Below are 125279 nucleotides of genomic sequence, written 5' to 3' on the forward strand. Positions count from 1 at the left end.
ATGGATTCATGGTGTACTCGCTTATTATATACATTTTTCTACATTTTAAACACAAACAAAGTTACGGAACGCAGCTCTGATTGGTTGTTTTTTTACCGAGAGCGATGGAGTTTTTGCAAATGGCAATAGGACACTGGGAGGAGCCAGAGGAACTTGATTTTTTCACAGATTATCTGTCTCATATTCTACTGTCAGGACAATGAGGACATAATGACAAGTTTAATAAATATGTAAAAAATATTTTTTTACAAAAGTTCCCTACAGCACCTTTAATTCAGGCAGAGACGCGCAGAACACAGATTCATATTTGAAACAACTTTTGCAGCTTAACATTTACAGATACTGGTCCATATGGAGATTTGATTTGATTAATTTATGCTAACTTTGACAAATTCCATGACTGTCCATATTAAAATGTAAGTTTCATTTTCATGACTGGATTTTGAGATTCCGTCCTCGTTTTCTGCTTCGCGGAAATTATAGCGCTGTATGAAGAACCGGGTTTGAACGGGTACTACCGGTACTTAAAGAAACCTGGTACAGTCACATTTACATTTTTTTTGTAAAAAGTACCGGGTCTCTTGACTAGTGCATATAAATATCTAAGTGCATGAACTACATCGTGGGTGACACGAAGTCTTTAAGTAGACACTCTCATAAAAAGGAATGAAATTGGTGATACTAATTTGTACCTTTAAGATACTAATATGCACCCTTTAAGGAAAAAAGTACCCGGTCACAGCTTTTGTACCTTTTCCCCCCTTTATATGTACCATAAAATACATAAGTCAAAATTTTGTCCTTATTATTCTTTCTCTTTAAATGCCTTGGCATTTTTCCTAATAAACTGCAGAATCTCTTACTGAGACAATAGTCATTAAACTGTCGGCCCACCCATTAGAAGAGGATACTTTCCTATTCAGGAAACAGCCTTACTAAAAATAAAAAGCTGACTCACATGAGTGGAGTGTAGTAACTGAGCTGTGTTTAAAAGGGTGTAACCATAACACTCTGCGTTTAGCAAATCCAGTCTTAAACTCTTTTATTAAATATCTCTGTTTTATATCATGAAAGGTGTTATGTGTCAGTTCAGTCTTTAGGTGGCGCTACTGCATCAAAATTATGTGATGCAGAACTAGTCAAAATTGGCATTCATATTATTATATCCTGATAATGTGTGTGTGTAATACATCATAAAAATCCTGCTGTTGCTGAAACTTCATCTATCAAGTACTAGCACAATTCACTTTTTATCTTTGATATCATAATATAATTGTTACTCCAGACATTTCTTATGTTCAGCATTCATTTTAACCTGTTGTCCATGGATTACGATGTAGCCCATTAATATTTTATTTAAAAATATATTTAAATGGTTGTTGTTGTTGTTGTTTGTGTGTGTGTCACTATGCAAATTAGATTCTTTTCGTTGCTTATATCATTTTGTTTAGTTAGATCTGGTGCTGTACAGGTCCAGTTTATTTATACTGGTTTTTATGAAGTCCACTTCATATGTGGACTTACAAGCTCCAATATTTGTGTAGAATAAAAAAAAAAAGATTATTTGCATTGATATAGCGAACTGCTGAGCCTGTGAAACGTGCATTTCCACTTAAACAGGATACATATTAAACATTTCTTGCTTTTTGTTTGCTTTGCTAAACCCATATTTGTATCAGTTTGTCACACCATCAACTGACATTGATCAAAATCTATTTCTTCTTTAAATATCAAAAGACGTTAAATTAAACTTTATGTTAACATGTTTCATATGTTTCAACAAACCAGCTGGCATTGGATAATAGTAAATATATACAATAGATTCTGTATAGTACATACTGAATCAGACCACTCAAATAGTTTCTAAAATAAGACTCTGATTGTTTTAAATGCAAATTAAATGTGGATTTAAAAAGTGCAAAATTAATTTGCCATGCAGTTATAAATTTCATGTTTTAATATGCCAATACTGAAATTAAATGTATTATTTTAAAGATGAGATTGAATGAAGCATTTTTCCCCATTATCTGAAATGTAAATAACTCAACAGAAATATTTAATAACATTATTTATTGGGGCGAGGGAGTGATGTCTGTCTGTAATAACGCTCAGTTTCTGCACAGTTTTTGTATATTTAATTTATAAAAAAAATGAAATAAAGTTGCAACAAAAATTGCAAATCTTGTTTAAACATTTGATTCAAAAAGAGAAACATCATTTTAAAAATTAACATCAAAAGTGTACACTTGAGCAATAATTTTCGATTTGCTTGCATGTAACATGAAAATGTAATAATTGTTAGTTATTATATTATTACAATATATAATTCTAGTAATACATAGTAAATTAATCTCAGTTAATGTTAAGTTCATTTTAGTAATGTTAAACATTCACTAATACATTATTAAAATCAAAAGTTGTGTTTGTGAAAAATGATTGGATATTCCTCACCTAACATGATCTAACACCGAACAGTTTTAATTACATACATGAACAAAGATGAATAGATACAGATTACAGATCTATTGCTTATTGCTGGGTAATGTTAGTTAATGCATTAATGTTAACTAAATATGCATATAAGTTGTACCAAATATATTAAACATTAAAAAAAAAGCTTTCTTGCTCTGTGTCTCTGGTCACCGGCCCAGCAACTAGAGCTCCAGATTTTGGAGACCATCGAGAAGGTATTTGGCCCTGAATCTGTCAGTAAACACGCAATGGTGTTCTTCACTCGCATGGACCGCCTGCCTGAGGATGTTTCTCTGGACGAGTATCTCAATACAGGACGGCCCGACTTTGAGAGCTCGTGTAGAAGTGCGGGGACCGACATCAACCGCTGCAACCGGGATCCAATGTGGAGGAGCTGTTCAGAAAAGTAGAGGAGATGGTGAAAGAAACTGGGACCCAATTCTACACCTGCGCTCTGTTGCAGGAGACAGAGAGGAGAGTGAAAGAGAAGGAGGAGGAGATCATGAGAAGCAGGAGAGAAGGAGAGGATGATTTGAAGGGAATAAGGGCATTCTATTTATATCTGTTTAAATTATATGTAGAATTTAGATTTTCTACATCTAATTTACATCTATCTATCTATCTATCTATCTATCTATCTATAGATGTTTGTTAATGTTATTCATGAAAAATATAATGTAGTGTTACCAAAAATTCAAGTGCATAAAGAACATTTTTTACAAAGTCAATATCTAATGGTGAGTGGAAGAGAAGGATTAAGAAGAGATTCATTTTTTGAGTTTTTCTGTGCAGCGATTAGTTTTGTACTTAAGCTTTCTTGCCTTAAACACTAGATGTTAGGTAAAAATGTTTAGCCTGAATGCACTGTAAGTCACTTTGGATAAAAGCGTCTGCTTAATGCATAAATTAAATTTAATGTTATATGATTATGTGTTTTGAGTTTAAAAAGCAACTATTCATAAGCACTGTAGAGCAATGGAGTGAAGATCACAAACTTAACACTGTCACCGAATAGCTTTATTTCACCATGCACAAGTCAAAATCACAGTCTCACTACTAAGCCTGAAGTGCTTTCTCTGAAGTGAGCATTGAACTCTAAGCGCATTATAAACTCAGGATTTGTTTACAAGCCATAAACATCTCCCGATCTTGGTGCTTAAAAATTATTTTATTACATCATTATTGCACTAAACAGCCGCACAACTGTTTAACAAATGCATGCTATACATTTTCAGACTGATCGCATGAAGATAAATTTAATACCGCTCCTCATGTAAGTGACTTTCATGTGCAGTTTTGCCATGAAAATACAGTGACATAATGAAAACAATCAGTGATGGTGTGATTAATTTCCATGTTTTATTCATGCACACATGCAATCACTTGTTTCAGTCATTTGGATGGAGTAAAGAAATAATAGAAAAAAGGAAACAAATATGAAATCCCTTTCACATATAAGCAGGCATATGAAAATATATTAAATACCAGTATTTTCATAATATTTTCATAATACTTGAAAACATCTATCTATCTATATGTATCATGTTATACTGTATTGTAATATATGTACATTAAATAAATGCTAGTTGCACATATAAAAATTTTGAGATCAAATCATATATAAAATTCAGTCGCACAAAGCATTTGTACAATTTAAATTCACACTTTTATACAATTGTTGCTGAATGTTGTGATTTTTAGTGGATTTAAGTAAGATTTCATCAAGTTTAAATGTGTAGCTCATCACATTATTTATGAATATATCCATTAGTGTTTAATAACCAGAAAGTGTCCAGATGTATATCGTGTACTGTTATTTTAGCATTTATAACTTCACAAAGTGGGTTATATGCAATGTTTTGCTTGAAAGTGTGCTTGTGCTATCTTTCCTAAAAAAATGCATGCTTTTTTTATATAATACAAAGATTTTCATACACAATACACAAGTGCTGCTAAGTGTCCCAAACTGTTTTGGGCCGCTATATCATATATCCATGTATTTACTCTACATGTATTGTCTGCCACATGTCAGATTTCTGTGTATGATTTGTATGGGACAGAGAGATAAATGATAAATTATGATAAATTCATTCGGCACATTAGCTTTGTCTTTTAACAGCTTTAGGAGCCACAGACAAGAATATTGTGAAAACACTGCAGAAAGACGTCTCTCTGCCTCTTTTGCGAGAGCAGGTTTATGGTTTTGACATTGACATAAGTGATAGTCTGCTAAACCCATCCATCAAAAAAACAACCCATCCCTATATTTCTGCCTTTAGTACAGCAAGGCGTTTCCTCATGTGGGTGGTCCGCCCAGGGAGAGAGTGATAGACACAAGCCTGCTCTCAAGTTTCTATGCACAGAGAGAGAGAGAGCTTGCTGTGGGGACGTACATCTGTCTTCCAGATGTGGCTTCATGCATTTGTTCAAAACAGGAAAAAAGAACATTTAAAAAATAAAGGGAAATTGGTGCTACACAGATTTTTATTGTCCGGGATTACGGGTGTAGTGCTCTATAGATTACAATATTTAGCAGGCTGTGTATGACTCAGCCAGTACTGTATATTTTAACCACTGATTCGTCTTAGAAAAACGATGCAGGAATGATGTAGCGCGGTCCCCTGCACACTTGGACTTGAGGATGACGTGTTTAAAAAAGAACACCTGTCCAAATATTATTCTGTCTTATTGGTCATGCATCTAGAAGAGGACAGGGAGAGAGAGGGTTGAGAAAATGAGGTAGAAATGTGTAAAAGAAAGCAATGGAAAGAATGAAAAGGAAGGGACGGTGGATTAAAAACAAAATAAATATATATATGGAGGAAAATAATGTAAACACCCGAGTTTGTTCTCCCCACAATAAAAACACTGAATGTTCTTTTCATGGTGATATAGTTAGGTCTCAAAGGAGCCGATGCCCTTGAGAACTGACATTGTAATGATTGGTGCCAGTATGTGTAGCACAGAGCCTTGCGGAGTCACCCATCTTTAAAACGGTAAGGATGAGTTATGCCGCCGCGGCCCTCAGCGGGATGTTGTTATAAGAGCCTTGTGGTCCACTCGGTGAGGAGCAGAAGCAAACGGCAAACTCCTTGACATCGCTCTCATCGCGGCCTGTGGCCTCAAGCCTGAGAAAGTCAAAGCTGAAGAGAAAGAAACCAAGGAGGGACACGCACTCTTTTCCCACAATGCACACGTCATCTTTTAGCTGTTAGCTCGTGCACGCTTTTCAAAATCAAGAAGCCAAAAGCCGTGAACACATGCTAAAGTGCAATCAAAGGACTGTGGATTCGATTACAAATGTAGGATCTCTAGCCATTTATTTTTGTAATTATAAATGCAAAATAATAAGATTACAGTGTTAATTAGGAAATACCGTTTTGCCACTTTAAGCATTTGTCACAATAACTTCCGACGACGAAAATGTAATAAATGTAATAAATAACCATAGGCTGTTGACTTATTTATTTTTTAAATGACTTTTTTTTGACTTCCTGCACTTGCTGTACTTTATACTTCAGTACAGTTATAATTGTATAATATATTCAAAACCAAGACTTTGATTAAGCTAGGGAGTTGAAATGGCAACTGAGCTAATGAGTGATCCTCTGCTGCCATCTACTGGTTAAAATGGTAGTTTCATGTCATTTATATCTTAAAAGTCTTTGTTTTCCACCTGGAGACATTTTTGACACATTTTTAATCTTAATGAATCAACAATGAATCTTTAAAGTAAATATTAATGCACAACTGTAGAGTTGAGAAATAAAGAATAAAAGCTTTCAAATATTTATAAGTGCTTTAAAAATGTGTTGATTATCAAAAATACTATTATGATGTCTTTATGTCTTTATTGCTAGCTAGCTAACATTAGCTTGAACTGTTGGTGTTTAGTTGTCAGCATTTAAATGCACGTGTCTAGGTACTCTCCCGGGAATACGGTTTCAGTTGCTGCTGTTCATAATGTACATATAATCCCTACATTGAATTTTTTATATTCTGTACATACTCTGTTTAATACTGTATATATCAACTCCACTGTACATTCTGTAAATCATACCTTCACTTACTCTGGACTTATATGTAGCCTATATAAAACACTATATTCTTGCATTTCTGGTTAGATTCTAACTGCATTTCATTAGCTCTGTACTTGTACTCTGCATAATGACAATAAAGTTCAATCATAACACAGAAACTTGCCATAAAAAAATGCTTACTTTTCTGGACCTTGACAGTGTAACTTACTTGGCAGACTATGGGACAGTAACAAGCCTCCAGGTTTTCATCCAAAATTGTGTTCCGAAGACAAACAAAGCTTTTCCGGGTTTGGAACGACATGGGGGTAAGTAATTAATGACAATATTTTTATTCTGGGGTGGAGTATTCCTTTAAAGTATGTACTTTTTTAGTGAAGAAAAAGTACACACTTTTGAGCATGTGGTAAAGAATCGGCATGCTTTGGGATATACTTTAAAGTCTTACAGTCGCATATTTACATGCACCCTGTCACTGTAAACTGGCCTGTCAATCATCTTGCCTGTCAATCATCTAATTTAACTTCCTACCATATCAGAGAGAAAAGAAGTTGCATGTTGATCTGCGAGCTGCGGGTCTTCATGCAGAGATCTCTTTTTACTTAACTTTCATTCGCACCCACCATATTTGTAGTTTTTTTATTCGTTTTTATAGTTCTCAACCAAATCATTCGCTAAAGCGCAATGGATTGTGGGTAATATTAGCCATTAGAGTGCATGGATCCACACTTCAAAAACTAGTATACTATCCAGGGGCTTTTGGCATACTCTTTTCAAAATATTATCCATTGTGACACACTAATTATAATCTCACATACTATTTAGGATGGATAGAGTGAACATTGGATGCAGGATAAGTCTTTGTGAAGGGTCACTTAGCGCAATATTAGAAAAATATAAATCCATATAAAGATGCCTTCATGTGCCTTCAAATATGATCAAACATTTATTTGTTTTTTGTTTTTTTATAAAATGCTTTTTTATCAAGCAAAATAAAATGGTAATATGTAACTATACTGTATTTTCAAAAAATTCTAATTAATCGAATAAATTGAAAACAAATCTATATGTAAAGCAAAATTCTAATAAATTGAAATAAAGTTACATAAAGCTTTTATAGTGATGCTAGTGGGTGTTATATAATTTACAGAAGAGACAGAAGTTTATACAATTTTGAAACAAAAATGTTGTCCACAAAATTTTTATCATATTAATTCAATCATGTTCTTTTAATAGATTATGATGCCTAATAAATACAAATTAATTTGAGAGATTTTAAAACTTGTATAATAGTATATGGTTCTGCTACCATATGTATGAAATCAGCCCTAAAACGTGATCCAATATAACTTACTGTAAATCAAAGAGATGCTGGAGATGAACTACACGATGCTTAGCCACAGCACACAACTGCTGATTGACTGTAAACAGCGTGAATCTTCTGAAACACATTATCTCCAGCGCACAGAGGGAGCACTCCACCCGAATGAAGTTCCCTCATCTTTTTCCTATTAGTGCTATTTTCATGTTCCTCCCCATAGCGTGAGCGAGTGTATGTGTGTGTGTGTGTGTGGCTGTGATTGTTAGAATGAGTGTGTAACAGTGTGTGTGGCTTTTAGGCAACCTATAAAGCTTTGATAATAGCCCTGGCCAAATGACAAAATAAAAATGGACCAACAAAAGTTTGCTTTCATAATAGCACGTTGAGTGCTTAATCTTTTATATGCGCACAATCAAACTGTTAAAGAGCAGGTCATATGGGTTTTCGAAAAAATATCTTTTGCAGTTTGTAACGTAGCTATCCTTCAGTGTAAACATTCTGCAAAGTTGTTAATCAAAAAAAGTGCATGATAAATAAAGATATTGTCTCTCAAAAGAAAGAGTCGACTCTGAACTCGTCATATTAATGAATCTTCTGCCTGTTACCTATATACGTCACAAGGTAAGACATTTGCATAATCCCACCTGCCACGAAATACAAACACTCTGACCTTCCCACAAACACTTCACAGTTGGTGTGTTTGCATTATGTCTAGAGGACACTGGTTCCTTTGCTGTGAAAGCAAGTTTGTTTTGTTTTCATTGCCAAAAGGCGATGATGTGAAGAATCAGTGGTTAAAAAGTGTGTGCTGGGCCGGTGTGTGCTGTGATTGGTTAGCTGGGTGATTGGCTCCACTTAGTGCCTGGTTGGGAAATGTCATGCACTTCCCATAGCCGCCTTGCTGTGAGCTTCAGTTTAAATATTGCGTCAAAATCAAATCAATTTCAGCGTGATTTAAACCCGGATGATTGTAACAACTCTAAATTCTTCTGCCTTGGGAAAGCTAGCGTGTCTCCGACATGTGAAAACACTCGGTGCCTTCTCTAGTGCAGCTCAAACAAGTCTTGTCCCATTCGTCGGTATTTGTGATGTCACAAATCTCTAAAAAATGTGTTGTTGCCCAAACGAGTCGTTCGAGTTATTTCTTTTCAATAAAATATCTCCTTTTGAAGTGGACTTTGAGCTTTGTAATTTTGCAGATCTTTTTTATGCTCAAACAGCAACATTACAGACTAACTAAAGTTGAAAAGGTGAAAAAGCACAATAGGACCCCTTTAAGCTCAGAACTACTTCGAACGAATCGTTTCGAAAACATTGAAAAATTATTCTAATATTAAATCTATATTCTGAGAAAATTACAATGTTTTCTGACTTTAGATGCATTTAAACCTGTTGTAGGGGACCCAAACACAACATTAGGACACTTTAAAATACCATATGACCTGCACTTTAATGTTTAGGAACTGACAACATTTCAGTGCATAAAATGGTGGTGTTATTACATCTGTGAACACAGCTGAAGCCTAGCCATGAGGTATGTGCTCTCAATAGCACTTTACTTTTAAAGCTTTTCTTTGCAGTGTCAACATTCAGCTGGAAATGTTTTGTTTCACTACACAAGTACTACAATAAACAGAAATAAAATCAGTCTATGAGATGTGCTCATACAATTTTATATAGATATTCTTATAATATTGAAACAAAATATTTTAGTTAAAAAACATTAATTTTTGATAAATTTGATAAATAGAAAGTTCAAAAGAACTATCTCGACAGAAATCTTTGTAACGTTATCACTGTCTTGCTTACTAAAAGTATTTATTTAATTTAAGATATTGTAGATAAACAAAAACTGAATTAGTTAATTATTCTGTACTTCTGTTAATTATTCTGTACATTTATATGAGAAACATGTATGCAACTTTTCTTCAAAGCGATGTACAGTACTCTGTATTCAAGGTACACATTTAGCCAATTTACCAAATCACTTCAGTGAATGAAGAATCACTGAAATAATTTATCCTGGATGCAGCCTTGAGTGATCTTAAAGTGCCTCAAGTATGAGTATTAATAATCCTTTCCTCAAATCACAGCGAGACGGGGGCCTTGCTGCACTCCGCACAGGCCTTTAATTGATTAATTGTGCTTTCCTCACAAACTGACATGTTCCTGCCGGAGAGCGGGTACGGATAACGATTGAAGTGCAGGCCTGCGGGATGTGTTTGAACATACCATAGAGAGATTGCTGCTCTTTGTAATGGACTCCACTCTGCGGTCTGATCGCGGCTCAGGGTCAAGCCAAAGCAAGCATACTGTTCCTCCCATTACCAGACACAGCCAGAGAGCTGGAAACTGCTTCAAGGATGAATTAATACAATGCAGATCTGACCAGGATCGCTCCTGTCCAATATAGCGGATCAGGGGCTTAATCCTGGCCTGACCGCACACTTGTGTAATGGGAGAGTGGGATCTGTTTTGAGACCGTCAACCTAATATCAGTCTGACAAATCAAAGAGACTGAAATGCTAATAGAACAATTACATGATACAGGGCTGTCTTTGTTTTCTGATAGATATGTATGATCAACACTTAGCAAAAGGACAAAACCTAAAAAAAAAACAAAAAAATTGTGTTTGAAGTGACAAGAAACATAAAGCCTTTGAAACACATTTTCTTTGATGCTCCGGCTGTTAGAAACTTTAGAGCTTGTGTTCAGAAGTACTATCAAGTTGTGTTATTTTAAATGCAAAACATGCACACGCGAGACCTTGGGATGAAGAGGACTGTGAAACAGCAATCGTCTGGTGTCAAGGCAGGGAGAAATGCTGCTGAATCCAGTTTTGGTCTCATTTAAAGGAGCAGTTCACCTATAAAATGCTTCACAGATATTGCTGAATGCAAAATAGCTGTGTACATATTCCTCAACCTTATCCTTTTGTGTTCCACAGAGGGAAAATGACAGCGTGCGTGCTTTGAGAGACATGAGGGTGAGTAAATAATGAGTTTTCATTTTTGCGTGAACTAATCACATAAGAACCCCAACCCGAAGTTTCTCATCATTCAATAAAAGGAAGACAGAGAATGATGAGAGGGAGGCAGAAAGAGAAAATTACGTCTTTCATCCAAAATCTCAAATGAAAGGCAGTGTTTTGGGACCAAGGGCCAGACCTCTGATTTTCACTGTGGTCCTTTTGAAAGCATGCATTAAGCAGAAGACTGAGAGTGAGGGAAAAATAGAAAACAGAAATGGCTGCGATTTGTCTATGGGGGCAGGAAATAATGCCCTGGGAAAATTCCTCAATACTGTTCACTATTTATGAAAGAAAGCTTTAACCCAGCTTAAAAAAAGAGAATAGAGAGAGACTTCTTTAAGTCAAAATGAAATGAAAATTCATGATCTTATTGTGAATGATTCACAATTTTTAACCTCATAATTATTAAACAGAATGTCATAACTCGACCTTCCAGTGACTCCAATCATTTAGTCCACTTAAAGTCCTACAGTGTTTTTTTTTCTTGTTGTATATTATGTTTGTCTCTAAAATTACCAGGTGAAACAGAATATTACTGTTTCTAACAGGTTATGAATGCATTGTGAAAACCATTTCTTACTGACTTTAATCCTATGTCATTTTGTGTCATAAAATTTATTTACTTGATTTTACAAAATGTATTTAATGAATCTTTTTTGCAAATATTTTTTTTTTCATTTTTTTTTTATATGTCTGTTATTTTTAAGAATTTTTATACTCACATTTGTGCCATTTGGCAGAACCTGATTTTACCAAGTGAGACATGTTCCTGGGAAAATATCTTTGTTGCCCCTGGAACAACATTGTGATTAACCAATCAGATTTGAAGAACCAGTTTATAGATTTTGTGAAGTTTATGCTTAAAATCACTGTTTGGTGCTTGTACATCAGTGTCATTAATCTATCATTTCCTCTGATTTTAGGGATTACTCATGGTTAAGGTTAGGTTTAGGTGTAGGGATTTGTTCAAGAATACATTTTTGTAGTAAAATGTTGTTCCAGGGTCAACTAAACACATCTAACTCAGCAAAATCAGGACGTGCCTCACATTTGCATCCAGACGAGGCCTTTCGATCTCATGTATCTGGACTTCACAGTCTTAAGGATATAGTCTGTTTTTATTTAAGCTGTTATCACAATGCCCTGTGATTTTGCTGAAACGGGACAAAACTAGCGTGTTTGTGAATGTGTGCCATGAAAGGCCATGCGGCCTCTTTGATGCACTTTGATTCAGGCGTTCGGAATAGACACGAGACAAAAAAACTTGGAGAGTTTGGGTCTGTGCAGCAACCACTAATGAACCGAGCACGACGCTCCTTCACTCTCCAGTGACTCAAAGTCATTAATGTGTGCAAACTATCGAGCTGTCTGTCATGGCCAATGAAACTGGAAAAGATAGCTTCAAAAGAGCATGAAAAAAAAGCCCTGTCCTGAACTTCCTGAGTGATGCAGTCTTTCCCAGAGGGAAACAAAACACTCTCTGCCACATCTGAATCTCTGTTACAATTCCTCCCTTTCCAGAGAGAGGTGAAAAAAGCAGAAAAGGAGGGGATGTTGCATTGTGTGACCAATATGCTCTCCATATGTCTGACTGCAGCCGCTGTCTTTTAACCCGGCTCATGTTTTTTATGTTAATAGAATTTGGATTTTCTTCCACATATCTATTTATCTAACTTTTATTCTCCATGGATTTATACGAGTGTATTCAATGAGCGTGTACATGCTGCCAGGCCATCCATTCACAGCTCAGGTTATTGATAGGTTGCTGTGTGAGACCAGACTGAATAATGACTTGAAACACAACTCGAAGCCTCCTCGGCAGATGTCCAGCCACATCATCACCACTGCATAGATTATCATCCGTACAATGGTTCAAATTGCTATCAGGTGCTTTTTTTCAGCATCAGGATGGCAGAAGAAAGCAAAGTTGATACTTAATTTCATACCAGCTGGACTGGTACTGTGATATATGCTTAACATCTGGCAATCTGCTTTATGACTTAAGCATCCATGTTTGAATGAGAATTTCAGCATGATGATGTCCATCTGCCACTATAAAGGCCCGGTCGTTAGATTATAATAGTGACTGTGCGCTCCAGATTTTCCAAACTGATTGGAGAAATTTCATGAGCAAATCCAGGGTGGTCTGGCTCTGAGTAGCTTGTGCGACTGTCACGGTGGAACAATTCTCGACACACTCCGACCGCTGTGAGATGCTAGATCACAAAGACACCATTGATGCTGACCTTTTGCTCTTTGTTAAAAAAACTGACCTCTGACTTAAGCAAACACAGAGATGCACACCATCTCAAACACACATGTAGACTCTCCCGTAATGCAGGTTTGAGGAATGCATCTCAGGTGCAGGACCTGACCTGGTTCCAATTAGGAGAGTATAAATTAGCATGACTTTCCCCTCTTCTATCCAAACATTCTCTTTCTCCCAACCCGTGCTATCTAAACCCCCCTTCTCTTTTTCAAGCCCCCTCCTCGTTCACTCATTCCCTGACCACCCTCCCATTCTCATCATATAAATTTTCCTCTCTTTACAGCTAATGTCTACACTCCAGCACTGTGTGTCTGTGGTCCAGCAGGTGATATCTCGATTGCTCTTTCATTGGGATCTGTGAATATATAAAATATAACAAATAAGAATAAATTATAATTGTATAATTGTAAAATAATTGTTTCCTCTTACTCATTTCCATGCATCCTTAAGTTCTGAGCAGCTTTTCAGTTGCTTGAAATGAAACATTAAATGAGTCAGTTTGTGAAATACATACAATGAAACCACGGTGTATTATTTAGTTTCTTACAAAAGCATTGTTATTTGTAAATTAGGTCTTTCCAGATGTTTTATATTGGGCAGCATTGTTGCATAATGAGGTGGAATAAATGAAAGGAGTAGTTTTTAAGCTACTTCCAAAAGGTAATTTTAATTTTAAATGTTGCCTGAGAAGTTACCCAAGCACTTATTTTAAAACCATTTAAAATGGCCATCAATGACGTGAAAGGGTTTTATTTTTATTTTTTATTTTATTTTTTGCAGATCTGCCATTATGGCTCAGAAGACCACCTGCGATCTGCTGCTTTGCTGACTAGAACATTATTTTAGAGGTGGTATTTTTGTTAAATACAAATTTTTCATGGTATTTTATTTTGTCATCATGAAAACTAAATAACCTGCATTATTTAACAATAGTTATATAGCATATAACTTGGCTAATTCTCTTTGTGAACAATTGCAATTTTCAGGAATTGGGTCATAAAGGAGGTTTTATCAAATTTAGTTAGCTAGGACACAAACACACATCTTTACCTCGACACCTGTCATACCCGTGTTTACGGTTGTGCGCGCGCACGTTCTTTTCCGGCGTGACCCGCAGCTTTGACAGGGAAAATAAGGAAATTCACGGAGCATGTCCCGCTGGAACTTCACAGGTTCACAGGAGTCAGATACTCCGAAGGTCGCAGAAGTCTTCATATTTTCTTTCCACAGCCACTGTTTTCAATTTAACTGCGCGCTAGACCTCCGCGTGCCCAAAGCGCGAGCCTTTCACGCGCCGCAACTCATCCAGAGGCGCGCAATGAAAACACGAGCCTGGCCGCTTTACAGCTCTCCGGAGACCGATAAGCTCGACCTGACCCTCTTAAATAAGAGAGAAGTGTGGTTCAGGTCTGGGTTTACCTCCCCGAGGGGGGTTGAGATGGAGGAAAGGACTGAAAGAAAGAGGTGAGCCATGAAGGAATTGGGGTTTGTAAACGCCAGACACGTATGAGGGTAGATTAAAACTGCCTCTGAGAAATAAATTCAGTAACGCCCACAGTGTATTTTTTCCTATTGTAAACGATAGATAGATAGATAGATAGATAGATAGATAGATAGATAGATAGATAGATAGATAGATAGATAGATAGACTCCAAAATGCCATTATTATTATTATTACTTAAATATACTGTGGTATACGCGATCTCACGACCAATTCGCACGTATTTTACGAGGTATATATATATATATATATATATATACATATGTATATATATATATATATATATATATATATGTAAAAAATAATAATGAGTGAAACTGTAGAAGTCAGATTGTAAAGTTATATCTTTTTCTAAAAGCCAATTTGTGTGATATCATACATCTTCGCCACCTCATGTGAATTTTCACAAGGTGTTATCATTTGTTGGTTTGCTTGAAACCCAAACAGGATATGAGCAATAATAACAGTTACAGTTACTTTTTTGGAGCAGGTGTGTGTTTTCTAGGGGTCTGAACATGTTTAAAGCACCAAGCCACTGACCAGTTTGGATATCTCTAACAACTCAGTGCCAGAAGATACAGCAAAGTGTGCAGTTTGCAACAGCATCCCATACATGTGATGCTTGGAGCACTTAATGCATAGTTTACCTTCTTCACTCCTCCACTCAACCTCTCCGGTAAACCTAATAGTCAGATAAGGAGGTCAAACTTTCACCTTTGTTTCATGGAGGCCTGTCAAGTATACAGCCCCCAGCTCTCCCGCTGTCTTTCATGCAGACTCGTGGAATGCTGTTTTCCATCCGTCTCAATCCAGGAGGAACAACTCCGGCTTGATTTACCGTGTGATATATGTATCCCACGCAACACCTGCAGCGTCCTACAGGGCTTCCATCCATCAAAAGAGCTTTATTGTGTGCCTAGAAACCCCCCAAATGCAAAACAAAACTGGTTTATGTGTAAAGAAGATATATAAGGTATCGTTCTTCCAACTTTCTGCTTTTGCCCATGTGTTTCTGAACTGATATAACGTTCCCATAGAGTTTCCCATCAGAAACAGATGTTTGGAGGGTGTTAGAGCAACAAACAGTTGCTATTATTTTGGCAGTCCAGTGACTTAATTTAATGCGGTGAAGAATTAGCTGCGATATTTCAGAGAATGTGGCATGATTAACCATGACGTCAAAGTATCAGTTGGGTTTTGATTCATTTAGACTTATACTGAACTCTTGGATATGCTCTTCACAGCTGTAAGACCTCCAGTGAGTGTAGACACAGGGAGGGTCGTATTCTATGATGGGGTTCCCATTGCGAATGGCAACTGTGTTGTGTCATTCAACAAAATGAGTTTTTAAGACGCAAACACTTTGCTACTTTTGGCTCGGCTGGCAATGTGTCCGACATCATTAGTTATTGGCACACAACAACTGGTCTAAAGGTCTCACAGTCTACAGCAGACACCCTCCAAGTTTAGTGCTTCTAATTTCAACACTCAAACGCCCGTTTGAGTCCACTTTTCTGTTCCAGATCTCTGACAGGCACAGGTTTTATTTATTCACATTTTGCTCAGGGTGCAGGTTTTACAGTTCTTTTGGGCAATGCGGAGTTAATGTACAACTTTCCGTATTTTTATCTTCCTGCTCTTTAAACCTTTCTTAAGTATTTAACCACCCAGGGTAATGATGACGTAGTGTTGTGAAAGCGAAAAACCATGCTGGAGTCAAAGATGCTAAAATACTTCAGCAGCCCCTGAAGAGTGAAAGTGATTAAAGGGGAGAGAGTTGGATAATAGTTTTGGACAAAATGGAAAACAATGCATTTAAAGGGGAAACGACCAGTAAGAACTATAAAGAAATAGTTAGGGTCTCTGGAAACTAGAGCTGGGCATCAATTCTGATTTTAGTTTGATTCAAAATAGTTTTCCATTACAGTGTGCATTTTGCCCATGAAAGAAATTTACTTTCAGCTGCTGTAAATCAGGAATCCTCTAACTTGGTACATAATGGAAATATTTATTTTAAAAGGCTTACAATGAACAACAGGACCCAAACAATGCAATGCAACTGATATTTATGTAACAGATATAATAATCAACATCAAAATCTTTAAATTGCATTCATTTTGTAAAATTGTTCTTATAAAATACAAATAAAGAACATTTAAATTTGCACAAAAAATATTAAATTCATAAACATTTTAGTTCTAAATTTCCATTAATATATATATATATATATATATATATATATATATATATATATATATATATATATATATATACAGGTGCTTCTTGATAAATAAGAATGTAGAGGAAAAGTTAATTTCAGTAATTCAACTCAAATTGTGAAACTTGTGTATTAAATAAATTCAATTCACACAAACTGAAGTAGTTTAAGTCTTTGGTTCTTTTAATTGTGATGATATTGGCTCACATTTAACAAAACCCAACCAATTCACGATCTCAACAAACGATAATACTTCATAAAACCAATAAAATAAAAATAAACATTTTTTGTAAATTGTTGGCCTTCTGGACAGTATGTTCATTTACTGTACATGTAGGGCTCCCTTTTTTTATTACATTTAATTCAGCGTGACATGGAGGTGATCAGTTTGTGGCACTGCTGAGGTGGTACTGAAGCAGGTTTCTTTGACAGTGGGCTTCAGCTCATCTGCATTGTTTGGTCTCTTGTTTCTCATTTTCCTCTTGACAATAGCTCATAGATTCTCTCTGGGGTTCAGGTCTGGTGAGTTTGCTGGCCAGTCAAGCACACCAACACCATGGTGATTTTGGCAGTGTGGCCAGGTGCCAAATCCTGCTGGAAAATTAAATCAGCATCTTCAAAAAGCTGGTCAGCAGCAGGAGGAGTGCTCCAAATTTTGTTAACGGGTGCAGTGACTTTGGTTTTCAAAAAACACAATGGACCAACACCAGCAGACGACATTGCACCCAAAATCATCACAGACTGTGGAAACTTAACACTGGACTTCAAGCAACTTGGGCTTTGAGCTTCTCCACCCTTCCTCAGGGTTTCCAAATTAAATACAAAACTTTCTCTCATCTGAAAAAAGGACTTTGGATCACTGGGCAACAGTCCATTTTTTCTTCTCCTTAGCCCAGGTAAAACACCTCTGTGGTTCAGGTATGGCTTAAGAGAAATACGATAACTGTACCCAAATTCCTTTACACGTCTGTGTGTGGTGTTCTTGATGTCTTGACGCCAGCCTCAATGTATTCCTTGTGAATTTCACTCAAATTCTTGAATCAATTTTACTTGACAATCCTCATAAGGCTGTGGTTCTCTCGGTTGGTTGTGCATCTTTTTCTTCCATGCTTTTTCCTTCCAATCAACTTTCTGTTAACATGCTTGGATACAGCACTCTGTGAACAGCCAGCTTCTTGGAAATGGATTTTTGTGACTTACACTCCTTGTGAAGGGTGTCAATGATTGTCAGAGACCATTCTGAAGGCTCAGGAAACCTTTGCAGTTGTTTTGAGTTGATTAGTTGACTGTCAAGTCATATTCTAATTTGTTGAGATAGTGAATTGGTGGGGTTTTGTTAAATGTGAGCCAAAATCTTCACAATTAAAAGAACCAAAGACTTAAACTACTTCAGTCTGTGTGCACTGAATTTATTTAATACATGAGTTTCACAATTTGAGTTGAATTACTGAAATAAATGAGCTTTTCCTCAACATTCTAATTTATTGAGATGCACCTGTATATATACTCCATCCATCCATTCAGTAATATATAAGAATATTCCAACACTGGAAATTATGACTTAATTATTACTTGATTTCATTCAATAATACGTTCAGTGAAGGATTCATCAGACTGATTCACATTGTAACTCCTCAGTCTTTTTTGAACATTTGTACATGAATCTCACTTTGCTGATTGCACTGTGCAGTAGGCAGACAACGTAAAGTAGCCATTAACTTCCATAGTATTTGAAAAAATGGCTACCAACTACTGTTTTTTTTTTTTTTCATTTATGGGTGAATTATCCCTTTAAGTATGTTCACATTAAAATAAAAAAACTGTAGAATGGGTTGAGGTTCCATTTATTAACTCTAAAAAGTATGATTTTTCCCACCGTCTTTAACAGGACCCAGGTTTACATTCATTCACTTACACTTCATATTGTAAGCCCCACATGTTCTTGATCTCATGGGCTTTCAGAAACTACATGGAAACATATAAAGATCAAATGTATGGGCTGCAAACAGTGCTAAAGAGGCATACAAAACAGGAGATAACTATGTTAGACAAGGGTTACTTCCTTCCTCAGAGATCAATACATTGTCTTGTTGCACTCTCTGTTTCGTTCCAGTGCGTCCTGTGCTTCATTCAGTTTTTTTCCTTGATATGTAAAAGTGATTGGGTCTCTCGCTGCCAAAACGTGTCCTTGACGGCTGTAAAAAACAGCTTCCCCACAGCAGCTTTTTCAAATTTGGGGCTTGTGACACTCTGCCAAAAGCCGCAAATTACCCCCCTCTAGCAACAGCGAATTAGGAACAATTTTCTGTTTGCTATAAAAAATGGGAAAAAGAAAGGCAAGGGTAAAATATAGCAAACACCAGAGACCACCAAGGCAGGCAGCGCAGAAATGAGGTGCATGCTCGCCCTGCTGACGGTTTGGGTGGCAGGGTGGCATTTCACACACTTGCTGATACTCATAGTAATCAATTCACTAAAACATGGTGTAATGTTTCAACTCAGTGAGGTCACACTTAGAGAGAGAAAGACCAGTGTAGTAATATCACAACTTCAAGGGGAACCAGTATTTGTTTAAATGAGGGATTTGAGACTGTTTGTACAGAAGAAAAGTTGTTTTACACCAAATCCTCTCTAGTTTTCTTTGAGCGTGGTCTATTGCATTAAGTATCAGAAGGGAATAAGCATACTTTATTGATCTGATACAAAGTGTGAGGTTTGGCTAAGAGTCCACTATGTATGCCAGCACATGATTTTTCTCTTCTATAAACTCGTTCCAATGCCTTTAAAAGTCCAGGTCCAAGTTCTTCTACACTGCTGCAGACGTTAACATAGAAGAGCGGAAAACCAAATCAAAGCGTATGGTTGAGGTTAAGGAATTGGTAAGGTTAAGAGCCAATCTCCTGCTGCAGCTCGCTGCTGGTGGTCCACAAACCTCATTCAGTTCCAATAGCAACACCCAGCGATTGAGGGTGAAGGAGATCTCAAATAAACCACCTGACCATAGGCAGCATGACCATCACCGTGTCAGCATAATCAAGCTTTTGGCCTCACTGAGAAAAACATGCCAACAGTAACCAGAGACTGAAACGCACATTAACCCAGTTCTGTAGCCTCTGACCCATGTGTTAATTATACTTCCTGCTCCCTTCCTGATTACATGGCAGCAGAATATAGCTCCAGTTTAGCAACTGGAAGCAGCACCATTTGATGAAGTTTGTTCAGTTTTTAGTTGAAAAACATTTTTCATTTAGGAAACAAAACATTGTTTTGTTGCATATGCACGCCACTGAGTGGCATCTGTACTTCCCGGTCAGAGACCACCTGTCCAATCAGAGTAGATCACTGTTAAGCCCGCCCCCACGAGAGGTTTGTGTCAAAACACCAAAGGAAAAACTGTGAACCGTAAGCGAAATCTGTGGCAATGCATTCAGAATCCACGATTAGCGAAAACGAATCTTTGAAAAACATTAACAAAGAATGAAGCATATTTGAAGAGCCTGTTTAATTTGTGCGACTGAGTTAATATTTTTTTCATTTTCATTGTGTTTTTCTTGTTTTGTAATGGCCTATTTTAGATAGTTTCTGGAAAAGTAACGTTCAGTTTTATAAAGTTTCGTTCATTTTTATTGAAGCAAATGTAATTCCATACCACGCTACTCTCACTACTATTGCAATATGTCAAATATATAGTTTGTTATCTATCATAACAACATAACATGTTATCTACTCATTCTATATTCCTATACCCACAAAAATAACTTTTATATTTATAACTTTTATCCAATAAAATAAATGTATGGGAATTGTTTAGTGACCAAAAATGTTCAGAATGGAAATAAAGCGTAATACTGAATATTGCATTTTTAGTTATGCATATGTATGTTTTTAGTTTTTTTATCATTGAATCTTTTTTTTTTTTTATAGTATCATGCTACATGTGTATCACATAAACTCTTATTTAGTATTTTAGTGGCATCTTTCATGGTGGTTTTGCGTGATTTATTCAAAGAAACTACACTACACTTAAAAATAAAGGTAACTTATTGATATCTATATTGATATCTATACCCTATATTTATACTCTTAGAAATAAAGGTCCCCAAAGAGGGCTTTCACAGTGATGCCACATAAGAACCATTCAGTGAACAGTTCTTGGATCTAGTTCTTTTTTTTTCCACTAAAGAACCTTTTGTGGAATGTAAAGATTCTTCACAGAACTATACAGATCATTCTCAAAAAATTCGCATATTGTGAAAAAGTTCATTATTTTCCATAATGTAATGATAAAAAATACTTTTTCATATATTTTAGATTCATTGCACATCAACTGAAATATTTCAGGTCTTTTATTGTTTTAATACTGATGATTTTGGCATACAGCTCATGAAAACCCAAAATTCCTATCTCAAAAAATTAACATATTTCATCCGACCAATAAAAGAAAAGTGTTTTTAATACAAAAATAGTCAACATTCAAATAATAATGTTCAGTTATGCACTCAATCCTTTTGCCGAAATGACTGCTTCAATGCGGCGTGGCATGGAGGCAATCAGCCTGTGGCACTGCTGAGGTGTTATGGAGGCCCAGGATGCTTCGATAGCGGCCTTAAGCTCATCCAGAGTGTTGGGTCTTGCGTCTCTCAACTTTCTCTTCACAATATCCCACAGATTCTCTATGGGGTTCAGGTCAGGAGAGTTTGCAGGCCAATCAAGCACAGTAATACCATGGTCAGTAAACCATTTACCAGTGGTTTTGGCACTGTGAGCAGGTGCCAGGTCGTGCTGAAAAACGAAATCTTCATCTCCATAAAGCTTTTCAGCAGATGGAAGCATGAAGTGCTCCAAAATCTCCTGATAGCTAGCTGCATTGACCCTGCCCTTGATAAAACACAGTGGACCAAAACCAGCAGCTGACATGGCACCCCAGACCATCACTGACAGTGGGTACTTGACACTGGACTTCAGGCATTTTGGCATTTCCTTCTCCCCAGTCTTCCTCCAGACTCTGGCACCTTGATTTCTGAATGACATGCAAAATTTGCTTTCATCTGAAAAAAGTATTTTGGACCACTGAGCAACAGTCCAGTGATGCTTCTCTGTAGCCCATTTCCTGCACACACCTGTGCACGGTGGCTCTGGATGTTTCTACTCCAGACTCAGTCCACTGCTTCCGCAGGTCCCCCAAGGTCTGGAATCGGTCCTTCTCCACAATCTTCTTCAGGGTCCGGTCACCTCTTCTCGTTGTGCAGCGTTTTTTGCCACACTTTTTCCTTCCCACTGAGGTGCCTTGATACAGCACTCTGGGAACAGCCTATTCGTTCAGAAATTTCTTTCTGTGTCTTACCCTCTCGCTTGAGGGTGTCAATGATGGCTTTCTGGACAGCTGTCAGGTCGGCAGTCTTACCCATGATTGCGGTTTTGAGTAGTGAACCAGGCTGGGAGTTTTTCACAATATGCTAATTTTTTTAGAAGGACCTGTAAGTAAATGGCCATAAAAAACTTTACTATTAAGAGTGTATAGCAAAAAAAAAAAAAATGCTTCTTTAAAATTTTTATATTCTTATAAAAGTTTATTTTAAGAACTGCTCACTGAAAGGTTCTTTGGGAAACCATTAATTATGGAATTTCTGCAAAAGCCCTCAGGTGGATTTTTTATTTTCACTTTTACTATTTAGAAAGTGACTAAAAACATATTTGTTTAAAACAAAACAGTGTCACTGTATTTACTTCTGGTCCATAATATTAACAATGGATGATAGAGTCAAGCACACTGCCTTGTGCACACTATACATAATACACACTGCAGAAAGAAGTATGCTGTTTTATTGTGCTGTTTATAAACACCAGGTTTCTTTACCCAGCATGCACTAAGCGTGAGCATCATGGCTCCATGTGCATGGAAGCAGCAGGGTGCTTCAAAGGTTAGCAGACAATCATACATGGACACATTAAGCAGTCCTAATTAAATTTCTCATTTTCTTTCCCTATGGACCATTTACACTTCCTTTTTTCTCTCTCCATCTCTGCCATTGCCATTCAATCATATGCTCTGCCCACTGGTGTAGGATCATGGATGGGGTGTTAGCTCATTCCCCTTCTGGGTGGCTTTCCTGCAGTATTTCACTGTCATACTGGCAAAGTGATTTTGGCAAAGAAACCAGCTGGGGTGGGAATGGGGAGGGGGCATATGCATGCACACATTTCCCACATACATATTGAAAAACACTGGCATATGTGTGCACACAAAATGTATGTGCACTACTTGGTCACACCTCAAATAAATAACTGGGGAAAATAGTAAGCAGAGGCCACTTGGTTCTGGAAAAAGGACTCAAGCCCACTGACGAAAGATGAAGTGTGGTGTGGGGTGATTTATAACTCAATTCACTGCAAATGGAGAGACAGAGCAGCACACATTTTGCCAGGAAAAATGTGTGTGTGTGTGTGTGTGTGTGTGTGTGGTGTTGGCAAAAGTGTGTGTGAGCGGAACTGATCATTTAATGTGTGTTACATCAAGTGCTGACATCAAACAACTTCTCCCCTTTCATTAAGGAGGTGCATCACTCTGTCATAGTCGTACTAGTAGATCTTTATTGTGCCTTTAAAGGGCAATTATGTTGCAGTGTCAGATTAAAAAAGACTGTTTACAACTGTCTCTAATGATCCGATAACAAGTGAACAGCTGAGACAGATGCTGTTTACTCCGGTTGTTTACATGCATCTCAGATTCGTTATGGCCTGGGTCTCGTTAGTGTCACTTACTATGTCAGTGTGTTGCCTCAAGCTGTTAAAGGGACAAAAGGAAATGATGTTTTGGTCAGAATGATCACTGTTTTAGCCAAACACCTGAATCTGTGCTTCACACAAATTCCAACTTATATGGATCAAAAGAGAGTTTGAAGCGTGTACCGTACTTGAAAAAGGAAATTTGTGAAAGTCTGAGAACTAGATTGAGCTTAAACTGTAAAAACGTTTTCAGACTGACTCTTCATCTGATTTTTCAGTCAGATCTAGTCTGCAATATAACCTGTTTCTAATAAGAGATTAGTACTATCAACGCCTTGTTTCCAGAGATAATTTTTGTCAATGCTGCTTCAATAAAGAATGGGTTGTTTTGTGTGTGTGTGTGTGTGTGTGTGTGTGTGTTTCTTCCTTTCTCATGTATACATGTATGTGCATCACTAGACCTTAGTCTGGCTGGCACTATATTTAATATTTGACAGGAATTAAAACAATTTCTTTTTTTTTTGTTTGCCTTTATTACTTTCTAAAAAGTAATTCATGGCTTTTTTATCCCACTAGTCTGCATCTGTGTGAATGTCCTTTAACTCTACAGCAAGATTAATAGGGGTAGTTCACCCAAAATTATAATTCTGCCATCATTTACTCACCCTCATGTCATTCCAGTCACAATTTTTTATTCATCTTCAAAACTGAAGATAGAGAGACCAATGAAGATAGAGATATTTCAGTCCCTCCATTCAATGTCCATGCTTCAAACATCATAAAAACATCATAAAAAAGTAATCTTATATAAATTGAATCTACATTAATTGACTCATGAATTTGATTTGTGTGTTTTGGTCGGTGTTTATTTAATTAAAAACATTCTAACCTGTGTTTTGAAAATGAACAAAAGTTATATGGGTTTGGAAAAACAACATGAGGGTAAGTAAATGATGACAGTTTTGTTTATTATTTATTGGGCAAATTATTCTCTATGTTGCAATTAATTGTCCACATATTGTCACATTTTTGTAGGCTATTGCTGTATATAGCACAGTATATTTTTACACCCCTACCAATTGCTTTTGTCAGAATTGGGACTTAACATAAACCCTTACTGGTTTTAGATTTTGTTTATTTTGACAGATTTTGTTTTTTTATATATATATTTTAAGTGATTTTAAACAATTAAAAACTGAATAGAAAAAGTTTTTATCATCTTAACTAAAAATGTTAAGGCATAGAGGTAACAAATGTGCTTTAGCTATAATCTATAAATAACAAATATTTTTCAAGTCGACATGATTTCACTTGTTAAAACAACACCACATTAGTTGACTGGACTTGAAAGTAAAAATAATAAAAAAAATATATATAATTATTTTTAAAGGTTGGCTCCACTCCGAAGGTAAGTTATTTCAAGAAATTAATTGTCAAGGTTACAAAACATTTTAAGGCAGCAATAAAAGTGTGTTTTTTTTTTCCTTTGTTATAGTCTAGACTATATTAGTCTATCGCAACCGAAATAAATGGTTGGTGGTGAGGCTTTGCAACGACAGAGAAAACCCTTCTTAAGGGCCAGAATGGCTACAGTAATCCAAACAAGCACAATAAACTGGAACAAAAGAGAGTGGTTTTATTTACGTAATTCAGAAAAAGAATGACAAAAGGTCGCCGTGATTTTGCCAAGTAAGACATGTTCCTGTATCAACATATTTTGATGATCCCGGATCAACATTAATGTCCAAAAATATAGACTTAATCCAATCCCTGCCCCTAAACGTAACCATACCCATAATTTATTCCTAAAATCAGTGAGAAATGAGAGCTAATTAACAAGGTGTAGAAGAACCTAACTCTGGTTGTAAGCCTAAAATAGATATTTCCTGAAAAGTTATATCTGAATGTTGTTCCAGGAACATGTTGTTCTTGGTGAAATCACGCTCACCAATAACAAAAGGGTACCAATTTCATAAGGGGGCAAGGCCAAAAATAACACACATAACAAGCTAACTATTTTACAACTAACTAACTAAACTACAAAGAAAAGAAAAGAAAATACAGCAGGCTAAACTAAATCCCTCAACTAACATAACGAAAAGAAGGAACGCAAAACAAAATGTCACCCACCTTCCACCTAAACCAAACAAACAGATATTAAATAATAAAGATAAATCAATGTTGACAAAAGGAAGCTCAAATTAAAACTTTGAAAAAGTCTCAATTAAAGAGGTTATCAATGAGACAAAGGACAGAAGCCATACTTCATATACAGCCCAAATCACCAAACTTATGTATAGAGAGAGAGAGAGACAGAGAGAGAGAGAGAGAGAGAGAGAGAGAGAGAGAGAGAGAGAGAGAGAGAGAGAGAGAGAGAGAGAGACTTGTTACCGCAGAAACTTGCTGTGGGATTATGGGTAGTGTAGTTCCTTAAAACAAAATATATATATATTGGAAAGGTTTGGATGTAATCGTTAGAAATCTCTTTCCGAGCAAATTAATTTTAAATGAATGTCTTTTGTTTCACCCTTTGAATCACTTTATTACCTTCACAGCTCAAATGCAACAAAGTAGGCAACACCCCAAACACACAGGAATATAATGAGGGAACCGAATATTCCTTTGGAAACTGCTTGGAAAGAGCCTGATATCCCACAGAGCACCTCTGCAGCTCTGCTGGTACATGACTTTAACCCTCCTGTTTAACTTGGCATGAGGAGACAGGAGAAAGCGCCTCTCGGGTCAGAAGCAGACCTTAGACCGAACCTGCTCGTTCACTCCCTTGTAAAAGCAAACCGTATCGGAGGGTAAAAATATGAATTATAATAGGCTACGTCATTGCTAATAAAGCGTTGACTCAGTCTCGCGCTGGCAGCGCTGCTGGTGGCTGTCAAATAAAGCAATTCATCTCAATCACAATATTATTAACATGCTTAATGTGACACTGATGGAGCGTGACGTGGAGTTTTCACAGATGACGTATCCAGTTTCAGACCACAAATGTAGGGCTTATTATGATTTCTGTCTTCGTACATGAAATGTCTTATTTTGTTTAAATTATGCGCTCAGACGGCCATTTGACTGGAGAAAATAATCTCGCAGATTGTTTTTGAGGATCACAGACTGACAGCTGGGAAAGACGATAGTCTTTAAACTGGATGTGGGAGCTGGGACACAGATAGCCTACGCTGTGATGGTCACTGTAGAAATAAATATTTGTCTCTATAGCTCTGTTGGGACGCGGATAAATAGAGGCAGCTATTCAAAGCCAACAACAGGAATCTTTCCATCTTCATGAAAGAGTCTGTGGGCGAGCTAAAGTCAGCTGGACACATTTACACTCTTGTGCTCACACACTCACAAAGACACACTCCTTTTGTTTCCTTTATTTTTGTGAGGTGCAGCCAGCGGGGAATTTAGTTATCTCAGCCTCAACTTTGGTTCTGGCTCTTCTACGATTGTTGTATTTCCTTTTCTCACAAATGAATCCAGTGCAGTCCATTTAGGCTATTAATGTTCACGCTCATGGTCCAGTCACATGAATTAAAGAAAGAGGAAGTCTGAAAGACTGGAAAGCGTCAAACATCAGAGCGCGGGTCAAATCCAAATAAACAAGATTGCAAATTCAAGGAAGTCACGGGTTTTACATAGGCTTCATATTAACAATTTCCTTCAGTTTCATATATGAAAGCATATATTTGACGTTTTATTTAAATAAAACCGAAAATGCTGCTTTCTATCTGATCAAATCTGGCACAAAAGCTCTAGTAGGCGTTACAGTGGCACTGGGAAGGTCATTAAACAGAAAGCAGGTTAAGGCACATGATTTCATCATGATCCATCTGAGATGAATTCCTCTGCTTTCATGACATGCCTTTAATGATACAGCACGCAGACTCATTTTATCAACAGTGAGGGACGCTAAATATAGCCATGCGTGAGACATTTGACTCTCTCGAGGTGTTTTGCTACTAAGCTACCGTATTAATTTGAATGTTTTATTTAAGATTTATTTTAACAATTCCGAGGCATGAATTTGCCATACTGTTTGTCAGTATGACAAAATATTAGGGATCGACTGATTAACTAAAAAAAAAAAAAAAAAAAAAAAAATTGAAACGCTAGGCTATTCTGCAACATAAAATGCACAAATGACATTTTCAAAACGTTATAGTATTAATACAAATGACAATAGGTTAGTGGTCGGAGTTAAAGTGACTATTACATTTATGATAAAACACAAACAATTAATACTCTGCGACTTACAGTGGTAGATGTGTTTCGCGCGCACATATAGCTATAAATAAATATGAATATATAGGGCTACATACAGCACATTGGATTAAACTCTTATTCCAGTACTCATCAAAGACACTCTGCCCTCTGCATTATATTTATTGCTTTTAATTGGGAATACCAGTGCTAGTGCGCTTCTTTCATTTCAATTTCCACAATTCTATGTTAATTTGAAATTCTCTGATAGGACTCATTATGTAGCCTGGCTGAAGCAGTATTCTGAAACTTTTAGAAATCATATGCACTTACGACATAACACTTACACAAACAGCACACTGCACAACATGAAATAAAATCTGTACATCCAAAGGGTGTCATTCTTCTTCTTTCCGAATCTGTGGACTGCACGTTGTTTTCCCGGGAGAAATATAAGTTATTACTGAATCATTTTAAGCTAAATTTGAGGCCCTAAGATCCCGGCAAAGCAGTCAGAAGAGGGATCAAAGACTTGCGGTCATAGGCTGTAAAGATGCATGATGTGTAGAGCTTTTGACATTGACGAATGAAATGACTGGGTTAAATGATTGTCAGACTAATAGAGGTGTGAACATTCACCTGAGTCAGAGTCAGCTGTCAAGACTCATGATGTTTATTACCAATGTGCGCTCAGATGGAAATCTGCTCATGCTCAGGCGAGATACTGTATATTTGTAAAGCGTATTTGAGACTGATCGGGTTGATTATTTCCGCTTAACAAGCTTAAATAAATAAACCGACACGAGACACGTGTTATACTTCGAGTTTTTCAGATTATTTATGATGTGGATATAAACTAACAGCCAATTTAGATCTATGCAAAAACTTTAAGTGACGATATAAATGTCCTCCTGTAAATGATACACGACTTTTTAAGTTTATCAAGGCATTATTTTAGCCATGTAAAACACATAACATCAATTCATGTATAATTGAATCAGTTCAATAAATTCTGAATATTAATAAGCATGATCATGGCTGTTATAAAATTACATAAAATTCACAAGATAAAATTTAAAACCCCTCCTATAATTAATACTATCAATTAAGGCCTAGATTAGATTTTTTTATCAAATGTTATAATAGATATATCGAACTTAGGAAAGCACATTTTTGCCCTCACATTTTTAATATGTGGGACATTATTGTAACTTTCTATGGCCTGATTTATTTCTGACTTATATACAGCTACACACACGTTTTATTTAGATTTATGCCTATACATATAAAAATGGTCATACAATCAGGAGTTATGATAAAAATGATAAAATCAGGAAATATGATTAAAAAGTTATCATTCCTATGTTTTTCCATTCATATTAATGCGAATAATTCACAGTATTAAAAATATTATGATGAATAATTAAAACGAATGTAGGCCTACTTTAAAATGTTAGCAATCGATATCTTCCCTGATCTCACTTTTTGCGGGGTTGTGCTTATTTAACTGTTTATCCTTGTTGTGAAATGAGTGAGATGCGTCTGGAAAATAACTGCAAAATTAACAGCTGCACATACAGCACATTTAAAGAGAATTTTTGCAAGTAAAACAGTTTGTTTTTCACCAATCTTATAACCGTGTTCTGGTTGTATTAAGAAAGGAAATAGTGTGCATGCCAAATCATAAACAAATCACGACATTTCTTCTCCATTTAATCAATGAAGTCAATTTTATTTCCGTCAAAACACGATCAGAAAATTCGTCGTTTAAATAGTTGATCCGTTCGATATCGAATCATTCCAATAAAATAACATGCATCAATGAACAATTTCAGCATGAAACAGAAACACGTCACTAGATTAATTCCTGATAGAAGCTAAACTCAAAAGTTCGATCAAATGTTCGCAAACATTCGACGCGGTGCTCTACACATGTTATACCTCGGGATAAATGAAATAGTTCCTGAGAAAAAAACAACAACCAACAAACAAACAAAAATAGTGTCCAAATACGCGCTGCTAGTCACTGACACTGGCCAGGTGTCTGTGTTTAGTGGATAAATCCACGTGGCTGTGCACATCTTGCAGCTTCTGGTACTCGTACTGAAAATTGACGACCCGAGGGAAGCCCACTGGATTGAACAATGCTGAGGACGCGTATGGAAAGGTCGGGTCCATTGCGCAGGCGAGACCCGGGGTGACCGACTCGATGGCCATTGTTTGGGACTGTGGGAAAGACTTGGATGTGACAGAGTTCCTCGAGAAAAGCGTGGACAGAGCAGGTAAAATACTCCCAACAGGTGCTACACCGATGGGTTGATGCAAGCAAAACGGGTATATATCCAGCCCCGGTAAATGAGCGCAGGACGCGCCGAGCCCGCACGCGCCGTGGCACAGACTCGGAAAGCCACTCGGCTGCAGAGCCCGATCTTTAAACACACCAAACTTGAAATGCTGCCGCTTAAATCGCTTCCTTCTCCTCAAGAAACTCCCGTTCTCAAACATATCCGATGAATTGGGATCCAGCGTCCAGTAATTCCCTTTCCCGGGATTACCGGGCTCGCGTGGCATCTTCACGAAGCAGTCGTTTAGGGAGAGGTTGTGCCGGATGGAGTTCTGCCAGGCTGGAAACTTCTCTCGATAGTACACGAACTGGTGGCTGATGAAGTCGCATATCTCGCTGAGGGTGAGACGCTTCTTCGGGCTCTGGAGGATGGCCATGGTGATCAAAGCGATGTAGGAATAGGGCGGCTTCACCGAAGTGCTTTTGCTCGAGCTTGAGGGACATATGGAAGATGGGACGCGGTCCTTATCCCGCTTGTTATGTACCTGGTCGGATACAGAAAGGGTTGAGGTCGAAAGATGTTCGTCTCCAGACTCCTTGCCTCCTTCTCCAACCACGTCCACAACGAGGTCATCCATTAAATCAGTGTCCAGGGTCATGATCCACAAATTGGAGGCGCGAAACGGGCAACGCGCAGGAGTCTTAGCCTCTCCTTCACTTAAAAAGGGCTGTCCCTGTTTCCCCGGAACACCCTGGAAGATGGATTATAAAGAGACGAACGCGCTAACAACACGAGATTTAATTTGGCCACACAGGATTCGAGCGCAGGAAGACTGGAGAGCTGCGTATGCAGCAGTGTCCATCGTCCACTCCAACGCAACTAACTTCCTGCAGCTGTTCGGGAATCGGATGACGATGATGTCATGACGGAGTTCTCAGGAAGAAGCTCTACTCCAATGAAAACAGGGCGACTCTACCAGCTTCAGCCCGCTGACAGTCCTCTGAAGGACCCGTGATTGATATCATGGCACTCAAGTCACCAGGGTATTACGTTGCATAACTTTAGGAATTAAAAAGACAAACTACCTGCTCCTTTTTTAATGCTTTAAATATTTTTAAAGGTGAAATTAGCATGCACTAATAAAAGCCCTTCTCTCATCTCAGCATATAAATATAATTACTGTAATTAATCGAACAACACCAAAAGATTATAGTTACATTTATTTATCTATTCACATAGCGTTTCAAATCGACTAAGTTTATTGTAATCAGGACACAAGTTTAGAAATGCAGCAAATTTAGCAAATCAGTTAACAGTATTCATTTTGCACAAAAGGCATATATTGTTTGGGGTATTGTCATCATATTGTTATTAATTAATGTTTAATATTATTTTTTACTTGTATCTGCGTTGTTTTATATTTTAAATAGCCTAATAAATAACAAATTCTTAAATAATAATAATAATAATGACTGTTGAATACTGAACAGCATTAAGATCTGAAATATAATTTTATAGCTGTATAAATGTTTTCATTATTTTAGTAATTGTTAAGAAATTAAATAACAACAATAACATAAAGAATTAAGTGTATACTGAAAGTAAAAATAATAGACCATTAAAGCAAAAATAATAATAATAATGTAAAATGGCTGCAAATTCTTGCAGATTTTTTTTTTTTTTTCAGAAAAATAAAATAGCCTGAATGTCGTTCAGCTTTGATGCAAAGTGGCTAAAACCAGAAACAGATTTATAATATTTATCATAAAGTGCCGTATTAATATCTTGCATTTTCCATGGCACCTAAAGAAGTTTTCTTTAATGATATGGTGAAAATCATAAAATTGTCGGGTCGTTGAGATGAAAGTGAACCATATTCGCTTGCATTTGGCTGCTGAAGACTGTGGGGTGTTTGTTTTAATGCAGCAGCTCTCTGTTGATGATTTCTACATTTCCTGCACATTTAATCTTATTGATACCGGAGCCCGTGGACATGACGTGTGTGGGCATGATTTCACAAATATATCACGCATGTCCTCAGATTGGAAACAGGCCCAACGACAGAAATTAATGAAGGATGGGTTTGGAAGCGAAAAGGGGCATAATAATACAAACCCGACGCAGCAGTTCCACAGATAATGTGCTGTAATGTGGTATGGGTGATGTTTAAAGACAACATACTCTACAAATGGAGAGGACAATAGGTTACAAATGCGACTTGCTATATAAAATGTTATTTTCTCTCTCTCTCCTTTTCTTTCTTTCTTTTTTTTTTTTTTTGCAATATCTAATTGGGTAAACGCAATAAAGCTACAAAAGTTCTCAGTAGCTTACATTTTTGTCTTAAATTCAGGTATAACGGTCACCACGTTATAATTTTAAGTAGGCCTAGGTTATATATTATAAAATGAGATTTAATTACAGTAGATATCTGCTATACGTTTTTTTTTTTTTTTTTTTTTTTTTAGATCCTATTAAAATATTTGTCTTTCCGTCTTTATTCAGGGGGTGCACCATCGACAGGGACTTTGTAGGGTCTATAGATAAATGTAGCATAATTGGGTGTCGAGAGAGACCTTGCTGTCTTAAACATTGAAAACACATCTTTACAAAAACTAAAACCTGCTGACAAAGTCTGTTAGATTCGCGGATTCATTTAACTTAGGCTCTATTTCTGATTCCAGAACTAATAGATGGCTACCAGTTCACAGTGAATTGATTGTCTTTAGTCTTTTGTTCTTGTGTTCAAAACAGCTTACTATCTTGAGGTCAAGTTGCTCATGCTTGTCCTCATAGAGATGTTGTCTTGTGCAGATGGTATGAATAAATGAGTCGACTGTAGACTCAAACTGAAAAGGCTGCACGTGTCGGTGTTTGAGCACGTGCACTGGTGGCATGTCTGCAGCCTTAGACTAAATAAACAGCGTCATCTTGTGACAAAAGTTTTGGGCTGTGGAAGAGGACTTAAATATAGGCTACTAAATATTTCACATAGGCCTGTATCTAGTCTATAAAAGACAGCTATTCTTCTTAAATCAGCGTCAATAGACAGCTGGTTCCCAATATGTCAACCTACCTCAAACACGTTTGTCAAATATACTATGGAAATAGCTTTTAGAAAAACTTTGCATCTGTATAATATCGAGACAAAGGTATTTTAAATAGAGTTCTTAAAGAAATGCCACATTACAGGTGCAGGCTTGTAGCCACTGCTTACTTGTTGTGCTTTATGTTATGTCTTATTCTGTTCAACAGCAGACAAACCTGTTCAGCTTACAGCTTTTAAAGAAAATCATGTTGGTATAAAACAAATGATGTCAACAACGCAAGCTATTTTAAACTTCGCCTATATAAAGCTAAAGTTTAAGTAGCCTGTAGTATTTTCGTCTCGATTTCTGGATCATTTGAATAAAGAAAATATTTTGCTTTATTCATTCATTCATTTATTTCCTTAAGAAATGGCCATTGTAGTTGAAAATATCTCGACTTTCATGTTGATCAATACTTTGTCCATAGGTGTCAGCAAAACACCACTGTTAAAACTTTTGGCTAGCGTCTGATGGCTGTACAAGAGCACGCGCAGCTGAATATCAACATCTGTGAGATGTAGTCAGTGGAAACAGTAGTGATCTATGACATTTTATTATGTTGAATTGAATATCAAAGATTTTTGAATATCAAAGATTTTTTTGAGTACCAAAATTTTTTTTTGTGTCTCTATTTTTGAATGATAGATTCATGTTTTTCCATTTGTAGAGTATAAATATATAGTTGATATTTTGAAGTAAAAATATAAAATTAGACCTTTGGGGTAAGATGCCCCGCCAGAATTGACACAGAAGGCACCAAGTGGCATGCTGTTATTTTTTTTATTTAATACTTAATGTAATTAAGGATATCTTTCAGTATTTCTATGAATTAGAAGTACATGTCAGACATCTTCACTTTCCATTTTTAAACCTATAGGCTACATGTTTCTTTTATGACATATCTTTGATTAAAATAGGGGGAAAAAATATGTTATAAATTCATAAACTAATAAAATAAAATAAAAACAGGTTCTAAAACAATATTATGCAGCACAACTGCTTTCAGCATTGATAATAAATCAGTATATCAGAGTGATTTCTGAAGATCATGTGACACTGAAGACTGGAGGAATGATGCTGAAAAATCAGCTTTAGGTCACAGGAATAAAATTTATAAATACATTTTAATGTATATTAAAACAGAAATCCATTATTTAACATTTTAATAATATTACACAATATGACTGTTTTAACTGTTTTTTTTTTTAAATAAAATAAATGCAGCCTTGATGAGCCTAATATGGACTTGTTAAAAAACATTAAAAATCATTCTATGTTGGAAAAAACTTGGAATGAAATACACAATTACATGTATACCTCTGAAATCTGAAAAAATGTCACAGAAGAGAGATGTTTTTTGGGGGATCCAGATGGTGCACTTTCGGCATCTACCAGCAGAGGCAAACTGGGTTCTACCATTAGAGAGAGCCAAACCTTGAACTTAGTCTTAAACAGTTGTAGAGCAGCAGTTCCCCTGTCCTCAATCTTTATAAAAAATGACTAGCATTTTCTACATTCTGCTCTTGGAGGACCCACCCAATTCATGACACATAGTCTTTGCTGATGGAGTGATAAGCTGAAATACTTGTGTTATATAAGGAAGACGTCAAAAATGTGCAGTGCTGGGGGGCAAGAGCGGCAGCAATGAGAAACCCTGTTATAGACCTGTGCACTTTCAAATTTGTAGGGATGGCACTACTCCCACACATGCATTGTTACTCTCACACCCGAACAAGTGACAGGTGACAGTTTCTGACGGATTTTTAACACCAACTCTTCTTTAACTCCTAGTACACTTTTTGATTTGCTGCCTCATGCTTTCCTCGTTAACCTGACATCTGTTAACAATCCCCCCCTTTTCCATGTCATTCTAATTTATTGAGATGCGCGTGTGTGAATATATATATATATATATATATATATATATATATATATATATATATATATATATATATATATATATATATATATATATATATATATAGTCAATAAAAAATTATTGAGCTTCACAAATGCAGCCAATAAGACTTTTATTGTTAAAAGTTGTATTTTGTGAAAAGACAATGAGAGCAATGAGATACAATGGTAGATTTTTGATACAAAGTGTAACTGTGATCCTGGAAGAGAAAGAAAGGTCCAGGGCAACGATGATTGGAGGGTAAGACGGATGGGTGGTTTCTGTGAAACTAGGCTCAACGATTGACCTTTCAATTAATCAAAGAAATTAATACCTCATTATTTAAGTGTTAAAAAATAATACATTTTTTTTTTCGCAATAAATACACAATACTAATACTAAAAATGTTAAATGTTTTTCTGAACATCCTCTGACATCTTTCATCCTGAACTGCGAGGCTGAATCATTCAGAAACCTTTAATGAAGACTTCTGTGCTACATATGTCTTGTCTTTAGAGAAGTTATTCTACTTTAAACCCATATCTAAAATGCTGTAAAAACATGGCCCAATGTACTTTTTTAAAATGATTTTTCAACATTGATTTTTCACTGGTATTTTGAAATATGGATAGTATTGCTTTTCCGTTTAGGCTTAGAGATAATACCCATAAGCTTATAAGAAAATTAGATTTTTTTTTTCTTATAGTGTAGTTTTGCTCATATCTTTAATCTAAATCCAACAGAATCATATTTATCATTCCAGTTAACAAACACTGACGGCGAGGCTTGAGCTGCCGTCTCGTTCATGAGGAGTCTGGGATCATGAAAATAAAATCACGATCTGTTAAAACCTTCAGAGAAGCGTTGATGGAGCAGTACTGAAACATCAGGGATGTGACGGAAAATCAGATTTTAATGTCCTACACACAGTTGTCTGCCTTTGTTGTGGGTACATTTACTGCACACGCACTCAGATGTTTTTTCAAATGTTGATGAACAACAAAGATATGGCAATGAACCACATTTTATTGCAAAATAAACCCAGACGGGGCAATCAGGACCCGGATGGAGGTGTCCTGTATGATCCCGAAGAGATTTATTTCGTGACAACATCTGGCTGTCCATGGGATATTCAGTACAATAATATAATATAACTGTAATATAATAGCATTAGCATTATTATATAAAAATATATTTGACTGTAGAATGCATCAAATGACCAATCAGAATTGAGTATTCCAGAGTATTGCATAATAAAGTATTGATGTCATTGAATATTTGAAAACAACATCTTAAAGTGCATTAGGAAACATTAACCTCCTTTGGTTTTTATCTATGACAATCATTGTCTTGTCATTGTTGAAGACTAAGACATGGACAAGTGTCAGCTGCTGTCAGTGTGTGCCAAAGGTCACGACCCCCAGGGCAGGACGGATGTGCAGAGGTCAGTATCCCATACAGGAGTCAGGTTGTTTCTCTCCTTAGCTCAGCATAGATCCATGCGGCAAAAACAACTGCTGCTGACCCCTGTTCACCTGTGTGTTCATTAGGTTCCCACAACTGTTATCCTGTGAGAAGATCTACTCAGCAGTTCACTTCAGGTCTTCGCTCTGAATCACTGATCGCACGTGAGCTCTGTTTATGATTTGCATCATTGAATCTGTGCAGTCAGGCGAATCACATATTAAACTTAAACGCTCTGATTCTGGGAAGGAAGAAACAGGTGACAAACTCTTGAAATGATTTGATAATGCCTTCATTAATTTGTCTTGAGGGCTTCTGGCACTTCTGCAGTGTGAGAAAGTGAGTTTGTTTGACTTGTGTGTGATTAATTAGAGTTAGCTTTTCAGCGTTTCTTTATGAGTCAGCACAGTTGTTCTCAAGTGCTGCCTGAGAACAAAGTAGAAAGGGCTTGAAAAAAAAAATCGAACTAAATTGACCTTTACATTTACTTGCTAAGGCAAGCGTTACGATTGCTCATAATAGGGTTGGTGTTTGAACACACTTCTAACTGTAAGTATTAAAGGTTTGCATATAATTCACCACAAACATGAATCATAACTTTAATCATGCAACTTGAATTCTACATTTTTCTTAGTGAACAACAAAACAGGTGAAAACACATCTGAGACATGTTTGGGGGTCTGTTTTTTTTTTTTTGAGTAAGTTTTTTTTTGCTTTAAACTTACCCTCAAGCCATAAAAGATATGGATTGCTCACCAAAGGATCCTCTGCAGTGAATGGGTGCCGTCAGAATCAGAGTCCAAACATCTGATAAAAACATCACTATAAATCACAAATAATCCGTATGACTCCAGACCATCAGTTAATGTCTTAAAGCAAGCAAGTGATGAAGTGCAAAAATTTCTTTAAATCTGATCTGACCAAAAATAATATACAGGGTATATCTCATCTACATCTTGTATGGCCTGAGGGGGTGTACATTTTCTGAAAATTATGAAAAGCTGAAATCTAATAGAAAAATTGTATGTATGTATGTGTGTATTCATTTATTAACAGTATTAATTTTTCACAATTATGTCTTCACTTCAGCAATTAAATAGGACAACAATGGTATAATACATTTTGCAAATCAGGCTAAAAAAAATAGACAAATGGCAGTATAAAAAAAATGTATTTGCTCTTGTAACTAAAAGGCAATAAGACAAGAACAAGCTTGTTTGCAAACTATTTACTTTCATAATGTAATGCATTTCCAAGTGAAAGGGATATTTATTAAGTAAAAAAAAAAAAATCTAGGTCAAGACTTGGTTTTATTATTTGGCTGTTGGTTAACATTGTCCAACAGCTTGGCATCCTAAATGATGTCAGCCAAATTGGAAAGACAGGTCAAGGTGGAGCAAGTTGTTACATTCTGATAAAAGATTAGAAAGGCAAACAGTTTTTCTTTTGAATAACATGCACCAATGAATCATTCACAATTAGACAGTTATTAAGAGTGAATGGATGGAGTTTTCCTGCCGTGTTGAATAGCACACTTGACATTAAAGAATGGCTGAACATCTCTTACAGCCTGCTTTGCACCTTGAAGAATCAAGTTTCTTTAGAAAGTGGAATTAACTTTTAATTCACTTGTCATCTAAACCACAATAGGTAACAGATGAGGAATTGAACTAATCTTATCTTTGCCCAAGAATCCTGTGACAGGTCAGAACAAGCTCCCTCTCAACCCGAAGGCTTTGTTAATCAACCTGCCAAGCGACTCGAGCTATTCACGGAAATTCACACAAACTGCAGCTTGTGTCCCGCCTCCTGGCAGCAGCTCGTGGTTATGCTGATTAAAAACAGGTTTGAAATGACACAGCTGATATCTGCATGTGGGAAAGCGGCATCACGCCCACGTAAGCTGAATCAACTGTGTAGCACTGACTGAACGTCACTGTTCCAACCACGATTCATTTTCAGTGCATGATGCTTCTCAATAAGCACTGGCAAAAAACTGCTACATTGGACCAGTGTGTCTCATCTCAGTATTTCTCTGGATTCATGCCTTCCAGCGAAGGAGAAACTGCGCGGAGATGTGGAGTTTATGGTTGCATTTTCACCAGCCTGTAATTTAATAAAAGCTGTGACAAGTTAACAATATAGTGAACTTCAGATAGCAAACAAATCATGTTCAAAAACAATTAAAACTTTACTGTCGTTTTTTTTAGAAAACCTACTTCATGTCAAGGCCGTTTTTTATCTTATAATTCTTTTATCAAGTTACATCCCTATTAGTCTACTACATCATATCTATACAACATGTAATTCGAATGCCGCTGGACTGTGTTCATATTATAATATGTGAGTCCTAACCACGGTTCGCTTGCGTCATCAAGCCAGCAGTTGTTCACCCTGTTGCTTGGTAAAGACAGCGCAGGAGAAGGCAGCAAATGCATAACGTTACTCTCTGCACTTTTATGTATTACGTTTTTGAACTGTTCGTTTTGTTGATAAAGCTTCGGTACATAACGGCACTTGCGTCCATACATGCCAACCCTCCCGTTTTTTCCGGGAGACTCCTGAATTTCAAAGCCCCTCCCGAAAATCTCCAAGTCAACCGCGGCAAATTAAGAACGGAAAAAGAAGCAGAAGAAGAAGGGGGAAAGGAACAAAAGAATAGACCAAGCGGACAAGAAAGTCAACCGGAAGTTGAAGTCGGCTGCGTGCCGCCATCTTTTAGCAGAACTTCACTTGCGTTAGCATTCCCATTGACTCCCATTCATTTTGGCGTCACTTTGACAGCGAATAACTTTACATCTGAGGTGTTTAAAGACTGTTTGTCCATTATTTATTTCTAAAGATACACGACAATGTATAAAGGGCTCCATTACCTTCTATGTTACATTATGGCCCTGTATAAACAGTTTTTGTAAAAATAGGCTAACGATTGCGTCATAACCACTCGGCTCTCTGTCGCATTACCGTACAGACAGGTGGAGAAGCTCGCAGGCAATTAACTTAATATGGCGAACTGGCGTTACATTTTAAAAGACTATACAAAATAATTAATCAGAATACTTACTCCTGCTCACTCACGACAAAGAACTCCCCGCTCAAGCTCGCCGTCTCTGCAAGATTAACGATGGCAGTTTGCACGCACAGCTACTAGAAGATTTACATCTGGCAGACAGGGGTCGCTGTGTCCATTTCTTTTACTGTCTATGGAAGAGACATGGCGAATAAAAAGAGAAAATATGCCTGCAAATTCCTAACTGAATGGATTGGGTTGGGTTGGGTTGGGTTGTTGTTATTGTACATAATATGTATGTATAAATGATGTACAAATAAATGAATTATATTCTTCTTTACGTTTGTTTGTGTGTGTGATTATATATGAGTACGGAAGACAGCGTTCACATCATCCAAACGAACCGAATTCTGACGTCAATCGACCCCGGATGCGCACCAAAAGTGCTAGTGTGAAAGCACCCTAAAAATGTGTATCAATAGCACGATTTTTGGTTTCTATTCAGGGTGAAATGTATAGCCTACACAGAAAATAATCCTAACCACTCTGTATCATATGCATGATTAAAAAAATTAAATTTTCTGCGTATAAATAGCTATGCCAAATGGAAATGGAAACTCGTGGTACTGATACACACATTCACGAGATCAGCATATACAGGGGCACCTGCAGGAATTCAGCTGTGTGTATTTAGACTTTTTTTTTATTAATGAAGGAATTAATGCATCTCAGATACGTTTATAATGATTTTAACCCTGGAAAAAAAAATTAAAAATGAACGCAGGTGGACACAAACCGTTTCGGTGTGAATGGCTGCTTATTCCCATGACTCAGCAACAGCAGAAGCTTTTGAAGCTACTTTCAAAATGTTCATACAGATATCATTTCCACATAGCCCAGGTTTTTGTGTATCATGTCATTAAATATTTCTAATAAGGCGACTAAATTGTTTTTTTTTACATGATCACAATAGGCTATATATATAATTTAATTTCCAAGGTTGTTCAAACAGCAAATAAATTAGGCTATAGAATCAAGCAAAGAATATTAAAGGGGGGGGGTGAAATGCTCGTTTTCACTTAGTCTCCTGTTAATCTTGAGTACCTAGAGTAGTACTGCATCCTTCATATCTCCAAAAAGTCTTTAGTTTTATTATATTCATAAGAGAAAGATAGTCTGTACCGATTTTTCCCGGAAAAACACGACCGGCTGGAGGCGTGACGTTTGGGCGGAGCTAAAGAATCACGAGCGCGAATAGGCTTTTGCGTTGAGACCATGTGGAAGCTGTGACATTACCGTGAGGGAAAACCCATCATCCAAAACAAACCATGGCTTACAGTCAGATTCAGACGTTTATTTATGATCCAGAATCAGATCCCGAGGCTGAAACTGAACGAGAGCAGCAGCAGCAACGACTCGCTCCGAGCGGGGCTCGAACCCGGGTCTCCGGCATGGGAGGGGATGCACTAACAAGGAGGCAGAGATATTTTAAGCAGTTTTACTCACCGCATGCGGTTCCAACACACGATCGTGACCCTTTTTCGTTGGGAAATAAACGATACGCAAATCCAGCGTCAAACTGGGTCTTGTTTGTAAAACAAGCATCTTCGAAATGCAGGGAACAAACAAAAACACTTGCACAACTCCGTTGATGCTCTGTAAAAATAAACTCCATCCACTGGTCCCTTAATGCTGTTTTTTTTTGGTAATCTGTGCAGGGTTGTCTTGCCCTGGCAACTAAAAACACACTTCTTTTGTGACTTTTCGCGACGCTCTCGCTCTGATCAGGCTGTGCTCAGCCTCTCAGTGCTCTGCTATACAGGAGCGCGCGCTCTTCCCGCAGACGTGCCCTTAGGACCCATATAAGGAAATTCTGCTCCATCTAACGTCACACAGAGCCATACTCGAAAAAAACTTTCCGAAACTTGTGACAAACCGGAAGGAGTATTTTGGGAACAGAAATACTCCTTCAAACGTACAACTTAATTTTTGAAACTTTGTCCATGTTTAGCATGGGAATCCAACTCTTTAACAGTGTAAAAAACTCAGTATGCATGAAATAGCATTTCACCCCCCCCTTTAACATTATAGAATTATCACTGTAGTCAAAAGTTTAAAGGGGTCATATAATGATGCTGCTAAAAAGAACATTATTTGGTGTAATGCAATGTGTTAATGTTGTTTAAGTTTAAAAAAACACATTATTTTCCATATAACGCACATTATTGTTCCTCCTCTATGCCCTGCCTTCTGAAATGCATCGATTTTTACCAAGCTCATTGGCATTTTTTGCTTCCAGTGGGGACATAATTACTGATTATAATGACTTAAACTGTCTTTTTATGCGTTGCGTTGCATATTGTGCTGCGTAAACTTAAAACCATGTCTGCATTTGTGATCTGAGAAACAACAAACAACAAGCACTATTCTACACTACTGAAAACTCTCATTTGAACAATCAGTGGGAAATGATTTAAATCTAAATAATGTACTTACAGGCTGTGAGTCAGAAGCGCCAGACTGTTTGAACTGCCCAACTTAAAAGAAACAGCCATTATGCCACAGATACATTGTAGGCTACTGGTTCAGGAAACCGTCCTCATCCTCCACAAAATGCGCTGCACATATCTGAATATTTGGGTTGAACTGTTCTGGAACAGTGTTGTAGATACAACTTAACCACTGATTTCTAGTTGTGTCCTCTTTTGGAAGAGCAAACAAAGTAGTTTCACTTTCACAACGAAACACACAGCGTCTCCACAACATGGCAGCGGCGTCAACAGAGAGAATAAACATTACGCCTTCTTTCTTTGCGTGAACATTTGGGCGGCATTATGCAAATATTCCCACACAGTGACGTAGAGATGTGGGGGCGTGTTAGAACGAGACGTTTTAGGAGGGTGTGGGCAAGTCTTAACTTTGCAACATATTCCTGCGTCAAATGTTTTGCGCAGTGAGGGTTTCAGACTGTAGTGTGAAGAGCAATAATAACGCCACACTAAGTCTCAGACTCAGAGGTCATGTCCACGAACCGCTTGCTAAACGTCTGATGCATATGGGACACAAAAGTGGAAACACTTCAGGAGTGTTGAAGTTGTCATCGGATTGGTTAAACTGAAAAACAAATAAACGTGCTGTCTTTTAATTTCTCGTTATTCCATTCATTCAAAATAGGAAATTAAATTATCAAAACGTACATGGACCGTTGAAGCACTCTCAAAAATCAATGAAGCTCTCTACACTGTGAAATATAGCTCTTAGATAATATGCACATCTGCACTTTGTTGTCTCTGATGAGAAAATTCATCAGAGAGCAGAATTCAGTCAGCGAGTGTGCGCACTAAAAAAAGGTTCAGCGTTTCAGCGATGACTCATCTGAATGACTCCAATTGGCCACTGCATTCAGAAACTCAACAGAATTGTGTGTTTTTGGTTATAATGTGCAGCACTGTAAAAAAGCATTAAAAGAATGCGATATGAGCACATCTAAATTTAATGACTTAACACTTTTCATTTAATTTTCACTTAATTTGCGACAGCCATAGATTGTTTAATGGTGCAAGGGCATTTTTGTCCAATTCATTGGCATTTTCCTAGGCTTGCCCAGCCTACACACGCTCCATCGATGTGATTCAGAATGAAAACAAATGCCAATCCACCATTTTGTAATTGCTCTTGGCCAATTCACAGAAAAGAGAGAACTGATTCAAAAGAATTATTAAATCATGAAAAGTGTATTTACAGGGAAAATGGGAAAATGTTTCTCAGGACAGTCAGAGCGCTCATTATAGGCCTACACACGGTGCATACAGCTGTAAACCTGCAAGAGCCACAGGATTACATAGGCTTCTGTATATAATATACTATATATACTCTCTCTATACATATATATATACTCTATATACTTTTCTTTTTATACAATAATCATGCAACTTTAATTTCAAAGATATAATTCAGTTAAAGATATTTATTCTAATTGACCGAATAAAACATCACACACAAGATTAGCAGTTTTTAAAGGTTGAATTAGGTAAAATGAGTTCCTTGAGGACATGCACTTTACAGTAAACATTTACCTGGAAGAGGAATATGGGAAGATATGAAAGAGTTGGCAGTCTCTCTAGAAGTAAATTATGACGAGTGGGCATATGCCAAAATGCCTCACTCCCAAGTATTCCCGCTTATGTCGAAATGACTGTTGCGCAGTAGCTTCAGATAGCGATCTGTGTGGCTTGATTTGGCAGGGAGGTAGAAAAAGAAAGTTTGTTTTGAAGTGTTTAGTTGGGCTTAAATTGTCCACAGCAGCTTTTCTCTGTTCCACATGGCAGATTTATGAAGTGGTATACCACACAGTGTCTTCATTGTGTTTTGAACATGATCTGAAGCATTCTGGGTAGCTGCAGATTAGATGGGAATTTCATCATGTTCACCCCACAAGAACAAATGAAACCCACAACTTTCACACGATTGTTGAAAAACATGCAAATGCGACCACAACTCCTCTTAAGGATATGGTTTTAATCATTGGCACAGGCCCCTAACCTTAGGGAGTAAATAAAGTTTAGCATTATTAAAGTTACTCATCCTGCATTATTTGTCCAAGTCCAAGTCATAGCTACACTAAACCATCTTCAAAATATCACAAAGGGAATATTAGTATTTAAGGTACACTAGGTTTTGAACTAAATGTATTATTATTGCACACTTTTATGGCACCATATGAATCACTTGATTTCCAATGAAATACTGGAAATGTGAATAATCTCTGAATAAGGAGAATAACTGTGAATTTAAGGCAATAGGGATTTAGTCTAAGGAAACTCTGATACGGATGATGCAATTTTCAACAATTTGTAACTTGTGTTGCTAAGCATCTCGTCTTGCACCATAAGTGCAATGCACATGCAAATCACTCCGCTTACTGAGCAGTGTAATAGTTTTCTTTCTAAGAGATCACAGTTACAATATTTATGTGATAAGCAGATGATAAAATGAAGAAAGGTTTCCATAAACTTCTATTGAAGGAGGGATCTGAGCCATTACTTTAAGAACAGTTCACTTCATTTTTCAGCTGAAATGAACACATTGTAGCTGTTAACACTAAAAATATTTATTCTTCGACACAAATTATGATTACAGGGACAGATTAAAACTTTTTTCTGCATGCCCCCTTGCACAATACTACTCTATGGCATTTCTGAAGTAAATTCACTCGGTAGCTCACCCGGTTTTGCACTTGCGATGCAGAATGCAGAAATTGCATGGTTGCTTCAGGACTCTCACATTTACTTTTGTTAACACTTTCGGTCAGGTTTTCGGTAGGGTTTAGTGTACTGTAGGTTGTAACGATAGTGCATTAACCTTTCAGTCGCACTCACCCAGACATTTCACTTCCAAACTGCCGCGATAGGTACAACAACCATTGTAATAAAACATCACCAGATTCAAGTTCATCTGTTTTGGATAAAACCGAAGTCCTTTCATCTCCACTTACTGGACATTTCACTTTGAAAGGGTTGCAAAACACAAAATTTAAAACTAAGATGTCAGTTTAACTTGTAGATGGCAGCTAGTAGCTCTTTACTACTGTTGTTGCTGCTGGTGCTTTATCATTCGGTCTTGGAAAACACTCATTGGGATTGAGATGAGAAATGATTTGAGGATTGTTTTACTTGGCCAAGCCTGATTCATGTAGATGGGCGCATGTCTAAAACCCTGAAAACATGGAGGAATTACATCAAAGTCTTGAGAAAAATGACCAATGAGTTTGGAAGCTTTTCTTGGCAGCACTGCTCTCTTTTTGTCTCATTCCCTTTCTCTATTGCACTATTACTCTTTCTTTCTTCCCTCTCCATCCGCCCACACATCCTTCCATGGGCTTCCCAGGCCTTGGCAAAAAGCAACCGCAGCAAAACTAGCAGCCTGGGCCTGTTTGCCTGCCAGAATGAAAAACTGCCTCGGATACACAAACACTCACTCCTATTGTGTTGAAAGTCTGAGTTTCAGGGCCATTTCTTTCAAGAGCTGCAGAAATATTTTAAATATGGGTGAGCCTTTGCTCCAGGGTTGGCTGGTGGTAAAGTGTGCTGTAGAGCACAGTGATGGTGGTCTAGTTATTATAGTAGATACGTATTATTTGAGCGCTGTGGATTTGAGTTATCTATGTTTGGATCCGTCGGTTTCAGAAATCTGAGAAGATTCCTGAACCTGCATGACAAGAAATATAAGTAACAGTTCACACAAAAATGAAAGTTTTGTCATTTACTCACTTCCTTCATGACTTTCTCTCATGCATGAAGCACAAATAAAGCAGTTTGGCTAGACTCTGTCCTTGTCATTAATGGGGACAGAAATACACAAAAGCATATTAATAATTTAATTAAATATCTAATTTGCACTGTTTTAACAAGCTCACATTCGAATCACTATATAGTATATAAAAAATGATAATCTGAACATGCTCCTCCTGAACCTTGTTAATAAAACATAAATTATGCAATGTCAAATTTTATCCTGCAGGGATTTTTTTTTTTCATAATGAAATTGGTAGTGAAAAAGTTAATTTATTTGGTCAAAAATACAGTAAAAATAACAGAGTGAAATGTAACACACCACTAAAATAATAGTTTTCTATTGTAATATATTGTAAAATATAATTTATTTTATTGAATTTTCAGCATCATTACTCCAGTCTTCAGTGTCACACAATCCTTCAGTAATCATGCTGATTTGCTGCTCAAGAAACATTTTTTATTATTATCATAGCTGAAAACATTGCTGCTTAAAGGGGTCATATGATGCAGTTTAAAAAAAAAATCATTCTCTTTGGGGTGTTACAAGCTCTTGGTGCATAAAGAAGACCTGTAAAGTTGCAAAGACTAAAGTCTCAAGTCAAACTCAAAGAGATGTTCTTTATCAAAGTGCCACGGCCCCCTAAAACGGCTACCCTACACACCCCCACCCACGTCGACGATACTATGTGGAAATATTTGCGTAATGTCACCCAAATGTTCACGCAAAGAAAGAAAGTGTGGTTTCAGTAACCGCAGTGAAGTGCTGAAGCAGTCATGTCAGGGAGAAGCTGTGTGTATCTAGACGAAAGCAGAAGCATTATATATCTTTAAGATTACTTACAACACAACAGCAACGCATTTTATGGACATTCGTGTCATGAATCTAGGAGAGGAGGTCATTCTGGCGCTTCTGAATCAGCTCCTTCAGTACGTTATTAGTTTAAGTATTTGCTACTGAATGTTCAAATATGGAGTTTTGCGCATCACACACACGTGTGTGTGTGTGTGTGTGTGTGTGTGTGAGAGAGAGAGAGTGATTTCAGTTTTTTTAATATTAATTATTACAATATAGAATAGAATATTAGAATATTAATTTATTACAATACAATGTACATATAAGAAACTACCTTAATGCACAGAGAGAGAAAGAGAGAGAGAGAGAGAGAGAGAGAGAAAGAGAGAGAGAGAGAGAGAGAGAGAGAGAGAGAGAGAGAGAGAGAGAGAGAGAGAGACGGTCACACAGTGTTGTCAGCTGTCTCAACTGTCCGTGGCTTGTGTACTACAAACACACACGAGCTTCATCACTGTGTCTGTCACGCGACTCTGTTCCTCTTTCTGGCTTAAACTGATGGTAAAACTAAGGACATTAATAACTTTCTTTACGTGTATTCTGAAAGATGAAACTCTCGATTATGGAAAGGGACGTTACATTTCCGATGAGTGCTTGCAGAGTTCGGCCAATCACAATGCACTGGGTCAGCTGGCCAATCAGAGCAGACTGCGCTTGTCCGAAGGAGGGACTTTGTATAAAATAAAAGACAGTTTGAGAGAGACAGGGCATAGGAGGACCTACAATAATGCATAATATATGAAAGATAATGTGTTTTTTAACATTAAAGCATGTCAGCACATTCTGTTACACCAAATACACCAAATAATGATCTTTAAATATGATGTGATATGTTTCTCTCTCTCTTTCTCAGGATAAAAAAAAAAAAAGAAGTTCAAAATCCATTTCTCTGAATTAGAGATCTTTTGTAACATTATAAATGTCTTTACTGTCCCTTTGAACATAAAAGGTGTAAGAATGAGATTTTAAACACAGCTCTTTTTTCCCCACAGTTATTCTTTAAGTGTCCTTCTTAGTGGTCAGCATTCCTGAGCGGGGCCCCAGGCGCTGCACTACATTCCTCCTGACCACACGTGGTTAAATCCTGCTGCTTCCCCTCAGCTCTGCTCATAGCAAACCCAGAAGCCAACAGCTGACCACAACAGTGTCAAAGGGCCAATCCAAAGCATTAAAAATGACACTGCAGAGGTGGGCGAAAACTTTCTCATTCCCACTACAGAGAAAGTAAGAGGTAAGATCAGTTCTTCACATGAGTGCAAATTTCTTTATAGTTACACATAGTAGACATCCTATCTAGGGTTTGTGGTCTTTTAAACATTTCTAAATTTTGAGCTGAGCATTAGGCCACAAACAGTTGTGATTTAGCACTTATCGATCACCCAGGATGCCCTTACAAACTCATAGTAATAAGCTGAGAACACACTCCAAAGCAACCAGCCACAATTATGATAAGATAGAACAGAACTAACCTTGTAGGGTATTAATCAACAATATTAATCTCCAATCTGTGTCCACTATCAGCATCAGTTTCAGTTTTACTGGCAAGGGAATTTTACTCTTACTTACAGCGTTTTCAGTCACTGCACATCTCAGATCTTTTCATACATATTGACTCGTCATATTTTTGTTAATCATTTTCTTCTCTATTACTGTTTGTACTGTATTTTTGATCGAATAATTGCAGCTTTGGTGAGTATAAGAGACTTTGCCGACCCCAAACTTTTAAACAGTAGTCTTAATACAGACAGAAATAGAATAAACAAAGAAACAGAGTAGAAATATTGTGTAATGTAAAAGTGTAAACCACAATGCTTTAACCAGTGGTCTGATTGTGGCAGCAACTTTATTATTAAAGACTGTTAGAAAAGTCTTGTGAGAGTCATTCTTGTGTGATTTTAATACCACAACTTCCTACTGTGTTTAATTATAATGTCCATTGGTTGTGTGTGCTGGTTGTTCACCACTGCTAATTAACCAGCACTAACGACAGTATAACAATGGCCAGATTACAGTCGCTGCACTGAATGCGGGATGCAGTGCTCCAATTCCCCTTGTTGGCCTTTTTCTGAGAGTTTGATTCTAAAGGGTCATATTCATATGGTGTAATATAAAAATATAAACTGCTGTTAAAGTTAAACAAGGTCTGTGATGTCAAACTGGCAGGCGTAGTACGTGACGGGGAAACAATGAGTGTGCTGCTCATTTCCAGAAAAGCAGCTGTGTCAGATCTTGACTCTCCACACGCACTTGAGTATCCACCATGCTCCTCCAACACAGGCCAAAACACCCCTTAACCCCACAACCTCTGACCTTATGACCTCCACACCACTCGCCTACAATCACAGCTGCTCCCCACAGACTGGAGGAGACTGTATGTTTGTGGAGAAGGCAGAACAGTACCTTTCTTTTTTTACCTACAGCCCATCACAAGCTGAATTACTCAGGGCACAGAGTGCACAAAACGAAAGAGAAAACAAAGTAAAATAACATCTTAACATCCTGAGGCATCATACAAATGATGTTTCCAGACAGATTTAAAGTTACATTATAGTAAATACCGTAAATATATACTGTATATATACTGTATATATATATATATATATAAAATCATCCGAGTCAATGTAGGTCATGTTTTATTTTGCCTTGAGGGTGGAGCCTGGACTGATATACATAACAACAAAACAATTACCAAAAAAAAAAAAAAAAGCGTCTATCTTTTGTTCATCTGCAAGTGTGGGAAAATAACAAAGGGGCTATGGTTGGTTTGTTTCCAACTTTCCTTCAGAGAAAATGTGAAGATAAGTGTATTTGATTGCAAGACTTGATAAGATACGGTGGAAGACGAAGGGTTTGGGTGAGAGTGTTTCGATATAAAAATCCCAACTATGGCTATCACTTTATGTTGTGACATGCCTGAGGTTATTTATGATAGCGGAGAACTGTCCAGACACGATTTCAGAGCATAATGCAACATAATAATGTGGCCTACATTATTATGTCAACAGATAATATTCCTGGATCACTGATTTCCCTCAGTATCTGATACTAACTGTAGGATTCTTCACTATAGTTGTCTAACATTAGATATTATTTACACACACACACACACACACGTTTGTTATTGTGAAAAGTGGGGACATCCCATAGGCGTAATGGTTTTTATACTGTACAAACTGTATATTCTATGTCCCTTCACCAACCCTACACCTAACCCTAACCCTCACAGGAAACTTTGTGCATTTTTACTTTCTGTATGATTTATAAGCGTTTTGAAAAAATGGGGAAATGGGTTATGTCCTCATAAGTCACCCTCTCCTTGTAATACCTGTGTCATACCCATGTCTTTATACAGAGTTGTGTCCTGATATGTCACAAAAACAAGAGCACACACACACACACACACACACACACACATATACACAGTATAACTGCTTTCTCTAAATTATGTAACCGGTAAAGACCGTTTTTTTTTTTATACCAATTACAAAAAGCCAACTGAATTCACAGACCTGTAATACCTGATCAAAGATACGAAAGCTGCATTCCACTTCAGATCAAAAGAAGTAAACCCAAGTCAAGATCAACCCATGTGGCCCACGGTATCCTGTGGAAGTACGATTACACAGCTCATGTCCAAAACAAGAATTTTATCAGTCTGCAAACTCATCTTGTCTACGGCACAATAGATTCTAGATTTCTGCTTTGTCAATTGAGGATAAGGCACAATTTAGATAGGAGCATCTCAGGATCTGTGGAAACAGGCAAAGGCCTTTGAAAGGGTTTTCTGAAGTAGTTCAGGAGTATCTGATATTTAAAGCGTTGTTTCTGAGTAACAAAAGGATGAGAAAATTCTCTGAAATTCTCAATGCTTTGAAGGGAGTCAAAGGTTTTTAAAAAATTGAAAGTGAATGGGGATGGATGCTGTCAAGGTAAAGAAAAAAAAACGTAAAAATTAGGAATGCACAATATAATCAGAATGATATCGGAATCAACCGATAATGGATCGAAAGGGTCCCAGGTCCTAATGCCCCTCTGGTAAGGCGTGTTATTTACGTAAGGGGCACCTACTAATACACAAACAATATTAAGATGGTGTTTCTGAATAAATGAAACAGTAATTGATGTCATAAAATCAAAAGTATGCTTTGATTTAAAAGGTCAGAAGCTATAGTTTACATACATTAAATAATTTTATATATACAGATTTATTCTTTAATGTGTAATGTTTTTTTTTCTTCAAACGTATTATGAAAATGTAAAAATAAGGGTCTCTAAAAGATTTTCTGCATTTTTACTAGTATTTAGCTTTAGATCTCTACGAATTTTCAGACAAATGCAGTGATTGATTTATAGTTGATTTATATTTATTTTCAATGCCCTTTCATTATAAAAGAACTTCATTGTTGTTTATTTAATTCAAAGTTTTTGTTAAAAACTTACCTAACTGAAAAATAAGTTACAATCTCTGCACAGGAGAGACTTAAAAATATTGGCATATCAGATATCTGCAAAAATCTGATAATTTGCATCCGTAATTAAAATGATATCATGTGCTATATACAGCAAATCTTCAGAGTCTCAAGTCTTGTTTATTTATATAACATATAACAAAACCGTATCCGATATTTCACAGGGGCCCAATGAAGCCTTTTCAAAACAGGTGTAATATGCTCCCTTTTCTTAATACCAGTCAGGAGCCTCGCTGCAGCGTTTTGAACCAGCTGCAATCTTGAGATAAGAGATTGACTAATTCCTACAAATCTTCAGAAGCCATATAATAGTTAATGAACAGACAAAAATGTAATGTCCCTTATGAAGCATATATTCAGATATGGCCAGATCAGAAAAATGAATTAAGTGAAATAATTAAAAATGTTGCTAGCTTGTGCATTTTAAAACATTTTTAAATTTAATTTACCTCCTTAACATGCAGAGACAACTGTAATTGTACCAGTCATCAGCTGACTGTGAAAAAAAAAAAAAAAAAAACTGCAGAGTGAAATATCAAAGCAACCAGTTTCAGACAACTGGAGTATTTGGGAAAACTTGTTTGAAAACAGTCATTATTTGTGCACTTCCATTGATTGGTGCTATTGATGCACCATTAAACTTTAAAATTCATTCTGATTTCACAAAAAATCGGTCATGCGAATTTAGAAGACATGTGGACGGTTGCATGAACCTTTTTAGACTAGTCTTAAAAGTTAGACACCTAATTTTTCTGCAAGACTATGGTCATAACTTTTTAAAAGTCAGCTACATAAAAACATTGACTGATCTAATTTGAATCTAAAAAGTAAGAGTGATAAGCACTTGGTTAATTGATAGTTAGTCAGACTAGTTCTTAAGACATACATATATATATATATATATTTTTTTTTTTTTTTTTTTTTTTTTTCAAGAGAGCTTCCTGTCCCCTATCCAGGCCTCCATATGTTTCAGAGTCATCTCAAATATAAAGGACGCCGCAGGGATTGGTTTCCTCGGGACCATTAGAGATGTAATGACAGGCCTCACTCTCCAGCCCCCAAAACCAACAGAACAGACGCAAGGCCAAGAAAAAGGAGGAGAGCACAAGGGGCCGAGAAAAGGGAAGAGAACAAAAGAGGGGTGAGAAGGATGGAAAGGGTGGAGAGGTTTGGGAAATTGCCCTGTTAAAGACAGAGATGAATCTCTGGTGGATCCCCGGGTCTACTAAATTACTGGCTGTGCGGAGGTTAATGCCAGACCAATGCTGAGAGGAAATGAACCTGTGAGGTTCTCACTGCAATTTCAACATTTAGCCTTTAGTATATGTAGTGAAAGCATTGAGACCTCTCTAACACATCTGCTTAAAAGTGCATTCTATATTTATAAATAACTCCACGCGTAGAAGCATTTACAAGCACTTCAAATGAAGAAACATTCTTTTATTTGAGATTTGTACATTATGTGAAGAAAATCTGAGTGCCGCTTACCTGTGTGAAAGCCCCCATCATAAAAAATAAAAAAAATCCAAGCAAAACTGCCTACTTCTGGTAGAAATGCATGGGGCAGCATCTAATGAGTCTTGAGGAAATAGCCTTGCATGCGCAGGAGCCTAAACAAGAGGTCGAAACAAAATCAGCAACAGCTAAAAAAAGAAATACAACAAATCTGATGAATAACAGGATGTTCTTGATAACAGCCTCGATAACATCAGTGAATGGAGATCATCACTGTTAGTGCTATCGGGTCAGACACTGATAGCCTCTGACACCCCCCACCCCCCCAATGCATTTCCCAAATGCTGATTAGTATATTTGTAATACTGTCATGAATGTTTTTGTGACATTGTTTTGTTAAATGGCATAAAAATTTCTTATGCTTTTGTTTTTTTGCTATAGTTAACACGGTCATAGTTCCTGAGAATTGTGACTTTAGCATCTTAAAAGGTTCGCCACAGAAAGGGTGCTGAAAGTCACAGCTTCTCCACTCTCAAAACCACAGTTTCAACAGTTCTTCATGTTTGCTTGAAACAATGTCACAAACACAAATGTGTGAACTGCGCTCGGTAACAGGTTGCGTTTAGTGGAACGTGATCGCACTTAGCATCTAACTAAGGGTCTGTGACACCTTATAAACATTGCGTTGTGCTTTTGCAGAAGTTGTTAACCAGCACGCAATCTTTTTCCATCATGATTTCTCCGAAAATCGCTATAGAGTAAGAAATGCTTTAGCCACAGAATATCCTCTTAATAATTGTAACAGTTTAGATTTTCAAAGATTTCATATATAGCTGTGCTAGTTCCATGTCTCAAATCAATCTTCCCACGATATAAAATCCAAATCATGTCCATTTTACTGGTCAATATTACACACAAAATGCAAACAAAATGTAGTTGAGCTGGATGTTTAGATCACACCATATGTGTTGGATCATGGACAATATTGCTTTTCAGTTCTTCAGTGTGAACCGGAGGTGAGAAGCACTTACATGCTCACAGAAGTTAACTTTCACATACGTGACATATTTCACATCTTCTCTGCTAAGTTCATCTGTTACACCTGTGCATTGTGTTTCAAACAGGAGCTCATCGATTACTGCCCAACAATGATTTGAATACAAATGATTCAACAGCCACTGGCAACTTGTAGATAAGAGAACAAAAATCTTTGTTTTTTGATGTATATAATGAGGCACCATCTGAAAAATGAGTTTTCCATGGGTGAGTGGATATTTGGATGGAGACTCTTTCAGTTGGCAAACGTTCATATTGTATAGAGTTGGTGTGTCGGCGCAACCGAGCTTACATCTGAGAAAAAAAGTGGTTAGTGTGTAGGGTGAGAGTTCAGGTTCAGGCAAAGTGTGTCTTTTTTCAGCAACAAACAGACTTGGTCAACAGATGCCAGTCCACGCAAATGGAAAACCGCAAACTCAGTGACCCTATTTCTTTCTTTTTCCTCAGGAAATCCTACAGGGTCACTTTTGTCTGCTTATTTATAATGCCTGGCTGCCATTTAAATCCCCAAAGACAAAGCAGACATGCTGGGAAAGGACTAATGGGTAATATAGAAAAGGGAAATTTAGGGAGAGGATGCACTAGATCAGTGACTCCCGAATGGTTTTGCTTCAGTACTGTCCATGTTACAATGTGGCAACCCAATGTGTGGCTGTATAGCTAAATGCATTTTATTGTTTTGCATTCGGCATTGTTTTTATGCTTCTTCCTCCAATCCCATGAGAGCGGATCCGCCAGTTGAGGACCACTGATATGGAGATATAGAGTGAGCTTGAGTGATGTGGCTCATAGGAAAAATAGGTCATCTATTTAGAGACTTTTTTGGAGTCTGGAGGAAGATGAGAGGGTAAGACCAAAGTCTTGGGCTCATATTTTGTATAAGGAGCCCCGTCATCACCATTCACATGTGCACATAAGCAGAGGCCAGCTGGTCAATTAACTTAACACAGTCCAGATCAGCTTGAAAACCACTAGAAGATACACTAAAAAATGTTGAAAGATAAACATGGCATGTGGCCAGACGTTTTGATGGGAACTGCACTATATGTTACATTTCTATAGGCTTACCATAAAATATTGGCAATTAAACATTTTGGTAATTATCTGTTAAGAAATGAACATTCATAGGCTATTTAATGTTTCGTTTTTTGCTTTCATAACAGATCAAACCAGAAAACAATTAATGAAATGGCAAAAAATATGTATGCTAAAATGCTAAATTATCAATACTGTTATTAAAGAATATGACAACTTGCCCCAACCTGACATTTACAAGCAAAAAAAAAAAAGAAATAAAACCCATTCTTTTGACTCAAAACCCTGAGTTTCTGACATTTAGTCCTACTTTCACATGTGACAACTTGCCCCTGTCGATTCAACAGTGTGTTCAACTGGTTCTGTTGCTTTCCTTTGTCACAGCATCAGTGATAAACGGAGTCTATTGTGGTATGGTATTTACTGAAAGGAAATGTAATTCTCAGACTAATGGAATCTGTTTATATTCCATCTTAAAGCATGTTTGACAAAGACATTATGTGAATGACATCAGCATTCCAGTTCTGTCTGCCAGCTGAGTATATTTCCTAATTCGCCTCTTCACAAATGTAAACACTTTCGACAGCAGTCACAGGAAAGCACATCTGCTCCCAATGAACTGTGAAACGATATCTTCATATATTCCTTTTGTCTTTATTTGTGACGATGAAACTGTTGGTTATGATTCAAGCATGTTAATTTAGCGTGTGATTAAATTTGGTCATTATTTTTGGTCTTATGTATTTAGTCTCTATGTTATAAGCTGCTAGCATGCATTAGCTCGCTGTGGCTGTGGACCATGATCTACATTTATCCTCCTATGATGTATGTAATTTTTAAGTTTAGTTAAAAAACCACTGTCTGTCACCACTAGAAATAGTTACAAACAGCTAAATTAAGCATTTGAATGGGTTTAACTTTAAAAGTGTGCATTGTCAGTTACGCACTGCTGTGTGTGCACTCTCACTAGGGAGGGGAAATATTCCCGTTTTAAAGCCAAATAAGTCCTGTAAAAGAGTTCAGAAAGAGTACACCGCTCGAGTGTTTTACAGAAATTCCCCACATTATCCTTGCCTCAGAGATTTGCCAAAAAATAAACCAACCAAGTCATTTTTTTCTTTGTTAATGAACAGTTCACTCGGACTACATGAGCTTTAATGATTTCCAGAGGTACTCTTTGAGTCAGCCAATAACAACAAAGCCATCAAAGGAAGAGTAATTCACTTCCTGTTGCTGCAGTGCCGTTGTGACCGGATAGAGCGCTGGTCCATAGTCCATGGGTGATCACACGGTTTTTAACAGAGTTCATGTGTTCATATAAAGGGTGAACACTCGTCATGCATAACAGTGAGACATAAGCTATGAATAGATCCACTCCCTCACCTAATATTAATTAAAGGTGGAGCTGGGTAATGGAGCGATTCTGGAAAAAATATGAGGTAAGCAGCTGTTTAAGGCAGGAATACATGAACACGGACCTCCCAAACTTTCGTTTGGAACGCCAACTGTTATTCGAGAAAAGTCTGTACTTACTTATGCATTATTGTGGGCTTGACTGCTTAGTTTTGAAAATATTTTTAAGGCTCAACTCTTACACAATATCACATATTTTCTAAGATCCATCAGATGCGGAATCCACTGGAAAACAATGTTTCAATCGGTGTTAATGTTGTTTAGGAATATCAAGCCACATATCCCTCAAGTCTGCAACCTTTCTTTCATGAAACCCAATAAATGTAACTTGTTTGAACCCTACAAATGGCCCTGAAAGGCGTTAAAGGGGTTTAGGGCAAATATGAAAAGTCTTGTGTAAGACTCGCTCATCTGGTTTCGTAAAACACCTCTTCTTTAACCATCTAGACACTTCAAAACTTACCAACAGAGAGACTTTTGTCGGTTCTTTATCAGCCATTTAGCATAGCCTGTGGACATTGTCTCCTCCATCTATGACCCCTAATGTAGTGTGGATTTATATTAACTTTCTATGTCACTTTGGAACTTTGTTTTGATTGATTTCTTGTTTCTCTGAGCAAATAAACTCTAGATCAAAATGTGTATATGCCATTCCTCTACAGAATGTTTACACTTGCTCTCTCTACTATGCCAGATGCCCTTAGTTGTCCCCCCGAACTAAGCACAAATATTGTCAGAAATATTTTTGGTCATAAACAGCCTTAAGTGCCAAATCATTGGCGTCTGGATCTGATTATGGGGAAATTACCAAAAAAGAAAGAAAGAAAATGAGAAGGGCCATGTGTAAACATGGGGATGGATGCCTTCAGCATCTTAGACAAACATTGTAGGCCTACACTGCATTTTTCCCATAGTTCGTGACTTTTCTCATTCCAAAAGCGACATACGGGCCATTAAGATGAATTCAAAGACTATAGACTATGACTAAACTGCAAATGAGACACTCAAAAAAATATAAATGTCGGTAACTCTTTAGAATACTAGCTTTACCAACCTGCATCCACGCGCGTTTTCATCAGATGTCATCTCGTTAGAACACGTGTCAGAGTTTCCTGCGCGCAACAACGAACACAGAGCGAGCCGCGATGTCCGACTGGCGAACAAATGACTCTTTGAAACCGGTTCTTTTTAATGAGTCAGTCAAAGATTTACAAGGCAGCCTCGATCTCGCTCGTGACTCGTGAGTGAGGCGGTTTGAATCAGACTTCAGAGCGTTCAGAGCGGACTCTTGAACTGACTCCTGACCAAACCGTGAGTCATTTTTCTTAGAAACCACTAACTGTTACTTAGCCTGCTACTTCAGATTCGTGACTGATTCTTCCCACGAGAGTAATTGAATAATACACATTCAAAACAGTTTTTAAGTATTTTATAATTTGATATCCTAATGTGACGATTAATCGATTAATCTATGAGACTATAATAAGTTAAATATGTTATTCATATGACACAAATACAGTCCGGGTGAGTAGATTGACAGCAAGCATCAAATGAACAAATAGCCTAGTCAATTCAACTATAAAAACACAATTCATAAACCTCAAGTGTTTTTAAGAGGGGTTTATAAAATTCTTTAAAAAGGCATTCTCATGAGTCACAGCCATCCGCTCATGTAATCCTCTGCTTTGAATGTGGGAAAGTGAAATTTCCCCAATAATCCCTCCGTCTCTTGTTCAAAGGACTGAATCCCAGATTAATGACTAATACAAAAAAACAGCCTTTTGTATATCAGCCCCCAGATATGTGGAGCTGCGGAGTTGCTGGACGGCACAATGTCACAGGCCACTGCGTTAGCGTGGTATTAGTCAACAAGTGTGTGAATCTAAAGTGACAAATGATGAATAAATAATAGAGAATGTGAAACTATTTTGTCAATGGAGAAGGCCGACATTGTGTGTGTATGAGAAAGGAATGACACATTATCTCTGGTGACTTCCAGGGCTTATCAGAGAATGTGTTTGATAGAGAACAAAGCAGGACAGATGTGGAAGACAATGAACGGGGGAAGGTGTTAAAGGGTATAGTTCAACCCCCCCCCCCAAAAAAAAAACTTGTCAGCATTTACTCTCACTCTATTCCATACAATTAATGGTCATTTTGGCTACCAAGTTTTAAACTGACACAAAAACACCATATAAGTAATCCATCTGACTTTCCTCACTACTTTTCAAGTATTAACAGCACACCGTTCTGACATTTCTCATGACCAAATGTTCTCAAATCATGTTTGTCAAATGGTGAGTGAAAAACGGGAGACATGGTTTTAGAGAAATAAACCCCAAATGAGTTTTTCACTGACCATTTGTATCTTAAATCAAACGTAATTTTAGACGACATGAGAATGGTGGGAAATGTCAGAATGGTGTGTGCCGTTAAATGGCATGTGTGTCCCATTTTTGACTTCCATGTGACTTCTGTAGTCTATTTCAGAGTTCATTGTGAAGTTGAGGAAGCTAATCACAACAGGATTTTCATTTTTGGCTGAACTGTTCCTTTCGATGTTGGGTCTGAGACTGTATCTGAAAGAAATAATGTCCTCAAAACGTCAGAATGAAAGTCAGTATTGTGAATTGAGCAAGAATGCACAATAAATTATAACCAACAATGGGAGGTTTATGCTGTTCCTCTTCAAATCTTGAGTGGGAAGAATTAGTCAAGAAGTTCAAGCAGGAAATGAGGAGACTAGAAGAACTATATAAAGTCTATAATATTCATGGAAGCTTATAGTATAATCAAAATGGTCCCAAAATGAGGATTTCTTCCGGTGTTTATTTGTACCAGAAATCCCTGCTGCTGACCACAATAACATCCACTGCCACGAAGCGCTCTCTTCCGACTCTCGCTCTGATTTTCTCAACAAATAAAGATAGGACAGACTTCCATAGTACTACAGTCCATTCACTTTGCAACTTTTTAAATGCAATCTAAGCAGTTAAATGTTTCAGCCAGATATTTATTGGTTTAAAAGCACCAAATGTAAGTTATATTTGCTATATTTATTTATATAGAGCAGGTCTGTCACTATTTCCAGTAGTTAAGGCTTTAAGACAGTTGGGAAGGATCAAACCCACCCCCTCACAGAACTCAGGAAGTCTCATGACCTCACAGGTCCAGCCTTTCCACCAAGCCAAGGATAACAAAACACCAATATAACTTCTGTTCTGAACTGTCAATGCTGAACTCGCTCGAACCTAAGGAAACACTTTTCATTGAAACCTTGATAAGAATCCACTACATGTGGATTGGTAGGGAGTATCAAATATATAAAATGCTTCTCAGATGTCAACAGCGAAGTTAAAAAAAGATCTGACATGAGTTAAATAAGATCTCTGTAACTGGAATAATGCATTTATTTAATAGTCATCTAAAAGTTTGTTGGTTTGACGCAAGTTCATTAATTCCAGTGGCCAATGAGACTCTTTGTGCGACAAAACCGTACAGTTTAATTACTGTATTTTCCCACAACGCCAGAGCAGCATTCAAAGGGAGTTTCTTTCCATCACTCTCAACCACAAAGAACAACAGTTAAATTAATTGAAAGAGAAGGCCGAGCTGTTTAAAGTTTGTGCATTCGGCTAATGCAATTTTCCCAGAGAGAATGAAGTTAAAATTGATTGAATTGATTGATAACAATCTAGCAATTAATAATTAAAATAACAAAGAAATGTCAAGTAACATTGCATTAAACAGGATATTTTGAAGTGGAAAGACTGAAATTGAAAAAAACTGAAAATATTTTCTTGTAAAACGCACACTCTTTGCTTTATTTTTGCACATTCAACATATGTGTCCATTTAAGGTAGCTATCTGTTTCCCCTAGATGTGTTTCGAAGTATTTAATGCAAATCATTTTTCTTGGAAGCGGACATTTTCTGTCTCCCAGCTCATGAAAAACTCAAGCATATTGAGGCAAACTGAAGCACTCAGAGACAGTCTAAAGCACAGTAAAAATACAGATAATAATATAAATAAAGATAATACAGTAAAAATACTGATAATAATAATATTTCAAATATAAAATAACATTTCCTACACAGTACAGGGGGATTTTGTTTATTTTAATAAAGCATTTTAAAATGTTAAAATAAATGTTTTAATTTCATTACCTTATTAATATTTTGAAACAAATGGTTTTGGAAATGCATTGTTAGCCTCAAGTACCATTGGTGAAATGACCACTGTATGGAAAAAAAATACTACATATAAACTTCCATCTGGAATTGCATCTTCTTCTTCTTCTCGGGAACTGTCACATCTGTATCACAGGAGCACCAGACATACAAGTATCTGAAACAGGAGCCAGGCATCAGGGTGAGACAACAGTCTCTGTGGGGAGTATCTTGATTATCAGGCCTTTGTGTGTAAATGTAGGTAACATGCAGAGTCAGATATCCAGACACAGCAGGAGCTCTGAGTCTGTCTGCTGGCTGGAGCTTCTCCTGAGGAGGTGGAGTCCTTCTGATATTGTCATTAAGGCACCCTAAGCGCAAGAAAACAGACTGATAAAGCAACTCTATGTTCACTGATGGGACCCTGGCCACCCACTGGAAAGCACCAGAATGTGCTGAGCACTGAAAATGAGGGCCCTCATTGCCCTGTAAACAGGTGAAGGAAACCTGTTCCTCTCCCATGTGTTTAACTTCTGCCAGGAAGCATGCAATGCAATGCTCGGTACTTTGTCCTGTTTCGTATGTCGTAGAATGCAACATTTTTTTCAAGAGCTGTTTTTTATAGTTGCCTAATAAATATTTTAAGATGTCTTTTTTAGTAGTACTTAAGTAGTGGCTATTCTGTTCCCCATCCAGACAGAGCGGACACAGTGTTCCTCTGGAGAGCTTTATTCGGCATGGCCCGGTATGACCTCATAGGTGTTTCTCAAGGAAATCCCTCTCCCTTCGAGGTACAATGACAGAGTTTCCTGTTTAAGAAAGCAGGATCCGGCTTCTGACTTACACACATTCTCCGCTGCCTTATGTAATTCCAATGCAATTCTACGACTGCTCATGTTTTACGTACTTGTGCATCGCAGACTCAGGGTTATTTATTTAGTCATACTTGTTTATGTGCCTGTTTGCACGTCAGAATGAAAGAAGAGAACACTGTAAAAGACAATCTCAGTCTCAAAACATCATGCATCAAAATTATTTATCTCGTGTTTGCGTATCAGGATGAGAAATGGTAGAATAAAAATGCAGCTCTTAAAATAAAACAAGAATTAATGAAGATATGGTTAAGGATACTGGTCTCAGATTACAAAAATAAATATATAAAAAAACTAATCTTAGAACTGTGATCTAAACAAAATTGATGTTTCAAAAAAGTGGTGGAGTAAAAAAATTATTTTGAAATACTGTTTTCAATAAAGATTTTTACAGTAAGTTCACAGTAAAACCTTTATTTTTGTTTGTTTTATTAACTTCACATTTTTAATTATAAGCCCCAAATATATAAAACCATATCAAAATGCTTCTAACTCATAAAAAGAAAGAAATAGTTCTTCACAGAAGTAGTGCTGGTGTTTTGAATTGTGTATTGTTATGTAGCTAACCTAATAGAAAAATTGCGTCACGTTAATGACCTGTGTAGCAATGTCAAAGCACCTTCTGCAAAGCAGTTCATTAAACCTATAAGTGATGCATCAGCAGCCTCAGACGAATGCCAAGACCAGCCCACTTCAGGACGAGTCTTGATCCAGGGCTCAGCTCTCACATCAGCTGTCGGCCGGTTGTGCGAGGACATGAGGGAGAGAGAGAAGGATTTGTCATTTCCAGACTCAGCTCAGTGTTTCGAACTTAAAAGGTAAGCTGCGCTTGTTTACACGAATGCGCGTGGTCACATTTGAATACAGATTAAAGCCAGTTTTGGAGAACTGAGTGTGCAGTATGTAAACTGCGTGGTTTTGCATGGATGCGGACTTTTCGTTTCAGTCACGGACTGGTTCAAGTTTGGTTCGTCCATTTCTCTTAATTCAGCCTGTTGGGTGAGTGGGTAAACGGTGATCTGTTCACGAGGCGCGCGACACTACACTGATTATTGACCGACGTAATTACGCAGAAAATGCTCGAGTCGTGTGATTGTCCGATCACGCTGCAAAACTGTTAAATAACGGTTAATTATTAAACGATAATAAATCGTTGAAAAAATCTAAAAACGCTAAAGTTAACCTTAATTTTATAACCAGGATTTTCCTGTCATAGCAAATTAACTATGCAACTATAAACAGTTTAAATTGCAATAAACGATTACTGGAAATTAACTGTAATTTATTTTTAGAAAACGTTTTATAAAGCAAAAAATCTCGACAATCGTGATTACGAAGGAAATGTGTATTTACCACGGTATTTGGCTAAGTATTTTTACAATAATAATGTTCTATATGTAATAGCTTTAGTATTATCAGTAGGCCAACATTTTACACTAACAGATAAAATTCAATAGTTCAAACAGGTTGATATATTAACATTTTTTTTTATGTCACATGCATCTGATGTCTGTCAAATGTACTTTAGATAAATACTTCATCACTGTTTTATTTGTTGGTAAAAGTCTTAACAGCAGTTGCTAGTTTTTTTTTAACAGTACTGTATTTTTTATTTTAGTTTTTTTACAGTTTAGCACTAAATCTAATACTGATACTCAAACACAGTTTACTTTATTGCAAAGTATTTCTGTTTTCCTTCAGTTGTAGAGTACTAATTAAAATCTCCATTTGTTTAGTTAAATTTGACAGCTAGAGCTATTTGTTTTTTAACAGTACTGTATTTTTTTACACTGTACAGACTAATTCTAATCCTGATACTCAAACACAATTTACTTGACCACTTTTTGCACAAGCACTCCGTTGTTTTCTCAGAATTCCTAATCAAATACAGTCAAATCAAAATTTCCATTCATTTAGATAGAAATCGTTTGTCTAGAATAAAATATTGACCATGAAAGTCTAATTAAACAATTGAAATGGAACATGATAAATGCAAAATATTCGATTGAATATGCATGTTTTTTTATCTTTTGTGGTTTTACTTTATATGTGTATTTTTTAATATATTCTGTTTATTATTAAATTATGTTTACCCTAATTATTTAACATGAGTTCTACTGCTTTATTTCAGTTCCCTCTGGTGGCCTTTGAGGATATAGCAAAGCGAGTGACTTGAGCAACAAAGACAGAAGTGAATATTTCAGTATAAATGATCCTAAAACACAACAGTGTTGAATCCTCTTAAGAGTTGTTTTATGTGCTTTGTTGGAATATGGCAATAAGAGGGACAACAGAGGAAAGTTGTTAAAGGATCGCAAAAGAAGTGGGAAGAATGGAAGCCTCATACGCTGCTAGCGCCGCCGTCGCCCCAACACTGCCAGCGATCACCTCGTCCCCAGGTTACCTGCTCAGAATGTTTCGGGAGTATCAAAGCAACGCCGTCATCGTGGCCCATTACAACTTCACCGGAAAGCTGAAAGAGAACAAATACCGGGACGGACTGAAACCCGAGGCCATTGTGTTTCTCATCATCTGTCTTCTCATCGTGGTGGAAAATGCCATTGTTTTGGTGGCAATATGGAAGAACAAAAAATTCCACATGCCTATGTACTACCTGCTGGGCAGCTTGACGCTCTCTGACTTGCTGGCGGGCTTCACCTACATGGTGAACATCCTGACTTCGGGCGCAAACACTCTCAAAATGACTCCAGTGCTGTGGTTTCTTCGAGAAGGCGGTGTGTTCATCACACTTTCTGCATCTGTCATCAGTCTCCTCGCTATAGCTATTGAGCGGCATGTCACGATGGTCCGGATGAAGCCGTATCAAGGGGCAAAGCGTGGCCGAATGTTCGGTTTGATTGTTGCGAGTTGGGTTCTTTCGGTGCTCCTCGGCATTCTCCCAATCATGGGCTGGAATTGCATAGGAAACCTGACCGAATGCTCCACCGTCTTGCCTCTTTACTCCAAGAGCTTCATCCTCTTCTGCATTACCGTGTTCAGCTTGGTTCTGATGTCCATCGTGGTGCTGTACGTGCGCATCTTCCGCATAGTCAAGTCCAACACCCAGCGGCCAGGCTGCAGCCCTCAGCGCAAAGGTCTGGCCAGGAAGTCCCAGAAGTATCTGGCTCTGCTGAAGACGGTCACCATCGTTCTCGGGGTCTTCATCGCCTGCTGGTCGCCTCTCTTTGTGCTCCTTCTGCTGGACTTCGGCTGCCCCGCTCAAAGCTGCGAGGTGCTGTTCAAGGCAGACTACTTCTTGGGTATCGCCATGATTAACTCGCTCCTAAACCCCATCATTTACACCCTAACTAGTAAAGACATGCGGAGAGCCATTCTGAGACTGGTCTGCAGCTACTGTCTGATATCAAAAGATGGAGAGGTGAAGAAGTTTGGCATGTCTTTCCTGGACTGTAGCACCAGTAAGGCTGAGGTGCCGTCACAAAGGCTGGAGAACCTGGAGACGACGGTCTCCTCGGGGCACTTCACACAAGCCACAATTAAAGCTATCTACCCGAGGATATTGAAGAGCTGAGAATGCATCAAGTACAAGCTGACAATGCAAGTCTTAACGGACAGTTCAGCTTCTCCTGGGTCAGGTGGAATATTTATAAAACCGCCAAATGGACAAGTATGAGGAGCTTGGAAATGAATCCAGGAGACGTTGGATGAGATGGAACTCATAAATGTTGTTTTGGACTTTAGAGCCGAAGACTTGGTTTCCTCCACATGCATTGAAGCAGACCACGAGGCTACCAGAGAACATGATAGACCAGACAACAGGATCGTCTCTTTATTTTACTGTGATAAAAACCAGTGTTTAAAATGGATTGTCTGACGGTCAGGCTTGCAAGAGCTATGGTGGCTTTTAAAAAATAGGATTTTAAGCAGCAAAAAACAAGCAGTTTTGCAGCTGAAGTGAGCAAGTGTAATGGATTGTGCAAATATGCTTTGAAAAGAACTCTTATGATGTTATACGAGACTCGTATAAACATTTTTTTCAGAATTTGTGGTTAAAAAAAAGACAAAGAAAATGACAGGTTGATGCCTCCACACACAAGCATGCTAGTCCTCAGGCATTTTAAGAGCTCATGTGCATGCAAATAAAAACTACAAGGCAAGTGACTATTTTTAATTTGTAAGATGTTTCCTCTTATATTGGTATTTCGGGAAGTACTGTTTTCATGTTTAAGCTCCCCTTAACCATTTAACCAAGTATGCTATACTTGTCTTTATTTGCTTATTCAGTAAATATAGTTTCAACTGACATAAGGTGGCACAAGCTATATATTGTACATTTTATAAATATTGTAACAGTTTTTATGTTGTTGTACGGAGTGGCATCATTTATCTGTAGCAGTCTGCAGTGATGAAAACAGCACTGACATTCAAGCAATATTGCATTTCTGTAAAACTGTGTACGGAAAAAGATGCATTTGTATGTGTTTACATGTATTTCGTTGATCCTAAATTATGAGCCTTAAAAACAAATCTTTTATTAAGTGCATTAATTAAAAGTGTTTGCTATTTGTTTAGTTTTGTGTAGTTTGCTTCTATAGATCACATTTCAGCTCTGCCCTTTGTTTCCCAAGACAGATAATAGAGACTGAAACAAATATACACATATATATATATATATATATACATAAATCAATCCACTGTTATATCATAAGAATAGTTATTAAACAGCAAATGCATGAACCTAAATGGTTAAGATGCATCCGAGAATTTGAAAACAATGCTCTCAGAGTGAGTCTAGCTGATTTCCAGTTGCTTCAATCACACTCAACCACATGTTAACCAAGCATAAACTAAACTATATTGTGGTTTCATCCTTTCACATGAGCCACACACAGAATTTTTTCTCACCATTCTGTTTTTGCAAAAAACCCCTGCAGAAAAAAAGATCATAAGCTCGTGCCAGTCCGGATGTTTATCAAAGCTGAAATGGCATGTCTGCACCTCAAGGGCATGATGTGACTCATTTGTGAAGTTAAACGACCAAAGGTTAAACTGGTCACGCACACCGAGTAAGATGACTAGGCTTCTGAAGGAATACCCAAGCTTCTACACTGACAGATATTAAACAGTCAAATTAGAAATAGTGAAAGTATTGTAGTGAAAGTACAGAAAGAAAAAATGAGCGGGGGAAGGGGTGACTTGTAAAAACCTGTGGGAAATTATATAAAGATCATTCTGGAGGAAAATTAAATCATATCTAAATATATATGCTATATGAAACATCATCACACTTTATTTTTAAAAACATCTATTAAATAATTAAAATTAACCTTAGGCAGGAGTCATAATCTGATTTATTAATTATCTATCCAAATATATGCACATTTTAAAAAACAACAACAACAATGAACAAACATATCACTACCGTCTCTCCATGGTTTCAGTTCAAAGGTTTTTCTTTTTTTTTAATGTCAGTAAATCCTATTAGGATTTTGTCTGCCAGCAAAAAAAAAAAAAGTACAATAAAAGTAACTTTGAAGGATTAAGAAAACCAAGACTGAAACAAAAAAGCAGTACGAACAAACAAAAAAAGAAAAACAGAAAGAGAAGCTCGCTTTCATGTTAATGCAAGTTACAACCCATCTACTCCTATCTTCTGAAATATTTTGCATGTCCTTTTTACAGAAACAATTTTTCTTTGCCCTTTTTTCAGAAGTCCTGAGAAATCTCCCTCTTAATTAGTATTCAAAACGAGTACTTAATCTCATTACAACATTTTCAAAAACTGATTTAAAATTTCATAGGAAATTCACTGCTCTATGGAAACAGCAGGTGAGCCGTTTAACAAAGAGCAAATTATAACACCAAATGCATTTATAGTAACGCAAAACATGCATTTTCAGGCTGTGAGGGGAACTTTGTGAATGCACAGTGACATCTTGTGGTGTGTGATGCAAAGGGGGCAACTTTATTAACAGAATAACAAGACACATGCATATATATATATATATACATAGGCATAAAAACAATTGAGCTAACAGTGTGCATGTGCACCAGCTCTACCATTCAGTATTAACCAGGCTCCACAGGTCATCGCTGATCTCACAGGGCGAGCGGGTGGATGTGTCTATGTTGATGGGGGTTGCCACATCCGCACCGTAGTGAACTGCCAAGAGACAAAAGGCATTTCATACGGTCTAGAATATGAAACTGTTATGTTCATTATCATCATCATCATCTACAGTAAATGTGTCAGGATTACCTCCCCTCAGGATGTGCGGCTCTGTGTCCACCTCCAGCTTGATCTTGGTTACTTTAAAGTAGAGCTGAGCGACGTATCTAAATCAAGCGAGCAGCACAACAACACAAAACAGACTTTTTGAGGGGACATGAATTAAAGCAATCTGGCAAAACATTGACTTACAGTCATCAACATAATACTATAAGGTTTGCATGACTTCTGCATTCACTTCTGACTTGTTCAAGTTTTTCCATTTAAAAAATCATAAAGATTGCACTTAATAAGCAATTTATAGCTATGACATATCTTATATACTCTGTGCAACAATTCCAGGTATTTTCAGGTTTTCAATGAACCTCGTGATATACTCTTCTGTTCAAAAATTATCAGGGGGTCAAAGAAATCAGTACTTTCATCAAGAATGAATTAAATTGATCAGAAGTGACAGTAAAGACATTAGTAGTGTTCCAAAAGATCTCTATTTTTAAATGAATGGGTAACACTTTATTTGAGGGTTTCTTAACTAGTTGATTATTAGCATGCATATAACTAGAATATTAGCCATTTATCAGTACTAATGAAGCACATGTTAATGTCTTGTTCTACATCGCTAATCCAACCCAATACCTAAACTTAACAACTATCTTACTAACTATTGATAAGCAGCAAATTAGGGATTTATTGAGGGAAAAGTTGTAGTTAATAGTCAATAAGTGTTCCCCTATTCTAACGTGTTACCAATAAATGCTGTTCTTTTTGAACTTTTTTATTCCTGAATCCTGAAAAAGCATCTCAGTTTTTTTTTCCAACATTCATTATAATAAGAAATGTTTGTTGAGCAACAAATTGGCACATCAGAATGATTTCTGAATGATCATGTGACACTGAAGACTGGAGTTATGATATGGAAATACAGCTTTGATCACAGAAATATCTATAAATATATTTTTAAATATAATAAAACGGAAAACAGGTTCTTTAAATGGTAATCCTATTTTACAAAATTACTGTTTTTACTGTGTTTAGATCAAATAAATGCAGTCTTATTGAGCATTAATAAATAAAGCCAGCTCAGTGCTTGCTTACATGGCTGAAGGAATGACCTCAGTTGTGTCCTCATCCACTTCCTGTTGCAGAGTTTGAATTTCCTGCTCAGTTTCTCGGAGTCTTTCCAACTCCTTCTGCAAGAATCTGACCCATGTGTTAAGGAAAGAACAGTAAACCACCAAAAATCTGCAAATGTGTGTACCTCACACTGAAATATGATTTCTGAGTTTTATATACAGCACATAAACGCACACATCTGTACATTAACCTACTGATCCTGACGTATATTACTTTATTGTTTTAATTTTATATTAGGGATAGTTAGTTTTAATGTAAATGTTCTTTCTGTTCTCTTGTGTTGTATGCATGTACCCAGAAAATCACAACAAATTCCTTGTGTGTTTGCGCACTTGTATAATGAGAGGTCTCAGGGGAAACATCATACTGAAGGATACTCCTGCTCTGAGTCCAGGATTTGGCTTTTGGAGAGGCTCCGCTGTACCTCCTGCTCCATCCTCTCGATCTCCTGCGCCATCTGACTCTTCTGCCGCTCCAAATCCAGAAGCTTCTGGCCCACCACTTCCTCTGCATGCACGAGATCTTTAAAAAAGAAGAAATGTTACGTTTTATTATTGTATTTTTTAAGTTAATATAAAATAGTAAGCTGAAGTTAGAACGAGTGGTAAAGTAATACCGTTTAAGAGCTCGGTTGTGGTCTTCTTGGTCTTGATGTGGTGGTCGAAGAACTCCTGCAGCTTCTCTCTCGCTCCTCGAAGCACGCTCTCTGCCTTACTGCTCTTGATGAACTCGATCAGTGCTTCCCCTGACTTCTCAAGGTCATCGTCATGCATCGCATCGTTCTGGGACATGTCTGCATTAATAACGCTTCTGCAGAAGAATGCAGCACATACGGAGGTGAAGCTGTATGCCACGACAGAGCATTTGTTCATTTTGCAGATACTTTCACCAAAAGCGCCTTACAAATGAGGAACAACGCGAGCGATGGCATTGTTATCACAATTCATAGTGTACAGCTAATGCCACATTAAAAAAAGATTAGTAAACAAGCTAAAGCAGTGGTGAAATACTGAAAAGAAATATAGATATGAATAAAAAAAGGATAAATATTTAGTCAATGCATTTTAACTGGACGTCAAAAACTGAAATATTTCACAGTTATTTAACAGTTTTGCTGTATATTTAAGGTATTCTTCTGTGCTCAACAAAGATATTTTTATTTTTAAACCAACATTAAGAGTTCATGCCAGCATTTTCACTGGCACCAAACTACCAGTTTTTATTTTCAGCAATGCTTTTTTTTTTTTTTTCAGAAATATTAATATTTTTTATTAAAAGTCTCATTCATCTACAGCTATAACCTTTTTTATTTTTCATTCATCAATCAGTTTTTAGATTTCAGGCTATTTTTAGCCAGAATTTGTACAAAGATGATTCTCAATTATGTTATGAAATAAATAACAGAATGATTTATATACTGCTGTATGGAATATGTGCATAAAATGTCCATAAATTGGTTTTCCCAGTCTATACAATGTATCTATACATTGCATCTAATTTGCATATTACTATGTTCTTGGGGCAAACCATAATGATAAAGAAGTGTAATTATGAGAGTAATAACTTGGCATTTTCATAACATTTTTCATAGGAATATTGATCTATAATTTATTTTCCTATTGACATGTGTCTCTCCCAAGATGTCTGATTAACATGCTGATGCTTGTCCTGGTGTCCTCTACAGAAAACACATATGAAATTGATGGCTGGTTTCGTAACAAAAAGACATATCCCTATTTGAAACCCCATAACAAACAGATGTTTGTTTATGAAAAACAACTTTTAAATCAGCCAGATTTAAATTATAATTTCAAAACATGATCATATTTCCCTAACAGTGCTAACTTTGAGCATTCTGTCAGAATCAGTGAAGTTTAAACACTATGAGTGTTTATGATCAAACCTCCAAACAGTTGACATCTCTAAAACCCAGGACAGGACACATCACATTACAAATTCAACAAAACCTCTTTTAAACCGAAAACAACTGCGAATCAGTAGCTGTATTAGCTGTTAAAGTATATAGTCTGATATAAAAGGTGTATTATAACAAATATTAAAAATAACGTTACAGGCTGTAACAAACATAACATGATCTCAAAATAAAACTGCCTAAAACAAGCAAACGATAACGCCTCCACAAATACATTATTTATGGATTTAGTCGATGTCGCGCTTCAGAACACTAACAAATAACACTTATTAAGAATATATAGAATATAGAGCTTTATTGTGATATATTTAAGAGTAAATAGTCTCACCCAACACACGCGTTGTTTATCCGGATTTCAAACTGGCGGCTGCTTGGCGCGCTTTCCAGAAACGCGCCTGAATAAGAAACCAGCTTGAGTAATTCAAGCTTTTGTTTCCACTTAATCGTGATCATTATTTTAATACGCTTAATTATATATAAAATCAACAATGTTCTCTTCTAAACTATTTAAAAATCATTTTATATATTATAGACGTTAGAATTGCGATCAGGCAACTATCTGAGATACCTAAATAGCGCTTGTCAAAAACAAAAGTCCAAAGCGATATAAATTTTAAGTTTATCATCCCTAATCAAATTGCGTTTATTTTTTATGACGACTTAAAAAAAAAAATGAATTAACCAGTAATACATTACATCCAGTTTATAATTAACCTGTTAACTGCCACCGGACCCCTAGATTTACTTCACTATATTACAATTAAATCCTAATCTAAATGACAAACTACATATCGTTGGGAAGGTCTAAGACTCCTAAATAGATGTTTTAACAATTTTTGTTGTTAAAAATAAACAGGAGTTCTGTCCTTTGTCAAAAAAAAAAAAAAAAAAAGTTCTTCTTTGTTGCCTTTTTCTCATCAGAGATAATATATAACTTGAAAAATTAAAATCTCAAAAGTCATCGATTGAAACCCATTTTAAAATGAAAATTGCATTAGCATGAAGGTCCATCAAAATCATGTTACAAAATGTTTTCAGTCATGAATTATAAAAATGTAGGTTTGGATCATGCACTTTCAAGTCTATGTTCAAAAATGTGAGTGACAGTTAAGACGTGAATGCCATTTAATCTGAAACGTCTTTATTGTATTGAAAAGAACACGTTTTCTCTTTGAATCAACAAGAGTTTCATAGATTGTAATGTTTCCATGATTGCAATTGAAAATTGCAAATTGAAAGTCCAGGCTAACTCCATCAAAACTCAGTAACTAAGTCTTGACAACCATAATGTAATGTTTTTCAACTTTCCGTGTAACACATAAAATGAAAAGTAACGTGAAAGAAATATATGTATTTTTATTACAACTTTTTATTTAGATTTTTTTTTAAGAACAAAGCTAAAAATCATTCATGAAACAATGACGGACCAGATACTTTCAACATTCAAGCAATGTATCACAATTAGAAAGCCTATTATTTCATGGTTTCTGGTCCCTCGTGAAAAACGAAAAAAAAAAAAATCAATATGCCAAACACAAACTCAAAACGGTTCACTGTTTGCTCTTCTTCTGCTGCTTCTCCTTCTTCTCCCGCTCTTTCCTCTTCTGTCTGTACAGCTCTCTGAAGTGCAGTCTCTTTGGATTCAGCCCGTAGGCTTTGAGTCTCTGTCTGCTGAACTCTCTTCCGGCCATCTTCACCGTCATGGACCTGGAAAGTAAGCGTCCGCCCCTGTGCTTCATTTTCTTTTTAGGCCATTGAGGTTTCGCAGTCCTTTCCTTGGCCACCTTCTCTTTCTGGGTTACGGCAGACTCCTCCTCCTGCTTAATCTTCTTCTTAGGAACCAGGAACTCCTCGTCATCCTCCCCTTCATTCTGGCCAGCGACTTCTCTGAGGTCCTGGACATCTGTTTTGTCTTTGACGCTTTCAGATGCATCTTCTGTCAGATCTTGCTTCTCCATCTCGACCTCAGACATCTTTAGACGATCCCTTCTCTTCTTACCTACCTTCCCCTTGGGCTCCGTCAGCTCCTCCTCACCTTCGTTCCTGTGTGAAGAAGTACAAACACTCGTATGAGGGTGAATACGATTCTTAGAAAAGATCTGCAAATGCAAAGCTAAGGTTTAATTTGTGTAAGGTTCATGCATAGTTTCATGAATATGATGTTTAGTAAAGGAACACTCACTTGTTATACAAAGACACAAACACTTGCTCTTTCTTCTTGTTATTCCGTGCTTTGATCTGGAAGTTCTTCACATCACATAGCTCCTCCCTCTCTGACCTAAACAAGGGGAAATGTTGCAAAACCTTTCACTATCAGCATCACTTTATCTTCCAGAACTTGACTATAGCTCCAGGCTGATTTGTATCCCTCACAAAACTACTGTGTGGTACCTGTACATGCAGGTCTTCCTCAGCGAGCACCAGCGGTTCAACTCACTTTCGTCTGCTTTCAGGATCTATGGGACGAGGTTCAGTTGAGAATAACAAGGAAATATTAGCCAGATGATTTTTGAGAAGGTTTTTTTTTTTCTAAATAAGATACCATTAAATAAATGGCCACACAGACTATTTAAATGAATTCATGCAAAATTCTAAACTGTAATATTGTGCAATATTATTACAATTTAAAAGAACAGTTTTCTATGTTTATATATTTTGAAATATCATTTATTCTAGTGATATTAAAGCTGTATTTCCAGCATCATTACTCCAGTCTTCAGTGTCACATGATCTTCAGAAATCAGTCTGATATGATGCTCAAGATACATTTCTGATTATTATCAATGTTGAAAACAGTTGTGCTGCTTAATATTTCTGTGGAAACTATAATATATATATTTTTTCAGAATTCTTTGTTGAATAGAAAGTTTAAAAAAACAGTATTTATTTGATATTTTATTTTTTTTGTAACAAATTTAACTTTTGATCAATTTAATGCATCCTTGCATCAAAAAAAAAAATCATATTGACCCCAAACGTTTAATTAGTAGTTTATAAATATATATAAAATAATAATGCAACACAGTTATTATTACTAAAATAATACTAATGACAAAAGTAGGTAGCTGATTGATAAGCATATAAAAATATTGGCACATATGTTCCTCATGCACTACTAATGAAAGATTAAGTTAAAATGCCAGAGTGGAGGTGGAGCTCAAACACACCGCTCTCAAATCCTCTCTAATCTAAATCACATTCAGTGCAGATCTGCTCAGAGAGAAGATTTCTGTCCTCAGGCCCTGGTCAGAGTTATTCCCAGAGGAACAGCAATACCAGGTCAGACACAATCACTCATCAGCACAGATTCAGGAGATGATCAGCATCCAGGGGCGCGAGTGCTGCTCGTAGCTCCTCACCTCATCCGTGGTCAGCCCGAAGTCATTCTGCACAACCTCTCTATAGCGAAACCTGCAGGGCAAGTCATCAATGATGTCCTCATAATCCAGTTTATAGTACTCGTCCAGATACTGCTCGAAGGTTTTCTCCTCTGGAAACACGACATGAGTTCAGGACGACACCATTGGTTATACATTATCACAGAAGTGTAAATGTGGGCGGAGTTTTCTCTCTGTCTGACCAATGACAGACAAAGGCCCTGAATATACACCTAACACTCACTTGGATCAAAAACTGGCTTGTTTTTGGTGATGATCTCTGCAAAGTGGGACTTCTTCCTCTTCTTTCCCATTAGAGGGGCATCCTCTTTGGTCTTCTTTTTCCTCTGCTCTCTCTCTTTCTTTCTCTTCTTTTTAGAAACGGGCTGTTGACTCGGGTCATAGTCGGCATCCATCTACCCAAGAGATTTCAGGAGTGAACACGGGTTCAGTGCTGCATTGGTCTTGTGCATTACGTATAAGAAACGGTCTTACTATAAAGTCAGGATCTGCACAGTTGGGCTCACAGTCTTCCTCTGCAGCATAATCTTCCTCATCTCCATACTCGTCCTCGTTTTCCTCTTTACCGCCCCACGTGTCCCAGTTCCAGTTGTCTACAAAACACAACATGTTCAAATCACAAAAGCTCCCAACACTTTGGGATCAGTAGGACGTTTCTGAAAGAAGTCTCTTTCGCTGACCAAGGCTGCATTTGTGTTTTCTACTTTAATGTATTTTAAAATGTAATTGTGAAGCTGAATATTAATTAGGCTAGCATGTGCGCACATCCATCGAAGAGACACGTTGTTACCTGCTAAATCATCGTCATCATCAAACTGCGGTTTCTCTTCCTCGTTCTCGCCATAATATTCATCCCCAAAGAACTTCTGCACATGAGAAGGAAGAATATTCAAATGCAAGCTAGCACGTGCAGCTCAAGAGGTATAAAGCAATTATTTCCTCCGAGGCTCGTCACGGACCGCTCCTGTCAGGAGGTTTCGCTCCAGTCACTGATCAGACTCACCTGCATGAGTTGGTCGTGTTGCTGAGGGTTAAAGTCTCCCTCCAGGTCGACGTCATTGAAGGCCAGCTTCTCATTTCCCGTCAGCTCCTGCAGTTTCTTCAGTTTGTCCATGATCTCTGCTCGCTTCAGGTTCTTCAGCTCCTTCAGCTGCTGCTGCTTCTGCTCCTTCTCCTACAGGACACGTTAGGGATACACATGGTAAGGAATTACCGTATTTTCCAGACTATAAGTCACACTTTTTTTCATAGTTTGGCGGGTCCTGCGACTTATAGTCAGGTGCGACTTATTTCTCAAAATTAATTTGACACGAACTAAGAGAAATGAACCAAGAGAAAACATTACCGTCTCCAGCCACCAGAGGGCGCTCTATACTGCTCACTGTAGTCTACACGGAAGACATAGAGCGCCCTCTCGAGGCTGGAGACGGTAATGTTTTCTCTTGGTTCATTTCTCTTAGTTCATGTCAAATTAATTTTGAGAAATAAGTCGCAATAAATGGGTCTAAATAAATGCATATGATTTTATATGTTTTTTTCTCATCATGATGTATTTTTGGACTGATGCGACTTATACTCTCGGGTGCGACTTATAGTCAGAAAAATATGGTAAACAATTCTGGTTCTCAATCCTTTTGACGGCTCCTTGGTTCACCCCAAAAATGAAAAAGTACTGATGCTGTTTGGTCACATGTACAGATGTACAGTAGCTGTTGAATAATTTGTTGTTTAAAGTTAGTTTTTTTTAAGGAAATGTATACCTTTATTCAGCAAGGACACATTAAACTGATCAAAAGTGACGTGACTTTTACATTGTTACGACGGATTTCTGTTTCAAATGCTGGTGTTTTCCGATTTCTGTTAAATAAAGAATCCTGAAAAAAGTAGTACGGTTAGCTTACCTTTTCCTTCCTCTCTTTCACCTCCTCTCTCTTCCTCTTTCTTCGGTCGTCTTTGCTTCGGACAGACGTGGCGATATTGCGAGGATATGTTTTGATCTGTGGAAGAACAGTGGTTTGATGGGTAATGTAGCCCATGTGGCCATAAAGCAAAGTCGTTAATGACAAATCAGGCCGATGTTGACGTCCTTTTACCTTTCCGGCATCGGGCTCCTCAAAGCGGAAGTTGTAATGCCTCTCGAAGTCTTCCTGTTTATGCAGGAATGATTCTCCTTCTTCCTCCGAGTCATCCACATCATCCTGCATCATCTCGTTATAGGTGGGGATCCTAAAGACATGCACACAAACAGAGACACAAGAGAGTAAGATTAAGATGCAAGAATGCATTAAATGCCCCTCTTTTGAACTTTCTATTGATCAAATGATCCTGTAAAAAACCGAGCTCACATTTAAAAGGCTATTTATTCATGCACGTTCATCTAAACCCACCTATGCTCTTCATCCTCCTCCAGGTAGCCCTTGTTGAGCATGTAATCTCGCAGGAAAGACTCTTTCTCGTCCAGCTCAGGGTTGTTCCAGTAGTCGCGCAGGTATTTCTGGATCAGAAAAGAGCAAGAGTGAGGAATACATTTAGTTATGCACCGTTCCGTCAATAAAACACCTTAAAAGCGATGCAAAACACTGACCATGTCCTTAACGTCCTCCTCCCCGTCCAGCTCCGCCTGTCCCTTCAGCCACTCCACATAGTCTGCTTCCTCTTTGTCCTTAAGAAAGCAGGAAAAGACAAGCACAAAGACAAGGTTTATGATCGGATACTGTTTTAATCTACACGGTTAGCTGTTCTCCTTCTTTGACTGCATTTGTACAGAAGACGATATCAACCCCAGCACCTTCTCCTCTTGTGTTTTGGTTCTCCGTGTCAGCAGCTGTTCGTCATCATCACTGTCACCGTCATCACTGTCTCGCACAAACTTTCGGAAACTGCCAAATCAAGAGAAACATTGTAAAGCTATCCTTAAAAAGGAACTGTTCACCAAAATATGTCTGTCTTTCCATACAGGAGAGAAGTCATACAGATTTGGAAAACTACGTGATGGAGAGTAAATGATGCCTGATTTTCATTTTGTCTGAACTATTCCTTTAAAATCAACAGATAAATCACATAGAGCCAGCTAAGTTATTGTATAGTATAAGTTATGAATGGATAATGGACTTCTCAAGCTCCAATCTTGCGTTAAACATCCTACCTTTCCTGTAGTTCCTTCTGTTCCTGGATATAAGTGGGAGATGCAGCTCTCTGTAATACAAAGCCAAACATATTGTCAAGTTATATGTTAGTTGTAAAGCCATTTCAGATACTGAAGAAGCCACTTTGATGAGTGGAGAAACATCTGAAATAAAACCCATTTCCATTTGAGTGTCATTCCTAAAATGTCAAGATCCTGAAAACACTTCTTCACAGACCCTTTGACATCCAAATACTAACTTTAAACGAAACACCAAACTGCATTCACAACCCATTTTACTTCTGCAATGTAACATTTCAACATAAAACAATATTCAACAACAACAAAAACAGTTCTGAAGTAATGCATATTAAAACATGTTGGCCAGTGCACTTACACACATTTTATTAACTCTTAAAACAAACACAAAAACTATAACTTGAGAAATTTAATTAAATAATATTGAAAGGTATTTTTAATTTGGAATACATAAGTGCACACATGAATTGTACAAAATACGTTTATGAAAGAGATATGAAATAAAAAAAGTCAATTTTCAGTGACAAATTAGACATTTTGGGTGTAATTACCTCCTGCATCTTTCTGGAGACTTCTTCATCAGCACTGTCATCCTCATCATCATCATATTTTCTAAAATTGATTGCATTCGGTTAAATTACACAAACAATCTGATCACATATTTGATCGTTTCTAAACAGATGATTTCCTCTTACCCTCCTCTCTCCAGGACCACTTTCCTCTCATAGTCCTTCAGGAACATGGGTTTCTCTGCCTTTCTGGAAGTGGATGGCTGATCATCGCTGCCTGATCCAGAAGCTGTTATCAAGACATTTCACAGAGTATGAAAAGAGTACTGTCTCAACCTGACATATGTTTTTAATAGGAGTAGAAAGCATGATTCATACGGTCTTCTGTGTAGAATGTGGCATCTTTCTGATAGATCTTCGGATCTTTCTTCTTCAGCAGTGACAGCGTTCTGTAAAAATCCCTGTCCAGCTTCGGGTCCAGCTCCTATAAATTCATTCATCAAAGTATTAAACATGGAAATCTGGGTGTAAAGTTGGCTAATGGTTTAGAAACTGGAAAGTGAGAGAATATGTTACCACTTCACTCTCATCAGAGTCAGAGTCGGAGGAGTCCGATGAGTTCTCCTTCTCCTGGTCTCCGAAGCGGTCCTTCACTGGAACATGTGGCATAAACACGATGATTTAGCTTTAATTTGGCAGATTTAACAAAAACCAAATGCATGATTGCCTGTATGACACAATTAAGAGGTTTGTGGGACGTCATGTTTTGTTCACTGCCTCAAAACACACTGTCAGTGAAAGTGCTAGCTACATTGTTCTTTGATACTGTAAAATATAGACAGATATATAAAACAAGCGTATTAGTTTATTAACATTTGTGGATATTAAGAAAAGCTTTACTGTTAGTAAATATGACAATTTGACCGTAATTATGATTACCATGTTGATTATTTTTTTATCTAATTAACTTTAAAAATATTAAATATATGCAACATTACTTGATGTTAATCTTTATAAAAATAACTTAGACCCTTGGACAACACACATACAAAAATAAATCATAGCACGTTTGATGTTTAAGATCGATATAGGAGTAACGTTAATTTAACATATAAAACATACACACTGTGTTATTAAAAGGCGGATTATTCATATTTAAGTCTGTAGTAAACAGCTCGTGCTTGTGTTTCTAATGTTAACTTACGTCTCTGTAGTTCTTCTTTCTGACGATATTTCTCATATTTTTCTGCGAACTTCGTATTAATCTTGAAGTCCGACATGATCGATTTCAACGATGATTTGCAATCAAATTAATATCTCAATAATTCAAACTCTCATGTCGGACATACTGCTTTGCAGCGCCGCATGGGCAAGTGACCTATGACCCTCCTACGTCATAGAGTTCGTAGTTCAAATAGCTCTTTTCAACAAAGTTAACATTTTTTTTTTCTTTGTAGAAATTAAAACTGTCCAATTTTCTCAGATTTATATGGTTTATTGTAATATTTTTGGGATAAAAACGTGCGTCTTTGTTCGTCCACGTGACCTCGTCGTGGAAATGCGGGGTACTCGTTCAGTCAGACCTCTAGAGGGCAGAATATCATGGAAATAAAAAAAATTTGGTTTGAATTTGTTATTTTGAACTCGTTATAATGAATAATAATAAAAACAATAACTATTATTATTATTATTATTATTATTATCATTATTTTGAAATATTCTAATAATTGTGTCAACAAAAATATTATAATATTGATTTATAATTAGTTAATTATAAATAATGTTATTTAATGTTAATCCTAATGTTACTGTTAATCCGATACAAATAATATTATTTATAAAAGCACACAAACATCTGTCATATCATCAGAGGGCCCCAGCTCTGATTACAGAGAAAGATAAACAGTTCTGTTTTCTACACATCGGCATGGCACGAGGCCAAGGTACATTAAAAAAACATAAGTAGAAGTACACAGTTAAGTTTTTACTTATTATTCACTGCTTTGATGTACTCTGTCACAGTTCACTGTTGATTCGGCTCTGACTACCTTTCTTTAACTTGTAGTTATGGCTGAGAGGAAGAAAATATCAACATAGAAGTAAGAATAAACCTGTTTAATATAAATAAAGAGTAGGATAACTTTTTCATAGTTATAGATCAAGTTGATGTTTAATAGGCCTTGAAATGTGATTTAATATTTGCAGTCAAGTCTCCAATCACACAGTTGTGTGCCTGATAATTGTAGATAATTGTATTTCCCTGTCCACTTCACTCAGTGATAATCTCTGTAAATGACAGAATGATGACAGAAAGCTGAGTGTATTTTATATATTGTGTTCAGTGAATGGCCAGTCATCACTATGTCCACTGCACACTTTAAACAAACAACATGTTGTTCAGTGACCTGTTTGAAATAATCTTGACTTTGACAGAAAAATTTTAAAGGAATTACCCTGTTAAGAATATAAAGATATCAAGCAGTATTCCATATGAGGATTTTTTTTTCTTGGCAAAGCAATGTTACACAACAAACAGGCCACACAAACATTGTGCAGTGACAGAGTGTCAGAGAATGAGCTTTCCAGGAGATCATGAGAAGGAAAACAACAATTACAGGACAAACTGTGATGTACAACTGTTGTGTGTGTGTGTGTGTGTGTGTGTATTTTTATTTTATTTTTTAGCAATAATTAAAACCAAATAAGAGACAGATCCTAAAACACTTGAATTTAATGCCCATACATATTAAAGGTCAAAAACAGCACAAAATAACAGTTTTGCTGGGAAATACACTAAAGTGAAAACAAACATTTATAGACATTAAGAAATTGCTGCTTGTATTCATAAATAATAATTTTGCTAAATATCTCAGCTTCAAATAAATGCTGTTTTTTCTCTCTCTTTTTATTTAGCAAAGGTTCCTGAAAAAAAAAAAGTCCTTATATTTTCCTCACAAATATTAGGCAGCACAATTGCTTTTGGCTTTGATAAAAATAAGAAATGCTTCTTGAGTGAATCAGCATATAAGACTCAATGTGACCCTGGAGCAGAAAAAGCAAGTCACATATATGTAACATATATTCTTTTATGCCAAAAACCATTCGGATATTGAGTAAAGATCATGTTCCATGAAGATATTTTCTTCATGGATAGTAATATCCATTGCCAAGAACTTCATTTGGACAACTTTAAAGATGATTTTCTCAGTATTTAGGTTTTTTTGTTTGCTCCCTCAGATTCCAGATTTTCAAATAGTTGTATCTCGGCCAAGTATTGTCCTGTCCTAAACCATAAATCAATGGAAAGCTTACTTATTCAGCTTTCATATGACTTATAAATCTCAATTTAGAGAAATTGACACTTAAGACTGGTTTTGTGATCCAGGGTCACAAATGTGTTAAAAATGTTTAACACAAGTTTAACACAAATGTATGTGTTTTTTTCTAGCATAACCACCAATGATGCACACTTTGAGCTTTGCCTGCAAAATAAAACTGCCATGCACTCCCATGAAATCACAACACCCAAAGAAGTGCCAGAAACGTGAGTGATAACAAAAAACGCTGGAGGCAGAGCTGTTTTCCTAGTCGCCTTAGTCAAAAACATGTACAGGTCATAGAGGTCCACCCACCCACAGACCCCAAATAATCCATGGCCCACTTTTCCCAGGATGGCGGTACATCATGGAGTCATCCTGTGGGACAAGAGTGTTTTGAAAACTGATATGTGAGCTTTTCCTAGAATTCACTTTCCTGGAAATCACCCCTTTTCCTAGAATTCCAGAAGTCATGGCTTTACTGACGTTCCTTTGTGGTTTTATGGGCCACTCCAGTAGGAAAGTGGTCTTATTTATAAGCACAGTCACATATAATATAAGGCTTTAAGGTTTACATTTACAGCTGCTTTGTGATGCTGGTATTTTTCAGAAGTCATTTTCAGCCTGGGCCTCATGTGCGCCATATGAAGGAATACATTAAGCAGATCTCTGGGAAAAGAAATAAACCACTGATCTTCTCATCTGCCGAAACTGAGCCTCATAGGGCTGGTGTTTTTTATTCTAACTTCATTTTACTGAAGCTATGAGTGGTTTCATTCGTTGCAGCTCGAAACTATACTTGACTGTTGGATTTTGTTTGTATTAATATTAAAGAATAGCCCTGGAAAAGCTAATGATGTTTGTGTCATGACAGACATAACTACAGTCAAGTGAAATCTTCAGAGAGTTTATTTCAAGTTAGGGTTACACACAGGTCAAGAACAGTTGTGAACGGCTTTTCAGGAAATGCATTACTAGATTGATTAATTAATCAGTGTACAGAAACATATTTTCAATTATTAACAAATGAACAACTGACATGCTACACAATGAACCAATTATCAACCGAAGACTTAGATTAAAATAAATAAATAAACCTTTCTTTATATACAATACTGCATACGTAAAAAAATACAAAAGCAAAATATGCCATAATAAACATATTTACATACATTATTTACACATTCAGATCGAGAATGTAAAACCTTGATTACAGTAAGTTTGTAAAAAAAAGATGAAGGACATTGGACTCCCTCAATAGTTTTTGGCATGAATCACCCACATTTACACAGCAGTGAAATCACAGAAAAACCACTGGAATCATCGGCTGATATAATAATGAACCTTATTATAGTGAAAAAATAAGTAACCTCAATATCAATACTGCATATGAGAAAGCAGCCACGTATCAAGCTGCTGTCGGACAAAGTGTTTTTATCATGAACTTCCAGTTTCAGAAGTTACATTGACCATTTTGGCACAGAAATAAGAACTTGATGACAGCAAATGATGTAAACAATGGCATAAAACATTCGCGAAACCAACTCTGCACAGTAAATGATCTGTTTTTGTCTAAATTTAAATGGACAGAATCTTTAATTAACCTATGAATTAAATTACACAAATGTTTTGGAAAAATAGCATGCAATGTTTTTTGATCCCTGCAAAAAAACAAAAAACAAAAAAACATAAAAAATAGAATAATATTCTTTTAAATACATACAATATGTACAATAACTTATCCATGTACCTTGACTTTTAAGTGCTGTTAAAATAGGTCTATATTCATTATTTTTCTAAAGTGAAATGCTAAGCAGCCTTCATAAGCTGAGGTTGTTGTTGTTGTTGTTGTTTTTTTCGCGTCAACCGTCAGTTCTAGATAGTTTTTTTTTTTTTTTTTTGCATGAACTGCCTCGTGTAAAAGGGCGGTTTGTATCTCCACTGTTCCCCAGATGTTGTTTTACTCCAGAGCTGACTTTAAAGTACGGAAGACTTCAAATATGGCTCTTCTCTTGAAACGTTGTCAGTTTTGGCATGGACCGCAATGTCATCATATTTCATCATTTACACTCACAATCTGTCTCTGTGAAAGCAAAATAAGACAATAATTATTAGACATGGTAATTACTTAATATACCAGACAGGAGTCTAAGAAGCCTTAATTAATAAACCTATAAAGTGCTTTAAGACATTAGCTGAGGCTAATATGGATAACATGAATATGTTGTTTTATGTATATTTTTTTAATAAAGCATATTGTACCGGTGGGTAAAAAAAGCCATCAGAACTGCCGTTTCTGCATAGATGCACCTGGTCCTCTGTAGTCTTTTGATAAACTGGGTTTTCAAAGTGGATGCTGTTAGTATTTTTCTGACGCCATTTTCTCCAGAACAGCACAGCACCCACAGCCAAACATAGGATTGCTTTAAAAAGATGAAACATTCAAATTAGAATGGGTCTTTTGTAGCAACTGAATAGAAAATTGAACAGAAGTGATAACTGATTTTAATAGAGCTTGCTGTTAGCATGTTGCTAAGCTACAAACAACAACTAATAAACAGAGCCAGACTACATTTGATCCTTTACCGTAGTTGGATGTACATCATAAAATGTAGAGAGAAAAAAGATCTGTCGCTACTTATGTTAGATTGTGACTTTATTATGTTGGTGATCTCTTTGAATAGCCTTTGTGTGCATCTAAATAATGCCTTAAAACGCTCCTTAGCTTTTACATTGATATTTTTAAGCATGAGCATTGAGGCACTCACCGAGAGGAAGCAAAATGTACAAGGCCAACAGTGTGGAAGATGATGATTCAGACACGGCTTTAACGATTCTGTAGTGGTCATCTAAGGAGAAATCAAGATAACTTGTAAAACGGATTTCACACATTTCAGTAAAACTGTAAGATCATCTTTAAGGTTTCAGGAGATTGGTCTGGAGATTAGGGTTGGGGCTTGGGTTTGTTTAGTTTGTTTGAGAAAAGGAGAAGAGTGAGAGAGATGAAGATGTCTGGGTGAATAAGGCAAGACATACCTGTCTGGTTGGATAAAGGGAGTTTAATTGTGGTTTGGGAAGGCTTGATTGGAGCAGCTTGAGTGGGTCGGTTAGGGATCACCGGAGAAGGAGTAGATGAAGGTTGTGCATTGGTTGTGGAAGGGCCAGCAGGTTTTGGTGTTGTCTTTGAAGGTACTTGAGGACGACCAGTTGTAACTATTTCAGGACTGGCAGGAGGTGCTGGTGTGACTACAGCTGTTCAAAAGAAAAACACAAACACTAGATGTAGAAATCGGCAAGAATTACATTAATGTCCATGTCCTGACAAAAAGTACTAAATCTGACTTGCCTTTAACACACTTTCGCATGTCTCTGGCCAACATCATGTTGTCTGGACAGGCACAAGTGTACTTGGGTGAGAATCTATTGATTTGAGGGGCAGCCAGGCACAGGAAATCACAGCCACCGTTGTTGACCCGGCACCAGTTGATTCCTAGAAAAAAACATTCAGGATATGTTCAGAAATACACATTTTGGATGGAAAATCAATTTGCTGAATGGTGACTGGGAAGGTATCGCTGAATGGAAGGCTATATAATGGTCAACATACCACTCGGTTGCTTGAGGTTGTGATACAAGACTATGTCCTCTGGGGATGAGAGGTGTTCGGCAACTTTCGTGATGTCTTTTCCAGTCATACGATTTGCACTTAGAATTGCACTATTGCTCACATCTGTCCAAAACACGGTCTCCTAAAAATGACAATGGAGAATTCTTGAGTGAGAATTCAGGTAACCTCCTAAACAAGGTCAGCATGTTTGAAAGAGTATGAAAGTGTTACCTCAAAAACAGTGAGACCCACAGGGTGGGCAAGCTTGCCCTGGTCAATGATCAGAGTACGCCGACCGTCTCCCTGCACGCCGATGCTGGAGAGAGTGTGTAGTTTGGAGTCAACCCAGTACAGACGCCCGTTCAAAAGGTCTAGGCATGGGCCAAGACAAGAAAATGGGTCAGACCAAAGTTTACAGCTTGTACATGTAAGTGGAAATGGAAAAGTTCATACCAAGGGTTATTCCGTTGGGCCAGATAATGTTATCTGTAACTAGGGCATGACGGTCCCCTCCATTAAGACCACCTTTCTCGATCTTAGCTGGTGTGCCCCAATCAGTCCAGAACATGAAGCTACAACAAATTGGAGAAGATTTGATATAGGAAACCACTTGCTTACATAGTTTATCTCGACTTTTTAGAGTTTCTGGGACTTGACATACTTCTTAATTGGATCGACCACAATAGCACGCGGCTTGGCTAGGTTTTCTTTGAAGAGAGTCTTGCGTCTGCTTCCGTCCGCTGTTGCTACAGAGATGGTCTTTTTGATACTGTCCGTCCAGTAGATGTTTCCGTGGATCCAGTCGACAGCGATGCCCTCAGGTGCATGTAAATCACTGCCAATCACAACACTGTGTTGGGAGGCGTTATCTGCTGTATCCATTGGTGCTCTGGGAAAGAAAGGCAAAATATGACACCAGGCACTTGTCTGTTGGGTAACAAGCAAATGATCGTCAGAGACCCAAGACTGACAATGAGTCCAAAGATCCATTCTTTACCTGTATATCTTTTTGAGGGATAAATCTGACCAGTAGATCTCCCTGGAAGCAACATCTATATCCAGTGCCACAGCGTTCTTCAGGTTGGGAATGACACGTGTATACTCGCTACGATCCAGGGTCATCTTCCTTACCTCATTGTGATTGGTGAAAAACAGGTAGGCGATGGTTCCTGTAGAACCATGTTTGTAAGTATGAATTTGTCAGTATGCAACTATGGGAAATGACTATTTGGACGTTTAAAAGTTGTACCAATAGCTTTGCAAGCCTTGCTGGCTGGGTCCATCTGGTAGCCATCTTCACACTCACACTTGTAACTTCCCAACTGGTTGACACATATTTGGCTGCAGGTGTCTGGGTTGGCGCACTCATCAATGTCTGAAAAAGTCAAATAAAAAAAAGTGGGTTTGACGTAAAATGATCAATGGTGTCTGTAACACCAGCATGGACTGACTTAACCAACTCTAAACTTATTTCCAGCTCAGAAAAAGCAAATGAGTTTAAGGTCCAAATGAAATCATTCTCTGAACTGGATCTGCATCAAGGTCTGTGAAGCGTACTATGACCAGATTTCCTGATGACTCAGTATGGGAACCGATGTCAGTTTCTTACCTTCACATCGTCTTTTATCCACCAATCGGAAGCCAGTAGGACACAGGCACTCGTAACCAATCTTCAGGTCATTACAGATATGAGAGCAACCCCCGTTGTTGTAAACACACTCGTTAGAATCTGTGAATTTGAAAATCACATATTGTACCACAGGTTGGCTTCAGATGAATTTCTAGGCAATGCACCTCCTCGAATGCTATTTTTGCTTACCACATTCTCGTAATGGCTCATCGGACCAATCCCTACAGTCCCGTTGCTTGTTGCAAACTTTTTCCACGCTGATGCATTCACCACTGCGGCACTTAAACCTGTGTGGTGGCTCACAATGGGTTGCTGAAAATCAGAAAAGGAGAAATATAAGTAAGACACATCAGAATAACACCTAAAGCATATATTTTGCATATCAGTTTTGTGTAAAAAGCATAATTTGTATGGTTCACCATTAACACAACCCAGCTCATCACTCAAATCTCTGCAGTCATATACGTGGTTGCACTGCCGGCTGCCGTGGATGCAAGATCCGTCACCACATTGGAACTCATCCGGTCGGCATGTGGGCAAGGCTGTTCATATGGGAAAAAAACAATAGTTCATTATTACTTGAGGATAAAATGGCAACTGAAGCTTTTAAGGCTACATTGTAACAAAGTGAGAAGCAAAACAGTCTGGTCTGCTGTGACCGCGACCAGCTTCCAATTGATTAATTGCGTCGTTTCTATTTCTGCTGTGTAGCCCCGCCCACTAGAAAGCTCATTGGTCCACAATCCTGCTCCCACTAACTGTACATTAAAAATTGCATTTTTTGATTTTGCATTCAGTGTGGACAAACAAAGATTATCACTGGGGAAAAATGTCCAATTATGCATTTATAATGGAACCCTTAAGGGGCAAGACATTTCTGATGGCTTAAAAGTAGTAATGTGAATTTAGTTTTTTCTATTTACATGTGTACATGTATCCTTCTATATTAAATGTGAACTGTGAAGTTGCCTTCATCATCTTTCAATCGTAGAACTGCTATGCAAAGAATGAGTCTTCCTGGTATCCTTGTGTGTACCTTGCAAAGATTATCTGTATTGAGTTCGACTCGTATTGTACTGAACCTGGAACATTCCCTTAAGAACAGCAGAATAAACTGGCAAATGTATGTAACATCAACAAGTCTTATTTCTTACAGCAGTTTTTCTCATCCGAGTGATCCAAGCAATCTTCTCCCCCGTCACATTTCCAGCTACTGTGTATGCATTCCCCATTGCCGCAGTGGAATTCCATAGGGGAGCATGGGTTTTTGGTAGGTGTAGTCGTCCTTGCACCACATTCCTGAGGCGATTCGTCTGAGCCATCGGCACAGTCGGCATCACCATCACAGACCCACAGTCGAGGAACACACTGTGTGTTATTGCACTTGAAGAACCTGGAGCCACACGTGATTGGTGGACAGGAGACTTCATCACTGCCGTCATCACAGTCTCTCTCATCATCACACACAAACGCAGCGCTCACACACTGGCTGTTGGTGCAGCTGAACTCGCCGTCCCGACAGCGCCGAGGAGCTATACGTGGTGATGGAGATTTTAAACATACATGCACACTGGCAGCATCATGAAGATACACATGACTTCAAGGTGTCACTCACCACAGCCTTCCTCATCTGCTCCGTTCTCACAGTCTGCTTTGCCATCACACTTCCAGCTCTTCGGCACACACTGGTTGAGTCGCCCCCCACAGCTGAATTCACTGGGTCTGCAGGTCTTGGCCACTGAAAAGAGAGGGGAAAATAAGATTTGATCATTTTCTGAAGAGAATATGAGTGGTGCATAGCTAGGGGTGTACAATATAACCACATCAATTAGGAGCAAATGTTTTTTGATGCTGGCTAATATTGGATGTTTAATTGTGCATGCATATTTTTACATGTATATTTCCTTTTTACACTCAGTTAACACTGCTAAAAATGTAATAACACTCTTAAATGTAAAATGCATCTCAAAAAAAAAATTCAAATGCTCAAAATAATGAATTTTAATATCAGTGATAGCTCATTTAAAACTCACAGCAACTCCTTTATGGCAGTTTAGGGAACACATTTTTTTTAACCCGTGACCACAAAAAGGAAAAAGGTATACATTTCTTTCAGCTTCCAATAGGATTGTAGATTTTTCCTCCATTGATGATGCACCTAGCATTATCAATGTTACACCAACATACTTTCACTTCGGGACAGCTGACTTATCGGACACTTACAGCAGGCCGCAGGAAGTTCGTCAGTGCCGTCACCACAGTCATCAGTTTCATCACATACCCATCTTGGTGGGATACACTTTCCATTGCCACACTGATATTGCCGTGGTTCACAAGTGAAAACACCTGTCAGAGGGAGACATAAGTGGTGCTTCACATAAGTGACACATTATCCAACACGTGTTATTTTAGTCAGTGAAGGTCGCAGAGATAACAAGCTAAAGCAGAGATCGAGAACTGATTGAATTACTTTTGCTTTTCACCTTGTAATCTTACTTAGGCTTAACATCGTAGCATATCACTGTACACAATCTAGTGCTGGTAACACTGGTAACTATGTTATCCTGGTCCAACTAGGTATGATTAACTGACTGTGACGTGTATGGACAAAGATGCCGTCAAGTTTTTCCTGCTTTTGTAATCTAAAAGAGCCTGTATGGGTGTCTAGTGCCAGTAAGGGGAGGTCTTCTAGCTCTGAGAAACATGACTCCAACGATCTTAAAGTCAGCCACATCACCATTTTAAAATGATGGCACGTCATACACAATCAAAAAGACACATGCTCTTAACACTGGGTGGAAGCAGCAGTGGACGAAATTTAATTAAAAAACCTTTAAATTGATCATCAATTACAGATACCTAAAGACATTCTCCCTAACCATCCAGTGTTATTCAAGCAGAAGTGGACGAACGTTTTACAACACCTTGCAGTTTGGAGCATCCAATCAGAATCCAGAGTTGGATCATTCGATCTTATAATGCAAATGTGAACATAAAATGATTAATGATTACTCAATGTAAATGTCGACAGGTCTTATCAGTATTTAAAGACAATCCTTCCATTCATATAAAACTGTTTGTGACCTTGGGTTGACATCATACATCTCTTATGCCTGGGCAATATATATATATTTTTTTCTGGTTTCATCGATTAATTCAAATACAATGTTTTTCCTTGAATAGGATGTTTTACCAGGAATAGATTACATTTCACACTAAAATGAAATAAGTAAATAAACATTTTGATAGAAATTAAAAATTTAAGTTCACACAATGAAAAAGCCTAACTTAGAGGTGTAATAACAGCAGTTATTATAATGCATATATTTTGGGGTGAAACATGTCCTGGCACATATTTTCCCACAAAGTAAAACCTGTTTCACTTTACTCAGCCTAAAGTCAAATTGCGGTTATTTTTATACTGAACTATCAGATTAATTTGAGTAATGCATCTTTTTGGTAGAAAATAGGTTTGCATGGGACGCCAGTTAGTTCCTCATGCCATGAATCTACTACTACTATTTTTGTGACATCATACACTGCAAATGATGGGAAAGGCATGTGTGCGAAGATACTATGGAATGAGGCCCCTATAGCAGACATGGACAGTATAGACACGTGTGGTTACTGTAAGGCATTACTATGTTTTGTCCTGCTTAGTGAAGTTGGATAATTAATTCGAGTTGAGCAAAAAAGAAGCGAACGATGTAGTGGTTTGCATTCTGAAAGCGATAACAACTTTGAAATACAACATTTTAGCGTCATAATAACACATAGGCTTAATAAAACAATCATGATATATTTCTATAAAAATTATAGGAGCCCAAAAGCAGGAAGGAATTAAGTTAACGTCATGCATGAAGGGAAATATTGTATTGTGTAATGGATTAATTAATGCAGACTATACATATACATTCACTGACTACATAAACATAACATTTGTTTTCGGTTTCTTCAATTTTATAGACCAGATTAGCCACTATTAAAATTACTATCGCTCAAATCTCATATAAAGTAAGCGTAAGATGTTATCTGAATGTCACTTAACACGTGCAGGATACTGAAAACAATCTCTGTATGGGTTAAAATTGATTTATATATTAATTTAATGATGGTTAAAATAATTATGATCATTAAAGATTCCTAAAGAGACGTCAAGTGGTTTACTCACCTGTTTGAACAGAACAGAAGAAAGTAACAGCCAGTAAAAATGTTAATGAGCTCTCCATAGTCTTTCAGTGAGCTGCTTTTCTGTTTGTTGTGAAGGTCAGGCTTTTATTGTGGATGTTTTATTTAAATAAATAGGTCTTTAAAAGCAGATGGACTCGTGTTCATTTGACGTTGAGGGGAAATGTATACTTTAGAAGTGGTGAACCCAGGTATTTGTGTTGTTTTGAATGGATGTGTAGAATGGGCGGGGTTTCGTGACGTGTTCGGAATTCGGTGGTGTGATTTAAGAATTGCACAATCCGGGGCGTGGTCAAGCGCAGTCCACGCCCATAGCAAACCGTTTTGCACCACACGTTTAGAAAAAGCAATTACCTGCTTATAATTCATGTGGGGAAACAATAATAATGCGACAAAAATGCATGACTGATAAACTGATAAACTGTTGAGCCATTGTAGACATGCAGATCTGCTCTATCCTGCCAAACTAGGCCTACCTCTCAAGGATGACATTCATAAAACTAAATAATATATCATAAATCTAAATTACATCCGTATTTCTATGACTGTGACACATATGGAATATAAAGACTAAGTTAAAGGTCATATGTGTAGAATTAAAAGTAAAGGAAAGCCGCAGTCATAAACACATTATACATTATTTCCTTGTCAGTTTTCTTCCTCAGTTATCTGTGTTAGAGGGTTCAAGACACTATTTATGATTATTATACAGATGCATAGCTTAAAATATAAAATAAAACAAACATTTAGACACCTTTTATTTAGATTCTATAAAAAAAAAACATGGGTGCATTGTTAAATTAATATAGTTTTTTTTTTACGAACAATTAAAAAAAAATGAATAGAAAAATATTAAATTATTATTTTATCTTATGGTTTATAAATACTGTGGACACATTATCTAATGGTTAACTGAATTAGCAGTGATGTAAAAACACTGGACAAAGGACTCGATGTGTAGTCTTCTTAAACCAGCGCTGGCTACAAAACAATTCACTGTTGTCCTGTCATTTTTCCTGTCCTGTCTTGAATAGATTTCATGAAGCTCTAGCTCAATGTTTAGATAGTAATTGAGGTCAAGTTCTCCACTACAGAAGCAGGTTTGGCCCTGGAATGCCGGAAATAACGTTAAGTTCCTGAAAGCAGATCATAAAACATAAACAGACTTTCCCTGACTTTATTACAAGGGGGGAAATATTTGCAAGTTGGAGCTGGTGGCCCCTTGAACCAGTTCTGCTAAATTCTGTGTCGCTCTTTCATGGGAATCATGCGCGGTCCTTCAGATCAAAGCAATACAAACCTCACAGGTAATGTAGATGTATAGTGTAAAAACTGCTTGTTCTGGGAAAAAACTGAGACGTAAAAATAACTTTCAGGCAGAATTATTGAGGTACACAAGCACCTATTTTAGGGAAACAACACGCATGTATGCAAATAAAAAAGTCTACTGTTTTTGTGGAGGTGCAGGTGAGGTGCACACTGAACACTCTTTCATTTTACCTGAGAAAAAAAAAGAAGAAGAAGAAAAAAAAAAAGTGAAAAACCTGCACCCCAATCACAAACCAGATCTGCCATCCACCACTCATCTCAACAGCATCTACCGGAAAGCTTATCAGCTTGTCAAAACACAGAAACAGACATTCATTGAACAAAACAGGCCATTTGTACTCAGTTGGGAGTATAAGTGTTTTTTTTTCAGATGTTTTGTGTCGCCAGTTCCAAACTCTAAACAAAAATCAATGTTCAAGCAAGAAAAATGAATGGAAAACAACTCTGCTTCAGAAGCGATATCCTAAAATAGAAAGTATAAGTTGTGTTTTTACACCTGTTTGAGAGTATAATGTGTCCTTCATGCTTGTGTCACTATACACATTATTGTATATACACAATATTGTTTATAGTAACAGCACTGCTTTTCTAAAAGATGTTGAGTGTTATTCTCTGTTTTGCCTGCTCACAGTGAATATAAAGAAATTAAAATTACTGAATATGTAACATTTCTTTTCATCATTTCTAATTCATCAAAAGCAAAAAACAATCAGGTACCCCTCAAAAATGTGTTGGCTGCTATTTAATGTAGTCAGGTTGATACAGTCACATTGATCTAAAATGTATGACTTGTGCAAAACACACTTGTTTAAGCTGCCTGACAAAACGATTTTACAGAGTCTCTTGGAACAAACTCAAAATGAGCAAGTCTTTGATAACTGAGCGAACATATTTTGTTAGCAAACTAGCACAGTACACTGGTCGAAACCCCTCGCCCTGCTGATTATAACGTCCCGTTCAAGGGGGTGGGGGGTTAACATAAGCTCTCTATGTTCTCAGGGTCCCGATGTCCTAGTAAGAGTGTGAAGGCCTCCCCCATCACCTGATAGGATACCGTCATACTGAATATATAAAGGTCCACCGATCACAGTCTAGAATGTTTTCAGCACAGTGGGTCAAAGCAAAAATGCTTTTAATTTCGGGATGAAATGTGACCTGGGCATGTTTTTTGTGTGTCATTGGTGTTCGGCGGGAAATGTTGAAGTGATAAGCTCATTTGCCACACCTTACATTATCACCAGACCTCGCACTACGAGTAACAGATGGCCTTTGAGCAAGTCAGGCTATTTAGTTTGTGTTCAAACATCAACTTCCTCGATCAGTTGCATATACAGTACAAATACAATGACCTTCTTTGGTTTTAGCACACACTTTTGTGTTACAGCACAAATCATGTATTTGACTAAGAACCGTTCACATTTTTAAACACAGAGCCCTCTATAATGAATAAAATACAGATATTACGAAATCAATTACAGTCAAACAAGAGTGTATAACTGAACACATAATGAGCCTTTTGTTGTCTGTTTCAACGAAACACACATGAGCAAATCCAGCTGTAGTGTGAGAAATAGTGTTCCTGAATGACGACAGATAAATGATAGATCGATAGACAGATATACAGAACATAAAACAGAACCAACAATAGAAAGAACAGAAAGAACGTTAGATGGATAAACTAAGCTTCTGTAACTCCTTTAGGGTTTCCATTGGCCTCTCAACTGTTTCCATTATGGATCTTCCTGTCTGGCCACTTATTTTTGGAGTTCGGCCAGTTTTTGGTTGAGTTACTTTTTTTCATATCTTCTCATTCTGTGAATGTTGGTCTTCGCTTCGCTCCAAGGCATATTACAGATTTGAATGGAATGTTTCCAAGTCTTCGTAGTGAACAGTAGCATTTCTCTGGAAATGTTCACAAAGTATCCGACATCATAATTAAACTGGCTAACCGTGTAATTTTGTGACTTAACAATGAGAGAAATGAAGGTGTGTCAAAGCATGAAGATGATTTAATTAAGAGTGTTCATATGAGCGCAGGCCATTATATTTAGGGCTTGAAGTACATGAAAAATTACTTAAATATATAAGGAGAAAAATCAGTTACTAATGCAATACTAACCTAAAAAAAGTTAATTTCTAAGGTATCAGCCAAAGGAAAATCTGTGGTAGGCCATACAACCCATTCAATCAAGAAAGGGCTTCCCTGTGCCAATTTCTCCTTTTTAAAAATGGTACTTACACTCCTCTATATATCTACCGGTAACTCTGCTTCTCTAGACACTGAAACACTGGCACTATAAACACGTAGTTCAGTTAATGTTTAGCTTTGACTAACACTAACACCACCTCCTTGTGTTCAAAAGAAAGATTGCACAATCAATGCTAATAACACACTTCCAGTGCCTTCTATTTCTGCCTTTCCAGTAAGCAACCATCATCTCAACTGTCCAATTACTATTCAAAACTAGCTCAATTTGAACAGTTAGTAGTTTTTTATGTCTCCTTTAACCGTCAATGAGAAAGAGTCAAAACAAAAGTTTAGTTAAATTCATATTTTTTTTTGTGACACAGAAGGTCAAAAAAAATAAATAAAATAAAATAAAATAACTCATTTGCAACAGGGTTTCTTCTTTTTTTTTTGGCAAACCCAACTCTGTAAAAATTCAGTAATAGCAGAGAGTTTAATTCAGATTAGCATGTAGAAATGTTACAGTAACACTGTAAAACTGAAAGAAATGAAGAATACTCCCTCACTCAACATATATTAACTGATGAATTCATTCTTGGACAACGGTCAGCGAGATCTACGCTCCATATCTATGCTTTACAATAATTTTGCTTGAAATTGTAATCATGAGCTTTACCTTTACTTCGCTGTTCGGTTCTGGCTTGTGATTGACTAATGTTATCAAGAGAGAGGAGAATGTTACCTGACAACTTTCTCTGATATCAAAGTCCAAGCCTTGTGTTTGTAAATTATTTGCATTGTAATTACTAATTATTAATAAATTAGTAAACCACTATTATCTATGTACACGCACACTACATCTGTGACTGAGTGCTTAATCAGTTAAGAAATATATATTTCTCATTTTATAATATTAGTTAAATGATGCATAAATAAATTAACAAAAACTGTTTAATTGCCATTTTTTTAAGTTGTCTTAGTGGAGTAAATGGTGTATGATTTTAAATGTAATTGATTCACATGAGAAGGATCACTCTGGTTGATTTCATCATTTTCATCAGTGCTGTTACTACAGTCACTTTATCACAAATCTCATGAAAGTGATTTGGGTGAAGGAATGTGACTCACCACAGCCATCTTCATCTGCACCATTCAGACAGTCACTCTCACCATCACACCTCCATGTCATATATACACTATTTGTGTTGGTCTCCACAGCTGAACTGTTTGCAGTGTTTGTGTGAAATTAAGACTCAGTACATACAGCCTGTATAAATATGGACAATCCAGCAAACCCCCAGCCCAAAGAACATCTCAAAAAAAGGTGTAAAATGTCTTGGTGTAAAAACTCTCCCGCCCACCACCGAGTCAGGATAACAAATCTTTGGAGTGTGTTACTCTTCAAATCCAACTTTTTACATGCTCTAAATTCATCAATAGTGAAAGAAAGTTATTTTCTGTGGCCACGATAAAAACATTTCTCGTTGATATGAATTTACACTGAATGCTGGCAGGACGAACAGATTGGTGGACTGTAATATTAATTCTACTACAGTTATTACTGGCAGCTGATAAAAATTATTACAATTAATTTAAATAATTAAAATTATTTATATACATTTCCATTTTGAGGTAATTTGATTGACCTCTTATAGGCACGGTTCAACCTGTGCTCACCGAGGACAGTTCATGTGCCGCAGAAACTGAACCAGGGAGCAGATATGCTGTCCCGGGGCAATGTCTACCGGAGAATGGAGAGTCCATGCCCAAAAGGTTCAGATGATCTGGGAGATCTTCAGGAGTGCAGTCATCGACCTCTTAGCCTCAGAAGACAATTCTCACAGCCTTTTGGGCTTTTATATATACATATATAGCATGCCACTATTAGACTCATACACCATAGCATTTACACAACATGAGAGACCATTTCAAAAGGTAACATTAACATAACCTCGATTCCTGTTCACTGGCCGGCTCACTAGAGTATACAACAATGGTGAAGCACGCAGAACCTTGCTCGATGGCATCTACAGTCATCAGGAAGTGGCAGAAATACAAGTGCTTGTGAATCCCTGTACTCCACGTAGATAAAAAGAGATGCTAGTTAGTTTCTGTTATAAAAAATGAATAATGTGTTGGCAAGTATATGTTCAACAGAATGTCATGGCATGCTCCAAAAGTAGCACAATTAAATTGACTTTAAACTGGCTACCAGTCCTTTCCTTTGTCTGTTTTATTAATTCAGTCATTAAATTATGATAATTTTTAAAAGACCTTCCTATAGCTGTTCTTCAGGCTGGTATTTTTTCTTTGTCTTCTGAACACTGGTTCTGTTGCTACAGATAAACAGTAAGCAACTCATTAAGCATACATGAGTCTTAGAGAAATCAGGGAAACTTGGTGAATACATTGACCTTCCAGTAATTGTGTCAAAAGTAGGCCTACCTAAAGTGCCCCATTATGTTTTTTTTTAGATATTACAATTCATGCGGTGTTCATGCTTTTCGTGAATGTAAAAGGTTGCAAAGTTCCAAAAAAAAAAAAAAAAAAACGCAGTTAATTAAAATCTCCCAAATGAAAGAACGGATACTGAACTGCCAGAAATGAGTCATCATAAATTCCACTCTCACTATTTGCACAAACCTGCATAATGCCCACATAACAACTTCACTGGTTGCCCTTGAACAGCATCTAATTTGTCCTGCCTTCAAACCCCTATCCCCCTGAGAGCTGCCTTTGCATCAGCATCTGCTGTGACTGGATTCCATTTCCTCCCTGGATTGGAGAGAGCTCCATTTCCATACAGCGCTAAGGCATCTTGGTAGTCAAATCCATTTCCTCAATTGTGTACTTGCCACCATATCACTCACCATCAGCTCGTATATGGAAATTAGCCACATAAGCCATGGCAGCAAACCAAATTGGACGCACCACAGCTTCAACTTCCCTGAAATTTAGCTCAAACCCTGAAAAGAACCCCTCACTTCTTCTGTAGCCTTAGGAATCATGAAGACTTGATTAGCTTGTTCAGGTGTGTTTGATTAGGGTTGGAGCTAAACTCTGCAGGACATCGGCACTCCAGGACTGATGTTGCCTACCCCTGTTTTAGTACATGCTGATGAAGAGCTTGACCACTTTATCCCACTTCACTCCATTTAGGGGGCCTTATGTCCATCTGGTGCTCTAGCAGCTGAATTGGTGGAATCTCTTCTGGAATGGAGATTGGCACGAGCCTCTGATTGTCAAAATAGGTCTTCCTTAGGTGTTCCTCCCAGCTCCTTCTGTGACCACAGCCTCTTGTTATTCACTCCAAACCTTTGTGCCTCACAGGTGTAGATGGATCTCTGTAGTTTTTGTCTTGTCAGTACTATTGTTCCAGCCTCTGTAATTCTGTTCTCTTGCCTCATTGTCATTTCCGCTCCTAAGTCTGTTACCTTGTGGTCTCTCCAGAAGTCAAATTGCGCCCACGCTATTGCAGACTCCAGGGGTATTCTTCTTCTTGTGGTTGTGGTGTGGATGTTTTTAATCAGCCGTTTGGACTCTCATTCTGACGGCACCCATTCACTGCAGAGAATCCACTGATAAGCAAGTGATGTAATGCTAAATTTCTCCAAATCTGTTCCCATGAAGAAACAAACTCCTCTTCATTTTGGGTGGCCTGATGGTGAGTAAATTTTTTAGCTAAATTTAACTTTAGAGTTAACTACTCCTTTTAAATCCAGAAAACTTACATAGCATTAATAGAACAGAGTTTATCTTAACATTAAGCATCTTAATTTTAACTTATAGCAGCTGTATGTAGTTGTGTGTATTTTTGCGCCTTTGAAGCCCCCTACAGGCAAGTAAATGCAATTCACAGTCATAATTACAGCGGTCCGCTCACCAGTGGTCCGTCACCTTATTATAAAAGTGTTTACCATCAGAATGATTTTGAAACTGATATATATAAAAAAAATATATATATAATCATTTGACTCCACAGTATCGTCTCAAAATCTCTAATGCATAGATTATTAGATACCTAAATGGAGAAGTATTTAATCATAAACATTATCAATCTCTACTCAACCAAAAGTTCACATTTGTATGCATTAATAAATAAATATCTAAAGCAGTGTATTTCTAAGACGCTTTATTGTGCATTTTGGAAATCCAGTGACACGGACACAGTACAGAATCCTACACCCTATTGTCCCCCATTTCTCCTGACAGTAAGTCTATAAAGGAAGAAGTACCTTAATCCTGTTGGCAATCTTAATTTAAACAGAGATCAAGAGAAAAATGGAAAGAGAAATTGTTTGGCTCCGTTTTACACAAACAACATGCATTCTGGGTTCTTGGGGGGAAGAAGGGGTGATGTTCACACGGTTAAAAACAATAAGAGGACACTGAAACATGATCCTGTCTTATTGGTTCACAGAGTCAGTATGTCTGATATCTGTCCATCTTATGTCATGTCTTTGAGAAAAATCATAAAAACAAATATGGAAAGAAACAAATGCTCAATATGCTCAACTGTCTTGCTATACATAAATGGAAAGGCTTTCTTCTGCATTTTACAGTGTAATTTTCCTCATTTAATCCTTTTCGTATACATGTCCTCTCTCTAAAAAATGTGCTGTTCTATGGTAAAACTAGGCCCGTCAGGAGCAGCTGTTTGTCAGATCTCATGTAAAATGTCGTATCTGCAGCAGAAGTGAACAAGAGTTGTGATTGGTCCAGAAGGTGGTTTAATCTTCCTCGCTGCCACTAGCAGAATGCTCCTATTAAAAACATTAGAAAAAGTATTAGTGTAAGCGGCGACAACATGAGGGTGAATAACACCAGCCTAAATCATATTTACTGAATGAAATCAAATACTTGTTTCTTACTAATTTTGTGCGGCTGATTCCAAAAATATTGCCTGCTTTGCTCAAGCATGTCATTTTCTCACATAATGTAATTTTTGCTCTCAATTTCTATATGATGCTATCTTATATCCCCTTAATCATCAGAAAAATTGCCACAATGACATGACTCATATCTTCCACTTAGCCAGATTACCACTATTAATCAATTCTCAGACAATTTTTAGTGTGCGATGGATTACAAAAAAAACTAAACTCAGCATTAAAATTAGGTAACACAATAAGCACAATTTTATTTAAGATGCAGGGCTGTTTAAATTAACTTTATTTTATTTCTTTTATAATAATGTACTTTTCCTTCAAGTTGCACATTAATTATTCATGTGTACCTCTTCCTGGTCCTCCTCACTTTCGTCATCACTAACAACAGGTTTAGGGCGCCAGCTGCGTCCGGTTCGGCGTTTTCCCTTTCCTCTCTCCACCTTTTCCTTTCGACTCAGCTTTATCTTCACCTTCACTGAACGAGCTAAAACACATAGACATCATACATGTATATGCATATGTTGGACTCGATTTAAATTGGAGTTGCACATGCCAGATACTCTGCTCCGATTATAACTGCATTTCACAAAACACTGTCTTTGCAGTGTCCGTATCATCATCAGTGCTCACATTCAGACTCTGATCCTTCATCTGCCTCGTCCTCTTCCTCCTCACTCGCTTCTCCCTCGCTCTCTTCCTCTTTCTCGATCTTCTGCCGCACACTGGTGAACACAGACTGCAGCACGATAGAGTCCTCGTAGATCTGAAATACAAGATCATCTTGTCTGAATCAGCCAAACGAAGTACGACCTACCAGTGTTGTTGTCAACAAAAGAACTATTCAAATGTATTTTGTTACTTCAAACAAAATCATTCATTTAGTTTAAGTGAAAGCACTAAAATAACAGAAGCTAAAATAAAAACGACAAAAAAAAAAATACTAATACTGAAAATATAAAAATGTATACCAATTAAGAAATTAATAAAATATAAATAAAACAAATCTGACCACTGATCCCTCCAGGTTGAAGGTCTGAGCGTTCTGACAGAGAAGCATCACATCTTTCTCCAGGTCATTCAGAGTGCGGTATTTATGACTTCTGATGCGTTCCTGCACAGAACAGAGGACATGATTCATATTAATATCAGATTGATAATAGACCCAATAATAATAACGAAAACAGCTCAGGGTTACACCTTTATTATTATTAGTGTGTATTTCAGTGGGTGTTTGTGAACCAACTAAAACATTCACGAGATTAAAAAAAAAAAAAAAAAAGAACAATTAATTAAAAGAAAAATGTATGTTTGACAAACCTTGATCTTCCTGAAGTCCACAGGTCTGCGAATGAGTTCGTAATATTCTGGTAGATCTTTACGAGACGGCAACTGAATAAACACCTCACTCAGTTGTCTTTCATTGCTGTTATGAAATACAGTGACACAAAGAAAAGAGATTATAAAAACATACGACTCCCAAACGTTAATCTAATCTACATTAAAGCAGAAAATATCACTAAGAGCCTGGGACCATTTTGGTAAGGTGGTGCTTGTCTAGCCCTTGTATTATGTTCAAAATCTGTGTAAGATCATTGTGTGTTGGTCAAAATAACCCTAAATGTATTCACAAATCACATTATAAAAGTTTGGTGAAAAACAGTTAACCTTTAACATTAACAGTTGTAACCCTGCAAGAATGCATTTCACTTTTCTTTTCACTAGAAAAACAAAAACGTTGCTGTGGATCAAATTGACCTGCAACTTAAAAGCGACAGTGACTAACCCATCCTTGTATTTAATCACTGTATCCACAATCTTCTTCATCTTCTTGGTGAGTGTGGGAGGGTTGGGCGAGAGTTTTTCAGCCGGAGGACGACCTCGTTTCTTTTGCTTCTTACTGTCGTCATCTTTATCTCTGCTCCGCCCACTGGAGCTGGGCGTGGCCGGGCCGGGAAGGTCGAGGTCACGGTCGCGCTTCCTCTTCCGGGTCGTTTTCTTATAGCGCACCTCTTCTTCAATCTCATCAAGAGTGCCTTCCTCGATGGCCTGAGAACCAGCAAAATGCATCAATATATGCCTTGCTTTTTAATATGCCAAAGGTTTAATATAAAGCAGTTGTGATTTCTCCTTCACCTTTAGCCACTGTTTCTCCGTGAGGGAGTCACTGTAGTCCACTTCTTTTCTTTGACGTGAGCCACGGCCGAACATCTTCTCCTCCTCTTCTTCGCAGGTGAGCCTTTCTACCTCTGCGTCGTCCTTCATGATCCAGGTGGGCAGCTCATCCTCCTCCATCAGCCGGGGTTTGCGTTTCGGGTTACGTGCATCTTCACGGCGGCGGTCAAGATCCATGCGCTGGATGAAAGGAAAGGAGAAATTAGGAACTCATTTAGTGAAAATCAGGAGTCAAACAAAAAGTGCTACTAACCATGAACTGCTCAAACTCTTCCTCGCTTCTAGCGATCATCTGATTAACAGTCTCGTCGTCTGGCACTTCATCTTCCTCCTGAGATACGAGAGAAAACAAAAGAGAGCCAATGTTAACTATAGAAAACGGAGGCTGTTGACAGGGCACTGAAATTGTCGATCATAAGCGAGTGTCCGTACCTCATCCTGCTCTTCGTGCTCCAGGATGGCCTGCAGGAAAGCTTTGCGCTCGTGGCTGGACGACTTCTGGTCGAACATACCGGCCTGGATGACCTTCTGGTCCACATTCAGCTTGTATTTGGCAGCGGCCAGGATCTTCTCCTCCACACTGTTCACTGTGCACAGACGCAGCACTCGCACCTCGTTCTGCTGCCCGATACGATGGGCGCGATCCTGGGCCTGCAGATCCTGTGAGACACAAGAAAGAAGTGTTCAGTGACAAAATACTGTGAGAACATTAAGAAGGATACAAGTAATGAGATATTATACCAAACCAATCAGAACCAGGACAATCACAGAGAGGAAACCACTGCTTAATATGACTGAAATTGCTGCATGTTCTATTCTAGTTATCTACTATTCTACTGTACTAAAGCTTACATGGTAACACTTTACAATAAGGTTTAGGGATGTTCATTTTGATAATATTTCCTAACGACAACCGATGCTCGTTAATCAATTATTAACTTATCTGACAAGATTATTTCAAATTAGAATTGAATTACATTTTTTAAAGGATAAGTGTCTGTGACCCGTTAAAAATACTAAAATTTGTTCCCCAGGGTTTAATTTTACATGTGCAAAACGTAGCGAAAAGAACATGAGTATCCATATCATAAATCACATCATGCACCTACAGCTCTTCTTACATATACATATATATACATACACATACATATACATATATATATATACACATATACATATATAACAACTAAATAGGCCTATACGAGAAATATATATGTAATAAATTAAGGATGCGAGAAAAAAAAAAACGGTGCAACAAATAGCCTAGTATGCGCAGTTTCAGTTCATTTGTGAGCTGCACGAAAGGAAACCCAAGACGGCAGAAAGCAACATCCTATACTTTTACAAAAGCAAAAAGATTTGCTTTTATTATGTAACCAAATAAAAGCAATCCATTTACATATCCGATTACTTTGACTAAAATGGGAAGTTGCTTCCACTGTAAGAAGGAACAAATTCAAGTGTTTCCGTCAGAGCCGCATTGCTACATTGACAATCAATGCAGCCTGTTTATCATCTGATAAAATAGTCAAACATATGGGAAAAAAATACACTGCTCAGTTTAAATATGTAAAATCTGTGCCATTAAGTGTTATCACCGTACCACCCTGATGTTACGCAAAACATTTAGTTTTACATGGATATTGGAATGCGAGTGAATTAAATATTAAATAATATGTCGGCTTTCAAACACATTGTGAATACAAAAACATTTGATTTTGTTAGACCCAATGTTGGTTTCGTTTTCATTTTAGCCTAAATGAATAGCTATAGCTTCTAATATTTTTAATTTTTGTTCTTTTCTAAATGTTGTTAAATTTGTTGAGGATTTGAAAGGAGTAAGGAGAACTTAATTAGCCTAGCTATGTTTACTGTGTTTATTATAATGTTTGTAAACATTTTGTGTCGGCATTAGGCCTAATAAAATGCTGCTTATGTAGATGCATAGCGTAGGCTATTTTAACAGGGTAACAAACCTTTTAAAATATTTATACATTACTGGGATAAAACAAAATTATAATAAATGACTTTTTAAATCGTTTAACTAAATGAATTAAGTTAGTTAACGGTTAACCGGTTAAAATTGCATTCCTAATAAGGTTCAATTTGTAAAAGCTAACAATGAAAAGAATTTCTAAAACTAGCAATGAAAAATATTAGAATTTAGAAGATGTTAATTCTACATATACTAATCCAGTTTATTTTTAATCTTTAAATTTCAAGTTGGAAAATAAGCATTCATATATGATGAATAAACATCAAGTTTATAAAACATTCAATTATATATTTTATTCTAGAGTGATTCAAAGATTCTATTGTACGATTCCATTTAAAATAATTCTAAAGATTCTACTGTACACTGATAATATTCATATTATTCTAAATATTCTGTTGCAAAATGATTCTATACCAAAGACTCAATTCTGCAATGAATCAGTTCTAAAAATGACTTTTAAATGAACATTAAATTATATATTCAATTGAATAATGATTTGAAAGATTATTTTCCACAATCATTCTGTACTAAAGCTTCTAATCGATAATGAATCTATTAAAAAAAATTCTTTATTAATGATGCTAGAACAAAAACTATTCTGTCTACACAACATTAAGCTACTATAACTTTTGCCACCTCAAGAGTTTCCCCTATTGTTAAATAGCGCTTTATTTAAAGGGACAGTGTTGTACCTGGTGAGGGTTCCAGTCGCTGTCAAAGATGATAACAGTGTCAGCAGACTGCAGGTTCAGCCCCAGACCTCCAGCTCTGGTGCTCAGCAAGAAGATGAAGTACTCAAAGGATGGATCGTTAAAGTTCTTCAGCAACGTGCCACGATCCTCAGCTTTAGTTGTTCCTACAAAGACACACAAAAAACAGATTTTAATGAACTATTTATCTGAGAACTTTCAAATAAAAACAAAAAATGACAAAGAAAGTCATAGATTGCTTCTTCCTAAAGCTCCTTGACCTCTGGTTGAAGTGACTCACCGTCCAAGCGCAGGTACTTGAAGTTGCGGTAGGCGAAGTAGTCTTCCATGATGGTCATGAGCGTGGTCATCTGACAGAAGAGCAGCACTTTGTGGTTGGTGGCGCGGAGCTTGGGCAGGATACGGTCCAGCAGCTCAAACTTCCCAGAGGCACGGTACAAATCAAGTCTAAAGAGAAGGATACAGTATACGATAAAGCACAGACAAAGTTGAAATGTTTTCCATTACCAGGCAGTGTTCTACGTACCCCTGAACAACGCCTCCAGTGAAGCCCAAGTGCTCAGAGAAAGATTCCTGCAAAACACAGCCCATCAAACAAGATAAATGCAAAGATATAAATGACCTTGTTTGAGGAATATATAAAGCAAATGATCACCTCAATGTGCTGGAACATGTAAGGGTGGTTGCAAATCTTCCTCAGCTGCATGATAGTGTTCATGAGAGTCTTAGTGCCTCCTTTACCCTGTAACATACATGAAAATAGATATTAGAGGTATTCAGAAACACACACACAACGTCCGCACATATTCTTGATGTGAATCATGTCTTCTCTCACCTTCTTGTCTTTCTCAGAGCCATCAGTGAGCAGCACTCCTTTAGCCTGCATGTGTCTGTACAGCACTCTCTGCAGGGCCGACATGTCACACTTGATCACATATTCAACCTGGACGCAAGAAAACAGAGAGAGAGACAGATTTACATTTCATACATAGCAATCAGATTATTTTTCAACGAATCAATGCATTACCGACTCGGTTTGTGGCAAGTCTCTGTGGCAATTCATGTGTATCAAAAGGTTTTTACTAAAAATTCTACAATACTATTTAAAGGTTTGTTTAAATTTGTCTTTTTTGGGAAAGGAAAAAGTAAGAGTCATAAAATATTACATTGTTACACAAAAGCTTTTGAACTTCATATTTAAAGAATTCTTTAAAAAAAATTAAGCAGTACAAATGTTTTCTTGAGCAACAAATCTGCATATTACAAGGATTTTTGCAGAATCAAATAGAAAATGTGTAATTATAGTAATCATATTTAGAAATATTACTGTTTTAATGTATTTTTGATCAAATAAAATACACCACAAGCATCTGACCAGTAGGTTATGTAGATACATATTACTGTATTTTCATATTGGTGCATATAAACATTCAAAACAATGGTTATATATGCTGTATTACTAATACACTTTTTTTTTTCTTCAACTTTTTTTGGGCTGAACAGTTTCGAGCATAAAACAAACCTTCTCTGGGAGTTGGGCCTCCACTTCCTTCTTGAGTCTCCTGAGCAGGAAGGGGCGGAGCACTTTGTGCAGACGACGGATGATCAGAATGGTCTCCTCTTCATTCAGGTCCACCTTTAGAACACGACAGGAAGTAGTTTAAACAAGTTTATAGAGCCAGATTACACAAAAACTGAATTTAAATCGATTGTATCCAGTCTAAATGTTCGAGTACAGCTACTAAAAGTTTTTCTACCTTTTCTCCGGTCATGGCGAATGGAGCGTTGAACCACTGCTCAAAGGTGCTGCAGCTCTTGAAGATGGTGGGCAGCAGGAAGTTGAGCAGTGCCCACAGTTCAGGCAGCTTGTTCTGCAGCGGCGTGCCGGTGAGCAGCAGACGCCGAGGTGCCAGGTAGTGTGTGTTCAACACCTGAGTCAGTTTACAGTGGTGATTCTTCATACGGTGACCTTCATCCACTATCATGTACTTCCAACGGAGCTGAAAGAGACAGAAGCATCAGAAACTGAACAAGTTCATAGTCAAAAAGCTTATCAAAATTTATTTTTTAACATGTATAATGAGAACGTTGTGAGATCACAGTGAACCAAGTGTGACAGCTTTTTAGTGACTTTATTCCCATTTTAAAATTAAAAATTTGTATCCACATCCATTTAATAATAAATAAACAAATAGACAACAGTTTAGTTTTTAATAAATACAACAACAGCAGAAACATTAAAATAATGACATTAGCAATAATGGCCAGATTTATATTTAAAAAAATGGTTGGGTTATTACAACATAACATGTTATCGAATAACGCATTACATGTTAAAATAAAGTTGACAAAAAAAAAAAAAAAAAAGTACTTTACAATGATAAACCTTACATTTAAAGGTGCTGTAGGGAACTTTTGTAAAAAAATATTTTTTACATATTAATTAAACCTGTCATTATGTCCTGACAGTAGAATATGAGACAGATAATCTGTGTAAAAATCAAGCTCCTCCGGCTCCTCCCAGTGTCCTATTGCCATTTGCAGGAAGTCATGTGCTCCCGGTAAAAAATAACCAATCAGAGCTGCGGTCCGTAACTTTGTTTGTGTTCAAAATGTAGAAAAATGAACATAAAAAGAGAGTACACCATGAATCCATTTTCCAAACCGTGTTTTTAGCTTGTCCTGAATCACTAGGGTGCACCTATAATAAGTGTTTATATTCAGACTATTTTAGATTGCAAAAGATCCCTACTGCAGCTTTAAGGCTTTGAACCATTTTTTATAAGTCAAAATGAATGGTAGGTATTTTATCTGCTCGGTTAATAATTCTAGATACTTTATTTTCCAAATTGTTTCGATTTTTTGAACACACATTAGCTTATTTTCAATCAACCAGTAAAATGTTTGCATTGGTGTGAACCAAAACGGAAAAAAAAACATAAATCCACTTTCTGACAGCAGGTGGCGCTTAAGGAACATCAGAAATAGAGTAACCGCTGTACACACAGCAGCGCTGCCCTTATAAAACACTGATATACTAGGCATTACATAGAGGAAGAGATGAAAAGAAAATGCCATCGAAACTTTTGTGAAGACAGTCAGTTTTCATCAGAAATAACATTAAAATAATTCTAATTTCCATCTGTATAATCTTTCACTGCCTTGGGATTTACACACAAAACAAAACCTACGTGAAAGTGTTGCTAACTTTGCTTCACATTGGACAGCGTTTAGGTTTTCAAATTGCTTTCAGGCTTTGCAAGGTGCTTTTAATGATAATTAAAATATAAATGTTTATTTTTTTCGTCAAACTGTAGCCCTCAATCTAGAGTCAGCGTGGCGAGCCCTTGTAAATCTAAAGCGGCATGAGCAGGCTTGTACCTTGGCCAGCACTTGCTTGTCTTTGATGATGTACTCGTAAGTGGTGATCAGCACGTTGAACTTGCCGCTGCGCAAAATGGGAAGAAATGCACGGCGAGCAGCAGGAGAGCCCTGAGATGAAAACGAGCAAAGAAAAGGAGTTATTAATCCTGTAATATCCTTCAGTTACTTGCATCAAAGACAGTTTTATTTTGTATTATTTAGCATTCGTTTATGGAAAACTTTGTTGAATTTGCCAAACCCGTTTTAGGACATTATTTCATTACTTTGTTTACTACATAAATGAATCCGATAATCACCTTATAAGAAACTTTCACCACAGATGGAGCCCACTTATCAAACTCGTACACCCAGTTCGACAGAGTCCTGTAAGCAAAACAAATCATTACAAGTACATATCGCTGTAATTATGTGTTTTGAAATATTACCAAGTGTAATAGAACAATAATACGAAATGACAAAAGGAAGATGGTTTAACCATCCATAAGCTACTGGCAGATATCCACTGTAGAGTAAGGCTTCATGATATATCCAAATAAAACCGATCATAATCTCAATATGGTTTAGAGAGTGTATCAAATCATGAAGGCTGCGACTGTAATAAGCATCGTGTGTCTCAGACTGAAGTATGGCACAGTGTTTATCTGCATGCTTGAAGCTCATGATACAGTGTTTCGGTGTCTCTGTTGACAGTAAATGAACGAAGTTATTATTTTAATATTTGTATTTAATAATAATCAAAATAGCTATTTCATCATTATCTTGGTCTCAAATTGAATAGGTCAAAAACAGTAGAAATATGGCCTGTGTAGGTATATGGCCTTTTTTTTGTTTACTTTATGGTTACTGAAATGGGTTGTCTAGTAATGTTTCAGCCCAAAAAGGTTTATTCACAAAAAAGAAAAAAAGAAAATGCAGTTGTACTCACCAACAAAAATCACCCCAATCACTGGGGAATGATTAATTCTTTGCAAATATTGCTATTATAAGCCTAATCTACTTAAAAAAGTGTGTAGATTTTCGCACTGTATGTATAAAACGCAGAAAGCAAAATACCACAAAGTCAGTTTTTCCAGTATCATGCAGCTCTCGTGTAGAGAGAGTGAAAAGTGACTCACGAGAGGGGGACGATGATGAGGAAGGGTCCGTTGATGCGTTTGTACTCCATGAGGTAGGTGATGAGTGCAATGGTCTGGATGGTTTTTCCCAAACCCATTTCATCAGCCAGAATGCCATTCAAGTTATTGTTATACAGAGACACCAGCCACTCCAGACCTTTGATCTGCAGATGGGACAGATGCAATAACTTACCATACGCATACCATTTAATACACCGATCAGTTCACTAAAGACTTTGAGCTCTATTTGCAATGTGTTTGGTCTGTAAGGTGCATCTGTACCTGGTACTGTTTGAGCTGTCCATTTATCAGCAGGCTTGACTGTTTCTCCACCCTCTCTGTGACTGCGTGGGCCACGGCGTAGTACGACTGCAGGCCCCTAACGAACGCGGCATTACCGTATTCATCGTCAACATCCTGCTTGGCATGTCTATGAAAGACATTGTGGATATTATTACAAACACCATAACAACAGAGTAGCATTCCAAAAAGAGCTTGAAAAGCAGAAAACAATCTCATCTGAATGTAGTAGAAAGCACAGCTCTGATTCAGTAACATACTCAATGATGTGACGGACGTCCACCTCGGACACATCCTCACTGTCTGGATCTGGAATGATCTTCTTCTCCTCTGACGAAGACTGAGAGGGCTGAGACTGATCATCCTCTTCATCCTTTATGGAAAATAATTAATACAAATAATTAATATAAATAATTTATCAATACATAAAATTAATGGAAGTTCTGAAATGTATAAATGCAGACAACTACCAGACAACCACATAAAAAAAATAAAAAACAAATTCTTTGATTCGAAATCAAATTAAACAGAGGTTATGAAACATGTATAAAAGTAAAACTAGCAGACAAGCACAATAATAATACATTTCTCAGATTTGGTAATTATAAAATGATTTAAACAATAAGTAAAAATTTAATAAAAAGTCATTCTATAATTACATAAAAAAAGAGAGGTTATGTATAAATGTAAAACTACTAGACAAGCACATTTATAGTTTTTTTCTTTTAAATTTTTGTAATTCTATAGTTTGTGATATGCATAAAATTTATTCAACAAATGGAAGTTATGAAATGTATAAACGTAAAACTACTAGACATTTGTATAATTCTATCTAATGTGATTAAATGTAGCCTGCATACACTACATGGTTCATTAAGTATACATTTCAAATCATGAATGGTTAAAATGGCTTTCTGATATCGGCTACTGTATTTGACACAAGAATAAGATTCTTAACCTGTGCATGATGAGAAAACATGTTAAGAACCTTATTCAGATGATGGCCTACATTCTGACATCATGGCCATGAACACACACACACGAGTTTTCTCTTCAAGTGCATGTAAAGCCCTTGAAGAGAGCACCGAATGAACCTCAAAAGATGTTGAACAAGACTACAGATATGAGAGCGGAAGAGCAGCCATACTTCATCCTCCTCTGAGCCACTATCTTCACTATCAGATCGCGGGGCCACCTCGTACCTACAGTGAATGAACAAAACAGCATTCAAACACTTCCTATTGTGCTGCTTTACACATATGTACAGCAGAGCTTGTTCTCTCACCCTGGATTGACCTCCAGCCAGGCATCCAGTTGTCCAGCTTTAGGAGCGTCCATGCCGGTGAGGATCTTCCCACTGTCTATGTGAATCACTTTCACTGGCAGGTCACTCATTTGACTGGTCTCGTCCAGAGGCTACAGTAGATCACAAAAACAGAGCTGGATTAGATTAGATTAGTCGCCACTGTGCTTTGGCTAATAAATAACCTTGATTTGTCAATTATATATTGATGTAAACATATACATATTTATGCATACACTGGAATATTTTTCTATGCACTTTTTTACTGTCGATGGCACTAGTGTAAATTATGTTCATAGTTTCTGCTAATAGTGTACATACACTTATTACACAATCCATGTGTATAGTATGTTCATAGTACACCTATCTGTATATCATGCTGATAGTATTTAAGAATCTGTAAATTAGATCCATAGCCTGATCTGTATATTTACTGTACATTTGTTACTTATGGTATTGTAGACACTGTATATCTGTATATCCTGTACTTACTGCATTTCGTTGCCTTGTACCTTACATGTGCAGTGACAAAGCTGAATCTAATCTAATACGAACAAAATATATTGAAGTTGAAGCCCTAATATTGGAATATGCATACACTTAACAGCGATTCTCAAATACAATACCACCATGTTCAAGATAATATCTGGGTAACAAACTATTTATGTTAATACATTATTCGTTAATAATCAGGTCTATAAAGGTCATATATTTGGTCTTTGTTGTGTAGACTATATAAACATCATTTAACAAATAATTAATGAATCATCTAATGAATCACCCAATCTATTGTTGAAACTATTCATTATTTGTAAATGTTTACTTATCATTTATTAACCGTAATCAACCATTAAACCTACCCATCCCTAAACTAACCCACTCCTCAGTAGAAGCAAAAGAGTTGTGCATTAACAAAAGCTTTTAATCATTATATAACATCTAATGTATAGTTATATAGTTATGTTATATAGTTTTTATATATTAAAAACTAATGATTTGTTAAACATTATATAATGCCTGTTAATGAAAATTATTATAAAGTGTCAAAAATATCTGCAACTGGTTATGGGATGTACCCAAAATTGCTGAAATTGTACTCAAAACTCCCTTACCAAAATAAAATAAAATATTTTGAATAAACTAAAGCATGACTTGCCACAAGAGATTAATTAGCACAAATAATAAACTAAGCTGACTGCAAAAATGCTAACAGAGCTAAATATAGTTTAAGATCTGACCTCTCCATCTGGACCCAGAGCAAGAGCTCCACTCTCAGGATTCTCTGGCTTCTGTGAGGAGAAAAGCAGACAGAAAGATCTCACACTACTGGATAAACAACGGAGAACAACCCCAATTCAATTCCATTACAGAAACGCTTTCTAATCCAGGAAACCTCAGCCACCTTCTTTTTCTTCTTCTTCTTCTTGTCTTTGAGGGCCTGGACAGCTTTGTGAGCTCTGACGAGCTCGGTGAGGTTGGCCACATACTCATCAGTCTGCTGCAGCAAGTAAGCCAGACGTTTGTCCTTCTTCTGATCGATCAGCTTCCTGTAACCCTCTTCATCTTCAGCCTGGAAGAAACACACAAAAGTTGAACATTCAGTCCACCATATTAAATCGTCTTTATGTCTCAGGTAAAACAAGCAAGTCTCACCATCAGCCTCCTCATTCTCTCCTTCTCGATACGCTCGTTCTCCTTCTTCTGCTCTCTCTCAGTGTTGGCGTGGTATGTGGCTATGGCTTTGGTCACCTTCTGGATCTTTGCAGTGATGGAGCGATGAAATTCCTTGAAGTCCTTTGCATGCTGCAGGATGCTGTTGAGATACTCCTACAGATGCAAAGACAGAGCAGGCGGTTCCGTCACAAACAATCTTCTGTCATTTCTGAATCAGGTTTAGGGGGTGAAGCACACATTCAGCATGATTTCATACAAGCAGCAGCAAGAACGGTCCAGTACCTGGTGTTTCTGACGCCGCTTGCGTTCCTGCTCTATCTTCTGCTGTTTCTCCAGCTTCTCTGTGATACGAGCCTCACGCAGGGACTGTCTCTTGCTGCGCTTGTAGGCCTTGCCGTTGAGCGCTGTCTCCAGGGCGGTGTCACGCCTCATACACACTACAACCTCCTGCCGGAGCTGTGTAAAGATGGACAACATGGGTATAAAACCACTAAAACGTAACAGGACTGTCAATTACAACCACCATCCAGAGCATTCTGCATTATAATTTGTTATAAGCAATTATCCATAATCCACGATTGTTTAAAAACAGCTGGTCATGAGACCTGTCCTCCAAAAGGAGGAGGAAAAACATGTCAGAGAACTTGTGAAAACGTCTCGTTTTGTGTGAAATCAATTTGAACTGGGTGAAAATGTTCTGCAAAGAAAGTAAGTTACCTATTCGCTGTATTGAGTAGATGCAAGTCATACCTGTCTCTGAAAGTTCAGGAGCCTAAGTGCCTTGAGCTCGATATTAGCTTTGGTTCTCAAGTCTCCAGCCAGAGATCCTGGAAGGTTTTCCAGCTCTTGAATACGATGAACAATACGAGCCTGTAACCTGTAACAACATCATCAAATGTTGGTGGAGCCAGTTAAAAATGTAGTGTTTCCAGGATATGAAGTGCGCGTTTACTGTAAAACATCAATATTTGCCATTTCTTTTCCTCATCTCACCTGTACTCTCTCTCCTGGAGGATCTCCACTGGGTCCAGACCCCGGGGTTTCTGGATGGGAGTGATGCGGTTCTGTTTCTGATGAAGCACCATGGGCGGCTGGGTGGGTTGTCCTGGAGATTGGGTCTGAGGGGGCATGACGGGCGAGGCAGCGGGAGGAACTGAAGGTGGTGCTGGAGACGGGCGGCCCGTGGGCTGAGGAGGTATCAGCTTCTGCGGGGCACTTGCAGGGGCGGCAGCGTTCACCATGGGCCCTAGGATTACAAAGACATGGTAAATATGTGACTCTGAGATACGACTGTCTCTTCAGGTTTATAGAATGCAATATGAAGGCTAAATTTTTTGAATTGATAATTGTTAGTGCCTGTGGATCATTTTCACAGTTTACACACCTTCAGGCCAAGATTTAGGTGGTCCGTTGATGGGTTGCCCCTGCAAGCCTGGGGGAACACCAGAAGGTCCTGGAAGCGGCATATTTGGTCCAACCATTCCTGTAACATGGAAGATATTTTTATTAATAGAAATTATAGTTATATTTTAGGACGGTTTAGGAGATTTTCTACATTTTGAAAAATGTATGCCAATTTAAAAGGCATAAAATACTATATTAAAATATTTGGTTAGACTTTAGATTTTATGGTGTACTTGTTATACGGTCACTGAACATTTAAAAACAGAGTAATAGAAAAAAAGCTTTAACTTAATTTAATATGGTGCTTATTTGTGGATTTGGGAGAGCTTTGAATTTATTACTCACCGTGTGGTCTATTGTAGTTGGGTCCCCCAGGTACGGGTCCTCCTGGTCCAGGTGGTCCTGCTCCTTGTCCTGAGCCAGGGGGCATGTTGGGCATCCCCTGCTGCATGCCTGGCATGGGCCGTTTTCCCTGCACCGCCATCTGTAGGTGGTCAGGTAGAGCTTGCCCGCGTGCCAGCATCTTATAGGCCATGATCTGTGCCCGCAGTTGGTGAAGCTGGTTTTGGTTAAAAGGAGTGGCCCCGCCGGGTCCACCAGGTCCGCCTGCATTTGGAGGTCCTCCGCTGGGTCCTGGACCTGCAACACCACCGGCACCAACGCTCCGGTTCTGCTGACCCATGGCCTGTGGGTCACCGCCCTCCATGGCACCAGAACCAGCAGGCATCATGGGGCCAGAGGGAGGGCCGTTAGAAGGTACCGGACTAGGGGCATGGTCAGAACCACCCAGGGGAGAGGGGTAACCTATAAAAATTATGACACAGAACATTTGATTTGTACATAAAAAAGAAAAAAAATTCTGCCAAGCACTGATTGCTATCCAATGCATTGTTAATGTGACTGCTAATGTGTTCTGAATATAAGGTGTCATTTATGTTTGAGGAATGATGCAGGATCGTTTACACTGCAAAATGTTATTCTTGGGGTCTGATACTTAGAGCATGATCTACAGACTTAGTGGAGGCAAGGGTTGCAGGAAAATCAGAGGGGGAATAAAACTAAATCATGAATTAAAAAAAAATTATTATAAATATGATTAATATATCCAATAAAAAAATCTTATATAATACCCATTCCTACAAAACAAGCTCTAATTTTATGATTGAAAGTGAAAATGCACTAGTTGGTCCTGTTGTTTTACAGAACTGCACAAAACACAAACAGTCATTTCTGTTGTTTCCATCTCTTTAAACCCATAGTACTTTTATATTTGTTTCTATTTCTGTCATGACTTTGTGGTTTTACAACAGCTGTGGGTCTTTCTGTTTCAAAAGGGTAACCCTGTTCACCCAACACTTCTCTCTGTACGGAAAACAAGTGTGCGAGCGGCCCCGGCGGAGGAACAAAGCCATGCACGTCGAAGTTAAATGTGAGCAAACAGGTTGGATGGCTTCTCTATACTCAGTGTAAACCGTTTAGCAGTGAGCGTGCAATCTGTGCTCCGTAAAACAGACACAGAGCTCACAAAACATCAGCTTATCTTAGATTTCACACGTGTTCATGATAAAATACAGCTAGAAGAGGAGAAGGACATAGATGACAGAAACGACAGAAAGCGATAGAACATAGAGAGCACCAGACAAAAAGAGCAAGATTGTTAAAAGAATGATAGACAGAACAACAGAAAGACAGACAGACACAAAGAACAATAAATAGGAAGAGCGATAGACAGACAAGAAGAAAGGTATAGATAGAAAGAGAGTGTGCGATCAACAGACAGATACTAAGAAACATGGACAGGCAGAATGATAGAACAACAGACAGAGAAAAAAAAAACAATAAAACGACAGAAAGAGCTACAGAGAAACAAAGAAAGACAGAAAGATTCAAAGAGGTAGGAAGATAGACGCGTAAGATAGGAACGTACCACTGTAGTGCTAACTATGCTTTCGAAGATAGATAGAAAGAAGGATAGAGCCACAGACATACACAAACAGATAGACGGACAGATACCTTGGGAGTGTTGGTCCAAAGGACTGGGTGGAGGGCCCATGCCACTGTGCCCACCCGGTCTCATGCCCATAGCCTTCATCTGAGCATAGCGCTGATCTTCAGGAATGACTTTCTCATGCATGCCTTCCATGGGCTTCAAAACAATACAAAATAAAGAATGACTCAATGAAACCCTCCAAACAACACAAAACGAAACACATGCCACAAGACCGCAATGAATCCAACACATACTCACAAAACTAGGGCTGGGCAATATAGCTAAAAAATTATCAGGATAAAATGCTTCATATCATTCGGTATCAAATTTTCTTTTTTTTATATAACTTTCCTTAACCAAGAGCAGAAGAAAAACTTTTTACATTTATCCACTGTATTTCGTATTCACCCAATTTATTATTAACATTAACAGTCAAACATAAATTCAAATTGAAACATATCTCCTCTCTTACATTTGATATGCAGATTAAATAAGCGTTAAGGAAACATTTGGCCTGTCTGCGATGCCACAGGAGGGCGCACTGAGCAAAATAATGCAATTATTTATTCAAAGCTATGAAATAACAGTCTTAAAAACAAAAAGTGTATACTGTCTAACTAATATTTATAAATCAAATGTAATTTTGGCAATTGCATAAACAATTATGAACAAAACAGCGGCTGTCTGCTTGTGCTCATAATCTACCTTTAAATTAAAAAAAGTGTGAAACTACCGTGCGATATATCAGACATTTGTTATCGTTGTCGATGATGGTGTACTGTCGATAAATATCAATACCGTTTTATCGCCTAGAGAAAGTACCTTGTGCAACTGGAGCATGTTGTCCTGGGGGTAACCTGAGGGGCCCTGAGGAGGTAGCGGATGTCCTGAGGAGGGGGGCCCAGGGCTGGGGCCCATCATTCCATGGGCAGAGCCAGGTGAGGGTCCAGGACTAGGCCCTAACATGGACCCTGGAGATGGCCCGGGGCCTGGGGAAGGGCCCGGCCGAGGGGTCCCGCCCATAGGTGGGTCAGGAGTGGACATCTCTCAGCAGGGCCGGAAGAAGTGAGAGGCAGAAAAACAGTGTTCTGTATCTGCTTTCAGAAAGGCTGTAAAAGAAAAGAAAATGTATTTTAATAAATTTATATATATTGTGTTCCTATAGCTCAAGGGGTAGAGCATTGCGTTTATCAAGGTTGGGGGTTCGATTCCCCCGGGAACACATGAATGCACTGTAAGAAGCTTTGGATAAAAGCGTCTCCTAAATGCAAAAATTTAATGAAATTTTACATTTAATTCAATATTATGCTGACAGACACAGGAAACATGCTTTAATAAAAAAAGAGAAAAAAAAGCCTAAAATAATTATAATTAAAATGATTTCTAATATTTTAAAAATATATAATTTTTTAACAGTTAAGCAATATCACGAGACGTAGGCTAAGTGCAAAAGTGATACTCATCTTATACAACAGTTATTATTGAGTTATTTTAGACACAATGTTGTCCGTTTTGCTCAATTTTGCTAACCAGAAGATAAAGACAAAGCAGAACTGTTCATCTCCAAACAACCCACAGTGGCATTTCATTTTTTTAATCCACGTTTTGAATGAATTTAATGAACCATTATGGCACGTTGAACTTTTGGCATATGCGTCGCCTTTGAAGTGGCGCTGCACAGACCGATCGGTGTATGACATCAGAGTACCGCGAGAGCGATTCAAAATCATAAGTAGCCTTATGCTCTAAGATCTTGTGGCACTTTGATATCACACACCGATCAGCCTGATGGTGATAATCCACTTTAAGTCGAACAAGCCAAATGATTCAATGAACCATTCATAAAGAACCATTTACTTCACTCCTGAATGAATCAGCCATTTGAAAGAATCAAAAGAATGAATTAATGTCTTAATGATTAAGTCATTGAGTCATTTACCACCACCTACTGGCAGTTTTAGTTGATTATTTAGAGTATGGTTTCATTAAATACATTTTTATATTTTCATAGTGATAATAAAATTAAGAAAATAAAGCTATAGTTCACCCAACCAAAAGTGACAATATATTTGTATATGTAATAAATTTTATCAAACAAAATATTTATTGCTGAATGTAGTTTTTTAATCTCTGTTTGATACTTTGCACAACAATGACTTCAAATGATCTTTTCAGAGTAATTTCTCCAAATTTGATGTGCGATTAATTTGATTAACCACCACATTATGTAAAATATATACATGCATACATATATATACACACACACTCACATATACATATATATATATATATATATATATATATATATATATATATATATATATATATATATATATATATATATATATATATGAAGTGTGAACTCTATAAATTGAAAGGTTACTGCACTCTGGAATTTAAAACATTTCACTTTTTTTTTTTTATATTAATAGAAAGAAAATCATAAACTACAGATTCTATCAATTAGAGGGCAGAATAAAAACATTAAATTACACTTATGTATTTTCTTCAAGCATTGAAAACAACATGCTGAAAAAAGTATCTTCATAACATGCTTTAGTCTTAACTAATGTAGAATGTCAGGGTTTATTGTGACAACATGCTACACCATTGGGCCCAGTTACAATTTTTTCCCAGCCAATACCAATGGAAAACTTTTATACACAAGAAAAAGTATATAAAACACTGACACAAACAAAACCACCATGAGAAATATATATAAAGAAGTGACAAATATCCCTGGTGCCAATTATATATTGCAGCTATAATGAGTCTAAGTAACTGTTTTTAACAATAGGTCACAAACATACGTAATGTTTCATTCATGAAACTGCTGAATGTAAACTCTAATTATTACAAAATAATCAACTTTAAGGATGTAATTTCTTCCTAAAAATGCATATTCCGGTTAACAAACTGTTTACGAGTTTATTTATCATAACAACCAAATATTTACAAACACGTATAATTAGTTATGGTGTAAAACAATCTTTCATAAAATTAATAAATAAATGTTTCAATGAGCAGTGATAAAAGAATAAACGTCAAAAAAAAAAAAAAAAAAACATCCAAGGCTAACGTGAATTAGCAGCCAGCTAGCAATTGAATAGCTAAAAATATCCCACATTCATTAAACCTTTTTTTTCAACATTATAATAAAACACAAAATAATGGTGCAGATCATTTGTGTAATGTATACAAAATTATAGCAAAGCTAAAATTATTTGACTGATTTTTAAGGACGTGACCTAACTAGGAAACAAGAGCTAGATTAGAGCTCCATTAAAGCCAAAGACAAAAAAATAACGACTTTTAACCGGTTAAAACATTCCCGATGTGTTTTTTACCTGTCTGCTTGTGTTGGCCGAGAGTCCAAACGGTATTTAAGCCATTTAAATCAGTTTAAAAACCACAAACAAGACCTAAATGGGAAGACAAAGAACGGTAAAGGACCCGGTTGTGTGAATGTATGATTACTGTCGGCCATGCTGTGTTTCCGTGTCCGTGTGTGCTTTTAAAACCGAATAATCTGAGTTATAAAGCGAAGTAAATACCGCGAGCATCTTTTTAAAGATGATTGATCCTCCCCGCCTCCCGTACGCTTGACCCCGGTCCCCCGCTCGAGTTACATCCCCAAAACTTATTCATTCATTGTGCCGCTGATGTTGTGTCGTGCGACGTCGGACTGATCCGAGCACAGCAAACCGGCGAAATAAACAACTCAACCGCGTTCTGTAACGGTAACTAAATGTGTCGGTTTAAAAGCCCGCCATGACGTCATGCGTTCTACATTCATTGTGGCGTGTTTAAAGCATGACTTACAGTATAGATTCGAGCCGGTCTCTTCCCCGTACTCCTCGGCAAACCTAGAAACAAAGGGCAGCTCGACTAGTTCCTTTTCCCTCTCACTTCCCCCTCCCTTCTGGTCTGATTGTAGCTGTAGAGCGGCCTAAACTCATCAGTCAGCGGCTCGCGAGCGCCCCCTAACATCAACGACCGGAAGCTGGTTTGAGCGTCACGCAGAGCGGAATGTTCTGTAGGCTGCTTGGCTGAATGGGGGATGGGTGTTGCTGGATGCCTTTGGAAACCTATTTTTTATATAAATATATATATGTTTATGTATATGTATGTATGTATACATATATATATATATATATATATATATATATATATATATATATATATATATATATATATATATATATATATATATATATATATATTATATTTATATACATATACATATATATACATACATACATATACATACATACATATACATAAATGTATATGTGTGTGTGTGTATGTTTGTTTTATAGACATATTTTCGGGTTTTCATTTTAGATCAGGTAGAAAACAAGCAGCCAGGCACCTTTTTTTACAGAAAAGTTTCCTCAAGAAACTTAATTTATGTTCTATATGAAAGCCAGCTGAAATTGCCATGTCTTTTAAACAGCTTCAGATTCTGAATTAGAATGTTTCAGTAATATGGCTTTTTGAATGGGGAATTCAGTTTAAGGTTAAATAAAACAATTTAATCCTATTAGATCTTTGTGAATCCTGAAATTATTTGCAGACCCATTTTATTATTTGTTGAAAAGGCTTATTATATTTACTGGTTTGTTTTTTCTTATTGGTGGACTGTGAATTATTGACAGCGTAGTCTAGTCCCGCCCCCAGAGTTTGGCGCAACTTTTCATTTTCCACTTTAACCATAGACAGTAAAAGAAATGGAGACAGCGACCCCATTGGATTCAACGGAGACAAATGAAGTCAATTAGAAGTACTCACTTCCTGAGGGCCGAGCGTACTGCGCAGACTCAAACTGAGCTTGATGACGTAGATTTGACGTGAGCAACCTGTCTTGGAGACATTGTTAAAAATTTGTCCCGTTGCTTTTATGGAGTCTCTATGGGCTTCTCCCTTGACTTTATGCCTCCACTTCCCTCCGATAGCCCCATAGACAGTAAAAGATTGCCTGCGAGCTTCTCCTCCTGTCCATACCGTAATTTCTCTACTGTGCGACAGAGAATCGCAGGTTATGACACAATTATAGGCTATTTTTACAAAAACTGTTTCTACGGGGCCATAATATACAAGGTAATTGGGCCTTTTATACATTTTCGTGTTTCTTAAGAAATAATTAATGGACAAATTGAGTCTTTAAACACCTCAGATGTAATGTTATTCACTGTCAAAGTGAAGCCAAAATGAATGGGAGTCAATGGAATGCTAACAGCAGGTGGAGGTCCGCTAATCAATGGCGGTGCCCAGGGAAGCTTCAATAAAATATGAAACCCTGCCCCCCTGGCTTTAACGGGATGAAGGGCTCACATGTGTTCAAGCCATAGATGAGTGTACGTAACTTTGAAAGAAAGTTTATTTCCTATATATATATTTATACATTTTCTTTAAGCTTGTTTATATTGCTGTATGCTGTATTTAACTGTGCTGATATATATACATATCTCTGTGAAGTGAATGCTACCACAAAAGTTCACTGTCTCTGCACATGCGCTCCACTGTGCGCCGTATAAGTGTGATGACGAATAATAATTTACATTTTACTTTAATGTATACATAGTAGAAATGTCATTGACCCATAATATGTGTATATTAATATAAGACAATTTATAACTGAGAAGCCTTTACAAGGCGATGATCGTATGCATCTCTAATCGATTATGTATACATATATAGGCACGTGTAGTCATGTGTCCTCACGTGTTTGTACATTTGATATTGTTGAGGACTTCCCAGTGGAGATCCCACCCGATAGTAGCCTCAAGTTTACTACCGGGCTGGCTCTTTTACCGGGCAGGAGAAGATGCTATGTCCTGAGCCTCCAAAGTACAGGCATAGTCCTTGGGACCTCCGCCGTTCTCTCTCCCTCTGGGACAGCCGAGCTCTACCCACCTGCATGGGTTTGTGGTCGTCGATGGGACCGGCCGCGTTCTCTCGACCCGAGCGCCCCCTGTCCGGAGAGATGGTATGGTGCGTAGGACTGGTCTGATGACCCAGGCGATTAATCCGGGGATCAACTCGTAAGGCTAAGTCATTAAGACCATTCAGTGTGGGGGGCAGCTCGAGGAGGGAGGTGGATCTCCTTTTGAACACGTCGGCCAGCCCATGCAGGAATCGATCCCACTGCGCCGCCTTGTTCCACCGGCACGCGGCCGTATTTTCTTCTGAAAATAAGTAAAGTCCTGTTGCATAATGGCAAGCATTCATTGATGGCTTATGCAGTTTTGGATGATGGCTCAGAATGTACCATCCTGCTTCATGATGCAACCTCTCAGAGGACTACCCCTTCACACCTTTTCTCAGGTCCAGCCATTGCTGCTTATAGGCTCTGATCATCACCACTTGATCACCCCCATGGAGCCAGTGCGTTTTGGTCCACCAGGCGGGCCAGCTGCTATCAGGACCAGATTAGGCTGGATACTCCAAGGGCCAGCTAATGTAGTCCAGGATCAAATCCCAGAACAACAATGCTTTCTTACATCTGTGACTTCTGCTTCATCAGAGCTATGACAACACGTGGAAAGGCTTTGGCAGCTTGATGTATTACCATACTGCAATGAGAAAGAGGTGACATGCTCACGTTGCGATCAAGATGCTATAACTCTTCCTGACACACAGACAGCAAGGTTTAATATAGATGGAGTGCTCTGCTATGCTACCCCCCTTTTTGAGAAAATCAGAAATGCCTCAACTGAAAGCGCCTAAAGAATCTGTCCTTCCTCAACTCAAAGCATTGGAAAGACATCTCAGTAAGAGTCCAGAACTCCCACAGGTGTCTAACCAAGAAATTTAAAGGCTGGAGCAATGTGGGTATGTCATTAAACTGGCAGCTGAAGCAGTTGATCAAACTGCTGAATCATGGTACATACCACACCACATGGTACACCATAATAATAAGCATAGAGTAGTGTACAACTGTTCCTTTCTATATCAAGGCCACAACCTTAATGATTACCTGTTGCTTGGGCCTTCTCTTACTTCCATCTTACTAGGAGTTTTGCTTCGCTTTAGAGAGCATGCTATTGCAATCATGAGTGATATCAAAGGCATGTTTCATCAGATTCGTCTGGCCCCAGAGGACAAGCCACTTCTCAGGTTTCTATGGCGCAACATGCAGCGTGATACTCCAGTCAGTGTTTATGAGTGGCAGGTTTTGCAGTTTGGGACTACGTGCAGCATGCTGCACAACATTTGCTGTACTCAAACATGTCCAAGAGAACTCTGATCCAGGAGAAGAAACAAGTGTGACTGTAGAGAAACATTTCTATGTGGACAATTATCTGCAGAGTGTGAGTTCTGCTGACATGGCGACAGAAATAGTGAACAAGCTGAAAGTTCTTCTGGATTCTGATGGGTTCGAGTTAAGACAATGGGCTAGTAACAATCCTTCTGTTGTTTCTCACCTTCCTGTGGAAGCCAGATCAGAGAAAAATTAGCTTTGGCTTTCAGAAAGGAAATGGGATATCTCTGAGTCTACACTGGGTCTCCGTTGGACTTGCCAAGCAGACACACTTGGCTATAAAACTCGACAGAGGGAACCACGAGTGCCCACAATGAGTTATGTTTACCAGGTCTTAGCTAGTCAGTACTACCAACTGAGCTTTATTATCCCCTACACAACAAGAGCTAAGGTACTGATTCAAAGGCTGTGGGATAAAAAAAACGTGAGTGGGATGACCCATTAATACCAAATGATCTCTCGCAAGCCTGGCATGAATGAGAAGAGGGACTGCAGTACATAAATCGTATTGCCATACCCCGGTGCTACACTAGCACAGAATTAGATTCTGAGTCCTGCATAAGAGACATCCACATATTTTGTGATGCTTCAGATCATGCTTATGGGTCGGTGGTATACCGGAGAACACAGAGTCTTCAAGGCCATGTTAAGGTTGCATTTGTTACTGCAAGATATAGGGTGGCACCAAAACTTTATCTATACCCAGGTTAGAACTTTGTGCAGCACTTAGTGGAGCTCAACTGGCTAGAGTTCTTGAAAAGGAACTCACCTTGCACATTCAAAGTTTGACTTTGTAGAGTGACTCAAAGACAGTCTTAGCTTGGATCCAGTCATATTCATGCAGATATAAAGTGTTTGTGGGCACATTCAGAAATTCAGGAATTGACTTCTCCTCAAGCATGGCATTATCTGAAGTCTGAGAATAATCCTGCAGCTGCAACTACCCATGGCAAGACACTTAAGCAACTAGCAATGCCAAGTCAGTGGAATCAAGGACCACATTTGTTGTGTCAAGACCCAAGTACCTGGCCTGATGACTCTGAGAAATCAGTCCCAGACAGTACAGAAGAAGAGAAAAAGCTAACCTTCTGCAGTCTGACCATAGTAGACTTCTCTGACCTAACACAAGGATTCTTGCCCCACCACAGTGTAATAATAAAATCTCCATATTGATCCAGAAGAAGAAGGTGGGAACCGGCGGACAATCAACTGAAACTTTAATAATTCAAAATAAACACAAAACAGCGCATCAGCCCCTCACGGACAACTGATGCGCACAAATAAAAACCAAAACATAAAAATAAAGCCCAGGCCCAGGCCTGGTCCTCTCTCGTCCTTCACTGTCGTCGCTCCAGTTTTATATCCTTCCATCTCCTACGTGGGACTCGAGACCGGTGGTGGGTCGCAGGTGTAGCTCATCTCCAATCACTCCACCGGCCTCACTCCTTGTTCCCACGTCCCTCTGCCCCACCCCACTCGTCACACACAGTTTTAATCAATTGGTAGAACATGAAGCCCAAGAACTGTTAATACAAGCAAATCAGACAAAAGATCTGCCCAAGACTATGTAGCTGCTGAGATCTCACTCCTAAAGAAGGCCCAAGCTAAGTGTTTCCCAATTGAGCTTAAATTATTAAAAGGTGGTCAATCCTTGCATTCCAACAGCAAATTAATATACCTTGCACCAGAGCTCGATCAGTCTACTGGGCTCATAAGAGTTGCTGGCCGTCTGCGACATAGTGAGATACTCAAACCAGATACAGCCTATCCAATTGTACATGATCCCAAACACCCAGTCAGTAGACTCCTAATCCAGTATTACGATGAGAAACTTTGTCATTCTGGCCCAGAAAGGGTATTTGCTGAATTATGCCGCAAATACTGGATCATTAGAGTCCGTGAGGCAGTATGACGGCACCAACATCAATGTCAGGAATGCAGAAAATGGCGAGGCAAGCCTGAAGTGCCAAAGATGGCAGAGTTGCCACCAGCCTGACTTCGTCTCTACGGCCCAGCATTTTATTCAACTGGTGTTGATTGTTTTGACTGGGGAATTGTATTTAAATGTATGACAACCAGAGGAGATGATTCTAAACTCTTGGGCTATGTGTCATCAGATAAAGCAGATATGGATCCCATTACCCCAAACAGTCTTTTATTGGGGGGGCTAGACCCTGATTTACCCCAAATTTGTATACCCTGAGTCAGAATTACTTAGCAGAAAATGCTGGAGACACAGTCAGGTCATTGCCGACCATTTTTGGGCACACTACGTCAGGAGATACTTACCTGAGCTTCAAACTCAGAACAAGTGGATGACTGAAACTGACAAAGACCTAAAGACTGGGACAGTAGTGATGATTGTGGATCACCAGTTGCCTCGAGCCCTCTGGCCAGTGGGTAAGGTCTCAGCCACAGTACCAAAATCCAAACTGCTGAAATGCAAGTACAGGGTCGGAAATATATCCAACCAGTGAGTAAACTGGTCTGTTTTCCACCATTACCTGATGATGACAAGGACCTGTAAGCCTTTTCTAAAGTATAATTTACTAAATTGGGGCGGTTTTTGAAAAGGCTTATTATATTTACTGGTTTGTTTTATTCTTATTGGGGGACTGTGAATTATTGACAGTGTAGTCTAAGTCCCGCCCCCAGAGTTTGACGCAACATTTCATGTTCCGCTTTAATGCGATGAAAGGCTCGCGTGTATTCAAACCATAGATGAGTGTAGGTAACTTTGAAAGTAAGTTTATTTCCTATATATATTTATACAGGTTCTTTAAGCTTGTTTATATTACAGTATGCTGTATTTAACCGTGCTGATATATATTGTATAAATTTCTCCGTGAAGTTAATGTTAGCGTAAATGTTCACCGCCTCTGCGCGTGCGCTCTACTGTGCGCCGTATAAGTGTGATGACGAATAATAATTTACATTTTACTTTAATGTATACATAGTAGAAATGTCAGTGATCCATAATATGTGGATTGATAAGACAAATTATAACTGAGAAGCCATTACAAGACGATGATCGCATGCATCACTAATCGATTATGTATACATAGGCATGTGTAGTCACGTGTCCACACGTGTTTGTACATTTGAAATGGGTGTATATTTGTAATTTACATTTATTCATTTAGCTGACGCTTTTATCCAAAGCAACTTACAATTGCTACATATTGAGAGTGAGGAGTCACGTGCCAATTTGGGTTGATTTGGGAGGGGTCTGAGCCAATCAACCTTGATGGCAGGATACGCTATCGGTTGCCAGGGGTAATGCCTTCAGAACTTCACAGAGGCGCGACTAAACCTTTCAGAGATCTTTAATTTTTGCGCATTTATT

General features: G+C 37.5%; 6 protein-coding genes, 1 long non-coding RNA gene and 1 other non-coding gene across 9 annotated transcripts; 1 reads left to right on the forward strand and 7 right to left on the reverse strand.

The window, feature by feature from the left end:
• Nucleotides 1–29371: 29371 nt before the first annotated feature.
• Nucleotides 29372–31231, reverse strand: LOC113051911 (forkhead box protein D1-like). Its single transcript, XM_026216089.1, has one exon. The coding sequence runs from the start codon at nucleotides 30730–30732 to the stop codon at nucleotides 29809–29811; it is 924 nt and encodes a 307-aa protein (XP_026071874.1). The 5' UTR covers nucleotides 30733–31231; the 3' UTR covers nucleotides 29372–29808.
• A 6377-nt stretch (nucleotides 31232–37608) lies between these two features.
• LOC113051917 (uncharacterized) lies at nucleotides 37609–57468 on the reverse strand. Its single transcript, XR_003276965.1, has 3 exons — nucleotides 57160–57468; nucleotides 52635–52756; nucleotides 37609–38630 (listed from the first exon to the last, which is right to left on the reverse strand). It is a non-coding gene; the product is annotated as an uncharacterized LOC113051917 (long non-coding RNA).
• Nucleotides 57469–61805: 4337 nt separating this feature from the next.
• Nucleotides 61806–65678, forward strand: LOC113051921 (sphingosine 1-phosphate receptor 1-like). 2 transcript variants are annotated; one of them, XM_026216110.1, is made up of 2 exons: nucleotides 61806–61964; nucleotides 63278–65678. In XM_026216110.1, exon 2 carries the CDS (start codon nucleotides 63479–63481, stop codon nucleotides 64676–64678), a length of 1200 nt encoding a protein of 399 aa, XP_026071895.1. In that variant the 5' UTR covers nucleotides 61806–61964; nucleotides 63278–63478; the 3' UTR covers nucleotides 64679–65678. The 2 variants fall into 2 exon arrangements, with proteins under 2 accessions (XP_026071895.1, XP_026071903.1); XM_026216118.1 differs by lacking the exon at nucleotides 61806–61964 and adding an exon at nucleotides 62017–62145.
• An 866-nt stretch (nucleotides 65679–66544) lies between these two features.
• On the reverse strand, nucleotides 66545–70881 carry spc24 (SPC24 component of NDC80 kinetochore complex). Its single transcript, XM_026216127.1, has 6 exons — nucleotides 70732–70881; nucleotides 69087–69280; nucleotides 68848–68992; nucleotides 68432–68536; nucleotides 67367–67443; nucleotides 66545–67270 (listed from the first exon to the last, which is right to left on the reverse strand). Exons 1-6 carry the CDS (start codon nucleotides 70854–70856, stop codon nucleotides 67164–67166), a joined length of 753 nt encoding a protein of 250 aa, XP_026071912.1. The 5' UTR covers nucleotides 70857–70881; the 3' UTR covers nucleotides 66545–67163.
• Nucleotides 70882–71739: 858 nt separating this feature from the next.
• kri1 (KRI1 homolog) lies at nucleotides 71740–78870 on the reverse strand. The gene is made up of 19 exons (XM_026216151.1): nucleotides 78678–78870; nucleotides 78050–78126; nucleotides 77852–77957; nucleotides 77660–77762; nucleotides 77516–77576; nucleotides 76947–76996; nucleotides 76590–76680; nucleotides 76386–76463; nucleotides 76189–76295; nucleotides 75895–76027; nucleotides 75703–75798; nucleotides 74805–74975; nucleotides 74592–74667; nucleotides 74276–74394; nucleotides 74025–74196; nucleotides 73763–73893; nucleotides 72795–72859; nucleotides 72586–72681; nucleotides 71740–72446 (listed from the first exon to the last, which is right to left on the reverse strand). The coding sequence occupies exons 1-19, from the start codon at nucleotides 78751–78753 to the stop codon at nucleotides 71954–71956; spliced, it is 2301 nt and encodes a 766-aa protein (XP_026071936.1). The 5' UTR covers nucleotides 78754–78870; the 3' UTR covers nucleotides 71740–71953.
• LOC113056067 (Z30 small nucleolar RNA) lies at nucleotides 73614–73709 on the reverse strand. Its single transcript, XR_003277653.1, has one exon. It is a non-coding gene; the product is annotated as a Z30 small nucleolar RNA (small nucleolar RNA).
• Nucleotides 78871–81681: 2811 nt separating the features above from the next.
• LOC113051942 (low-density lipoprotein receptor-like) lies at nucleotides 81682–90406 on the reverse strand. Its single transcript, XM_026216139.1, has 18 exons — nucleotides 90199–90406; nucleotides 88251–88373; nucleotides 87643–87765; nucleotides 87182–87559; nucleotides 86447–86569; nucleotides 86217–86339; nucleotides 86007–86126; nucleotides 85647–85772; nucleotides 85395–85566; nucleotides 85059–85286; nucleotides 84851–84969; nucleotides 84629–84768; nucleotides 84398–84539; nucleotides 84137–84280; nucleotides 83827–84042; nucleotides 83559–83639; nucleotides 83053–83213; nucleotides 81682–82873 (listed from the first exon to the last, which is right to left on the reverse strand). Exons 1-18 carry the CDS (start codon nucleotides 90254–90256, stop codon nucleotides 82841–82843), a joined length of 2610 nt encoding a protein of 869 aa, XP_026071924.1. The 5' UTR covers nucleotides 90257–90406; the 3' UTR covers nucleotides 81682–82840.
• A 7443-nt stretch (nucleotides 90407–97849) lies between these two features.
• LOC113051959 (transcription activator BRG1-like) lies at nucleotides 97850–118631 on the reverse strand. Its single transcript, XM_026216162.1, has 34 exons — nucleotides 118492–118631; nucleotides 115492–115778; nucleotides 114693–114825; nucleotides 113025–113483; nucleotides 112660–112758; nucleotides 112269–112521; nucleotides 112026–112152; nucleotides 111558–111731; nucleotides 111255–111428; nucleotides 111004–111171; nucleotides 110840–110890; nucleotides 109584–109714; nucleotides 109446–109500; nucleotides 108559–108671; nucleotides 108281–108428; nucleotides 107999–108162; nucleotides 107180–107246; nucleotides 106881–106991; nucleotides 105257–105499; nucleotides 105022–105135; nucleotides 104335–104442; nucleotides 104155–104241; nucleotides 104026–104072; nucleotides 103780–103946; nucleotides 103482–103645; nucleotides 101226–101453; nucleotides 101047–101124; nucleotides 100755–100973; nucleotides 100405–100667; nucleotides 99939–100044; nucleotides 99631–99732; nucleotides 99252–99384; nucleotides 98969–99105; nucleotides 97850–98495 (listed from the first exon to the last, which is right to left on the reverse strand). Exons 2-34 carry the CDS (start codon nucleotides 115711–115713, stop codon nucleotides 98463–98465), a joined length of 4878 nt encoding a protein of 1625 aa, XP_026071947.1. The 5' UTR covers nucleotides 115714–115778; nucleotides 118492–118631; the 3' UTR covers nucleotides 97850–98462.
• Nucleotides 118632–125279: the final 6648 nt, after the last annotated feature.

This window comes from Carassius auratus, chromosome 3 (assembly GCF_003368295.1).
Source record: "Carassius auratus strain Wakin chromosome 3, ASM336829v1, whole genome shotgun sequence".
NCBI classification, from domain to species: domain Eukaryota; kingdom Metazoa; phylum Chordata; class Actinopteri; order Cypriniformes; family Cyprinidae; genus Carassius; species Carassius auratus.

Coding starts and splice junctions, on each gene's coding strand:
- LOC113051911 (XM_026216089.1), bottom strand. CDS start 30,732: ATGACCCTGGACACTGATTTAATGGATGACCTCGTTGTGGACGTGGTT.
- LOC113051921 (XM_026216110.1), top strand. CDS start 63,479: ATGGAAGCCTCATACGCTGCTAGCGCCGCCGTCGCCCCAACACTGCCA.
- spc24 (XM_026216127.1), bottom strand. CDS start 70,856: ATGATCACGATTAAGTGGAAACAAAAGCTTGAATTACTCAAGCTGGTT. Junction 68,537..68,847: donor ATCCTGGACTCAGAGCAGGA/GTATCCTTCAGT, acceptor CACATGGGTCAG/ATTCTTGCAGAAGGAGTTGG. Junction 67,444..68,431: donor GAGGTCATTCCTTCAGCCAT/GTAAGCAAGCAC, acceptor CGCTTGATTTAG/ATACGTCGCTCAGCTCTACT.
- kri1 (XM_026216151.1), bottom strand. CDS start 78,753: ATGTCGGACTTCAAGATTAATACGAAGTTCGCAGAAAAATATGAGAAA. Junction 76,997..77,515: donor TCTCCAGAAAGATGCAGGAG/GTAATTACACCC, acceptor TTTGTATTACAG/AGAGCTGCATCTCCCACTTA. Junction 73,894..74,024: donor CAAGCCAGTTTTTGATCCAA/GTGAGTGTTAGG, acceptor TCGTGTTTCCAG/AGGAGAAAACCTTCGAGCAG.
- LOC113051942 (XM_026216139.1), bottom strand. CDS start 90,256: ATGGAGAGCTCATTAACATTTTTACTGGCTGTTACTTTCTTCTGTTCT. Junction 87,560..87,642: donor AGCAGATGAGGAAGGCTGTG/GTGAGTGACACC, acceptor CACCACGTATAG/CTCCTCGGCGCTGTCGGGAC. Junction 85,287..85,394: donor TCCCTCAAAAAGATATACAG/GTAAAGAATGGA, acceptor TTTCTTTCCCAG/AGCACCAATGGATACAGCAG.
- LOC113051959 (XM_026216162.1), bottom strand. CDS start 115,713: ATGTCCACTCCTGACCCACCTATGGGCGGGACCCCTCGGCCGGGCCCT. Junction 111,732..112,025: donor TCCTGAACTTTCAGAGACAG/GTATGACTTGCA, acceptor ATCTTTACACAG/CTCCGGCAGGAGGTTGTAGT. Junction 101,125..101,225: donor AGCACGAAGAGCAGGATGAG/GTACGGACACTC, acceptor CTCGTATCTCAG/GAGGAAGATGAAGTGCCAGA.